The sequence below is a fragment of the Callospermophilus lateralis genome, chromosome 19 (genome assembly GCF_048772815.1).
Source record: "Callospermophilus lateralis isolate mCalLat2 chromosome 19, mCalLat2.hap1, whole genome shotgun sequence".
Taxonomy (NCBI): domain Eukaryota; kingdom Metazoa; phylum Chordata; class Mammalia; order Rodentia; family Sciuridae; genus Callospermophilus; species Callospermophilus lateralis.
The window spans coordinates 35170249-35311174 of record NC_135323.1 but is presented as its reverse complement, the minus strand read 5'-3'; the positions used below and the strand labels follow the sequence as shown (position 1 = coordinate 35311174).

General features: G+C 52.8%; 3 protein-coding genes and 1 long non-coding RNA gene across 6 annotated transcripts in view; 1 reads left to right on the top strand and 3 right to left on the bottom strand.

Moving 5' to 3' along the window:
- The window catches only part of Radil (Rap associating with DIL domain), a 56098-nt gene extending 17442 nt beyond the window's left edge, over positions 1-38656 (top strand). Inside the window, exons 3-15 of one of the 3 annotated variants that reach the window (XM_076839999.1) lie at positions 14082-14329; positions 14604-15227; positions 17401-17438; positions 25119-25279; positions 28217-28329; positions 29036-29273; positions 29973-30145; positions 34011-34161; positions 35255-35445; positions 35792-36143; positions 37369-37508; positions 37887-38026; positions 38288-38656. In XM_076839999.1, the coding sequence (XP_076696114.1) occupies positions 14082-14329; positions 14604-15227; positions 17401-17438; positions 25119-25279; positions 28217-28329; positions 29036-29273; positions 29973-30145; positions 34011-34161; positions 35255-35445; positions 35792-36143; positions 37369-37508; positions 37887-38026; positions 38288-38393 (2675 nt within the window). In that variant the 3' untranslated portion in view covers positions 38394-38656. The remainder of the gene's footprint in view (positions 1-14081; positions 14330-14603; positions 15228-17400; positions 17439-25118; positions 25280-28216; positions 28330-29035; positions 29274-29972; positions 30146-34010; positions 34162-35254; positions 35446-35791; positions 36144-37368; positions 37509-37886; positions 38027-38287) is intronic. The other 2 variants (XM_076840000.1, XM_076840001.1) reach the window with 2 other exon arrangements.
- On the bottom strand, positions 3158-5936 carry LOC143385213 (uncharacterized). Its single transcript, XR_013089446.1, has 2 exons — positions 5619-5936; positions 3158-5020 (listed from the first exon to the last, which is right to left on the bottom strand). It is a non-coding gene; the product is annotated as an uncharacterized LOC143385213 (long non-coding RNA).
- Positions 38657-47100: 8444 nt separating the features above from the next.
- Ap5z1 (adaptor related protein complex 5 subunit zeta 1) lies at positions 47101-58464 on the bottom strand. The gene is made up of 17 exons (XM_076839964.1): positions 58371-58464; positions 55518-55652; positions 55102-55288; positions 54049-54193; positions 53715-53824; positions 53031-53199; positions 52375-52515; positions 51967-52004; positions 51727-51889; positions 51135-51316; positions 50686-50828; positions 50224-50364; positions 49585-49696; positions 48822-48919; positions 48149-48281; positions 47854-48068; positions 47101-47647 (listed from the first exon to the last, which is right to left on the bottom strand). Exons 1-17 carry the CDS (start codon positions 58409-58411, stop codon positions 47377-47379), a joined length of 2424 nt encoding a protein of 807 aa, XP_076696079.1. The 5' UTR covers positions 58412-58464; the 3' UTR covers positions 47101-47376.
- Positions 58465-62147: 3683 nt separating this feature from the next.
- On the bottom strand, positions 62148-123398 carry Foxk1 (forkhead box K1). The gene is made up of 9 exons (XM_076840037.1): positions 122881-123398; positions 83937-84122; positions 73697-73853; positions 73092-73238; positions 72263-72456; positions 71028-71194; positions 70657-70941; positions 69491-69715; positions 62148-68959 (listed from the first exon to the last, which is right to left on the bottom strand). The coding sequence occupies exons 1-9, from the start codon at positions 123396-123398 to the stop codon at positions 68682-68684; spliced, it is 2157 nt and encodes a 718-aa protein (XP_076696152.1). The 3' UTR covers positions 62148-68681.
- Between the last annotated feature and the right edge of the window lie 17528 nt (positions 123399-140926).

The following is a 140926-nucleotide window of genomic DNA, read 5'->3' as shown; positions in this document are numbered from 1 at the left end:
CCAAGTAGCCTGGTTTTGTCTTCCCCTTTCCCACCTGTGTTCCCTTTTCCCATGTGTGCATTCTTTTTCTTGTTTCATGTTAAACTGCAATGTTTAGACTCTTTCCCTGTCCTTCTAGATAAATTTTCCAAAGTTGGAAGATAAGTCTTTTTCCTTATAGGCTATGCAGTAATTGAGACTTTCTGATATCTGGTATACAATATTTCTGTGTCTCACGTCTTTGCCCTGTGCAGTCACCTTACCCTTTCACGACAATAATAAATCAGGTGAAACATGCACAGTATCTGTATTTTGAATAGCTATGGTGTTTGGTTGAAATCTCCAGGCACAAGTTTAGTCTTGTCATTTTGTTTACACATTGGCAAAAAAATTAGTTTATTAAGTGTTTCATGTAGCCATACCTGTTTTACCAAGCTGGAAACTTGGGACTTTTTAATTCTAGTTTTTATTACCTGAATATCAGACTATTTTTTCATGTGATATATGTAGAGTCTCATGCCTGGGGTTTGCTTTGTTATGTAGTATCTGTACTCCTTGTATTTTCAAGCACTATTTTGAAAACAGATAATGTATTTCTCCATTACAAACACAATAAAAATAAGTGGCAAACAAATAAGTGAAACTAAAATACTGAATAATGTTTAAATCTGATAAGAATTCAGATGTTCTTACATTGTTCTGAAAGAGGGTAGAGACACTGATGAATTTTTCAACTTTACTGAGCCTAAAATGTATGGTATAATGTTGGGGGAATGAAAGGGTTAAAACTTCAGCTCTTTCAATAATAATTTTTAAATGGAGTTAAAACTTAATACAAAAGAGTGCAAAAGCTGGGTGTGGTGATGCACATCTGTAATCTCAGTGGCTTGGGAGGCTGAGGCAGGAGGATGACATGTTCAAAGCCAGCCTCAACAATTTGGTGAGGCCCTAAGAAACTTAGCGAGACCCTGTCTCTAAAATAAAGGACTGGGGATGTGGTTCAGTGGTTAAGTGTCTCTGGGCTCAATCCATGGTACCCCTTCTCACCAAAAAGAAGAATGCAAAACAGGGAAAAGAGACAAATAGAGAAGGAGATAATCATCTAAGGTGGTGGGAATTAAGCCAAACATACCCATCACTACTAAAAGTGGATGAAACATCTGGAGTAAAAGACAGATTGTCAGAGTCTGTGGAAAAATTAAATCGGGCTGTGTGTTATTTTATTTTCAAGAGACATCCAAAATGTAAGGCATGAAAATGGTGTTTGGGGGTGGGGTGGGGATAAGCTAATGAGAAGAAGCTGGTACTGTAACAATAACATTCAAACAGATTTCAAAAACAGTTATGGGACGAGAGGGCCACTGCATTAATGATAGAAGAAAGCATGCACCAGGAAAATGGGACCATTTGTAACTTCTTTGCACCTGATAAATTAGCTTGCACAAAATAACAGCAGAGATTAATGGGTATTGCCAAATGTGTCATCATCAAAGAAAATTTAAAAACAGCTCTGATATTGAGCAGACAAAAAGTAGAAGGGAAACGGTTTCTGAACTCAATGTAGTGTAGAAGTTGGTGATCTTTTTCTATAAAGGGCCAGCTAGTACATCGTTTCAGTTTTGTGAGACCATACGGTCTCTGTCACAACCACTTAACTCTGCATTGTAGAACGAAAGCAGATGCAGACAATACATTAGCAGATGGCCAGGGCTGGATCTGTCACCCATCTCCCGCCCCCACCATTGTTTGTTTGCTATCAGTGATTTCCAGGACATTCATTATAGAACTCTCCACCTGACAACTGGAAAATTCATATAATTCTGGAGTAAGTATTGGGCATTTATAAAAATTAACCTCGTGCTAGGTTAGAAAGTAATATTCACCATTTTGAAGTATCTGACTCGTAAAATATGTTCTGTGAATTCAGTATTGTAAGCTAGGAATCAGTAACAAATGGCACAGAGAAGAATTTCCTAAGGAAGACCCAGAAAAGCTCTAACCATATAGGAAGAGATTAATAACAAAAGATTTTCTTCATCAAATAATGAAAATGAAAAGCTGACAAATAAGTCTTAATTGGGGAGAAGAGTTTGTAATACATAAAACTGACAAATGATTAATGTCCAAAATATATTAAAGATGGCAAGAAAAAATATATTTAAAAATATCAAATAAATCGGTTAAAAATGGGCAAAAGAAGTGCACAGGCATTTCACAGAAAAGGAACTAGGAATGATCAATCAATAAAAAAAGATCCCATTCTTATAAGAAATAAAATATGAATTAAGACCAGGAAAAAACTATTGTTTTAAATTTTGAGACAGATCTCATTAAATTGTAGAGGCTGGCCTTATATTTGGGATCCTTTTGCCTCAGCCTCCCCAGTCTCTGGGATTATAGGAGTGCACCACCATGCCCAGCTTAGGAAAAAACTTTTTCACAAAAATGAAAAAGGCTCACAATATCTAGGTTGATGAGGTTGAGGAGCAGTGGGAACCTCAGCACAGGGCCAAGGATAGTGCATGTTGTTTTGACCCCTCTGGGAACAGTTGGCCTTAACTAGTTAGGTTGACATGCCTCTACCCTGGAGTCCCAGATGTTCTACTTGAAATCTTTGTATCATGCTAGGGGGCACGGATGTGCTTCATCTCTCTGGTCCCCTTAACCCTTGGGATGGCCAGAGTCTGTGAGCCCATAGCTGCATCTGGGACTTTATATATCATTTAGTTGCCTCCAATGTGCCACGTAAATTTTCGGTATACACCGTGGTGTCAGAGAAGTTGGGAAGCACTTTCCAAGAGGCAGTGTCCCATGGATAACCAGGAAGCCTGTGGAGTGTTGATAGTGTTTTGTGTTAGCCTAAAACTCGAAACAACCCACATATCCACCACACATACCCACCAAGGGTGGAATGGCTGAGAATGGTGCATTCATGCAGTCAGTACCATAAAGCTGTGAAAGTAAACCCTAGCTATATGTGTCCACATTCACATGTGTCAGAATGCTGAGGAAAAAACAAATGGCTGAAAAGTACATCAAGTGTAGTATAATTTATATAAGATTTTAAAACAAAGTCAAGCAGTATAATTCAAAGTTGTAGAAATGTGTGGAATAACTATAAATTAAAAATAAGGGACTGTTAAACAAAGAATCCAAAACAGGGGTTCTCCTTGGTAGGGTAAGAGATGGAAGATCATACATAATGGAATGATCCATTATTTTTAGGTTGAATGGTGGATACAAAGGTATTCATTTTATTATTAGTTTAAGTTATAAATGCTTTCATATGTGTGAAATAGCATATACTTAGAACATCAATACCAAAGTGATATCGTGAAGTAATCAATTTTATCAAGTTAGCAGTTGCATTTGGCCAGGATTTAGCTTGAACACAGTGCAGTTTTATTTCCTTCCACATAACGGATAATAAGCTCCGGGCTGGCTTGCCTGGTCTTGAGGGCCTCGAGTTGTTTCCACTTTCGTCTGCCCACCTCATTCTGTTCTCAGAGTCACTCAAGGTACAGAAATGGCTGAGGGGGGCCCCTGCCACCCCATCTCATTTAGAGCAGGAAGAAGGGAAAGGCGGAGGTGTTCCTGCAAACTCTGTCCTCCTGTGGAGCTTTCCCGATTGTCCCCCACAGGAGTGTCCCTCATGTTTTACCTGCTGGAGCTCATTTCTGTGACCGTGCCTACCTGCAAGGGACCCTGGAAAATGCAGTTCCTGTTGACTGGGCAAACTCACCAGTAGCCCGGGGATTGTGCTATGAGGAAGAAGAGCGTGGGTACTGGCAGTGGGTGACAGGCTTCCCAACACACACTAACCTCCCAGACAGCCTCCAGTGTCTTCAGGTCTGCCTTGTTTTTGACTGTTTGGCTTCCTTTCTGCTTTTAAGAGGCTCACATTTAGGTATGGCTCGCTGGAGAACTTCCCTTGTGATGAACCCGAAGTGATCTGCTTAGTAAAGTCATATCTGCAAGGATCTCTTTTGCTATGTAACAAAACATAATCAGAGAACGACATCATTTTCACAGGCTCCACTCCCACTTGAGACATATTTTATAGGCAGGGGCCTTGGGAGTCATCTTAGAATTCTGGTTGCCATACTTCACCCTCTGGCAACCAGTGATCATATCTGTATTCCCTTGGAAAATGCACCCACCCCATTTCAAGGTCCTCCAGTCTCATCCTGTTATCAATTCAACACCAGTCTGAGCATCTCATTACTCTAATCAGATAGAATGGGGCCTGTTTGGGCACAGGTTGTCTGTAGACCCATAAACTCAAGGGACGCGCTCTCTCCCCACACTCCTGGCCTGCAGGGGACCAGGCCTGGGATGATGGCGGTAGACATCCTGGTTCAGAAGCAGGGAGTTAGAAGAGCAAAGAATCACTGCTCCAAAGCAGTTTTGAAATCCAACTCAGTAAATTCCAGGCCGAGTTCTTCAGTTAGGTGTCCAGACCTAGGAATAGCGTCTCTGCCTTCCCTCTGGGCTCTAGGTGCCACCTGTTGGTCCTTCGGCCCCACCCTAAGACGTTCGCCCTTCTTCATGGAAGGGTGCGTGTGTGTCAGCCCAGGTCCTGTCAGTGTGCTGCTGCTCCATGTTTGAACCTCCAGTGCTGCCCTCAGCGTTCCCACCGGTAGGATTTTCCCAAGAACTTTGTGGGTCACATGAGGATTTCATGGGAGTTCACACCATTAGACCAAAGTCACGTGCCCAAGCCATGTGCACAGATGTGAGCTAATCCCATCTCTATTTTTAGCTTCTGTGGTGAAAGGACAGTGCTCTTGAACTCCCTCAAGGTCCTCTATTGAGAAAATCTGCAAAGCACACTCACCCTGCAGGCATCTCCTGCATGGCCGAGGCTGGCCTTCCCACCTTGGGCAGGCGTGCACCCGCTCTCCTTTGTGCCATTCTCGGCAGCCATTTCTACCTTGGGTGTCTTGTCCTCTGGGGAGACCGACCATTCCAGAGTCATCTGGCCATGGCTCTCGTTTCCTTGACAGCTCTCTGCAGTTGGTCTCTGTCCCCTTGCTTCTTCCTGTAAGCCACAGGAGACACGAGGCTGCACCTCCACCGTCCTCTCAGAAACCTCTGCTGATCGTTTGCGAACCTCACTTCCCACGCCGCTGCAGGAAGGTTTTTTCTTGGCCCCTCCTCACCCTCCCTCTCAAGCTCTGTCTTTCTTTCACTGCTGGGGATGGAACTCGGGCCTCGTCCTCACTAAGTCTGTGCTCTCCCAGTGAGCTGCAACCCAGTCCCCAGGACACATTGCTGTGAGCACTCTGCCCGGATGTGACAAGGACCCTCCTTCCTCCAGTTTCCAGGAACCCGCCCCTGGCTTCCTCTACTGGCAGCACCGTTCCTCTGGGTTTCTGCGGCTCTGCTCTCTGTGAGGCCCTCTCACCTGCTCCGGCCCTGCCAGCAACACACCCGCTGTTGCAGCATCTCCCACCAGTGGCCTCTCCCAGGCACCCTGGGCTTCTCTCTCCTGCTCCTCAGGCCTCTAGCCTCTGCCTGCTGCCTGGCTCCCAGTTTCAGGCGCGTTGCCGCAGCCCCTCATTTCCCTGGACTGGAATCAGCACTCGTTTTCTGCTGCTGAAGCTGGAAACGTAAAACAACAGGTCTTTATTTCTCACCGTTTCCATGGCCAGGAGTCTGGGCACAGGATCGTGGGGTCCTCTGCTCAGGCTCACATGGCTCCTTTCTGGGGCTTGGAGGCCTCTTGCCAGCTCATAGGTTGTTGGCAGAACTCACTTCCTCAGGGACATAGGACTAGAGTCCCTGTCGCTCTTCTCTCTGTCTCACTGGCTGCTGGCCAGCAACCGCCCTCGGCTCCCAGTGGTTGCTGGAGAACTTCTGGCATCATACTCTTCTCACCCTTGAGATCTCTGCGCCTTCTCCTCTGTGACCAGCTGGAGAGCTCCCTCAGCACTGAAGGAGCAAATATGGTCAGGTTCAGGCCTTGGGGTGATCTCCATGTCTTAAAGTCAGCTGATTGGTAACTTGATTTTTCTGAAAATTCCTGAGTGACCCCAGGAGACAGAGACCATCTTAGAATTTCACTCAGAACAGCGGCCTTTCATATCTCTCCTAGGCAATGCTGTCCTGCACAGGATCATGTCTCTCTCTCTCTCTTTCTCTCTCTCTCTCTCTCTCTCTCTCACACACACACACCCACACACACACAGTTCTTTTTGCCCTCATAACCCTAGTTTCTGTGTCTTTCTTAGCCTCTTTGGAATTGTCTTCACATCACCTCTTGTAGCTCCAATTCACTCTTTCTGGAAAAAAAAAATGTTTTGAGGTTATTGATTGACAGATGCCTTTATTTTATTTGTTTATTTTTATGTGGTGCTGAAGATCGAACCCAGTGCCTCACACGTGCTAGGCAAGTGCTCTACCGCTGAGCTACAGCCCCAGGTCTCCAATCCATTCTTAATGGTTGTGGGATAGTTCCCGATGTGGATGGAGTTCTATATATTTTTGGGGTCATCTGAATAACTTCATAACATATTCCTATGTATTAAGTATTTTACCAAATAAAATGATTATCAGTTGTAAGATCACACCTTCATGATCAACACTAACATGGAAAATACTGTAATTTCTCAAGACTTTAATTTTTGTACTTACAGAAAGAACTCTAGTAAAGATCTAAAGATCCATTAGCACGTGGCTTTTCACCTTGCATTTGTGCTGTGCTTATACAAAAAGGTATGTGTGAATGAAACAGAAGTAGAGCCCATCTTCTCAGCGCAGGGCTGTCAGTGCCACACTGCACATGGTGCCAACCTCCGTGTCCTCGAGCCTGTTGGTGACAGCATTTCTTACAAGGGTGCTTTCCTGGCTTGTGCTCTGCAAGCTTGCGGATGACATTTGGAGCTTCGGTGCCTTCCTCGGTGGTCCTCACCTGGGTTACATGTGGCATCTGGACCCCAGGAGTGGTAGCCAAACTCCCGCATGATGGCTCTCGTGTGAAGATGGGCTGCTTCCCAGTGTGAGAGGGGAAAAGGTGAACTCCCGGGGTGATGAGACAGAGTTCATGAGTGTGCATGTCCGCCTGCGCTCTTGCTGGGCTGGGAAGCAAGTACTTTTAAAGAGCTTTCTTTTCACCAGAAACGTGTATGTGCACAGGGAAAGCAACGCTTGCTAATCAAAGCAAAAGCACAGCAGCGGTTTCTGCCAACCCTTCCTCTCGCTTCCCAGTTCTGCTGTCCCTAGAGGCTACTGCATTCAGCTGTGAACTGCTCTTTTTGGCATTTAGTTCTGTATTTCTAAATGACAGTTTTATCCCACTAGTTCTTGAATTTTGAACTTCAGATGGTACCTAGTGACTTCCTACCATGGGAAATGAGGATTTGGTCCTTCCCCCCTCCCACTTCCCCAGACACCCCATTCCTGTGACCTCTCCTCTCCGTGCAGTCAGTCTGATTGGGTTAAAAGCCATGGGTTTCTTTTCTGTGGCCGTGTACAGCTTCACACAGCCAAGGAGCCATGCGTGCAGAAACTACTCTTCCTTCCTGCCTTGGTTTTTGCATGATGAATGACTGTAGACCTTGTCATCCTTTTCTCCTGTCCTTGCCACTCTTCCTGCTCCATCAGTGGACTCTGGGAGATGCTCGGCGACGCTGGGTATCCTGTCAGTCTCTGCTCTGTAGAGCCTTCTTCCTTGTTGGTGTCAGTCGGGACTTTATGACTGAAGAAGATGGTATCCACTATGTTTTTTAAACTTCTATTTTAAGAGAGATAATTTAGGGGGCTGGCGATGCAGCTCAGGGTAGAGCACTGGCCCAGCACGTGCAAGGCCCTGGGTTTAGTTCCAGCATTGCAAATATACATGTGTACACACATACATACATGTGTGCTCCTATATATGATTTATATGCCATAAACTCAATGAACTGAATAGTGTACAATTCAGTGAATTTTTAGGAAATTTACAGAGTTATGCAGTGACCACTATAATACAGTCTTAGAACATTTTCATTACCAAAACAAAACAAAACAAAACCTCCTGTGGGCTCAGGTGAGAGCTTGCCTAATGTGTGCTGGCCCCGCCTCCCTCCCAGCACCATGAGGAAAGGACCCTTGAGCCCACTGCAGTCGATCGGTCCCCAGCCCTGGTCCCAGGCAGCCACCAGCCAGCTCTGATATTGTAGTGTATTCTTACTGGACATTTCAAATAAATAGAATCGTACTGTGTGTGTGAAGGAGAGAGACAGACAGAGACATCTGACTTTTTTATTCAATGTAATTTTTTTTAGTTTCATCTGTGTGTAAAGGTGTCAGCATTTGATTTCTGTTTATTGCTGAATAGTTCCCTCTTATGACCCTAATGTTTTGTTCGTCCATCTGCCGGTTGATGGACATTTGGGTGAGTTCCACTTTTTGACCGTCATGGATAATGCTGCTTTGAACATCTGTGGACGAGCGTTTGTGTGGACATGTATTATTTTTATTTCTCCTGGTGCACAGTGAGGAGTGGAATTACTGGAGCCTAAGGTAAATTTAGGTTTAATATGTTAATAAATCAAAAAATTGTCCCCAAATGCTTCCCCCTTCACATTTCTTTCAGTGATATGGGAGGGTCCCAGCTTCTCTGCATCCTTGCTATTGTTTACCTTTGGGGGGTTTTGCTTGTTTTATTCAGTGCTGGCTCGGACCCAGGGCCTGGGCATGGCAGGCAGCACTCCAGCTCTGTGCCACCCTAGCCCCCGTTGGGTACTTTTTTATTATAACCATGGCCGTTGAGTGTGACGTGCTCTCTTGTTGGGGTTCAATTTGCAGATGACTAATGGTGTTGAGCATTCGTTCATGTTCTTGTCGGCCATTTTGTACATCTTCTTTGGAGAAATGTTTATTCAGATTCTTCCCCATCTTTAAATGTGGTAGTTTGAATTCTTATTGCATTACTGAATTATAAAAGTGTGTGTGTGTGTGTGTGTGTGTGTGTGTGTGTGTATATAAATTCCAGATACAAGTCTCTTACCAGATATGTTACTTTAAAGTATTCTTTCTCCCAGGCTTTGGCTTGTCATTTGGTTTCTGAGTTCTGGGGATGGAGCACCAGACGCTCTACCACTGAGCGACATTCTCAGCCCTTTTTCATTTTGAAACACTTGAGTTGGGCTGGGATTGTGGCTCAGAGGGAGAGCACTCGACTTGCATGCTTAAGGCACTGGGTTCAATCCTCAGCACCACATAAAGTTAAAATAAAGATATTGTGTCCACCTGTAACTAAAAATATAAAAAAAAAATAAAAATAAAAAAAAAGAAGAAACACTTGAGTTGCCCAGGCTGGCCTTGAACTTACGATCCTTCCTTTTCAGCCTCCAGGTCACTGGGATGACAGAATACTGGCTGGGTTCCTCAGCACAGTGTTGAATAGAAATGGTCCCAGGAGGCCACCTCGTCCTGTTCCTAGTTAGGGTGGGTTTCTGTGTAAATTTTCTTCAGAGATCTTCCCCTCCTGGTAGACTTTGTCCTAAAAGCCTAGGCTGCTGTGTTCCCACCAGGCCGCAGTCCTTTGTAGGGCTACGGAGAGGGTGAGACGCAGCGCCTGAGTAAGGCTGTCTGTGGAGGGGGAGGTTCTGGCCTCTACCTGTGCGGGGAGTCTCCTGTGGGCGCTGGGGGATTCTCTTCCTAGATGCCTGGCTGGCGGAGCCATGCCTTTGTTGACTTAGGAAAGGATATTTCCAGCAAAGGGAGATGCACAGGCCAGTGACTTGTGGGTTTGCAGCAGCTCCTGAGGGTTTACTTTGGCAGCAAATCCCTAGCTGTTACTGGGGTCACTTTTAGAAAGGCTTGTTGCCCCCAGTTTTGGTGAAACTCCTGAGCACAGGGGACATTGCACTGCCGATGCCTCCAGCCCACCTGTCCCACGTCCCGCTGGCAGGAGCAGAGGCCCACGTGTTTCCTTGCTCTGCTTGTGGTCAGGGAGGGAAGGGAAAGCAGGAGCAGGACGGGAGAACTGCAGGGAGAGTGTTTGGAGGAACTCAGTGACGTTCAGGAAGGAGCTGTGTTTTTCTTTCCAGGGCTGTCTGAAGCCACAGCCGGGCCAACATGGCAGCTCTGATGACCATCTCCAGCTGTGGTCAAAACTAATCTTGCCACCCCTAGTCCACACAGAGTCTCTGCTGGAAGAGGACACATTGGCCACCACCTCCTTGTAGAGGTGACAGGAGGGTGACACAGGAAAGAACCACATGGCCCGCAGGTCATCCGGCTCCTTCATCCAGCACATCTGTCTGGGAGCCTGGGAGCCCGGGAGCCTGGGAGCCAGGGTTCCTGCCCATGAGCTGTACCCTGGGCACTGAGGCAGCGGGAGCGGTGTGCATGGGGCAAGCCCAGGCCCCTCGCAGAGCACTCGGCATGAGCTCCTGGTGCTGGTGTTGTCTCCGGCACAGTCACATTCCCCTCTGTCCTTCCCAGCCCAGTGTCAGAGGGCTCCCTCCCAGGTGGCCTGTTTGCTCAGCTGTTTCCTCTGGACGCCTGCAGAGTTGTCCCAGAGCTGCTCTGGGTGCGGTGTGTCCTCAAAATTTTAGAAAGTGTTCATTTTGCTTTTGGGTCTGGGTGCCATGTGTTGGGGGCAGGCAGGGTCCCCAAGTGTATCCTCAGGTGCAACAGGCAAGGTCCCCAAGATGGGCTACAGCAGCCCTCTAGGTCCTGATACCCAAGTCCTTCATGCTGTGCCTGGTGGTTTTCTGGTTCTCTGCCGCAGAGCAGATACTAACAGGCGAATCCAGGAAGCCCACATCTGCCTATTTTCTCTCTAGGAACTAACGGGTGTTTATCTGGAGAAGAACTAGATGTCCAAACAAATAAAAGAATGTAGGTTTTTGATGAAGCTTTCTGAGTGCCCTGAGGGTTTTCTTCCTGAGAGGAAGTGCTGTAGACAGAGCTTTGGGGCAGGGGAGGGTCCTGAACCTGTCAGGGAGCTTTTACAAAATATGGGTTCCTGGGTAGACCCCAGACCCCAGACCTGCGGAATCAGAGCCTCTGACCTACTGAACCTGAAACAGAAATCCCTGAAGAATTTGAGAACATTAGGATCAGTTGTCACCTGTGTGGTGGTCGGGGAGTGAGAGAGCCTTGGGGTCTTCCTCCCTCTTCCAGTGGCAAGGACCGGCTTCTATTCATGATGAGTAACTGCCTCTCAAATTACTGTGTTGCCAAAGGCCTGGCGCTCTTGTCACCTGACTGCCCAGAATTAGGCTGTGGCAGCCAGTGGTTCTCTATGATGTATCTGTCATTGCATTTCCCTTGATGTGAAGTCCCTATTGGCTTTGTAGGGGCCCCAGAGTGACCTTCTTCTTGGCAGAGACCCCACATGTGTAAGACCCCAAAAGAAGTCAGCCACTTAAATTGTAATCTCCTTCCTCAGATTCATGGCTGGGGCCCGAGAAACTTGCAGCCCCGTGCCGTGTCCATCCAGCAATGGCTCTGACTTGTAAGTGTAGACCTGTGAGGGACTCCGTCCCCTGCCCCTCTGTCACCCTCAGCCCAGGAGCCGTGTGGGGAGGTCTGTAGTCATGGCTTAGATGGCTGTGCAAGGCTGAGGCTCACGGAACGCGACACTGTGACCACAGCTCTTCCCAAGACCTCCTGGACCCCAAGGCCTGGACCCACCCCCTGGGAGTAGGAACACATCAGAGAGTCACATGCAAGCGAGGGGCCCGTGGGACCTCTGTGACTGTTCCCCTAAGAAAAGCTTTTTAAAAGAAAAGCTTAAAGAATTGGTTATATTGAATGGACACCTGGTACCTGCCTCTCAGAGCTGCAGACGATAACTGTTTATCAGATTTATTTAAAATTTAAAAAAATAAAATAAGCACCATATACACAAAGTCACTGGCACCTTCTTGACATCGCACCTCACATTTCTGGAACGCAGCGCTGTCCCCGGCATGGGAGCCCCACCCGAGGGCCCAGCCCTGTTGTGAACGCACCGTGGCCTTTTCTGTTGTGAAAGATGGTGTCGTGTTTACTTCTGCACAAGCCACAACCATGCTCAGCAGTGTCCAGGTGCCTTTAGGTCTGTCACGTAGGTGTTAAACCTCGTGCTCTTGGTGGCGTCTCAACTGGCAGTCTGCACCCACCACTGGGTGCACAGGGAAGGGCCCTTTAGGTGGCCAGTGCATGAGGCCATCCTGATGCAGGGTTCAGCCTGTGTATATACATGTGCACACCCGTGTGCCCAGGTGTCCTCCTGGCTGCAGGGAAAGGATACGGGAGAAGTCAGATTTTTGTCCCCTTGGTCAGCACCACAGTGGCCACGAGAGCCGCTGCCACAGAAGACACAGAAGCTGCTGCTGCTCCACAGCCCTCCTGCCCTCGGGTGCCCACGTGCCCCTGGCCCTGGTGTAGTCACCACTGCTGCTGGCAGGAGCCACAGGCTGTGGCCCTTAACCCACCAGGATCAAGGACACAAACCTTGAGTGGACCCAGGCAGCCCCAGCTCCCACATGCAGGACGGGTAGACCAGGGGTGAGTCAGAGTCCAGCCCTGCGAGGGGGTCACCTGAGAGAAGTGTGCCAGTCCCCACCTGGAAGAGCGGGGTCCAGTCTGCTGTGTGCCTTCTGCATGGGACTGCAGCCCTGGGGGACTCCTGGAACACCCTGTGTGCTGATCATCAGGGCTAGGGCCCTCTGGAGACCCTGGGAAGCCAAGAGGACAGGCCCTGCTTCTTGGCTTGCTGCTCAAGATACTGAGCACGCTCTCCTGCAGCCTGGTGCTCCACTGGGGACACTTGGGGGCTGGAGCATCATATGAACTGTTGTGTTCTTTTTTCAGATCTGGCCCCAGGCTGTGCGGTGAGGCCAGGCTGTGGGTCTGCTGCTGTTCTTGCAGTCAGTGTGACAGGTGGGACAGGCTGGGCTCCGATCCCACCTGCTGGGCACCTGCGCAGCTCCCGGCCTGGCTGGGCTGGCTCTGCAGCAGGCAGAAGCAGGGGTGCGGCGGGCGGGCGGAGCGGCCTCAGAGCTACAGCTAGCGGGCCTCCCGGCAGCCCCAGCCCCCTGCGGGCTGCATATGCGCAGGCGGCCTTCTGGAAGGAAGGACAGGGCTCAGCTGCCAGCTCCTGGTATGGCTTGCACGGGCCACTACTCTCGCTCTCACAAGTCTCCTTCCTCTGGCTTTTGTCTGGTTTTGTTTGGAATGGCTGGAGACAAAGATGCCACACCAGGGCATAAGGCTGGAGGAGACCCAGCAGAGGCATGCGGCAGAAAGCGCCGGGGTCGCTGGGAATGTTGAGGGGTCTGGGGTCTCCTGGGCTCCATCCATCCTGCTCAAGCATTCCCGGTAGCATCGGTTCAGAGAGCACTTTCTGTAGCTGTGTGTACGTGTGTGTGTGTGTGTGTGTGTGTGTGTGTGTCTGTGTGTGTGTCTGTGCACTCATGAGTGTGCATATGCCCATGTTTATGTCTGTTCGCCTTTAAGTTGCATGGGGACTGTGGTGCAGTGCTGGTGTGAGTGCATGAGTGTGTGTGTGTGTGCACATGTGAGTGTACATGTATTTGTGTGTGCATGTGTGTGTGTTGTGCATATGCCTGTTCTAGCCTGATGGAGTCCAGGTGGCCTTGGGAAGGTGGCAGGCATGCTGTTGCGGAAGCCACCCACAGGACACTGTGGTAATTGACCACTCCCCCTCGTCTAGTGAGGATGATGACCAACTGTGTCTCATCCCAGGGAAGTATAGCCTTACACATGCGGGGCTGGAGGACAGGGCAGGTAGGTGGACAGGACAGCGTTCTGGGGTGACATGGTGACCTGAGAGGAGCCGGTGCTTGATGGGAGGAGTGTTTGATGGGCTTTGGCCCAAGGCCCACAGTGCAGGCCATGTGTCACTGGGCTTCTGTAGGGCAGGTGCTTTCTTCCTGACTGCCCTGGGGGTGGCTTTTCTGAGGGTGCTTTGTGATCCTGAGGTGGTGCCTGTCCTTTCGGAGGGCACAGCCAGTAGATAGAGTTCCTTGAGCCTTCTGTAAACCTGCTTTGATAGAACTGTGACAGGTATCAGCGTGTCTTAGGAGATTCACATGATGCAGGAGGACCTGGGAGATGGTCACAGTCAGGCCTGTTTATCTGTGTTGGTTCTGTTTCAGGAATAAATGCCCAAGCCCGGAGGCTGCAGCGGGTCCGTGCCAAGGGCACCCCGGCCGTGGCCCCAGGGGCTGCCCGGAGCTCCCCTCCACCCCGGCTGCGCCGCACTGTCAGTGAGACCAGCTTGAACCTGGCCACCACCCTGTCTGACGCTGCCCAGGGGCCTGAGGAGCCCAGCCAAGACACCATGCGTGACTGCCTGTACCAGTCCCCACACCTGCTTCTCCTGCAGGGTTACAGCCAGCAGCATGTGAGCCCCCACTGACACCTGCAGCCCCAAGCCCCACCCAAGGACTCACATCAGCCCTGTGCCTCTGGTGTGGCCTCTCACACACCCACAAGGCTCCTCCGGGAAGCCACCTTCCCCAGCACAGGCTGGGTGGCCAGGGGTGGGCGACTTAGTGTGGTGTGTCTGGTGGACAGCAGTCCCAGCCAGAGACTGGAACACCTGTTTCTCCCCTTTCTTACCCTCTGCTGGTCTGGGCAGGTGGTGTCCCACTCCTGAGTCAGGCGTTGTTTTTCAGGACAGCCTGGTGTATGTGCTCAACCGCGAGCGGCACACGGTAGGCCAGCGCACGCCTTCCAGCAAGCCCAGCATCAGCCTGTCAGCCCCCGACATCCTGCCCCTGCACTGCACCCTTCGGCGGTACCAGCCCCCCGAGGGACAGGCGGCCCTGCTGCTGGAGCCCATCCCTGGGGCGCCCATCTCCGTCAACTTCAAGGAGGTGGGGTGGAGCACTGTGGCACTGCAGCACGGGGACCTGCTCTCCCTGGGCCTCTACTACCTGTTGCTGTTCAAGGACCCATCACAGGCGCGGCCTCTGCCCGCGGGGACCCTGGCGCGGCTCCGGGCTGCGCCGCAGAACTGCAGGATGTGTGGCATGGCACTGGGAGCTGGGGACAATGCCTCCTCTGTGCTGGCTGCTGTCCCGCGACGGCGGCAGCTGCTCTTGGAGTTTGAGCCTGAGGAGGAGGACGCACTGCTGCAGAGAGTCATGACGCTGATTGAGCCTGGGGGGGACGACTACAAGCTGACCCCTGCCTTCCTCCTATGCCTCTGTGTCCAGCACTCGGCCACCCACTTCGAGCCCGGCACATTTGGACAGCTTCTGCTCAAGATAGCCAAGAGGATCCGCGAGGCAGTGTGGGTGAGTGGGCCGGGAGCGCAGGCCACCACAGAGTGTCCGCTGGCTGTGGGACAGCCTCCGGCTTCTGCCTGTGTCAGGTGGAGGTCCTAATTCCTCTCTGATTGCCTCGTGGCAATGCCAGGCTGGGCAAAGGGCCAGCCTCTCTGGCCTGTCTACCCCTCACCTCCAGGCCCACGGCAGCTGCACCACATTCCAGGCTTCCGTGTGGGTCTGGGTAGTGCAGAGTTGGCTGCTGCTTCTGAGCTTTGTCCTTTCCTATGGTCCAGCCTGGCCTGGTACCATCACATGCCCAGAAATGAGACACCCCAGAGGCTGGGCACTGCAGGGCCCAGAGACCTTGGGTGCTCTCGCAGGCCCCTGACCACGGCTCAGTGCTGGCACTTTTCTCTGGGGCAGGTGAGTTGCTGTCCCCCTGAGCTGTCCCCCGCTGATGCCCTTTTCCCTTGGTAGTGAGGATGCAGGGCTGGTCAGCTTTTGGACATTGACAGATTCTCCGTCAGGCCAGAATCTCAACCTGGTGCCGTAGTCCTGTGGACAAAACTCCTCTGGGCCTTGTCCCCGGCATCGTACCCCGGCCTCCACCCACCAGGGCTGGTCCCTGCTCACAGGGACTCCAGGCATGGTCCGGGGATTAACTTGGAATTGTCACCCCACTGGGCTGGACAAGCACTGGAGCAGGCTGTCTGGGGGTGCCCCATGGTCTCAGCCTCTCTGCCAGCTCCTGCCCCACTGGCTTGAATCCCAAGTCTCAGAAGATGGCTTGCAGTCACCTGGAGTTGTTCAGAGGCCTTCTCTCATCTCTAGTGGGCAGGGCTGTGTGGTACCTGATCAGTTTTCTTGTATTAAAATCCACATTTAGGGGCTGAGGCTGTGGCTCAGTGGTAGAGCATTTGCCCAGCGTGTGTGAGGTACTGGGTTCGATTCTCAGCACTGCATATAAATAAATAAAATAAAGATCTGTCAACAACTAAAAAAACTTTTAAAACATCCACATTTAAAATAGGTGACACCCTTTGGAAGCATAAGCCTGATGGGCCATCCCCTCAAGAGGTTCATAGAGTGACCCGTAGGCATTGTGGGTGTGCTGGAATGTGACAGGGGGCCCCACAGCATGGCCACGCACCATCTGTAATCATGTGCGTGGGGACAGGGGAACCTCATGGCATTTTCTGAGTGTGCTCTGTGCCTGGCACTCATCAGTCCCGCTGATGCTCTTTGACCCAGTTAACCTTCCTAGCTACCCTGACTGGGCAGGTGCTGTATCCCATGTTACAGGCAAGGAAACTGAGGCCAGGAGGGCATAGGTCACTTGACGAGAGGGCACAGTGGCAGGACGAGACTGAGCCTCACCCACGGCCGCCTCTTCACTCTGGTTCATTCCTGTGGGGACCCAACCCTGCCGTGTTGCACAAGCTTGGAAACTGAGGCTGGCAGACAGGAGCCGTTCCCATGGCATCCTGAGCTCACAGACATAGGTGTCTACATCCAGGTTGCCACGCGCCCGTGGCACCTCCTCACCTCGGCTCTGGCCTGAGCAAAGCCCCTGTGAGTTCCATTTGCTATAAATTTTCTCATGTTCCTACAGAGCAGCTCCCAGGGCCACTCCCCTGTCCTCTTAGCAAACAGACAGGTAGGTGGATGTGCACACTGTACAGGAGTAGGGCACGAGGACCAAGCCAGCGACCAGGGTTCTATTGGACTGAGACTAGTTTGCTGCTAAAGCAAGAGCAATTGCTGATTAAGAGAACACACAGAAGATGTTAGCTGTACCTGCTCCCCTCTGGTCATTTACCTATATTGTAAATGTCCAGGCACACATGTGTCTGCCTGCTGTGACTGTGGCTGGCATCTCAGGATGTATGTATTAGGAGTAACAACAAAGAGTGTTACTAGACTACTCATTCTAGTATCTGTCAAATGGTTGTCCTGTCTTTACTATTTTCTAAATGGCCAGTTGTGTGAGCTGAGGGCTGTGGACTGATTGTGTGTAGATCACTTTCATTCATGGATGGGAAGATGCCTAAGTCATGAAGAAAGTTCTTTCCAACTTCACTGAGAATCAAATATCAGCCTACACAGGGTGTCTGGGATAATGTGCCCTATTTTTCGTGGAGATGGAGCATCGTGTATTTGGAGGTATCCTGTTGTCCTGTTTCTCTCTTTCTCTCTGTAGGAGAAAACCAAAGAGCTAGCAGAGAAGCAGGCGCAACTGTAAGTACGGCCCAGTTATTGTCCCCGCCTCTCAGCTGCACCTTCCCTGCGGGCTCCTGCTTTCCAGGGAGCTAAGTCCTCAGGGAGCCTCCGGATGCCGGGGCTCCCCTCCATGCTTCACCAGCGGCCTTCCATCTCAGAGTAGTTGTGTCCATTTCTCTCATCAGCACCCTGGGGAGCTCTGGGTAGAAATTTCCTAAGGGCTGAGTGGGCAAAGCCTGTGCCCATCTTCCCTGCCCCATTCTCCTGATAACCACCCACTCCCTTCAGGAAAAGCCCGCAGCCCTCAGTTGCGAGATGGGGCCATGTATTGCTCTGTCCAAGACCCTCACCCTAGCCTGTGCTGCTGCTGGGCCTCAGCCGTGCCATCTGGATTGTCTGACAGATGTGCAGATGCTGAGCCCTACAGCCCACTCTGTGTGGACGCCCTTCAGAAGCACCTCTTGTGGGGCTGGTTTGTAGGGACAGCAGTGCTCTGTTCTGTGGACATTGCCACGTGAGAGTCCTTGAACCGCAGTCACTTGCTGTCTGTGTCATCAGACCTAAAAAGCATGCTGAAGGACAGTTCCCTGCTCCTATCACATGATCCTGTGCACATACACATGGATTCCTAACCAAGTCACCTCTCTAAGAGCCCCACCCAGGTGGTAACACTGAAGGCTGAGTCAAAGGAGGCCTGGTGGGGAATCCAGAGAGGGGACCAGATCTGTGGGGCTCCCAGGGCCTCCACATACCAGTGGCATCCTGGCTAAATCAGGCCACAGCATGGTAGAGGCCAACCTCATTCCTGCTCATGCCTCCCTCTCAAAACCAGAGCTCATCATTGCCGCATGCGCTCGCTCACATGTGCTCTGGGGCCCTGCAAGTGATTTCACCATCCCCCTTTGCTGGGGACACTCAGATGGAGGCCTCAAGGCTGAGGTCTCACTGTCCCTTCTCGGTGTCCCCCAGGTGCAGTTGAGCTCAAGGTGCCACTCACTTGCACAGGCCCACTCACTCCCTGGCTCCTGCCAGTGTGAGGAGCCAGAGCAAGGTCCGACAGAGGTGCCAAGCGGAGCCACGGCCTCTGGGGTCTGAAGCTGTGTGGGGACCCAGGCACGGCTTCCTGTAGAACCAGCAGGGGCAACACTGGGCAGATGCAGGAAGGTAGCCAAGGCGTAGGTGCAGTCGCAGGGCTTGAGTTCCTGGGTTTCTGTGTCGGGGAGTTTGGTGAAAGTTGGGACAGGGCCGGCTTGGGTATGGGGCCTCTCCTGGAACTTCTCTGCTGGGCTTCAACACAGCCAGAGTGCCAAGGAGCACGGAGGTGGCAGAAGCTGCCCAGCCCTCCTCCTGTGTGCTGAGGTACAGGTAAGACCAGGTCCCTCTGTCCCAGTGGCTGTCTGTGGGTGGCCTGGAGCCCCCAGCACCCTTGGTATGAAGCAGATACAGGGTAGACCCAGCTTCCCCACTGACGGGAAGAGCCGGGCCTTCCCTCCAGCCCACCTGCTCCACTGCCCCCCAGAGCGTTCACCAGGGCCTAACGCAGTCCTGTTTCCATTCTGAACACACACTCCTGTTTTTTTTTGTTGTTGTTGTTGTTGTTTGTTTGTTTGATTTTCCTTTTAAAAATAATGAACCACTTCCAAAATAGAGAACAGTGAAGGATATGCTGCCAGGCACCACGAACCCACACCTGGGTTATCATGGCCCATGCTTCACCGTGCTCGCTGCGAGCCTGTTGTTTCTTTTTAATGTGAATGGCCTTTGGATTTCATGGGACCCTGGCCTGCAGCTGGGACCCCCTCTTCTTTCTTGTCTGTTAACGGGGGGTCTGCACTGCCAGGTTTTCTCACGTAGAATCATGCTTTAGTTCCCTATTCCTGCATAATTAGTATTTAATTTTCTCGAATTCATGAATTATTTTGAATGTTTTTCGCATTTCTATATACATAAGCTTTTCTGTGCTTCTGTTTTTCATTTTGTTACAATATGATAAGGAAATGTGGTGTGTAAGACTTTTTTGTATTTTTCATTTTGTTAAGAATCCTTTGTTGGCTAGTTTGTGATCAATTTTTGCAAGCATTCTATCTGTGCTTTGAAGAGTATTTTTTGTCTAATGTGCAGCATGTCTATGAGCTCACATTTGTCTACTTAATTTGATTGCACACTAACTTTTTTTGCCAGCTTAAACTGTGATTTTGAGATTAATAAGTTAGCATTTCTCCTTGTTCTTGTGAATTTGTAAGTTTCTTTAAAAAAATTATTGGCTTTGTTTTATTTTTGTTGGTGCTTGGCAGTGAGGGGCTTACAGCTTCAAGGGCATTCTTTGAAACGGTTACTTTCAAAGTCATGTCCTTCTTTTTTCCTAAAAATTCTTACTGCCTTTTTCTATGATGTTAATATAGTGTCACTTTTCGTGGGTTTCTGTTGTCTTGGTAAGTTTTTTCATTTCTTCCTTGGAATCTTTCTGTCTTTTTACTTCTGAACGTAATAGTTTACACAGTCTGCTCTTCTTTCTTAGTGTGCAAGTTTAACCCATTTACATTTATTACACTTACTGATGTATTGGAGATATTTTTACCAAGTTCACTGTAGTTTTTGTTTACTGTGCCTATTGTCTTTCTTTTTTATACTTCCTTATCTCATTAGATTATAGAAACTCCTCTCTTGGTTTCAGAGTTATTCTGAAAATATTGATGTCTCTCTTAGCGGAACACAAGATTAGGTCTTAGAATGCTCTGGCACCCATCCCGTCCCACCTCTGGCTCTCAGTTTATCACTTGGATTATTTGAGTTTCTCTTTGCTCTCAACCCTGTCATTCCCCACGTCATTCGTTGTTTTTATTTGTATTTATAATCTGTGTTTATCTTGATTTACCCATGTGCTTTTGCTTACCAGTGTTTTTCTCCTTATCGTGACTTCTTGTGCCGCTCCCTCATTCCGGAACATTCCCTTGGGACTGAAGTCATCCTGAGTGCAGCTCTGTGGTGGCCAGCCCTTGGACGTGGTGTCAGGAAATGTCTCCATCTGCTTGCCTCTTAGGGAGGAGGTCAGCTCTCTCCCTTCAGCCCTGGAAGATGTGGTTCCTTCATCTCTCAGCACCCTGTCTTGTTGAGAAGTCGTGTGTGTGTCTAATTTTGTTCTTTTGTGATTAGTTTTCTCTTTTGCCTTTTGAGATTCTCTTCAGGTGGTCAGTTTTATGCCCGATGTTTCTGGGCTCGGTCTGTTTGTGTTTCTCCTGGTCGGGGTTCTAGGAAACACATGGCTGTTCTTGGTCTGGCAGCTCTGCCTGGCCCTGCTTTTCCCAGGGGCTCCCGCCACCGTATCTGCCCTGCAAGTCCCTGTGTCCTGCAGCTCTCCGTTGTTCCTTCCTGTCTTGCCTGCCCCTGGTGCGTTCTCAGCGATCGCTCCTGGCCTCTCAGTCCTTCTTCTCTTTTCCTATGCCTGTTCAATCACAGTTTACAGTCTTTCTTTGATTTGTTTAGTCCCTTGAGATATGATTGCCGCATGACCTCACACCTCGTCTTTGGGTGGTGTATTTGGGGGCGATTCTCCCTTCCCTTGGCCCGTTCCCACTGAAGTCAGTGTAGTTTTCTGTGGTGACCGGTATGCACTGCATGTGGAGGTCCCCTGCTGTCCCGGGACTTGGTCCTGCAGCTCGGGCCTGTTGCTGTTGTTTCTGGGTTGCTCATGCCCGCCGCTGGCTGTGTGCCCCTCTCTGTGGTGTAGGCCGAAGGTGTTCCTGTGGATTCTGTCCCCTCTCCCCACACGCTGAACAAGCAGAGGCCTTGTGGACCCATGGCAGAGCCCTGGGCTTTGTGGGGTGCAGCTCCAGTTCTTCTGGACTCATCATGTCCTTGCCTGCGTTCGGAGCCCTGGCTGCCAGGGTCCCGCAGGCTGTCTGAAGTACTTGGTTGTGTGCTTCTGTGTTCAGAACTTGGACTCTGACTTGAAGTTCAAGGGCTGAAGACCCCTTTGAGGCTTTCTTCTCCTGCACCTCCACACACGTCACCCTCCTGCCTCCACGGGGCTCAGGGAGACTCCTTGTTCCTAATGGTGCCCCAGGGTTTATGTGCTAGAGTGCCAGCACTCACGTTTAATAGATGATCGCTGTGTGTCACCCTCAGGCCTACAGTCCTTCATCCCTAACCTTTGGGGCCAGATGTGTTTGGGATTCAGAATGTTTGGGGTTTAGAGAGTCGGGGTCAGAGTGCTGGTGTCACAGAGGTCCTTTAGCTGGACAGCGTTGTGCTCAGGGCTGCTGCACGAAGGGTTCATGAGACCAAACAGCCTCACATAGGCCTCAAATTTTGCCATTGGATGGAGGGATGGCCTCTGCTGTCCTCTGGATTCGGCCTTCACACCTGGGAGGGGGCAGCGCCATCAGCCTTTCTGCCACCTCCATGGCTGCCCCGCTTTTCCCTCCCTGTTGTCCTTGACTCTGGGCCTCTGGTGGCATTGCTGCCTCTATTTTCTGTCTGCCTTGTTCCCTGGGCCTCCCAGCCTGGCATCCTCTGTCCCCCACCTGGTAACACTGCCACCACATCCAGAGTCTGAGGACCCGGAAGGCTTCTGCTTCTCCCCACAGTGTTCCATGGGCTGCTGGGCACATGGCCCCTGTCCTGCTCCACCTGCTGTCCTGGGGTCCACGGGCCTCTGCAGGACCTTCCTCACCTGGTCCCTCTTGCTCCCTCCCCAGCTCTGTCTGGTCCATCTTCTTGCTCTGTCCTCTGCCTGCTCCCTCCATCCACGCCCTGCCCCGAACACCCCTGTTCACTCTGCCTGCCTTTGTCACCTCTTCTCATTCTGTCAGTGGTGGCTCTGCCAGACTGTCATCTTGCCAGTCCTTGCCCTGGTCATCCCTTGGTGCCATGCCCATCCACCTCACTGCAGTCCAGCCTTCTGTGGCTCTGTGGCCTGGCCGTCCTGTCCCCACATGGTCCTCCAGCGGAATTCGTTTCACTGTTGCACAAACATGACAGGAACATGCTCTCTCCTGAAATCAGGCCGGACTCAGCTGCCATAACAGGAAGTCCAGCACCCGCTGCCTCCTGGATCCCTCCCCAGGCCCAAGGCAGCTGCTGCGTGTGACGGGGTCATTTCCCCCACCCCTCCTGTCCACCCGGTGAGCTGTGCAGTAAGAGCTATGTAGTGATTGGCTCTCTCTCACAGGCGCCAGGTCAGTAGATGTGACTTGAGCTGCTCTTGACGGTGCACAGTAACTCAGGTGGCACTGCACCACCTGCACACCTTCTTCTCCTGGTGGACGGACTGAGCAGGTCCAGGTTTTGCCACCACATTTGCTGTCCGCCTTCCCATGTGGCTCGGGATGCCTTGCCTGCCTCCTGCGGGCCCCATTGCCAGCTGTGGACCCTCCACACGCCCTTCTGTGGCCTCAACTTGGCCTTGCTTAGCTATGCAGGCCCTCGCGCTCCTCGCTGAGTTCCAGAGGGACCTGCTCTTGGCCTCTGCAGCGTCTTTCTTTGCCAGGAGGCTTGAACTTGCCCCTCGTCTACATAGGCTGTGCAGGAAGGTCTCTGTGTGCCCAACTCAGAGGGAGCCATGGTGCAGGGCTTAGCTGGCGGCTGGGGAGCACCGTGCTGACCTTGCTGGGGCTTGATACCGAAGCTCCAGGTGGCAGTGGCTGGAGGGTGGTTTCTTAGGGTGAAATTACGAAGGACAGTAAATAGTAAAAGCAAATTGACCCTTTCTAAATGACAGTGCTGTGTGCACGTGGACTCGGGTGGCTGTGGAGAACGGGCGTGGAGCAGGGGTTGCCCCCATGCGGATAGGCAGCCCTGCTCCAAGGCAGCAGTGAGAAGGGGCCGCCCAAGCCGGTCTGGTCCCCACCCAGGAGCAGGACAGAGGGATGTCAGCCTTGTTTGTGGACAAAAGTGAATTACATCAGAGAGAGCAAGGGGGACTTCAGGCCCTGGGGAGACTCGTGGAGGGGAGAAAAACAGACCTGGCCCTGCCGCGACCTCTCGGAGCCCAGCCTGTGTGCTCTCAGCAGCTCCCTCCGAGGGCACTGCCGAGTCCTCCAAGACCCTGGACTGAGAGCAGACACCAACACCAGGGGCTGCCCTTGGGCCCCTCTGATGGCCTTCATCCTGATGCCCTCCAGGCGCAGGTGGGGTCCGAGAGCCCCTCCAGGTCCTGGGCAGGGACTGCTTGCAGATGCCCTGTGGCGGCTGAGCAGCTGGCACCTGGCTTGTGATTTAGAGTTCCCTGTGAGGGGGACAAGGTGGTATGGGGTCCCAGCCTAACTGGGTATCAGGCAGCAGGGGTCTGTCTTCACCCCAGGCCAGGCCGAGCCAGATATGGGGGTGGTCGGTCTGCAGGTGGACCCCCTGTCTAGTCGCAGCTCCAGGGGTGCACAGCTAGCTGACGTCCACCATGCCCGCAAGATGGGATTGCGGAAGCTGGTGGATGTCCACGTTGTCCTGAGCTGCGGGGACGCCAGGCAGCCCACACAGCCTGCAGGGCTTACTGCTGGGCTGGTGTGTTGACGAGATGGGTAAGACATGCTGGTATCTTAAACTAAGGAATCACCCAGCACAGCGACAAAAGGGAGCTTCAAGTCACACAGGGCAGTTGACACACCTACTGGGGCCAGTGCCCAGGAGATGGAGAGATGGTTGGGTGGCCTTAGAGACTGCCACTGAGGGAGGCAGGCAACCCTGACATTGCCACCATCCCCTAAAGAGGGAGTCCTGAGGACTGGGGCAGTGACTCAGTGGCAGAGCGCTTGCCCAGCATGTGAGGCTCTAGGTTCGATTCTCAGTACTGCGTATAAATAAATAAAGGCCCATTGACAACTAAAGAAATATTTTTTTAAAAAGGGGGGGGACCTCTGAACCGAGAGGCCACAGGTCTGGAAGGGAAAATGCTCATTTCCCACTCAGGATGGCCTTAGGAGGGGTCTGAACTGCTTCTTGGTGCTGGCACCTGGCCATGCTGGTGAGGTAGCTTCTGCTTGAATTACCCATAGTAGTAGCGCCCCATGTGGACAAAGCACCAAACTGCAGGAGGGTTCATGATGGAAACCTGGCCATCTGCTTGCTCCTCCTGGAGGTCTGAGGTGACCTGGTTAATTGTCTGCTCTGGGGTTTTCTGATGATTACCTCCAGATCTCCAGAGAACAGGCTTTGATCATGGCCCCTTGCTTCATTGACTTCACAGTCTTCTCCTGACTTCCTTCTTGGGTAAAGTAGAATTTAGCTAACACTAGTGCATCTCCTGAACTTCTATTATTGTTTGTCTCCTCAGGTGACAACCTTGTTCAATATTGTCTGAAGCTCCTATTTCTTACTCTTAAAAAACACACCCAGGCTCACGTTCCTTGTTCTAGAAACCATGGGCCTCACCCCCTCCCTGTGCATGTAGCCCCCCCACGCTCTCAGCATTCACAGCTATTTTATTATCTTATTTCAAAAGAGAAGAGACAGAAACAGGTTATTTACTAGAAGTCTTTACCAGTGACGGTGACAACTGGCTGTTCGTCCCACTAGGTTTCTGGGGGCCTCTGCCATCTTGTGGGTTCACGCATAGTTCCAAGCCTCTCTGCCTAACACTACTAGGTTGACAAAAGTAGTTGTTTTGGTCAGGGTCCCATGAGAACAAATGTCCCAGGTGACAGAGCAGCAGACTCAGCCCAGGGCCATGGGCCAGCATAACTCTTGGTCTTTCTGTCTTGGCAGCCAGGAGCCCATCTCCTGGGCCAGCTTCACCATGGCCGACCTGCTTCCGGACCTGCAGCACATTCTCTTCTGGATGGCTAACTCCATCGAGCTCCTGTACTTCATGCAGCAGAAATGCCCACTGTACGTGCAGAGCATGGAGGAGGAGCTGGACATCACAGGTGAGCTGGGCGGCCACGAGGCCCTCACAGGCAGGGTGTGGTCCCGGGGCACAGTTGGCTGCAGGGGAATAGGGTGGAGTCACGTCAAAGTTTCCTCAACTCCAGCTGGCGTGTGGGGACTGCCTCTGGGCTCAGCGCCTGTGGTCTGGTCAACCTGAAGCCTCTGGATGCACAGTGCGTGACACCATTGGCCCCACTGTCCCGTGGCCTGTCGAGTGGAGGCATCTTGGTGCGGCCCTGCTCTTTCCGGCTCGGAGGCGGGGCGCACAGGTCACCTGGTAGGGGAGAGGCAGATGCACCATGAGTCACGTGCAAGGATCAGAGGTGCACCCTTACTTCAGGAGGGACGGGTGTCGCCACCTGTAGTTGCAAATTCATAGCTTGTATCAATCTCAGAGGTTAAAATGTGGGGATTTTAATATGCCTTTTAGGGTTTATGAAATACAGTAAAAAGTGTTCTGAAAATAGTGGGAGGGGACTCTGGCCAGGTGGTCTGGAAGGGCTCTGTGGAGGAGGTGGCGCTGCAGGCCCACAGGATTTCAGCTGGTGCATGTCTGCTGAGGCTGCGGGGGGCTGGAGGTGGCCTGGGAGGTGGCCTCCCTGGAAGCAGCCAGGGAGGAGGGCAGGACTGTCCTGCAGTGGGACCAGGTACCAAGGGACATGGGTCCAGAGCCTTGCGGGGGTGGCCCAGGGGTTGTCCCACACAGCTTTGCTCTACGGTGACAGCAACAAAACTGCTATCCTTCATGTCTGAGATGCCGGTCTCAGGTGTGGTGAGTCCCTAGTGGGCCCTGCCTCTGAGGGTCCAGGCTGCAGCAGGAGGCACACTGGGAGCCGCCCTCCGGCCTCTCTGAGCTAGAAGGGACGTGCAGGCCAGGTACTTGGCACGGGAGGCCTGCAGATAGACCAGGCGGCCTTGGTCTCCAGACACGTGTGTCGCCCTGGACGCTGTTGTGGACTCCGCAGGAAGAGCCCTGCGAAGTCAAAGCCAGAGTGGGTCCTGGACAAGCTGGGATCCTGCGGTGGCTCCTGGTGCCTTGGGGGTAGATTTCCTGAGAGGAGGGGCTCTCCATGGTCAGGGTGAGGGACAGGAGTGTCTGCATAGTGACCTTGAAGTGTCCAGTCATCAAGACAGGCTCCTGTTCTGCTTCAGGGGCCTGGTCCTGTCTTGGGTTGGGGAGGAGCGCAGGCTGCGGAGACCAGCTGGGACCATGTGCCTGGGAACCCTGGGCCGGCAGGGTGGGGGTAGGGCCAGGCCTGTCTGTCCTGGCAAGGCTCTGGTGACAGACTGATTGTTGGGGGAGGGCATACCCTGCACCTGGGCAGGGCAGAGCCAGAGGGGATTTTCTCCTCCTCTGCTTTATGGGACAGGGGAGGTGGGACCCTCTGTGGACTCCTGGGGCCTTGGAGCCTGTGGCTACATGGAGGGAAATATTGGCCCTTGACATGGATCCTCCCAAGTCCCATGGGTGTTCCAGACTGTGACCCTGACCCTTTCCCCCTCAGGTGACTGTGAAAGCAGCTAGACTCCCTCCCGGGGAGGGGCATGGTCTCGCTGCTGGCAGGCCTTGGGTGTGGTGTGAATGACTGCAGGAGCCCAGATCTCCAGCCGCCTGCCTGCCCAGGCTCCATGGGTTGCTGGTGCTCCTGGAACCCAGTGCCTGCAACCTGGCTGTCCCTGCCCCTCCACTCCACTCCAGATTTGTTCTCATCTTTTCCCCGTGTCTTGCTGCTGAGGCAGGCGGGTCTGTGGTAAAGGGCGGCTGGAGCTGCGGTTCCCTGCTGCTGCTCCGGGGCTTGCTGCTCCGTGTGTGGCATGTGCTGGGGTTGGGCTGGGAGCTGTGGGCAGGAGATCCCTGTGGTCAGGGCTCAGGACCCGACAGCCCACCTTCCTGACCTGCGAGTGCCTTCTCGATGCCCTTCCCTTGTGGTGCTATCAGGCTGTGCTCAGAGTGCTGTTGGGCATCGTGGAGGTCTCACAGGGACTGTCCCTGGGAGGCATTGCCCTGGTCCCAGGGTCTGTGATCTCAGCACTGCAGGTCTCGGGAGGACTTGTGTTTGGTGGGGCCTGAGCGTCTCTTTCTGGTGATGGGCACGGGGGCAGTGATCCCGTGTCCCATCCTGCACATGACGCAGAAGCCTTGTGGCTGGGGTCTGGGTGAGCATGGCAGGCGCCGAGACCCAGGGAGACTCAGAGCAACCAGAGAGTGATGGACAGGGCAGAGGCCACAGGTCTCTGCTGACCTTCAGGAAGTGGCTGTGGGGAGAATCCTCAAGGCCTGGAGGTCTTGTCCTGAGAGCCGGCAGGATTGGTTTTGTCATTCCTGATTTTTTGTCCAGAGCTCTTGCCCAGGAGGCCTCATTGCTCGTCTGTCATGGCACGTGTTCTTCGTGCCCTTGTAGGGTCCCCACGGCCTGGGCTCTCTGTAGGTGGCCAGGCCCCTGTACCTGTAGCAGCGGGGGCTGGGTTCCTTAGGTGCTTGCAGGGGCCTCTTCTTCTCGCAGAGGCTTAGTGGACACAAGTGTCTTTGTGGCCGGGTCTCAGACCCCATGTCCCCTGTGTTGGTCCACTCCTGGCTTCATCCCACAGAGCCTGCCCATCCTTCTTCCCGCCAGCTCTGTCTCTGGACCTCAGACAGGCCTGCCCACGCCTGGCCTGGTGCAGGTGGGAGGGCCTGGCTCTGTCCCTCTGCTCTGGCCCTGCCCCCTCCCAGCCTGCATCTCGGGCTGTCTGGTGTGGTCAGCAGTTGGGCCGGCAGCCTCTGGTGCTGAGTGGCGGCTTCTCTGTTCTTGAGCATTCTGACTTCATGGGGTGAGGGTCTCTCCAAGGGCTGCTGTGTGGGTTCTTCACCCTGTGTTCCCGGGAGAGGCGTCCTGGGAGCCAGGGTCGGGGTCTGCTGCAACCTGCGCCTGGGTGACAGGGCTGTCTCCCCACAGGCTCCAAGGAGTCGCTCTTCTCCTGCACGCTGACGGCCAGCGAGGAGGCGATGGCAGCGCTGGAGGAGGTGGTGCTGTACGCCTTCCAGCAGTGCGTCTACTACCTCTCCAAGGTGCCCGGGCAGTGCCCATGGGGGCTCTCCTAGGGCGCCTTTGGGGCACTGGGGAAGGGGCCGTGATGAGCTCAGCCTCAGCAAGGATGAGGTGGCTTCTGTCCCGCCAGGCCCTGGGTGCACCCCTCATCCCCTAGTCACCTCTTACTCTCCAAGGACACCTGGCATCACCTGGTGTCCCCTCCCCTCTGTTGAAACACACCCCTGCCTGGCAGTGTTTGGGGGCATCAGTGATAAGGCCTGAGAGGTCCGGCATGGGGCACCTGGGATGCCACGCTGTGCCACTCCGACCCTGGCTGGTACCCGCAGTACTGCTGCCAGCGCCCTGGCCCTGAGCCAGGTGGGCTGTTTTGAGGGCAGGGTGAGCCGCTTTCCCAGGAGGGGCCACTCTTCCCTCAGAATTCACAGGTGTTTCCAGCTCCTTTTGCTGGAGCTCATCCCACCAGTGTCACCTCTGTGTGCCTCTGCGGGCCATCGTGGGTTTGACAGGAGCATGTGCCATATGACCACCATGGCCAGCCCCCGCTGAGCCTGCTGTATGTGACTCTGTGCCCAGCAGTCCCAGAGGCAGCTCTTGCCAGGCCCCGATGCTGCCTACTCGGCAGGTGGATCTGATGAGGCCCAGGCGGGAGTTTGTTGGGTGGGGCCTTCCAGGGGGCCCCCCCGGCACTCTGGAAATGGTTGTCTGTTCTCTGTCGCCACCCAGTGCCTGTATGTCTGCCTCCCGGGCCTCCTGGAATGCCCCCCTTTCCAGACGGAGCGCCAAGAGAGCTGGCGCTCAGCCCCCACGCTGCCCGAGGAGCTACGGCGCGTCGTGAGTGTGTACCAGGCCACCCTGGACCTCCTGCGGCAGTTCCAGGTGCACCCCGAGGTGGCCTCCCAGATGTTCTCCTACCTCCTCTTCTTCTCTGGCACGCTGCTCCTCAACCAGCTCCTGGACAAGGGTGGGTGTGGCCAAGGGGCCTCCAGCCCACGTTCCCGCGGCAAACGGGCACAACCCGAGGGACTCTCTGCCACAGTGCGGGACCCCGGGGAGGGGGATTCCCAAGGGGGTGGGTGGGAGGTTGGCTGAGGCCTGGGGGTGTAGAATCATGGCCCAGAGTGGGCCCTGCAGGAGCCCTGGTCCCATCAGGGTTGACAGGCCTTCCGGGGCCCTTCCTGGTCACTGGGAGGGCACACACTGCCCAGAACCACCTGGTGGGCAGAAGCCAGCTGCAGAGGCTCTGACCTTCGACACTGCTGTGGGGAGGTGATGTGCCTCCTCCAGCTGCAGGGGCTTGAGGTACAGGTCACTTCCAGCCAGGGGCACTGCTGTGGCATGAGAGAGCCAAGCAGGAGCAGGCTGCAGCACCTGTGTCACCAGCACAGACGGGGCCGCACTGGGTGGAGGGAGGGGGTCCCAGTCCACACCTGCACTCTGCAGTCAGTGGCTGTCACACCCCTCTGCCCTGTTGCTCTGCCTCTTTCACCTCTTACCCCGCCCACCCCTGCCCAGACAGGGCCTGGGAAGCAGGTCAGTTTGCATCGGAAACTGAGGCAGAGTCTCACATTTGTCCTTAAGCTGTGCCATCTTCAGTGACCTGAAGAGGGAGAGCAGGCCCTGTGCTGAGTGGCCTGGGCCTCACCCTCTCCCCGCTCCCCAGGACCCTCCCTGAGTTGCTTCCACTGGCCCCGAGGTATGCAGGCCTGCGCCCGCCTGCAGCAGCTCCTGGAGTGGTGTAGGAGCGCCGGCCTTGGGGCAGCTGCAGAGCGCTTCTTCCGGAAGCTCTCCTGCACCCTCCACCTGCTGGCCACTCCCAGCGCTCAGCTCATCCAGGTAGGAGGGAATCCCAGTGGGGAGACCAGCAGTGTGGGGAGGAGTGGGTCCCATGTATTTATCTGGGGTCACTGGCTGACACACTGGGTCAGGGGTGGTGGGGACCTAGTTTCCAGACCCAGAAAACTCAAACCTTCCATAGAGAACTCACAAAGTTGCTCCTCAGCTGTCCCCACCTGCAGTGGGCAGGGCATTGGTCCCAATGGGTGTCTGTTCCCAGTTCTGGGGTCCTGAGATTATCACTCCACATGGCAAAGGGGGGCTTCACAGATGTGACTAAGATCAAGGACCTTAATGAGATGAGGAGATGACCCTGGGTTATCCTGGTGGGTACCATCTAACCAGACAGGTCTGCAGCGTTGGGTGGAGAGGTGGATGAGGTGGATGGAAGGAGAAAGAAGGATTCATTCTGCCGTGGCCGGCTCTGAAGATGGAGCGGCCAGGAGTGGGGCATTTGAGGGCCTCTGGAAGCTGGACCCCAGCTGATGGCCAGCACAGAAACACAGCCTCAGCCCTAGAGCTGCGAGAAGTGGAATTCTGACAGAGGTGCAGGCAGGCCAGGGGCTGGACCCTCACAGGCACACCGCTGCTGGCACCTTGATTTTTGCCAATGAGACCTGTGCTGGACTCTTGAGCCATGGACCTGTGCGATTACATTCATGGTCATTTTGTGTAATATCCACCCTGCCCTCCTCTCTCACCACCTTCCCTGGAAAATATTCAGCACAGGTAACTAATGGAAACCCAGCCCAGGGTTTTTTTCCTGTGGGAAAACACTGGGTGAACTGGAGGACGATGGCCATCCACAGGGTGGCCCAGGCGGGGTTTGCTCTCTGTGCTATTGAGGAAGGTAGATTCTGAGCTGAATGGTCTTGTGGCTACTTTGCCCATTTCCAGGCAAAACTCAGAGTAGAGTCTGGAGTGAGTGGCCAGCTTGTCCAGAAGAGCAGCCTGCCACCCAGCACAGCATGCCAGGGCTCGCCGGCCTGTCCTGCCGGTGGTGGTGTTCATGATGATGGGGCTTCTGCTGAGGGTCCAGGCCTTGCCTGTGTCGTCTCAGTTGGTCTTCAGTGACACCCTCTGAGCTGGTGAAGTCGTGGTCCCTGTCTTATGGATGGCAGAGCTGAGGTTGCACAGTGAGCGCTCAGTGGAACTGAGCTTCAAATCTGGATCCAGGCATCACTTAGTCCTTCAGCGGGTACTGTAACCCTGCTGCGTGTCAGGAACTGTGTATCTTACACACAGTCCACAGTGTCGTTCTTTAAAAGTTATTTGTTTTCTCATTATAAAAATGAAGCATTTAATCACTATAGAAAATGTGGGTGTCTTAGAATATACAACAGATGGAAACCATAATTTAACTTGTTTCCTTTCAAAATATCACTCAACAAAATAAAGCAGTGGTTTGAGTGGCATACCCCAGAAAAAGAAAATGGTAGAAGAGATGAAAGCAATACCATTTTGGAAGCTGGAAGGCAGATGGCAGACAGAGCAATCGGCTTATAGCAAGGCCACCAAAAGGCTCAGGAGTTGAAAGAAAGGTGTCTCTGGAAATTGATGTAAAGATTCTGACACAATAGAAGATCCACATGAAAGATAGGGATGGAAGCTGGGGCCCCCTGCTTGACAAACATGCAAGCAAGCACTAAGCCATACCCTGTCCCTCAGCAGACATTTGGAAAAGACTTGAATGTAGTAGCTTGGAGTGAGCCTGCCACTTCTTCTGAGAACAACTTGCACAGCCAGATGGAACAGAAGTCCTCTGTTTTAAAGGAGGGAGAGTTGCTAAAGGGTTAGAAGAGACACAGATCTGCCCAGAGGGACAAAAGAGAAGTTCTGCCTCCTGCTTTCCCCCAGGAGCATTTGGTATCTTGGGAGCAGGATATGTGGGAGGCTGAGAACCCAGACTCTCTCCAGGCAGGGGACATTTCTGGGAAAAAGACACTTACATGGCTTTGGTCATCACTTAGGCTAGACACAAAAACTGAGAGACCGAGGGGGCTGTCCCCTGGAAATGCTTGTCAAAGATCTGGAGCTCCAGGGTGGGAAGGGGTTTTAAACTAAACACAGAGATCTGAAAAGCCGAATGGAATCTGCAGCAGTCTCACAATGCTGAGACAAAGACTCAGGACCCCCTTAGAGTGTAAACACCAAACTCTCCATTGAAGCCCTGGTGTGAGGATCATGCAGAGGCGGACTGAATCTTACCCATGGCTTTCTCTGGCTGCATCAAGGTGGGCAAGTGTAAAGATACAAAATGACAAAACTTAGCAGCTAAAGCAGTGCTAAGAGGAAAAATCATAGCCATAAATAAATACAGTTGAAAACAAGGATAGCCGAGAATGAATGACCATGAAGCAAGACAAAGAAAGCAAATCAAACTCAAAAAGAGTAGAAGGGAAGAAATGACAGATAAAGGCAAAAAAAACAAAAAAATCAGTGAGCTGGCAGACAAGCATGTAGAGAAAAGAGATGAAGCCAAGAGTTGGTTCTTTAAAACATTTAATAAAAGGGAGAAAACAAACTGCAAGTATCAAGAATGAAAAAGGGAATACATTATGAATTATGAATCAGTAGCAGGATATTATAGCTTTATGTTGACAGATTTGACAATTTAGATGAAATGGACAAGAAAATGAATACTTACCAAAACTAATACAAGAGGAAATGAAAATATGAGTAGTCCGATGTATTGAAGAAATTGAATCTGTTGAACCCCCTACAAAAAAGATTCAAGATCCAGATGGTTTTATTGTTGAACTATTTTAAACTTCACAGAAGAAAGTAAAGACCGTTATGACCCCAGTTCTTCTAGGAACTTGAAAAAGATCTCATTTTGATAATCATACCTCATTTTGAAAATACCAGCACAACCTCAATTTGAAAAACTGCAAAGGAGGGAAGGAAAATTCCACATGAAAGATGAGCAGCTCCATCAACCATCCAAGGAACTCAGTTTAAAGCCCTCGTGTCCTGATCTGCAGACACATGGGCCTGGTTGTAGCGGAGGCTGCTGAAGGCGAGTCTTGTGAGGGGGCAGCAGTGGAACTGCACGGGTCCCTGCTGTGCTGCCAGTTGGCGCAGGCTGTGGGTGGCATCTGCCTGGGTGGCCACACGCCCTGCTCTGAGCCAGAGTCCCTCCCAGTGGACCTGTTTAAGCTGCACTTTGCACCCTCCCCCGGCCCTGCACAGGGCTGTTTGCCTGTCACTCAGTGGCCCCAAGTTCTTTTTCATCAACAGCAGAGTGTGAGTGAAGGGTGGCATGTCACTGCCTTCAGATGCTGCGGGGCAACAAGAGAAAGCCGCGATTGTGACAAGGAGCCACACTCAGGTGTCCAACTTCAAACCCTCCAAAATGAAAACAAGACATGCCCCGGGGGGAGGAGCAGCCGGCTTGGGCTCCTCCAGAGGCTGATGCTGTCCTCTGTCTAAGCGAGACCCCAGCCCTGTGCTCATGGTGGGCTTAGGGCACCTAAATGATAGTTTCTGCTTTCAGCCATAACTTTAGCCCACGGTGTTTCTTCATACGGTGCCAGGTAGAATCTGTTCTCCCCCGGCCCCCCCCCCTGTTTCCCAGTAGCCTCTTCTCTCCACCCTGTGGCTGTGAGGGGATTCCTGACTGGTGACAGGGGACTCTGTGTGGCGTCCATTGCCCTGTGAAGCAGCGTGGTGCTGTCCCCTCACCGATCGCACTCCTGTCCTGCACGGCTCTGGTGGGAGTGAGAACGCTGGGCACCGGCGTGCAGGCCAAGAGCCTGGCTGGGGTGCCCTGCCCCACACTGGGACTCTCCGAGGAGTGTGGCTATGCTTGGGACTGCCTCATGCACCTGGAGGCCTTTGACTCTGTGCCCCTACTTGTCACCAGATGAGTTGGGCCACCCTCCGGACGACATTCCCAGCCCTGAGCCCTGCGCAGCTGCACCGACTGCTCACTCAGTACCAGCTGGCCTCAGCCATGGGCCCCATGACTGCCTGGGAGCCAGGCGCCCAGGACAGCCCCGACACCTTCCAGACAGGTAAGAACACCTTGGGCAGGGCTAGGGGTCAGGGCAGGGGTCTGAGGACCTGCCTCCATCCCCAGGTCAGAGAGTGGCAGAGCAGCCCACTGGTACCTGCTCATCCGAAGTGGGAGTAGGGGTCCTTGGGCTTCCACACCTCCACTGGGCCACTCTGCCCCACCTAGAGACCCCAGCACCCCTGTGCTGGGGGTCAGGAGCCCCTGGGCCCGTGCCCGAACTCAGGCCAGAGGCCTCCCTGTGTCTGGGGTTCACAGCCACAGGGTAGTCCAGGGCTCTGAGCACGTGAGCCGCTCATGGGCACACCTGTACACACGCGGCCTGGAGGATCTGTGGGCTACATACACATTTTCACCCCATCCACATGTGGGGGTCTGGGCAGGTCCATGTGGTTACAGCCTCACATAGTTGCATATGAATTTTTAAAATAATTTCACATCCCACTGGTGAGCCTCGTTTACGCCACAGCATCTGAGGTGAAACCTGGGTGGGGGGGGCTGCAGCCCCATCCTGTGAGCTGCTGCTGGCCACCAGTGGCAGAGGCCACCTCCAAGCGCACTCCTGGTTCTGTGTGACCCCCCCCCTGGGCCCCTCCCCACCACTCCTCTAGCCAAGCAGCAACTTCACGGTAAGGTTCTGCCGTCCAGGAGGTGCTCACGCTGGAGTACGGAGCCCAGCACACGCTTGGCCTTCCCATGCTGCAGCCTGTGCAGGGGTGGCGTCCCTCTGGGCCCTGAGCCCTGGGCAGAGCTCATCCAGCTTCATAGGACTGAGGGGACCGCATCACCTGGTGATGCCCCAGGCAGGGGACTAGCGTGGGTTCAGGCAGGCTGGCCCCAGAGCAGCTCTCTGGGCTGTGGTGAGAGAGTCCCAGACTGTAAGGGCTTCGTCTTCTGTCCAGGAGCCTGGACACCCTGATGGGTGGTCATCAGAAGGAATGAAAGCCAGGTCATGGCTGGTCACCCTAAGATCCCACCCTCCTGTGTCCTTGGTGGTTTGGAGCTCAGCCTGCTGATTCAGTTCCTCAGTGCTGGTGGGGTGGCCAGGTGACGGGAGGGCCACTCACAGTGTCCTCGCTCCTCTGCTGCTGCAGAGGATGTCCTGGAGTCCTATGACAACCCCCCGCCCATCGTTCTGCCAAGTGAGGGCTTCCAGGTGGACCTAGAGGCCGAGTGCCTGCGCGACAGCGTCTACCAGCACCTCCTGTACGTCCGGCACTTCCTGTGGGGCCTGCGGGGCCCAGCCAGTCCTCGTGGTGGAGCAGCCCAGGCCACTGGGATTGAGGTACCAGGGCATGGGTGTGCTTGGGGAGAGGGCCGGTCACCCAGAGCTGCCTGGTCCTGTGATCCCCCGTGGGCTTGACAGCCCTCTTTTGATGATTAGGGTGGAAATGGAGGCAGTCTGCTTAGAAGCAGCTGGGGACTTAGCAGTGACCATTGAGTGATCTCGAGCTGCGACTGTAGGTGGTGGGGAGGCCTGCCATTTTAAATGATCCAGGCTAGCAGGTGTCCTTTCTGACCCTTTGTGCCCCATGCAGCCTCGTGGCACAGCGTCCTGCAGGGGCCCTGGGACCCTCTCCCTCACTGGAAGCCTGCTCCCCAGGGCCTGACTCTTGTCCTTCTCTCCCTAGGGTGTATACCACACCATCCCTGAGGAGCACCCTGAGGGCCAGGGCTGCCCCTTGGCTCCCAGGGATCCAGGCAGAGGAGCCCTCGAATCCACCCCTGTGCACTCTCTTCCTGTTGCTGGGGCTCCCCGGACACAGGGCCCCCTGGCAAGGCAGCCCAGCCGAACGGGCCACAGGGGCTCCCCTGCTGGCCCCCTGAACACCGACTCCTCGTGCCTGCTCACACCTCCCAGCAGCCCACTCGGCCTGGAGCCCAGAAGCCCTGGCTGGCCAGAACCAGGCGGCCCCTGTGGAAAAGCTCTCCCAGAAGGGCAGAGGAACGGGCTGGGCGGCCCCCCAAGTGCAGTTCTAGAAGGTGAGGCCCAGCTCATGCTTGGCCTACCTCAGGCCCTACTCTGCACCTTAACAGCAGGTTACTTTGTGTCATTCCTCCCTAAGACCCTGTCCCCGAGTGCCAGCACCCAGCACGGTGGGCCAAATAGGAAGGAGCAGGGAAGCCAACCCCTGCTCAGGACTGGCAGCTGGGGCTGCCTCTCCAGCTGACACATTCCCCTGTCGGGATGCCCTGTGCTCAAGGTAGAGGACACACAGGTGACGGGTTCCGCTGGCTGAGCTGGAGCCTTCAGGAGGAGGGGTGTGTGCCCCGCTGTCTGCACCTGTGTGTGTGCGTGTGCAGGTGTGTTCTGTGGGGCGCAGTTCACAGCTGGGCCTGGTTGGAAAGGGCACTGCTGTCCAAGCAGCCCCCACCTGGCCCTGGGGAGGAGCACCGTGCTTTGTCCTCAGTGCTCGTGCTGAGTTTGGAAGGTGCCACAAGCTCTGGGTCTCCTGCCAATAGAGGCTGAGTCCGGCACCGCTCAGTTGTGTGGGGACAATAGGTCAGAGAACTGTCAGGGGAGGCTCCAGACCAGACCCGGCTTTGCCCTGAGGCCCTGGCCTAGGTGACCCTGGTGGCATGAGCGCTACTGGAGGGAGAAGGCACAGGGCCGGCATGGTGGTGGTGGTGCACACCTATAATCCCAGTGACCTGGGGGGCTGAGGCAGAAGGATCACAAGTTCAAGGCCAGCCTCAGCAACTTAATGAGACCCTGTCTCCAAAATAAGAAGAGCTGGAGACATGGCTCGGTGGTAAAGTGCCTCTGGGTACCAAAAACACAAACAAACACCAGCCTGTGGTCTCAGGGTGGGTCACCAGCTGGCTGGGGGTGGGGGACAGGGTCTGCTTAGCGGTGGGACCCCTCTGGGTGATTGGATATGGAGTCACCAGTACGGGGGAGGAGGAGGAAGGAAGGGCAGTAGAGCCTGCTGAACCCTCAGGGTCCTGGCTTCCAGGAAATGGCCAGCCTGAGAGGGCCCACGTCCTTGGGCACTTAGTGGCTAGGATGAGGCGAGGCCCACACACAGGCCTGACCCTGACCCAGGCCTACAGTTCACATTGTGTCCGGATGGTGCCCTTCCTGGGCTCCATGTACTTCCCACCCACGGTGTGTCTGCCCTCCGCGAGGTCTCCACATCCTGATTCCTTAGCTGGGTACTGCCTCCAGCCCCTGGGCCCTTGTTCCTCACACCTCTCCTCCCACCAGGAGATGCTGCGGCTACCGCGGATGAGCCCCCTGCGGCCCCCTCCAGCCGTAGCTCCAGCACTGAGGACTTCTGCTACGTGTTCATGGTGGAGCTAGAGAGGGGCCCCTCGGGCCTGGGGATGGGCCTGATCGATGGGATGGTGAGTGGGGCCTGGGTCCTCCCTGGACTGACCCCAACTCCTGCAGCTGCCCCTGGTCCCAGCTTGTGTGGCCATGTGGCCGTGGTCAAGTCGGGTGGGAGGAGCATGGGGACACCCCCCTTCATGGAAGGCTCAGCCTGTCCAAGGGGCTTCTCTGGGGCCTGCTGTCATCTTGTGTCCGTCCTCAGGCCTTTGAGGACTCTCCTGGCCCTTTGGGAGCAGGACTGGTGTCCACTCCTTTTTCTTACTGGACACACGATCATGAATGAGGCTGGCTGACTCCAGGGCAGGGCCTGCAGGTTCTGAGGGAGGGGCGGTGGGCCCTTGCTGGGGACTGTGTTGGCGCAGCAGAGCCCCGAGACCTCTGCTTCTCCCCAGCACACACCCCTGGGCTCCCCAGGACTCTATATCCAGACCCTGCTCCCAGGCAGCCCCGCAGCCTCCGACGGGCGCCTGTCCCTGGGAGACCGCATCCTGGAGGTGAATGGCAGCAGCCTGATGGGTGTCAGCTACCTGAGGTACTCCCCACCCCTGGCCCGTGCCGCCCCCGCAGTGAGGTGAGCCAGGGCGGGGCCTCCTGCAGACAGGGCTGGCCCTTGGGCACCCCTGGTGGGGAAGGTGCAGGACATTCGCCCCATAGGCCCCTCACCTGGGCGACAGCAGAGCAGAGGGGAGCAGGAGGCTCAGTCCAACTGCGCTGCTCACAGGCCCTGGGTCCCACCCGCTCTGGGGCCACTGGTGCTCCTGGGCACCACCCTGACCTCTTTCCCTGGTTTCAGAGCTGTAGACCTGATCCGACACGGGGGCAAGAAGATGAGGTTTCTGGTGGCCAAGTCTGATGTGGACACAGCCAAAAAGATCCGCTTCCGCTCGCCCCCTCCCTAGGCGGGGCTGGGGGGACCCCCTCCTGCTGCCCACCGGCTGCCAGGTGATGGCGGGCGCCGCAGCTGTGGGTGTGTTTCTTAAACCCATGTGTTGTCCCCATGGTGGCCTCATGTTGAGAACACCCTGTTCCTGTTGTACATCTTAGTGTATGTTTTATTTATATGACAGATGACACTAAGTCGCGGTGTTTCTTACAGAGCTTTTATGTTTAAAGACTTTGATGTCTCAGAAGTAGATGCAATAAACTATCTTTCATATTCCTAGTGGTGTCGGTGGGCTCTGCCAGCTGTGGGCTCCCAGGCTGGCCCCCTGGACACCGCCATGTGGGCAGCACTGTGGGGCTGCTGGGGGCTCTCCAAGGCCACTTGCCTCCCTGCCAGTGTGCAGAACCACCGCTGGGCCCAGGAATGGTCACTGTGGGTGGATTTATCTTGACTGACCCTTCCTGCCCCCTCCCCACCAGAAGCAGGAGCAGCAGGAAACAGACCACGCACCCGTCCAGCTGGGAAGAGGCCACACTGCCCATCAGTGTGGGCTGATCTTTCCAATCACCTTGCTCGACATGTCCCAGAAGCAAGGGAGGCTGACCCGCCCTGAGGGGCTGAGCCACCTGGGCCTCCCTCCTGTCCCAGGAGGCCTCCTGCTCCTCCCTGATTCCTCTCTTATCACCAAAGCCAGTGGCTTGGCTCTGCTGCCAGGCTGGTGACCGCAGGCTCTTAATCTGCAGCTAATGTCCACCTGGCTAACTATTCCCTCACCCTGGCAGGAGGCTGGCTTCCTTCTCACCAGTCACGGTGCTAGTGGGGGTGGCACACTTCTGCACTGTGTGAGCGTGAAGGGGGCCACGCTGGGCGTGTTCAGCAGCTTGGTGGCCCGGGTGCGGACGGCTTCCGCATCCTCCTGTGTGTGGAGCTGGACGCCGGGCCCTGGGCCAAGGTCCTCATCTTTGACAGGAACAGAGAGACCCTGGGGACAAGGCCTCAATTCGTCAGCTGCAGTGCACCCCTCTCGTGGAAAGGCCTCCCCGGAGGACCTGACCCTCTGAAGCAGTGTCCTGGTGGGTCTCGGCACTGGGCTCAAGCAGCTCTCTGCCACCCCCTGCTGAGCACCAGGAGGTGGGGCCACACATCTGCCCCAGGCCTTTGGCCACTGTTCCACTGCTTGCCCGCATCAACACCCCACCCAGCTCCAACCAGTGGCCCCTGGCCAGGTGCCCCAAATGCTGGGGAAAGTGCATTTTTTAAAATGGCTGGACCAGAAGGAAGGAAATCCTTAGAGCCCAGCACTGAAGTGAGGGCACAGGTTCAGAGAGGCTGCAGCTGGCTTGGGCGGCTGGGCTGCGGGGCTCAGCACTTCACATTTCTGCTTTGCTTACAGGGCCTGAGAGGTCTCTACCTCTCAGCAAGGCCTGGCCACCTGCAGCTGGGGAGCGGTCGAGGGCTCCGCTTCCTCCAGAGTTCCTGAAGGGCTGGGCCCTGGGGAGAAGGGCTAGGACCGCCATTAACAGACCTCTCAGAGCCGACTGCATGTGGGGCTCTTCAAGACATTACAGCATTTGCCCATTTAGTCCTGAAGATGTTTTCCAGAGAGACCGTGGGTAGACATATAAGTTAGCCATGGCCATAATTCAGTAAAGTGGGGAAAAAGTCAGAGGCTGAGCATCTTAGAGCAAAAGCATTTATTCCCACTCAGGTCTCCTGCGCTGGCCTGCAGGCGTGGCCTGATAGGAGGTGGCTGCATCTCTGCGTCTGCCCCTGCTCCATGCTGCTCCCACCTCACCCAACGCACGAGCTGGGGGATGTTCTCACAGCAGTGGCAAAAGTGCAACAGGGCAAGCAGGGCCCCTGAGCACATTCCTGCCTCCTGTCACCTCTGGGGATGCCCTGTGGGCCGCAGCAAGTCCTGTGGCCAAGCACCAAGTCAACGAGTGGCCACGTACACACCACAGCAAGGGGTGCACATGTGACTCTCCTCCAGAGGAGTGGACAGTTGAGACCAGTGATCAAGTCTACCACAGGGAGACAAGCCAGGATCTAAACTCGGGGGGTTTGACTCCAGACCCTTCCTACCCTGCAAAGAAATGGTAGGGGGATGTTTCTGGTTCCATGTAAACCAGAAAAACACGCCCTCTCAAAAATATATAATGGTAAGCTAGTGACCGTGCAGGGCTGGGATCACCTCACAACATCTGGATGGTGTGGAGACACCCAGCCTGAGCCTGTAGTTGAAAGTGACTCTCCCCCGTCCCCAGGCATGTGGCAACAACAGCTAGGAGTATTTTCTCAGATGAACATATCCTCAAGCCAGGCCTGCTTGGACGCCAGCAGGTGATCAATGAGCTCATAATCAAAATCACAAAACAGAAATAACAGGCTACAAAAATAACCAAATACCATCTACAGACACTTCAGTTATTGGAATCACAGATTATAAAACAAGCATCATATGCTTGCAGAAATGAAATAGGAAATTCAAAACAGAATTTAAGGAATAAGAGATTCTTCAAATGGCCTTAAACTAGATAGATCTCCTAGGAGTGAAAAGTAGAATAATTGATATTAAAAATTCAGATTAACCGATGAGACAGACGAAAAGTTAATGAACTGGAAGAAAGTGTTGAAAATTCTTCATCATACAGTGTGCAAAGTTAGATCTAAAATGTGAACATGAAGGTTGAGACCCAGAATGAGTAGGTGCAAAAAAAATTTGCAGCAATTAGAGTTCTGGAAGGAGAGAGAGCACATAAGGGAGAAGCAATTTTTAAAGCGCTAAGGGCTGACAATTTTCCAGAATTGATGAAAGACGAAAATCCTTAGAATCACGAGGATCAATGAATGCTGGAGAGGGTAAAACAAAAGATAACTACACTTAAGTACATTAAAATGAAACTACGGAACCCCAAAGGCAAACGGAGGATCTTCACAGCTACCAGAGGTTAGGGTAGATTTCCAGAAAAATGCCTCAGCAGAATGCTAGCCTCTCCCCAGACAACAGAGAAACACAAACAGTGGTCTCTCTCCAGGGATGAGAAAAAACTATTTAATACAGAGTTATAAACCCTCCTAAGGAATCTTCCAAAAATAAGGGCACATTTAAGATATTTTCAGATAAACATTGAGAGAAATTAGTACTGATAGACACCAAAGAAATTGTACTTCATGAAAATCACGTCTGCTGGAAGGTCTAAGATGGCAAAATATATGATAGGCAAATAGGGCAGATAATTATAAAAACACTACATATAGCAACAAGAGTAGCATCTGATTTGGGAGGTGTTTAAATAAAAAGTGGGAAAATTCAGGATACCAGCTGCGTGTAAGTTCTTTCATTATTTTGGAGATACTAATGTTACTGGTTAACTTTCATTATTTTGGAGATACTAATGTTACTGGTTAACTTTAGACTTGGCTAAGACTATATATTGAAATTTCAAGGGTGGCCACTGAGAGAATAGAAAGAATATTTAACTTTCAAACAAACAGAGGAGAAACATGGACTATGAAGAACAAAAACCCAAAGGTGGAAAGGGAGGGGGGGAAAAAAACAAGGTACTTACTTTTAAATAAGATAGTAGAAATTTATCCAAAATTATCAGTAATCACAACAAATGCAAATGGACTGAGACTGGTTAAAAATCAAAAGATGGTCAAACTAGATAAACATAAACTATCTATATAATATTTATAATAAACATAAAACAAAAGAATGTATAAAAATTAAAGCTAAAACAATGGACAGAGATATATCAGATGGATAAAGTAATTAAAATTCAGTTCTCCAGGAAGATGAAACAACTCTAAACTTGGATGCACTTAATAACATTTTTTCAGAATACATAAAGCAAAAATCAGAGGGAAACATGGATGAATCCTCTATCTAAAGGGAGGCCTAAGCATAAATCTCAGTAATTGGTAAATCAAACAGGTAGAAAATCAGTTAGGATATATGAATGAGCAAAAGAGACAAGGACTATCCTTCCTTGGCATCTTGGAAATTAAATACCATTTTTTCCCTAGGCTGACAATAAACAAATTCATAGATGTTTTTGTCAGATTTTTCATCACTGTGACCAAAAAGACCTGACAGAGCAACACAGAGGAGGAAAAGTTGATTTTGACTCACTTTCAGAGTCAAAATCTGGTGGGCCTACTCCACAGCTCTGGGCCCCAGATGAGGCAGAATAAAACTTTATGGCAGAAGGGCATGACAGGAAAGCAGCTCAGAACACAGCAACCAGGAAGCAGAGAGAGAAAGCGAGGGGCAGCATTATTCTCCCCACGGACAAAACAGAAACCCCAAAGGCACACCCCCAATGGTCCACCTCCTCCAGCCACCCCACTTGCCTACAGTTACCACCCCATTAACCCATATAAGTGGATCAATTCACTGATTAGGTTAGTTACACCGATCATTTCACCTGTGAAAATTCTTGCGTTATTTCACACATGAGCTTTTGGGGGACCCTTCATAGCTAACCCATAATAATAGGTTAAGACAGAGTGCACCGTGATCCATGCTTCAGAGGAAAACAGTGCAGCTAGATGGGATGGGCAGCGTGTGGATGGAGAAGGAGGATGGGGAGGGGGTGGTAGTTAATTTGCAGTGGGGTTATTAATTTCATTGATAAGGCGTCATCAGTGCAAAGAGCAGGAGATGAGGAACAAGCAAGGTGGGTGTCTGGGTGGCAGAGCATTCCCAGGAGGAGCAACACGCACAAAGGATTTAGACTGGGTGCATTTGTGACTTAACAGGACGGGAAGGCCAGTGAGGCTGAAGCCATCAAGGGGAGTTGTGGACAATTGGCTGACAGTGTTTGGGGGCCTAAGGACTTTGGATTTTAGTCTGGGTGAGATGAGAATTTATTATGAGACTTGGGAGCAAAGAAGCTATGAGACTTAATAGAATTATTTTTAGCTGCATTGAGTGACCAACTGTATTGTCATTTGTACTGAGAACAGAAGCAGAAAACTCTGATAGGAGGTTATCACAGTGACCCAGGTGAGATGCTGGTATCTTGGAGCAGAGTGTCATCAAGTCTAATTGGTAGAGTGAATTCAGCTACCTGCTGAGAGGCAGACATTTCTTTTTTTCAGTGCTGGGGATCAAACCCAGTGCCCCACACAAACCAGGCAAGCACTGTAGCAGAGCCATGCCCCTCACTCTTACCAATGTAACATGTGAATGGAAAATAATCCCTATAAGACAAACAACAATAAGTGTTGGCGAGGATGTGGGGGAACAGGTACACTCATACACTGCTGGTGGGACTGCCAATTGGTGAGCCAATACAGAAAGCAGTATGGAGATTCCTTGGAAATCTGGGAATGGAACCACCATTTGACCCAGCTATTCCTTTCCTTGGACTATACCCAAAGGATTTAAAAACAGCATACTACAGGGACACAGCCACACCAATGTTTATAGCAGCACAATCACAATAGCTAAACTGTGGAACCAACCTAGATGCCCTTCAGTGGATGAATGGATTAAAAAAAAGTGGCATATATACACAATGGAATTTTACTCAGCAATAAAAGAGAATAAAATCATGGCATTTGCAGGTAAATGGATGGAGTTGGAGAAGATAATGCTAAGTGAAGTTAGCCAATCCCAAAAATACAAATGCCAAATGTTTTCTCAGATATAAGGTGAGTGACTCATAGTGGGGTAGGGAGGGGGAGCATGGGAGGAATAGACAAACTCTAGATAGGACAGAGGGGTGGGAGGGGAAGGGAGGAGGCAGGGGATTAGCAAGGAAGGTGGAATGTGATGGACATCATTATCCAAGTACATGTATGAAAATACGAATTGGGTGTCAACATACTTTATATACAGAGATACGAAAATTGTGGTATATATGTGTATTAAAATTGTGATGCAAAAAAAACCCAAAGTAGATGTATAAAGGCATGAATTGGCGTGAACATACTCTATATACAGAGATATGAAAAATTGTGCTCTATATGCATTCCATTGCTGTCATGTATTAAAAAAAATGAATAAAAGATAAAAAAATCCCTAAAAGATTGATTGCAGTGTGATATTGTTTTGTAATGCTAAAATTAAAGGGAAACAATATATTTTGAAGGATACTATTTATGTGTGTGTGGGATCCTACATTTCAAGGAAGTCGATGAAACTAATGGCTCAGGATTGGAATGGCAGAACAGGAGAATGGATGGCCAAGAGAACCTGGGTAGATGTAGGATGTCACCTGGGTCTCAGTTCTGGTGCTAGGTGGTAAATGAATCTGTGCTTATTAAATTATATGGTAATTGGGGCTGGGGATGTGGCTCAAGCGGTAGCGCGCTCGCCTGGCATGCGTGCGGCCTGGGTTCGATCCTCAACACCACATACAAACAAAGATGTTGTGTCCGCCAAAAACTAAAAAATAAAATATTAAAATTTCTCTCTCCTCTTTCTCTCTCTCTCTTAAAAAAAATTATATGGTAATCAACGAAAATAAAAATGCTGTGCATAGGTCAGAGATGATGGTATTAAAGGTCAGGGATAAAGCTCAGTGGTAAGTACAACAACTAGAACTTTCTTTAAGCAATGCAAAGTATAGTTATTGAGCATTTTTTAATCAATTTTTAAGCGATTTTTTTGTTATTGAACATTTTTAAGTTTTATTGGCATATAATTCAAAAACCATAGAATTTATCAGTGGTTTCTAGTATATATTTAGAGTTATGCAAATTTCCCTACAATCTAGTCAGTGACATTTAAAACATTAATGAAGAATTAAACAGGAGATTTAGTCACAAAAGAGAGGATTAGTGAACTGAAAAACAAAAAGTCTGAATAATATTATCTGGGGTTAAGCATAGAGAGGTAAAAAGATGGAGAAAAGAAGTTTAATTTAGAAAGAGAGAGAAAAAGGGACATTTTATGCACTGTTTTTAAAATCCCATTCATGAAAATCAAGACCAACCTCCTCTTTAGTTTGGGAAGTATAACAGCCCAGGTGCACATTTTCCGAAATTCCAACTTGGATTTGAGAACTCTGATTTTATCACTGGCAACAAAGACTCTCCGTTGTTTTTCTTCAAGTGACCCAGTGTTTTATTCATTTCCTAGCAATGTCTGCCAAATACCCACATCTGCATAGCTTGTCCTTCTTTCAAATAACAGTGTTGGCTTAAAAAAAATAAAAGAGGCTCAACTCACAAGAGAGCCCTGCACAGGCCCCCACACCGCATGGCCTGAGGGCAGTCCGTGTCTAAGAGGCCCAGGGCTTGGAGTGCGTGCCCCATGTAGTCACAGCGGGTATTAGAAGAGTTTGTGTCCCAGGGAAGTATTGAATAAAGTTAAAATTTGCTACTGCTTCATCGAGGACATCTTAAGTGAAATCACACTTCTCGCAGAACATGAGCACGTGGAGGGATGAAGAATACGACTGTGAGTGCAGGTTGGCTGACCTGCCACTGCTTTTGCCCACCAGGGCAAATCTCAACGTCCAGGATGAGGGGCAAGATTTAAAAAAGTAAACTCTTTGAACACTTCTAGCCATATGTGTTTGTGATCAAGCATTCACAGGAAGGTCTATGATATTGGTGCTAAAAGAAGATATGAAAACGTGCCAGCCCGTGGGTCCCTGGAGCAGCCAGGGAGTCCAGAGCCACCAGGTGAGGGCAGGAGAGGGGGCACCACGGGACTTCCTTAGGGATGGGAAAGTGGCTGGGCTGCCTCTATTGAGGACCAGCCCGGCTGGCGCTGGCTGGAGGAGTGCAGCGCCCTCTCCAGTCATCCCTGGGCACATCCCAAACGCATGGCTGAAGCTGTGTGCGCCATGCAAGGTAACATGCCATCTGCATTCTACATGTGAACACGACAAACGCAACACTCTAAACCGTGCAGGTGCAGTTTCCTCAGTCCCCGGCTTTCAGGGTGGCTGTCCTCACCGAGGCTAATCGGCACAGGTGGGCACGGTGAGGGCTTCTGCGACACACCTGTCCCGGGGTTCCTCTTAACCTGGCCGTGACCCCAGCTGGCGGGGAGGGTGGGATGAGGCTGGGTCAGGTCGTGGGCCTGGGCTGTAGCTTCGCAGGACCCTTTAGGCTAGGGCCGAGGGGCATGTGGGGGCAGGACCTCCCAGCCTAGACCTCCGCACCACAGGGAGTCTACCGGCAGGGGCGGGGCCTGAAGGACGCCTGGGCTGGCCAAGAGGCCCGCAGGAGGCAGCGCCACCTTGTGGCCGATGCTTTCCAGCGTCGGGCAGAGCCTGGGGCCACCTGGGCTTGCCGACTGGGATTTGGGGGCTCCTGAGCGGGGGTGGTTCTGTGGCTTACACACTCAGTCCTGGGCCCAGCATTCTGAGAACGGCTGCCCGTGGCAGGTGGTGGGAGCCTGCAAAGGTGACAGCACTCCAGCTGTCCCCTGCTATGTCAAGACCCCATACTTGTGCCTTCAAGTTACTGAGGGAAATAAACAGGGAACCTGTCCATGTGCCATTAATAACCGGGGACACACTGCTTCCTGTGGGTGATGGATTCTTTTTTTGTCGGGGTGCTGGTGCAGTGGGCAGGGCTGGTGCAATGGGCAGGGCAGGCCCTGCCTGTCTGGCCAAGCCATGCCCTGGGACTGGGCAGCAGCTCAGGGCAACTGCTGCACTCCCTGGTCGCCATCCTCCTGTAGAGGCACAGGAGGGAAGAGGGAAAAGAACCTGCACTACTCACACAAGCTTTTAAAGGTTTATTCGTGCTGTCTCTCTCAGCCCCCAAACTGTCCAGAAATAGGAACAATGGGGCAGGGTCTGCAGCTGCCAGCCGGCCCAGAGAAAGCGTGAGGCCACCAACTACAGAGGCAAGGGTCAGACACACCCCTGAGGGGCTGAGCCACCTGGGCCACCTTCCTGTCCCAGGAGGCCTCCTGCTCCTCCCTGATTCCTCTTATCACCAAAGCCAGTGGCTTGGCCCTAATACCAGGCCGGCGAACCTCAGGCTCTTAATCTGCAGCCCATGTCCATATGGTCAATGTCCCCTCACCCTGGCAGGAGGCTGGACTCCTTCTCCACCAGCCGGCTGACCATGCGCAGGGCCAGGGGCAGTGACGTGTTGGTGTCACGGTGATAGCGAGGGTGGCACACTTCTGCACTAGGTGTGAACACGAACTGGGCCACGCTGGGCATCTTCAGCAGATTCAGCAGCTCAGTGGCCCGGATGCGGATGGCTTCTGCATCCTCCTCACTGTGTGTGGAGCTGGAAGCTGGGCCCTGGGCCAAGGTCCTCATCTTTGACAGGAACAGAGACACCCTGGGGACAAGGAGGTCCCAGCCTGTCAGCTGCAATGTACCCCTCTTCATGGAGGGGTCCAGACCCCTGATGCACATGGTGGCCTGGCTGTAGCCTGGCAGTGCCCACCCCCAGCCAGGACCCTGTGCAACACCAGGACAGACATCAGAAGTGTCTCTTTCCCATGGAAGGCAGGGTTTCCATCCTTCCACTCCCTAATCCAGTACCTGGGGATCAGGTCCTGGCTCCGGGAGGCCAGCTTGGTCAGTGTGGTCATGAGCACAGTGACAACCTGTGGTGGACACCTGGGCTGGTCTGCTGAGGGGCGGGATTGGGTGACCTCAAACAGTAAGGCCTCCAAGGCTTCGAAGAACTTGTTGATCTGCTCCACGGTGCACCGCCTGTCGCAGGTCACTGACAGATACTCGCCGATGGCCCACACCTAAGCCCAAGATGGAGGCTTAGCCCCTGCTGCAGACCCTCTTCTGTCAGCAGAGGGCGGGAGAGGCCAGGCCAGCTTACCACGCTGGTGAACACGCCTGCTCTACTGTGGATGTTGCTCACGCTTCCCACGAACTCTAGGAGCTCTCTGGCCAGCTCCACCACCAGGGAGGGATTCCGCTGACACAGGGCCAGGAACTGAGAGCTCAGCACCCTGCCCGGAGAGCAAGATGTCCAGGCTCCACGCAGCTCTGCAACTCTCAGGCCTGCCCATCCAGTCTAAGAGCCAGGAGGTGACCCCAGAGCCACAGGTGGCCAGGTGCAGGTGAATCCTCACCCAAAAGTCAGAAGATGAGGATCCTCCCCACCCCTACAGGGCCTTTTGCCTCACTGGAGAGGTGACCAGGCCTGTGTTGTCCTCAGTCCTGGACTTGAGGGAGGCCTGTGTCAGGCCTTTAGGAAAAAAATGACCCAGAGGGCAAGAGGGTCAGGAAGGAGGACTTAAGCCGGCCCTGGAAACAGGCTTAGGGGAGGGAAGGACAAGAGAACATTCTGGATTGGGGGCTGGGCTGGGGCAAGGATGGGGGTGCACATGGGGCTGCTGTGGGCGTGGCAGGATCTGAGGCTGCTGGGGACAGCGGGGAGGGGAGGGGAGATGAGCCTGGGGGCAGAGCTGTGGCAGTGGAAGGGGCAGGAGGGTCTGAGACGGGATTGCTCAGTGTGGGACCTGCTCCCGCTGTGGGGTGAGGCCCACCTGTGCACGTGGGCCTCGTATTGCGGGACCTGGTAAAGTGAATCGCTTCTCTCCAGGAGCAGCAGTGCCAGCTGGGTGGTCAGGGTCCTGTCAGCAAACTGTAGGTCAAGAGCAAAATGTGGACACACTGGACACCACTTTCTGGATATCACAACAGGGGGAGGGGAAGGCCCAGGAGCTGGCAAAGAGGCCCTTGTCCTTTCTTCTGAGTGGCCTCCCCAGCACTCAGGACCATGTAGACAGAGTGAGGGGTGCGAAGGGAGCTGGGGGAGGACTGACTGGGAGGGGGAAAAAAGTCCCTGGCCCCAGGTGCCCTGGCAGGACCCCACTCCTGACCTGTGGCTCCCCCTGCAGCAGCCAGCCTGCGACACGGGGTGCAGTCTCGCTCAGCTGCAGCGGAGCCCAGGCTGCCCAGCCCGCATCCAGCCCTGCCGTGACCAGCCTGTCTCCAGGGGCCCCACCTGGGTTGAGCTCCCTGGGTGCAGCCAGTGGGAGCCACCAGCATGCAGGAAGCCTGGAGCTCCAGGACACACGGCTGGCTCTAGCTGGGGCCACCAGCCCCTCGAAGCCACTTAACCCTGCCCTGGGGACAGGGAACAGGACCTGGCGAGGGCTATGGAGTGCACCCTCTCCATATCTGACCCTTAGCAGCCAAAGACTGCAGCAGGATAACCGTCTGCAGAGATCAAGGGCAGTGCCACAGTCCCTACACTGGGCCGGTGCTTGAGGCCCACGGGAATGGGGAACTGGGCAGTGGGCTCACCTGGATCACAGCAGAGAAGAATGCCTGGAGCAGGGTGGGCACTGCCTCGGCACACTGGGCCACCCGGGCACAGCTGGCCATGGGCTGCAGCAGCTGGTGGAGCAGCGTCAGCCTGGGGACACAGTGGGGCCACTTAGTGTCTCCAATGCCCCCCACCTGTGGAATTCCACAGGCACCAGGAAAGGACAGGACAGACATAGTGGTTGGTCACGGGGGGCCACCTGCCACTGTTCGTGTCAGGCCCTGTTCCCATCACTGTCTGCTTGCTCTTCAGGACGACACACACCCACGGGGCTCAGGGAAGCCCCGAGGTGTCAGCGCACCCATGAAAATGGGGCTGGCCGGCGGAGCCGCAGGGTCTGCCAGGGCTGCCCCCTCCCGGAGCGTGGCAGGCCCCAGTGTCCCCGTCTGTAAAGAGTGTGTTCACAGCACCAGCTCAGGGTTCTGGAAACTGAAGGAGCAGGTCCAAGACTGGCTGTGCTTAGAGACCACCCCGAGACGTGAGCTAGTCCTCTGCAGGGCTGGTGGCCACAGCTGTCTCCCAGGTCTGGGAGGAACACAGTCCCGTGAGGCAGGGAACACACAGGGCCCCACAGGGAGCAGCACCCTGATGACAGCTGCCCGGTCACTGAGCCCTACCTCTCTGCGGAGCCACTGGCTTTGGTGCGCAGCAGGTACTGGAAGAGACCCTGGCACTGCGGGTCGCGGAAGGCCTCCAGGCAGCTGGGAGTCCTGAGAGAGGCGTCCCACAGGGGCCTTTCAGATGGGGATGATGATGATCTGTGTGAAAGTAGAGAATACGAGGCCTGGCTAATACGGCTCTGGGCACCAGATTTGGTCCCTGGCCCCTGGGTCACCAATGATCAGAGAGATGTCACAGTAACATCAGTTTCTTGGGGTAACAGGGAAGGACCCTTGGGACTTGTGGGAGGCCCTCCCCGTGAACATGAAGACAGGCAGGAAGGCTCAGGGGCTGCCCTGAGTGGGTGCTCAGCACAGCACAGCGTGGGGGCAGCTTTGGGGGGGGGAGGAGAGGGCAGGGCCGAGAGCTGGAGTGGTAATGGAGCCGAGGGGGCAGAGTGGGGAGGGAGCAGGGTCCACCTGAGCTGCAGGTACAGGGCGGCGGTCAGGCAGGGCAGGTCCAGCAGCGTGTGCAGCATCTCCACGGCTGTGCCGGCGTCCACCAGAGCCGGGAGGAGCCCCACGAACTCGGAGGTGAGGGGAGGGCTGTTCCATGCCAGGAACTGTGGGGACAAGAACAGTAGCTCAGCTGGAGGCAGCGGCCTTGCTCTCCCCAGGCGGAACCCACCTCTGCCCCTCCTTTCACACTTTCTTGTTTTTGCTGCCAGTTTTGGTACAACAATTAAATCAACTTTTTAACCATTTGTTAGGTTTTTTTCTTAAGATAACTTTCTAAATGGATGTGAGAAGCCACTGGGCCTCTACACCTCGCCCTGTACCCCACATCTCGGGGCCCAGGACCGCACGCTGGGGACAGGCCCTGGACCCTGGCACCCTGGCCCATGTCCCCCTAGGACTACCGCACATGCCTTGAACAGGTTGGGGAAGCTTGACTTGAGGATGCCAAGGAGGTGAAGGTCGAACAGGGGAAGGTTGTCCCTGCAGAACCGGATGACCTCGAAGGCCAGCATGGGGTTGTGGAAGTGCTCAGAAGGGAGCCTGGTGAGCAGGTGCTGGTAGATGGCCTCTGAGCCCACAGCCGCCGCCTCCCCTGGAAGGCAACAGACCTGTCTGGGCAGGAAGGACTGCCGCAGGGGCCTCTTTACCGCCCTGTGGCGAGGCATCTCTGCTGCCCCTTGGGGCCCCTTGACATCTTGGCTGAATCTTGAGGCCAGCATAAGCCTCGAGCACACAGACTCCAGAGACATCCCAGACAGGAAAATCCAGGAACCCCAGAGCGTCCTGGGAAGGTGCTGGTTCCCAGCTTCTGGGTTTCACAGCCGCGATGTGGTAAAGACAGTTCTGAGCCTGACATGAAGCTGAGAATGTTTTGTTTCACTATTTAAAAAATAAAGGGAACCACCATCGGGGCCAACAGCCCCTGGAGAAAGTAACGCTCTATAACTGAGGACAGAAGGGCTGTCCTTTCACGTGGACTCTCCTCCCCAGCTTGGGGCTTACCATGATTCAGGAAGAACTGGGCAAGCGGCAGCACTGCCCGCTCGCTGCCTGGGTCTGTGCCCAGTCGCGTGTGGAGAGCCTTCAGGCAGGAGAGGGTGCGGTACAGGAAGGAGGGGTCCTGGCGGCACAGCACGTCCAGGATCAGTATGGCTTCCACAAGGCACTGCAGGGACACCCAGGCCATGTCAGGGTGCTGAGCACTGCCACTGCCCCAGCCACCACTTACGGCTGGCCACTTACGGCTTTCTGTAGGTCCGCGTCTCCCTTTCGCAGGGCTCCTGGTAGGAAGGAAGTCAGCTCACCTCTGCCCCCGCCTCAAACAGCCCCGTGAGAAGGTGCCTGTGTTCTGCAAGCTCCAGGTGAGGACAGGGAATGGCTGGCTGGGAGAGGGCATGAGGTGGCGACCAGGGCCCACAGGGTGCAGGATGGGGTGGGACGGGCCTGGCAGGGTCGCAAGCCTGCAGGTTTGGTCACTGCAAGCTCATCCTCAGAAACAAGGAGGCCCCTGAGGCCGAGCAGCTACCCTGGGACCCAGCCTCCTTTGAGCAGCTCAGTGAAGACCTGCTGCCCTCGACCACACCTGGCAGGAGGGGAGCTGGACTTGGGGGCAGTCCTGGGCATGGTCCAGGCAATGGCCTGAGGACTTACGTCTATTACTCTGCTCAATGAGACGCTGGCAGTACTCAAAGGCCGCCTCCCTCAGCCGCTCCCGTGGGGGCAGCAGGCGGGTGGCTGTGGAGGCAGCGGAGAGCACAGACAGGGTGGAGCCCTCCAGCTCTGACTTGTCATCTGTAGGAAGAGGGGCGGCTCAGCAGGACAGTGTGGCCCACGGTCAGCCATACTCAGCTGCCCCTGCATGGATGGGTAGGAAGAGGACACCCACTGGGCCACGTGGCCCCAGAGCCTGTGCACTGCACCTGGCAGCTTTCACTCTACACTGGCTGTAGACACCTGTATGGATGCCAGCTGTTTCGCTGTCTATGAACCAGGGGTTTACTGAAGAGAAGGAATTCAGTGAGGCTTTCTCAACAACTGCATGGCTGTTGGCCTTACATGAGCCCTCTTAGGTTTCTCTGGGCCATCACGAGAGTCACTGGCACATCTAAGAAGGGTCCCTAGTGCTGACTGAGGCCCTGGGGGAGGCTGATAGTCTGGGCCTCGTTTTCTGCTGTTCCCAGCTCAGCAGGCCTTGCTGCTGACCTCCTGGACTGCCACACACCTGTGCCCCCCACCTCCCACCCGCATCTGAGGATCTGTGCACCTGCCTCCTACCCTCGTCTGACCTTTGTCTCCCCCTGGCTCACCTGTGTCCAGGGTACTCGGGCCCTCAGGGCTTTTGTGCAGTAGCCATGCCCGCAGCATGGAGAAGGCCTGAACGTTCAGCCACTGGTCCTCTGTGAAGTGCTGGCCTGTGGAGAGCACCGTGAAGAAGTCCGAGGCCACCGCTCCGTCAACCTCAGTGATGGGGCCTGGCTGGGGGAGGAAGGACAGGGGCTGGGGGTTCTCTGGGCCAGCTGGGTGCAGAGGCTGAGGCTGGAGAACAGCCTACAGGTTCACAAGCTACCCGGGAGGGCGGAGAGGACACTGCAGGTGGACATGAACTCAAGCACGGCCCAGGGATGTGAGCCCCGAAGCCCACCCATCCCGACCCATCCTGACACTACATCAGAGGTTGCCTACTCTTCAGGGTCCAAGCAGCAGCCACCTCATGACATGCAGACACACCACACGACACCAGGGCAGACAGTGTCCTGCATCCTCTGGGTGTCAGTCCCACACAAACCTCCAGAGCCACACAGGCTAAAGGACTGTGGCCTCCTGACCCAGGGTCCCCAGTGGAGACAGCAATGAGGGATTCTCCCAGAGTCAGTGGAAGAAGAGGTATTGACGGGAACCTCATGGTCAGCTGACTGTGGGGACATAGAACTCCCCAGAGGGGGCAGATTCTGTGATTTCAGTTTTGAGATCTCTAAGCAGCTTGGGCTCACCTGCCGGGCCCTGGGTGTGGAGAAGAAGCCCCCTGAGTGCGGGAGCCCTTGCTGGACACTGGCATGGCGGAGCCAATCCACAAGCCGCTTGCTGAGGAGGTCGGTCTGGTCTGTGGTGAGAGGTCCCGTTGAGGAAAACAGTTAAACACTGCGGACTCCCAAGTCCCTAGTGATGCTGGTGGAAGTGGCTCAGGAAACAGGGCCCTACAGGGCGTGATCCAGGGTTCCCCAGGGAACCCACCCCACCTCTTCCCACACCCCCTCATGGGAATGCTGGAGAGAGGGGCCAGGAGGGAAGACCCAGCGTAGGTGCCTCGGGAATGGGCCTGTGTACCTTCCTGGAGGGTCCCTGGGGCAAGGCCCACCACCTTTGACAGGACAGGGAGGAGGTGCCTCAGGCTGGGCCCCTCGGGCTGCCGGCTCTCAAGGACTGTAAAGATGCGCTGGCCCACACTTCTGACCTCCTGTCTTCTGTCACCCTTCAAAGCAAACAGGGCAGGTGCTGAGGTGCTGCCTCAGCCCACATGCTGGAGTGAGACCCCCACTTCAGAGGTCTGCAGGAGGCTCTCTGAGGAAACTCCGTCCTTGTGAGCCCCTCCCTGATGTGACTCTTAGAAAAACACATGCCTGTATGGTTTGGGGCAGGGTCTCTGGGGCTGCCATGTGAACAGAGGTTCAAGGACCCAGTTTCCTCAGAGCCAAGTGGCAAGGAGCGGGCACTAGGTTGGATGCTCAGGGACAAGGAATCTGGGCCTGGGCTGCTGGTCACTACCATGAGTGGCTTGCAAGGCTTCCCATGGGCATGTGCACCCCAGGGGCTTCCTGGCCTCCAAATGGCAAGGCCACCCAGGTTACGGAGGAGGCAGTTACAGTGGGTGGCACTTCAGGATGGCTCCTGGGCAGCCATGCTCCTGGAAGCACAGGTCTGGCCTGCTCTGTCAGGCACATCAGTCACCTCTCAGTGAAACCTCCTCTGTGTAGTCCCCTCACGACAGCAAGGCCTCTGATCTGGAGATACCTGGAAAGCAGAATGCTACTGCTCCCCTGGTCACTAATGCTACCCATACATGTGTGTAGTAATGTCGCCTAAGCAGCCCAGACTCCGTGGCCTGATCTAGCCTTCAAAGGAGTCCTGCGTGGCTCCTTCCCAAGGAAGAGAGGACATAGGCAGGAACCTGCCCTTTCTGGATGTATCTGAGCGCCAGGAGGAGTGTGTGTGGGGGGGTTCACCAGCGGTAAAAGCTGCTGAAGGCAATGTGAACCAAACCAAGTGGCCCACCCAGCCTACTGGGTACAAGCAGGGTCACAGGCAGCTTGCTGTGCTCCCCCCAGGGCCCAGTACCACCAGAGGCAGGACATTCACCCTGAGTGGCAACAAGCTCGTTACCTGGGCTAGGAGCACAGATGCCACCAGACTCATCTGCCGGGTGTTCAGGGCACGATCACAGGACAGGGTCAGGCTGTCAGAGGGTGACATCTCTCTCAGAATGGCAGCACAGAGGACCTGGAGCTGCTCGGGGCACGTAGGCAAGCAGAGGGTGGCCTGCAGCAGGTCCACGCATGTCTTGTCCAGCCTGGAGGTTGAGACCCAGTGGGCAACACATCACACCCACTGCAAGGGCACCCGGCACCCCCAACGAAGCTGGCCTGGGTCCATCTGGCAGGTGGACTGGACATTTCCCCATGAGGCCCTCTGGTGTTGGTTTTCAGGGACACAGAGGCTCAGACAGCGAGGAGCACAGCACTACCCTGCAGGACTCACCAGGCTGCCTCAAGGGGCAGGAACAGCTGCCTGACACTCACCTCCGGGGATACTTTGTGGCAGAGACAATGAGGAAGAGTCTCTGCAGGGCGTCCACAGCCGCTGGGCCCAAGTCCTCCCGTAGCAGCTTGATGATCCGGGAACAGAAGCCCTGCAGCTCCTCATCCTGGATCTCCCTGAGGAGGAAGGGCATCAGCAGCTTGCCTTGTGCCTGGGGACCCCACGGTGCTGCCTGAGCAACGGCAGCAGCCCTCCCAGCCTGGGGGACAATCCCATCCAGTACAGAAAGAGCAGGAAGCTGCAGGGGCGACGAACCCCAGTTCACGGTAATGACCCTTGAGTGGAGACCCCTTGAGTGGAGATGCCACATGTTGCAGTTCTGTGCTTCCAGAAACAGAACTAAAACTGATTAACTTTAGGAGTTGCATTCAAATGCAAGGACAAGTTTAGTTCAAGGAAAGCTTTTCAAAGGATGCGTCAGTTGTCAGTGAGCCTCTCACTTCTGAAAACAAGGCCATGTAAAGCTTATAAGACAGCCTGATTATAAGGTAGTCTGATATTAATTGGATTAATTTGAAAATATGTCAGCACTTGCAACAGGTGAGATTCCGGTCTCTCTTTTTAGATTTCTATTCCAAACTAAAAGGCAAAAGGTGAAGGAGGTACTGCAGACGGCACCACTGAGACCCGAGAAAAGCCCCTTCACCCTGACCCTCTCCTTGTGACCCCATGGCTGAAGACCCCACTGATGACCTCCTGACCAGTCCAAGCTCACACACTGAACCCATCCTGAACCTGTCTCATATCTGAGCTGCTACCCTGGGGTGGCAGAGATTCAGTGATGGTCTGGGGGGGGCCAAGGCTCTGGCTTTTCCCTGAAACCCACTGGATATATCCACTACCACCCCTTGTCCCTGTCTTGTTTCCCACTTAAGCCATTCAGTCATATTGTGGAACCTAAGCTAGAACAGGTACAGGCTGGACGAAGGGACATGGAAAGACAAGAGGACAAGTCCAGGTTTCTGTCTAACTGGGCTCACGTTGAGCCATAAACAACTAAAGGAGACTGAGAGAGGAGCTTACCAGTCTGTCTTGCAATTTTAATGGGAGACTCTTTTCCAGAATGGTGGTGCTATTAATCTCCAAATTTCAGGCTTCTTTCTTTGTGGTGCTGGGGATGGAACTCAGAGCCCCCCCCCCCCCCACAAGGCCTAGGAGGTGCTCTACCCCTGAGCTACAACCCCAGCCCCTCAGGCTTCTTCCTCTAAGGCCAACCTGGAGAGTCACTTCCAAATCCTGGCCCCTCCCTCCTTTCTCTTGCCCCTTTATGTGGATCCTCTGCCTGAAACTCCCCACCCTGAACTTCTGTTGCCACCTCCTCCCAGAGATCTCCCCCTGCCTTGCTGTGCACCAGAGTCCCCCAACCTTTATTTGCGCCCCACCTGGTCCATTGACTCAGCTCACAGACATATTTCTGATTCCCTTCTCCACCCTTGCTTCCCACACCTCCGAAACATTCTGAGGGAAATGAAAGTTTCTTCACTTTCACACCTTAGCCATTTTTAGTTTAAAAAACCAGAAGTTGTCACTGGCTTAAAGCATCCAGTGGGGGCTGGGATTGTGATTTCATGGTAGAGCACTTGTGTGAGGCACTGAGTTCAATCCTCAGCACGGCATATAAATAAGTAAATAAATAAAGGTATGTGGCCATCAACAACTAAAAAATGTATGTATTAATAACAGTAATGAGCATACTGTGGAAACTAGTGTTTCCAAGGGGAAAGATCAGTCTTAACTGCTAAGGTACTTTCTCCAAGCGTGCCTATAGGCACTGTGGGAACTCAAGCATTTTCCTTCAGGAAACGATACATGCTGTCCCCAATATGACCCGTCACAGAGGAGAGAGAACATGAACTTGAACAGAAAGCTGTTCTTTGCTTTTCATTCTACTGGTCCATGGCCCTGGACAGAATGAGTTGGGAATGACACTGAGTGGGTCTGTTTCTCCTTGTGTCTGTGAGCAGGTTTGTGGAGGGATGCGGGTTTGTTTCATTCATGACCTAAACTCAAATGATCTACACATGCATCCTCTACTGAAGGCAAGGTGGGCCACACTGGACTCATGGGGGTGGCAATGTGGCACTTTCCCAAGACATTTTCAATGGTTACTCTGACCAGAGTTTTATCCTGCTTTAACCTGCCTTCTTGACCTTGCTCGCTATAATTCCATGGACCTCAACCTTCCTAGTATTTCTCACCAGTTAGTCCAACTTTGAATCTAAATTAGCTTTTTAAATGAGGTTCTGGCTGCATTTTCATCTTTTACTTTTGATGGTACTGGGGACTGAAGCTGGATTGTTTTAATCACCGAGCCACATCCCCATTGTTTGATTCAGGGTCTCGCTAAATTGCTGAAGCTGGCCTTGAATTTGTGATCCTCCTGCCTCAGCTTCCAGAGGAGCTGGGATTACAGGCGTGCATCACAACGCCCAGCTTGCATTTATCTTTGTTTTAAAAAAAGGAGGACCAGGTCTGGGGCTCGTTGGTTTGTAAGGAGGGGCTAGGTCTAGTTGGAGCCCAGAACCAGACTGAGCGCAGGGTGGCGAACAGTTCCTCAGTCTGGCCGCATTTCCTTTGCACAACACTCGCGCGGCTTCCCCGCCGCAGGGGCGGTGAAAAGCCGCGGGGTTCAGCTCCCCGCGTCTGAACTCGGAAGCCGCTCATTCCCCGCCTGTCGTGAGTGGGAGGCCTCCCGTCGCCCTCCGTAGCTCGGCTCAGCGGTCGCCTCCGCGGCCCGCAGCCCAGGAAGCTGCCCCGGCCCGGCCCGAATCTGCGGAGCCGGTCCGCCCGCGCTCCCGCTGTTCGCCAGCACCTGGGCCTGGCGAGCCCCGCACCTGGCCTGGTGGAGCAGGCTCTCCGCGGCCGCCGTGAACATCCCGCCGCTGCGAGGACGCCCAAACCCGCGCCAGTGCCGCAGGACTCCAGGGACTTCCGGGGCCGCATCACGTGCCACATCACGTGCCACGTCACGTACGGAGGCCGACCTCCTCTGGCGCCCCACCAGCTTCTAGAGCCTCATCACGTGGGAGGAGGGCGGGCCCTCGGCCTATAGGTTTCGACGCAGAACGTCTGGGGGCGGGGCCGGAGGCGCCTGCGCTGTGGGTCCTGATCGGCTTGGGTTCCGTGGACGCTGTGCCCCCGGATCTCTCGTTGACCCCGGAACTGCTCGCTCTGGCACCTGGTCGCCCGGCCTCGGGTGGCGCCATGTCCCAGTGCCCCCTTCCACTTTCTGTTTTTTGAACGGCTGGGTGGCGCGGCCCGGAAGTGGCCCATCAACTGCGACTTGTTGCGGCTCTTTTTTGTTTTAAAGCTCTAGTTTATTTAGCACCGATCTCGGGCTGTAGGTACAGCTTTAAAAATGTCATTCAGTTCCCACCTAGGATGTCGCTATCTTTTGCAGACGAAGCCACAGGCAGCGAGGGGACGTGGGTGCCTATTAGCTAAAAAAACGAGTGAGGTGCCGAGGTTATGCTGGGCCCCACGGCAGCATTCCCACCTGTAAGCTGCTTGGGGGCGCTGGAGACACCCCGCAGCTGCTGTCCAGCGTGATAAGCACCTCGCCGCCTGAACTGAGCCAGGATCCCACCGGAAAGGCCTGCATGCGGTGGGCCCTAAGGGTGTGGCAAGGGGCAGCCTGTAGTCACAGCGTGGTGACTGCATGGGGTAGGGAGCTAGAGAACTCCTAACTAGGAGGCAGACTCGGTAACCATTCCGGGGTGGGATTTGCAGGCCCTGGTGATTGAAAGATTAGAGAGCAGGAAGAGGAAGGGAAAAGCCAAAGGCAAAGGGCAGGTGTCTCGCTTGGGCACTGGGTGGTGCCATTCATTTGGTATTGAAACAGAAAGGGAAGTTTGTGGAAAGTCATTGGGTGAGCAAACCCTGATTTGAGTCCCTCCTTTGTCAGGTACTGTTTCAGGCCCTGAAGAGTGGCAGTGGAGATGAATGTTCTTTTGTTTGCATCGGTTAAGGTTAGGCACTGAGAAGACACCTGGATAGTTGAAGGGGCTGGGCAATTACCTATGCGAATTCAAGACACCATTCTTTACCTAGTCCCTGAAGATACTTGAAGGTGGGCTGGTGCTGAGGATGGGGAGATGGGAACCAGCTGATGGGATACATGGCTGGAGTGGGGGAACTGGTGAGGACTAAATAGGCAGTCCATGGGATGCCTACTGCATGCTCAGTTTTCATGTTTAAGGTGAACCATACACAGTGAAGTTTCCAAATCTTATTTATTTACATTTTTATAAATCAGAAAATTGGTGTTTAACTGGCTACATTGGTGGAAGACTGATTCGTGTTTGATTCCTGCCATGGCCATTTCATGTAGATCATTTCCAACTCCCTGGAGGCTCCCTGTGCCCCTCTGTCAACTCTACCCTTCCCCTGCCCCAGAAATAATGCATACCAAATACCTCACTTTTACTGCCAGGGATGAATTTGCCTCTTTCTACACCTCAGATAAATGGAATCGGGAACTATTTAGCCTGTCTTCATTCATGAATATTTGGTTTGTTTCCAGATGTTGGCAATAATGAATTACACTGCAGCCATGATCTTTTACTGGGGGTGTGTACTTGCTTCTCAAATACCAGGCTCCCAGGGTAGCTCACTGTTATGTGCCAGTGATCCACATCTACCCACGCCTTCTCTCCACAAGCACATATCCAAGCTTTATTGAGGATTAATATTCAAACTGTTTTTTTTTTTAAAAAAACTTATGTTTGCACAAAATGTTATTTTAAGGTCTTGGGAGTGAACCATAGTCCTAAAAACAATTTAAAAACTCAAGACTAATAACAGATGTTACTTAGCCAGTGCAGCTCCCTAGAGGAAACTCATTCTCAAGCTTGCTGTTTGGCTAAAATCTTGTCTTGAATCTGTTAGAGTCATGGTATGCTTATGGCTGGAATTGTGTATCAGAAAACGAGTGACCGGAAGGGAGGCCAAGAAGCAAACAAACTTGAGCTGTAACTAGGGGCAGCTGTGAAGTCTGAAAGATTCCAGTGATCTCTTCAGCCCACGAGATAGTCACGTGCACAAACACCGAAGGGCCTTGACAGGATGTATTTGTGGCAAACACACATTTTCACAAACTTTCCACTCGAGGGACTCTGCATTAATCTTGTCAATTTGGGGGCCTTTAGAAGAGGACCAGCCTTGCTGCAGGTGACCAAGAGCACTTTGACATCCTCAACACTCTGACACCCCTCAACTTACCCATGTCTGTGAGGTCAGTGTCCATTTTGCATGGAAGGAAACAGCTTATCCCAGGTTGAGGTGCCACAGCAGGAGGAAGTGTGGCAGGGCAGGAGCCTGACCCCAGGTTGACATCAGAGCCACTGCCTGGCCATATTTGCTCTGTAGCCCTTCATGCTCCCACGATAACCTGGAATAGGTGGGGGCTCAGCACACACAGATGTGCAGAGAATCTCACCTGGGTGAGGTACCTGCAGATAGCCCTGATCCAGCTGTGGGTGTGGGCCCAGGAGTAGGGGGATGGGTCAGCTGGCTGTCCCTTATCATGTCTTGAGAAATGGCCTCAAGCTGTCCTCACGTTCCTGGAACTGCAGATACTCTGGCTCTGGAGCTTGAGAGTCCCAGTGCAGCAATCAAGGCACCTGTGGAAACCATCTTTGTCCATTGGCTTCTCTGGGGCAACAGACCACCAAGAACAAGTAAGAGGAAACACAGCCCCCTAGGAGCTGCCCTTCAGCCTCCAGAGCACGTTGGGGGTGCTTTCCAGGGAGCAGGAAGGCCATCTGTCAGTCCAAGTGTCTGTTCAGCCCAGTGAGACAGTCACGTGCACAAACACCGCAGGGCCTTGACAGGATGTATTTGTAGCAAACACACATTTTCACAAATCAATCAATCACAAGGACCAATCAATCACAATCAATCACAAGGACCACCCGGAATCTTGCTATCATTTCTTTAATATATAATTTTATTTCTGGTTATAGAAACAAATGCTAAGAGGAGAAACAAAACTTCCCCATCCACATACAACAATTTAATAGATAAAAGAACAGTTAAATGAAAAACAAAAAGTAGAAATTTTAAACTTTGTTATAGCTTTAAAACATTTAACGTCTGATACAATTAGAAATCACATTCAGATCTCAACTTAAAAAAAAAGTATGGCTCTGTAATAAAAAAATACTGTATCCCATATGAAATGAAAACCCATGCCGGGCTGCTTTTGACGTGGGTCTGTTGGTTTTTCTGATTCCAGCGCCTGCTCCTGCCCATGGAGCTGGTGTGTGGATGCCATCCTGGGTGGGACCTTCACCCACTGGCATGGGACACAGCCCAAGCTCAAGAACCAGAATCCCCACTTGACAGGATACCACTGCTTTTTAAAGCACTGATTATTAAACATACTGTGAAAATACTTCAGACAGCCACTGTAAAAAAAAAAAAACCAAAAAAAAAACACCACACACACATACACACACACGCACGCACACACACACACGCACACACACACATACACACTCCCCGAACAACACCCACCCCCCAAATTATTTTTACAGGAGAATTATCATTCAGGTAAGAAAAATCAATTTCAGTATTGGCTTTAACCCATCCTAGCACACACCGAGCAGCCAGCCCTCAGGGACGCAGCAAAGCCTAAGGAAAGACCTGGAACAGCTCCTGCCTCTTCTTTCCTCTCTGCCACCTTTTCCTGAAGCAGGAATCAAGCTATGTTAAGTTAAGGTATAACGAGGAATCCAAAATGCCTCCCTCCAAGGGAAGTCAGGAAGGGAAGGAAGGGCAAACAAAATATTTGATTTTAAATCTCTATTTTTATTAAAAAAAAAAAAAAAAAAAAAAAAAGGTCTGGCCCAGCTAAGCCAGAAATTCAGAAGCCACAGACACAGTTTGAATCCACACAGGCCAGAGTGGTTCACACAGGGGGGAAAACCTACTTCAGAGTCACGGGGCTCATCTGGGCTCAGCCAACCTATCTGGGAGTTTGGGGACAGTGCTAGATGCTGAAGCCCACAAGTGCTTTTACTGCAGGGAGAGAAGCCCTGGGGGATTGCGCATGATGCCGGGACCTGTCCTCATTCAGGCAGCCACACGTCCTCTGGGCCAGCCTCCTGCACGCTGCTCACTGTGTCTTGCGGATCTGATGAATCAAACGGGCAAACCATTCCAGAAACAAGATCCCAGATACAGAATCTAATCCAGGACTCTTCTAATTCTCTGCTGACTCTCTCATGGGAAGTGGGCAAGAAGAGAAGGAGCCCTCTCCAGTGTCCTCAGCAGCCTACAGGTGACTGAAACCAGGAAGCAGCTTAAAGATGCTGCTGGCTTGTGGGGCCTGCGAACCCAGGGGTCCTCTATGGCCAGTGACTGGCTGCTTAACCCCAGTACCTAAGAGGATCTGCTGCTGCTCACGGCCCCAGGGGCTTTCTTTCCACCTGTGTCTAGAAGGAGGAGCAGATGCTGAGAATGAATAAAATCCTGTGCCTGGGTCTTTGCCCAGAGAGAATGGAGGATGCCTAAAATAAAAAGCAATTGTTCTCTTAACTGTTTTCTAGAACACTCTGCAGCCCCAACCAGCCGTTAGGGAAAGTAAAAGAAGCAAAAAATTCCCCGTGGCTCACTAATTGAGAGAAGGATCTTCATTTCAGCACTGCCCCAAAATGCAACAGAAGCACCCAGCTGGGTGACAGGTGGGGGCTCCTGAGGAAAGCTCAGTCCTGTCCTGAGAACCTCTGCCTGGGCCCGAGGGCATACCGTTTCAAGGAAGGACACTTCTCAGGGCAGGTCTAACCACTGGCAGAGGTGGCCACAGGCACAGGAAGGCTCACCAGTAGATGCTGCTGACTGCTCCCTCCGGCTCACGCTTCTCTCTTGTGCCCTCAGCCTTGCCCCCTAGAACCTCCGCACCACCTATAGGGGAACAGCACTGGCTCTCCTGCCCACGGGGGACCTCTGGTGATGGGCATCTGATTGGCCTCACCTCTGGGGCAGCACTGCCCTGGCTACTGCACCAGACCACCTACGTGTGGTTCTGGAATGCTCCTTCCAACAGCTGAGCTGAGACCTGGAAAGGGGAGCATGGATTTTTTTTTTTTAACATAAGTATAAAATTATATTCCTTAAACAAAGTCATTGAAATGGGCCTGCTTTCTGTTTCAGGTTAGAGGAAATGCCCACGGGAATATCACAAAATCCTATGCTGCAAAGCTGCTGCCACTTCAGGGGGTGCGGGCAGGTAAGCAGAGCTGCTCCAAACGGGACCGTCCTTTCTACAATTGTAACATCTGAAATTCAAACCCAGACCATGGGAAAGGGTCTCCTATTGAGGAACGTGGGCCAGCTCACTAGCCTGCAGGGCTGCAGTACTGCCGGGACACCCTGCTGGCTCTGATGCCAGCCCCTCCCTCCAGCTGCTTACACAGTAGCTTTGGGTACTGAGAGAAAATGCGGGGAGCAGATTTCTTGCACCAGACCTGAGCAAGGACAGTGAGCGTATGCATGACCAGGACCAGGTCTTGAGCCTTCCAAAAACCCTAGCGCGACAACAAGGCATGCAGAAAGCAACTTGTATGACAAAAGGGAGTCGCAAAGGACAGAAGCACAACGGGAAGTGGGCAGGCGGAGATGGGCACGAGACCTCTGCTCCAGTCTGTAACCTGCCCTCACCTCAAAGAGCCCACATACACACTGGGGAGCCTCCAAAGCCAAGTCCCAGCTGAAGACCAGTCCTGTCTTCATAGCAGCAATTGGAACAATTTAAATTGTTCTTATTAAATAATATTGCTTCTAGGCAGAGGTATCTGAAGGAGCCCTGAGACGAGGCCGTGGGCAAACACATTTCCATCCTAAGCCAAGACCAGGAAGGTCGGCCGGGCTCTGCTCTCTGTGCTCAGCGGAGTGGCCCACAATAGCAAAGGCTCCTGTTCGGCACATGGGGACTTTTCTTTTTCTTTTTTTTTAATAGTACAGTCTTACAAATGCTTTTCATATTTATCTATATTTACCACGGAGCAAGCCACTGGGCACTGAGGCGCACTCTCAGAGGGTGAGGGAGCGCCCAGGACAGGGGAAAAGTCCCTAGAGAGGGTCCCGTCCCTTGGACCAGATGAAGTCACTTAGGTGCAAAGGGGAATTTGAGGCTTTTGAAGAAGAGCAGAGAGCTCCCTTCCACCAGCTGCATTTGTTTCTGTGCTGTAAGAGCTTGGGGAATCCTTTCTTCCTGTCCTCCTCCTGCATTCAACTAAGCTCTTGTCTCTTCAAGTGAGGTCTGTTCTCCATGAAGGACTCTGACTCCGAAGTCAGAGAATGGCACATGCAGAGCTCTGGCTGGGATGTGCAGCTCTGGGCACCAGCCACACCTGGGTCTCTGGTTACTGGCTCCAGGACAAGTTCTGGTAGGGACCAGGTATGCCACCAGTGTAGAGATTTCTGTCTACAGAGAGGAACCCTGGTACTAGAAACTCCTAGCCCACCTGGAATGTCCCAGGGTGGCTCTTCATTTCAGAGGAAATAATGAGCATTAGCTAAAATGATCCCAGGATCTCAAGCCACCCTTTCTCCAGGCCTGGGGAGGAGAGCAAAGAGGCCCAGGAGTGGATCCCGAGATTGGTTACCCACCTGGAGACAGAGGTGGCCTAGAGGGGTGAGAGGGTCTCTGTCCCTGCCATGATGAAGCTCTACCTGATCTTTACTTCCCAACTTGGAAAACACTGAAGCATGAGACCTAGGTCCATGACACATCCATCCAGCAACGCCCACGTCTACTCCCACCCTTTCCATTTGACTTGGGTCTAAATAACAAAAATAGAAAATAGAAACCCAGAAACCCCAAATAGAACAAACTAGGCCTTGGGTGGGAAACCACGGGTTCTCCACCTGCCTGGGCCTACTCCCCACCCCTTGTCTTCCCGGCCTGGTCTCAAGGACGATGAGTCTCCTTCTTGAGTTTCTCAGAGACAGTGGGTTAGTCCCCTGTTCGACACAAGGGACAGCCAACACCCTAAGTGCATGGAAGGAAAGTGCCACTAATTGCCGCTTGACACATGAGAGACGAACAGAGGGATGCAAACTGAGGTCCCAACAGCCAGACGAGCTGTTAGGATAGCTTCTGACTCCCAGCACCACGCCAGCTTGCTTGGGAGGGCTGGCCGTCTTCACACATTCTTGCATCTGAGTCTGGTGACGTACTGAATAGGGAGCGGCTGGCCAGGCATCGGGGTCTTTGGAAGCTCCAGTCAGAGCAGGGCAAGGCAGGAGGGAGCCTCCCCAGGCCATCGCCTGGACCTTGGACCTCGTGCCTCCACCCTGGGTCATGCCAGAGCCTAGAGCCTGGCATGACCCAGAGCAGGTCCTCTTGCTCCACACCTACAGTGACACCTAAAAGGCCCGAGCCCGATGGTAGAGGTTCTCCTGGCCCCTGGGTGAACTCTGGCTTCCAGGACAGGCTCAGCTGCGAGGCCTGCTTGGTGGCTCTGGAGCATATGCAGAGCTCTGGCTGGGATGTGCAGCTCTGGTCACCAGCTACGCCTGGGTCTCTGGTTACTGGCTCCAGGACAAGTTCTGGCAGGAGCCAGGTATGCCACCTGGTGGATGACCAAAACTCTTCCAACACCGTTTATCAACCCAGCGTGATATTCTAGCCTCCCCACCCTCTCCCTGCGCAGAGTCTGCACTGATCCCAAGGGTACTTCTCTGTCCCTTTAATCGAGAGACCCTCCACGAGCAGGACTCTGGGAATGGGTCCCTGCCCTCCCTGCCCCCTCTGTCCCTCACCTGGGCAGTGTTCACAGTGACACATTCACAGTGACACAGTACAGAAGACAGGGATCAGAATGTCTCAGAAGCTAGAAGAGCAAACAAGTTGGAGCCAGAGTCAGGAGACCTGAAATGCAGGGACCTACAGTTCTGGGCAGCCACCACCCAAGCACCTCCTGTGGCTGTCACTACAGTCCAGAATCAAACAGAATCCCCCACAGAGGTGACCATGTGCAGCCAGGGAAGGGAAAGAAGCATCTGATGACCTTAACATCCCTTGTCACAGGTCCTCACCTAGGACTCTCCCTATTCCTGCTTCCCTACCCACGCACACACCAGGCACGCGGGAAGGCCCAGGAAGGAGAAGGAGGAGCCGCTGCGCGCGGAGGGTGCTACGGCAGAAGGGGCCGCCCTCACCCTGCCCGTCTCCGGGAACTTCACCAAGGCCAAGGTATAGACTTCAAAGAGCTTATTTCCCAGTTAAGGTTTAGTGCCATAGAAACCCCTGGTCTGAGGGGCTAAAATAATGACAGCGACAGGTTTTCCCTGCAGGCAGAAGGAAGAGGGCAGGGCCAGGGCTTACCCCTTAACTCCTAGTGACGCACATGAATGTCCTCCTGGCCAAGCAGAGACCCGACTAGTGGGTGAGGGGACATGCAGCAGCAGCAGGAGAGAGCATCCCTCCCGCCCACCAGCTCTGGCCGTGGTCAGTCTCCCTGCCCTACCTCCAAGTCACCTGGGAAATTGTCCCCTCCATTTAGAGGTGGCATGTGCCCTGCCACTCTCTGCTGTCCAGGGACTGGATGTCCCTGGGTCTTTTCCTCAAGGGCATGGCAGAGGAAGCTGCTCCGCTGGCGAGAGGCTGTGAGGCCAAAGGCAGGTGCTGCCCTGGAGCGCTGCTGTTTCCAGCCGTGGCCACTCACGAGGACCAGCGAGAGCGCCTGGCCACTGCAAGGCCAACTTACGCAGATGCGCGAATGCTTCCTCCGAGGGTCCCCTGGGGTGGCTGAAGGGCTCCAATCTCATCCCCTCACTGGGCCAAATGGTCCATGGCTCCTCAGCTCCGGCTTAGCTCCTGCTTCTGTGACGTGGCTCAAAGCACTGCTGGTCGTATGGACATGCAGAGGGACATCCCTAGGTGCCCTGAAACCCCTTGACCAACTGCAGGGAGCATTCTGTCCTTTGGCTCTCACCTCGTTGAAATCAAAACCAGCAGAGGTGGCGTGGGCCTGCCTGCCAACTGCTGCTTGGTGAGGAGTTTCCTTTCCGCTAAGTGACCAGAGTCCCCGAGCTTCTGACAGAACCGGTTCCAATTTCAAACAGTGGATGGATTTGGGGGAGGTCAGGAAACTGGAATGTGGTGGGAAAGGCAGTGTGAGCAGATGTGTCCCAGTGGATCCCCAGTCCGGGGACAGAGCTGTGGGAACCCTGGGGTTTACCCTGGTCTTCTGGTGATACACATGAACGTCCTCCTCGCCAAGCAGGCAACTGACTTCTGCCTGGAGCCCTGTTTCCTGGGCGTGCGGCTCAACATGTGTCCAGGGCTGGCTGGAGACTGCAGCTGCTGACTTCAGACTGACCTTTCACCCAAAGCATCTTGACACCAGGCGGCAGCCACGGATCCTTCTTGAAGTTATCAGACAGGGCTGAAGCCAGGAGAGCACCGGCCCAGTGCTGCTAAACTGTCTCAGGCAGAAACCCAAGGTACACAAGCCCTCTCGTGTGTGCCTGAATTGGTGATAAGCCTGAATTCCGTGTTTAAACAACAAGAAATACTTGGGGTCCAAAGCCAAACCAGACCCACCCACCCCCATCTAATTAATGCCACATTTTCTATGTCATTTTGGAAAAGACACCATAAAACAGTACGTGAGTGGCAGTTCCTGCCTTTCTCTTGCCTATTCCCCATCTATGACAAACAGGAATCGGTCCCATTCCCGTCCCCCCAGAAGGCCTTGGCTGGCACCTTGCTGAGTTCCTATCGGGTCCTCCAGGCAAAGGCTGCTGCCCCAGCAAAGGCCCCGAGGCCGGCGTCCTCCTCCGGGTGGGTGGGCGGTCTTGACAGGTTCCTGAGGTGCTGGGCCAGACCTTCTCCCCATGCCTTGACCAAAGGGCCCGGAGAGGCAGCGGTGCAGGGAGCGGGAAATAAACACACGAGATCCCCAGGACCATGCGATCAGTTGTCGGAACTGGTTTATGTGTTTTTGTTTCACACCGTGGGAGGGCAGAAGGCAAAGTGGGAAGGATGGGTGTTCCAGGCGTGGTGGCCACCGCTCAGGTGGCAGTGCTTCAGGCAGCCCTGGGGCCCCTCTCCTGGGTCCTCGAGTGCAGCCGTCGGCACTGTGGGGCCTGCTCAGGTTCCTGTGGCATTCCTGCTCCACCTTGTACATGTGACTTCACTCTCCGGTGCCTGGGCCCTGGGGGCCGGCGGCTGCCATCACCCCAGCCTGTGTGGTCGCTGTCCCACTGGGTTCCTCCACCCGGGACCTTTTGACCTCAGGTTCCCCACTGGAGGAGGCTGAGGTGGCATTGGAGGTTGCTGGGGTCGGGGTGGCACTGGCCGCCATGACTGCTGCTGCTGGCTCCTCGGGGCCCACCTCACACACCCGGGTGACCACCACTGGCGTGGATGAACTTGCTTGGGCTGCAAGGAGCTGCAGGGGGCTGGTGAGGGCTGGGGTGGAGGAAGGAGAGGTTACCTGGGAGTCTATGGAGGACCAACACACATTCTCCTTGGTCACCTAGACAGGGCTTGGTCACCTAGACAGGGACCCGGCTCCCAGCTCTGGCTTCTCCCAGGGCAGTGCCCAGCTTTCCCCTTTTTCTCTACCTGCCCGAGGCACACTTCCTTCTGACTCCCTCCAGCCTGCCAGGAGCCCACCTCAGGCTCTCCTGCTGCTGCATCTGTCTGATCCCTAGAGCCGGGCCCAGGGTTCCTCCCCCACCTCCGTCACACAACACCACTTGCCTGGGACCACCCACTTAGACCTGAGCCCACTCCAACCAGGGCCCCACCCCATGTTCCTCCTCTGACCTCCTGTCTCTCCACAGTTCAGTGTGGCCTGCACGGCACGGGGACATCTGGTTTCCCCTACTGAGCTGCACCGTCACAGTGATGGGACTGGAAAAGCTCTGGTGTGCTCACTGACTGTGGGCAGGACCCCGCTGCTCAGGACTCGGGCTTGGAGAAGGGGCCGGGCCTCACCGTAAGCGCTGCCAGCCAGACTGTTTGTGGGGACAGCATGCTTTCCATTCTGAGTGACAGCCCGAACTGGGAGATGGTGCTGCCCGATGGTCACTGGTGTGGCTGGCTGCAGGATGGTGACTGTGTGTCCAGGAACCCCAGGGGCCATCTGACTGGCCACCGTCTGGATGACGCGGCTGGCTGCAGGGATCGTGGCAAATGCAATGGTGGGTTTCTCCTCCAAGCCTGTGGGGCACGAAACGAATCAGAAGCACCCTCGGCAGGGCCTGGGATGCAGCCTAGCATGTGTGGACTGTGAGTTCAATCCCTGGCACCACACGAAACACAACAGAAATAACTGCATTTGGCCAATGAGGCCATCAAAGGCCACAAATGCCTCAGCAATGGACTTGCAAATGGAGGTGGGAGGAGGGAGCGGCCCTGGGAGACACTGCTTCTCAAATGAAAATCCCACAGAAGAAACGTGTTTCCAAAAACAACAACAACAAAAAAAGACAATTAATAGGATTTTGAAAAAGTGTACCTTAAACTTGAGCCAACCCAAATCCCAAATTTAATCCGCAAAACAGAAAGTATTATTTGGAACAAAATGGTCTTGTTTTAGCACCATGGCTTAGTCTTTACCAAGAGACAGTTTGTATGACGATGTATTAAAATAAAAAATGGCCACCAAGACTGAGTGGACCGTGATCACACAACACCACCTGCTTAACTGGGAAGTTCCCCTGAGAGGTGCTCTTCAGCACAGAGGCACTGGCCGGCCCACCCTGGAGGTACCCTGGGATCTGGACTTCTTTTAGGAACTTATAGCATGACTTGTCCCTCCCAATAACTTCTAAAGACTCCTCACCAGCGTGCTAGAGGTCACCTCCCCAGGCTTATTCTTATTCCTTCTCCTTGAGAAAATGTTAAATTAGTTCCAACTAAACTCAGTGTCACTTTGAGGAGAAACAAAATTCAAGGCCACAACCACGTGCCACAGGCTGCACCCTCAGCCAGGTGAGGGGGCACCTGGGGATAGTCAGCTGATGCCTTAGAGGACGCAGTAGCAGGAGCTGCCCTCCCTGAGCCTCCGCCCGACAGGCCAGCTCTGAGGCCCGTGGCCCAGGCCCGGGCAGCAGCGTCTGCAACCAGCACAGCTGAGATGTAGCAGCGGCTCCCATTACCTCTGGCTTCGCCGCCCAGGTCCAGCACGGCCGCGCCCGTCGTGTCATGGGAGCCCCCTGCTGAGCCCTGGCTGGCGAGGATGTAGCCATTGGCTGAGCTGGCGGAGGTGGTGACCACCCTGACCATGGTGACGGTGGGGGCTTGCTGCACGACGTGGATCGCATGGCCCGAGGGCTGCTGTGAGGTCACTATGGAAGCTGGCATGTAGGCAACGGGCTTGGCCACTAAGTTGGACGGTCGGGGAGGCACAGCCATGATCACTGGCTGCGCGCTGACAGGGGAGCCTGCAGGGAGCAGAGGGAGAGAGGACGTGACCCTGCTGGCCCTGTTCAGGGCTGCCATGCCAGGAAAGGACAAGACCGGGCCTCACCGGGTGCACTTTGGGAACACCGATATTCAGGAACAGAGGCCGACTTGGACCCCAGGTCAGGGTCGTGTGGAATGGGGGAGCCCTCCCGAGATAGGCACTCTGGAGTCTGCAGGCCACTGGAACGAGGGGACATCAACCCAGGGTGAGTGGGTGAAGCCGGAGCACTCCTGAAAAAGGAAAAAGAGAAAGGACCAGGGTGGTAAGTGACATGTCATAGAACCACTAGGACCTGGAAGGTGCCACACACCACAGCATCCCTCCACTCCCCACTTCAGGCTTCCGAGGCACCTCTCTGTCCCTGAGGCATGTCCAACTCTGTCACCTGGTGATATAGCCCTAGCTCCACTCAGTGGGGGTTGAGTGGGGGGGGCTCCCTTAACCAGGGGCATGGCGTTGCCTATGGCTCCCAGCAGTGCCACAGTCAACAGCATTTGTTTCCTGAAAGGTACCAGAATCCTTAAGAGTGGCTTGGCTTCAGTGTCAAAGGACATAGCTCCCGTTGGATGGCTGGCACAACCAATTTGCCTGAGAACCACATCTGTAGGCCCCAGACCAGAAACGGGAGCCTGGGGCCCGGGGCGGCCTGTCACAGAATCGAGTCTGAAACAGAAGCCTGCGTGGAGCACCTGAGGCTGATGCTCATCTTGGAAGTCCTCCATCCCCTGCCCAGCCCGGAGCCACTCATCCGACAGGTAAGCGTGGGAACAGCTGCCAGCCCATCAAGGGGCAGTCTGCTTCTCCAGACTGAGCATGGCCAGGAACAAGTTGGGCAGGAAAGGCCTTCACCTTCCAGGCAGGTGGCCAGGCAGGTGCCAGCGACCAGCAAGAAGGTCCGCCTGACAGCCTGTCAGTCACAGTACCCACTCGATTAACAGCGGAATTGCTTTTGAGCTCACCAGCCTCATTCTCATCTGCTCCTTCCAAGGTCTGGACCACGGAGGAGGGGAGCAGCTGGCTGTGCTTGGGATCCCTCAATTCCCTGGCAGAAAGCTCGGGTTCACAGGCACTGACAGGTACCTGTCTTCAGTGCGTCGCACACTTCCACTTCTAAGAGCTAACACATTCGAGGAGCAGTCAACAATCTACTGATAAATGGAGTGATGAGTCTAGAAGTTCAGTGGTCCTGAGACTGTCTCAAGAAAAGGTGGAGTTTTGTGGTGTCTAGAACAATCTGTGACCCTCTACACCTGGAGAAGTCAGCTTTCCTAAGAGCTCAAGGACAGCAGGGGGCTTACCGTGAGGACAGAGGCCCGAAGGGGGTGCGGAAGCAGGAGACACCCCTCTGTCTCCGTTTTCGGAACGCCTGTTCCACAAGCTTGGCTTCTGAGGCAGGGTCTATTCGCCAGAAGGAGCCCTTCCCAGGTTCCTCCTGGGAGCGCGGGACTTTGATAAAGTAACGGTTCAGAGAGAGGTTGTGCCGGATAGAATTCTGCAGGGAAGCAGGGACAGTCACTGGTCACTAGCATGTCAAGAGCACAGATCCCGCTGCCCCGAATCTGCATGTAACGGAGCTGCAGGACCAGAGGTGACAGGAATGGATGGCCTGCCCTATGGCTGCCTGGTGACTGTGCCTCATGGAGGACCTCCAAGGGTCCAGGGCAGCTTTTCCTATCCAAATTCCACTCAGGTAAAACCCATCACTGTTCTTTGCAGGAAAAGCAAAACAAAGAGACAAGCCACATGCAGGAGCATGTCTGCCACCCAGACCTGAGTGGGCCTCGGGGTTCAGACCTGGTCTTGAGCAGAGCAGCAGATGGGAAATAGCAACTAGGGAAACACAAAGGCAGGACACGGGTCGGTTATGCCTGCTCCAGAGCCCGACCTCCACGAGCGAGACTACAACCAGCACATGACATGACGTGCACAGTGTCCTTCCAAGACGACACAGGACCCCCCGTGGGGTAAGCATAAGAGCACAAAGGTGTGGAGAAAGTAACGAGATGCCGGCTGAACAGCGGTGGCGCTGCACATGGATGTCCCCGAGGCTGCCATGCGGCATCCCGGAGGGCACCTGTGAATGGCCCACCCAAGGCCACGGGCTGGGTCCTCGGCCCCCTGCCTCACCTGCCAGCCCTTGTCGGCCGTCCTGTAGTAAGGGTAATGCTTGGTGATGTGGGCGTAGATGCCACTTAGTGTCAGCTGCCGGTCCTGGGCGGAGGAGATGGCCTGTACAATGAGCTGAGCGTACGAGTAGGGCGGCTTCGACTCATCCTGTGAGCAGACCACGGGGTTACCTGGAGAAGGGCAGGGTCCACCCGCCGTGTCTCCTGCTCCTCATCAAGCCACCCCAGCCGGCGCTACACTCAGCCACTTGTGCCCCATGGGAGGAGAAATTAGGTTTTTATCCTGATTTAGGTTTGAAGTTTCTTACCTGCTCAACATATCAAGTCAGTTATCAGATGGAAAGAACCAAGACACAACATTATAAGAAAAAAAATATGTCATTCTTCTCAACGTCATTGTCATTCAAACTCTGAAATCATTTTGTCAGTAGGAGACGGGATAGGGAGGAGCAGGGTGCACGAACCCAAGTTACCACCAGTGGCCAAGTGCATCATGGGGCAGTGCCTCCCGTGCAACCATGTGCTACACCCTAGAGTGCCTGGCTTGTGTCACTCAGGAGCCTCTATCGCCCATTCCCGGCCACTCTGCACATATGAGGCTCAGACCTTGGGGCTGTCCCCGCCAGATGTGTCTGCCTGCTGCTCTGAGGCGGCCTTCGCTGCAAACTCTGCGGCTAGCTGCAAGTCCGAGGTCACATTCTGGACGAACCGGTAGCCAGAGGACCCAGCTCCACGTGGACTGGCTGGGCAGGAGTTGGGGACACTGAAGGGAGGAAAGGACACACTGTGAGTTCACAACCCAGGGAAGGAGGAATCTGGGCAGGACAGGGTTTCAGGACCACCCTGGATGGGGTGATAGAACTCACTCTTCTCCTGGAAGTCCCATTACACCACACAATGCTCTCCAACATAATGAAGCAGAGAGCCACGCAGTGTTGAAGACAGGACCCTGGAGGGGCAATCCTGTCTTACCCCAGCAGAAAGCTCTGCCCCAAGACCAAGCTACCTCAAGTCCCTAGCCTGCAGACAGGTCCAGCCTTGCCCAGCAGGGCCCAAGGCACAGCCTCAGGCCCAGGCAGGAGGAAGACTGAGCTCATGTCTGTGGGAGCCACGGGCTTGTGCTAAGGTGTCCACAAGATGGCACCCCAAGAAAAGGCTCGGGGTTGAGAGTGCCAGCTATACATGCAAATAGGGGGACCAACCTGTGTGGGAGGTGCCAGGGCCTGGGAAGCGGGACAGTCAGACATCACTTTCCTATGCACATAAATGCACCACAGCAAAACTCCACACGCATACGACCCCAAGAATGGGGTCCTAATTAGCATAAGTCACGTAAGTATAACTTCACGTAAGTATAGCATGTCAAAATACATGCTACCGTCACGTGTGCCTAAAGAGAACCAAAAATAAATAGATCAAGCTTGCACACAAACAATAATATGGAATGTGTTAACAGTGGGGTATTCATAATATCCAAAAGATGAAAATAACTTAAATGTCCATTAACAGTGAATCGATAATAAAATGTGGTCTGCCCATCGGAAAAAAAACAAAACAGGGAGCACCAAGGGTGGCTGAAGCAGGGCACACTAGTTCTCCCAGGCCAGCCCAGCTCAGCCTGGTCTCCTGCACCCTGCGGCCCCCTTCCTCCTGGGTGGGAGCAACAACCCTCAGCTAGATGTGACACCATGGGCGTGGGCTGTGCAGGGCCTGAGCAGCCCTGTCCTCCACGTGTGTCACGACGACACCACGGTCCGGCTCCCTGGACCCGCAGTGGCCTGTGCTGCTCTCAGGGCTGTGCTGTGGCCGCCTCCCCTGGTTGACTGGGGCAGGCTCTGCCGATCACACCACGTCAACATTTGGATTCTGAAAACAAATTCTTTTCCAAACCTTTGAGAGAAAACTAACTGAATATGGCAAGTGGGTGTAGCAGCCCAGATCAGAAGTGTTCCTGGTCCTCGTCCTGCTCACTTGGGGCCCTGCCTCACTGACCCAGCAACACGGGCAGACCTGTGATGCTACCTCACCCAGGGCCTGTGACGGGCAGGAGGGGATGCACCTCCAATGCCCTTCAGGCACCAGAGCCCTCTCCAGGGACCTGCCCTGTGCTTGGCTCCCTTGTCCTAGAAGCTGCCAGAATGTCCCCTCCCCAGCTATCCAAACAAATGTCACCACTCATTCCAGACATTGCCTCTGGGGGCACCCTCCTGCACACTGGAGCCCCTCAGGCCTCAGGCGGGCTGCCCATGGGTCACCTGTCTTGGCTGGAAGCCACCCCACATACCAGGGGCTCAAGAAATGCTTGCTGGATGAAGGAAGGACGGATGGAGAAACGCCCACACTGACCCGGGAGAACTCGATTCTGGTCATCACCTCTGCATAATGAGCCAAGCAGAATTCTGAGGTCTCTAATTGGAGAATTCTTACTCTCTGTCCACCTGTGTCACCAAATTTGTCTCTACAGGCCAACTCTGTGCATGTAGAGACTCTTCTCAGATGGTGTGTCCCGCCCTCCAGTCCCTGGCAACGAAGTAGTTTAAGGCCTTGGTCACACGGAGATCGACCACCATAAATGAGCTTGTGAGAGGGAGGAACCGAAAATAAAGCCTTTCCTGAATTCAACTCTGAACCTGAACTCCTAAACCCAGCACGCAGGTGAGGCAAGGACTTCGCCAGAAACGGTGTCCAAGACCAGGATTTCTTCACGATTCCACCAGAGGCGGCACAGGGTGGGCCCAAGGGGACTGCGACGTGGTGGTGCTGGGCGGCTGCTGGGGACTTCCTGGACGCTCCCTGGGACTGGAGCACATGAGACCAAGAGGTGCTACCCAGAAGCACACCTGCTTTGGGAGGCCCCACTGCGGTTCCAGGGATGTTTCCTGAGCGATGGTGGAAAGGGCACCCCACACCCACAAGGCGAAGCTAGAAGCGTCGAGGTTGATGGAGGTGACCCACGGCCTTGGCCAAGGTCGGCTCAAAACGAGAATGGCAAGGGGGTCTCCTGGCTGCTGTGTCTGCTTGGTGCCGCAAGCCCTCCTAGGAGTGGCCGCGTCCAGCTGCCACGACACCCAGCAGTTTCTCCTTAGTGCCTGGTAGGGGATGGGTGAGGTGTCTGCTCAGGCTTTCCTGCCTTCCAAGTGGCTCCTGTCTCAATGCGTCCATTCAGCCGCCCTCCCCAGAGGGTTGTGCCTGGAACCGCCACCCGACACAAGGGCCACACCCAGGGGGAGGCGAAGAGATGCCACAGGGCCTGGAAAAACCCAGGGCTGGGCAACTGGACTTGAGGAGGGGCTGGAACACAAGGCCCCAGCTGAGGGGGCTTTGGAGCTTGGGAACGGGCTGCTGGCCTAGGGGCTGCCAGGGAGGATGACCAGGATGTACAGGTCCACACCAAGAGTCCCGTCTTGCTCCACAAAAAAACTCGGACAGCAATTGAAGGGAAAAAAAAATCTGAACAAGCTCTTGAGGGGCCGATGGTCTCAGCTCTGCCTGGATGCCAGGCGTCATTCCAGGGAAGACAGATGCGCTGTGCCCTGGGGAGGAGTCCAGGGACATGCCTACCGCCCCCACTGCCTGGAGGAGGGAGTCTATGTTCTGCATGGGGTGAAGGAGCTGGGCTGAGCAGGACCCAGCCCAAACCACCGTGTGGAACAAATGCCCATCGTCCTTGCTTCCAAAGCAGCCGGAGCTAGAGGACAGGCTCCGGGCAGCCGCAGCTCACCCTCTTCCCTTTTATGGAAAACAATTCCTAAGTCACATTTCCGCTTCAGGCAGGGAAGATCGGAGGCCCTGAGCGTGCTCCCCAGGGCTGGCCTGGCCTGGCAACAGCCTGTGCTGGCCAGGACACCCCATGCTGGCCCCATGACAGCCAGGGCCACACCCTGGAGCCAGGTCTGGAAGCTGCTCTGGTGGCCGCCCAAGGCATGCCTGGCAATACCACACTTCTGCATCCAGGGCACTGGACAGGCTATCGGCCGGATGGCCCTCAGTCTCACTGCAGTAAGAATTAAGTGGAGGAAAAGAAGTCTGACAGACAGATGGCCAGATACCCCTGGGCAGCCTGCCGAAGCCAGGATAGGTCTTCTCCAGGCACAGAGCTGCTGACCTCCAGAAGGCCCCTGACAACTGGCTCTGCCGGAGAGCGCAAATGGGACCCCGAGAGGGCCAGGGACCCTCACCACTGTCCCCCAGTGCTGGTCCCTGAAGTCAAAGCGCAGACCTAGGACTGCCTGGGGCCGGAGCGCAGCTGTGCAGAACCAGAGATAGCTACAGTGTGAGAAGTCCATGGGCCCCTGGCGATCCTTGGACCCCAAAACCCAGGGGAGACAAGGATCAAGTTCATGCCCTAAATGTCTGCTGGGCTGGGGGAGGCTGCAGGAAGCTCTGTGTCCTCTGCCCCTGAGGCAGCCCCTGCAGCACCCTTGGGAGGCTCCCTGAGGGAGGAGGCCGGTCTCACCAGCAGAGCCCACTTAAGGCCCGGTCCAAGTCCTGGTCCCCATAACTTTGTTCCTGAGCCTAAAGGCTACCAAGGTGCACGTGTCTTCAGACAAGCTTCCACCAGACAGGGGACACGCAGAACAGAACAAGGAGGAGGGGACACAGGCGAGACCGCCACATGCCAGGGAGAAGACAAAATGTCAGAACAAGACACGGCGAGTCTCCTCAGGGGAGAGATGCCGTAGGCAGGAGCTGGCAAGGATGGCATGAAAAGCATATCCTAGAAGAAAAGCTCCTAAAAATCAAACAAACAAACAAAAACCAACAAAGGGGGCAGGAGAGGGAGAGTGGAGAAGGTCCTGTGAACCAGAACAAGAGCCAAGAGGGGACAGAGGCAAGGAATGGAGGGGACCTGGGGATGCCCCTGGGTACAGAGGACAAGAAGGTGGAGCATGGCCTTACAGACCCTAAGATGATGTCCTGGAGTCTAGGAAGCACGTCCTCAGCCTGAAAGGACCCCACTGCATGTCTGGCCAGGGGATGGAAAGAACCCCCCAACCCCAGGCGGGGGAAAGCAACCCGAACCAGCAGCATCCAGCTTTTCTTACCGTCAACACTCAAAGCCAGAAAAAGGCTTTAAATTCCGAGGGAGAGAAGTTTCCAACCTAGATTTCTCTACCCAGTAAAACCATCCAAACAGGGGAATGAAAAATAACAATCATTTCCAGGCAGGGAAGATTTTTTTTTTTTAAAATGTCCCTCTCCTGGACCCTTTCCCAGGAAGTGAATGAAGGATGTTTCCCAATAAACAAAGGAGCAAATCAGGAAAGAGGAAGTCACCCCTTGAGTCAGGGAATACCAGTCGGTGGGAATTCCCCAGAATGACAGAGAAGATGATCCTACGGTCAGGGGCCCCAGACCCAGGTCCCGATTAGAGGACGCAGGAAGGCCTCAAAGTGAGACTCATGAACACCCAGCAGAGCGCACAGGAAGTGCCACACTAGGTACACAGAGGACCAGCCAAACACAAAAGCGGAATTATGAACTCCAAGGAGGGGGAAACAAGGCGAAAGAACAGGAAGGAAATGGCTGGGCATGATGATGACAACACAGCTGTAGTAAAGAAATGTCGATTCTAGTGGAACCAAAGAGTAATGCAGCTTTACTGGGAGGCTGGGGTGGGGAGGGACGGCGACATCCTTGATCTTCACATAGGAAGTCCAGTGTGACACCTAACGCTAAAAACCCCAGGGACAACCACATAAGTCTGTGGCTCAGAGGCACACAGGCAGAGCCCAGAAGATGAGTCAAAAGGGACAGGAATAATCTCTGGGGGGTGTCCTGGGGAGGGTTTCATTTTTTAAAATGTCCACATTATATAATGTACATGTAGTGCTTCTAAATCTTAAAAAAATAAAAAAAAAGAAAAAAAGAAAAATATAGTGAAAGAACATTTTCAGAGAAAAAAATTGTTTAGACCTATCTTTAAGAATGCCCGTGATTCCTTAAGATAAGTGAATGAAATGCCATAAAATCCTGAGACGCTACCATAGAGGACTGACTAGTCTCTGGAATGCCTTTTGCCCCCGTGAAAAACACCAGCTATGCCCCAGCTGTTAGCTATTCTCAGACAGGCTTAAGACCCAGACCCGCACACATGCTCAGGCTAAGGATCAGTCCCAGATTCTGTGACTCTGGACAGGGGTGGGCCTCCCAGGCTTCCAGCAGCCCTGTGCCCTACAGAGGCTTCTGCTTCCCAGGAGTGCAAAATTTGGGACAGGCTTCCACTGCGCAGCATGTGCCCCCACAAAAGCACACAGCAGGCCTACCACACAAAGGCCAGACATGGCCCCTGAAAGGCTCCTGCGGTGATCACAGGAGAACTGGGGACGTCCCCACTACCCCTACTCAATTATTCCAGCAGTTAAGAGCCAAAAATACCTCTGCAAAGGAGGGAAAAATAAAAGAAACACAGAAGAGAGGGTCCCAACCTCTCAGTGTGGAGGAACCCACTTTATTTTCCTCATGTTTTTAGAAGGGGAAGGGGACAAGACGGGCTGGGGCTGGCGAGGCCTGCAGGTACAGGCAGGAAACAGGAAGCTGGAGCCTCATGATCTACAAGTGCCAAGGCTCCCAGGCCAGCCAGCCTGGGTCCCTGCTGTGACCACCCAATGTTTGTACGCATTGTTCTTAAGGCCAACACTGGACATGCAGGAGGCGCTGCAGCTAGAAACTGGAGCAGGACGAGTCATCTTGAAGGAAGGACCCACGGTTACCAGAAAAACAGAGTCCTGGAGTCTCCTTCTCCACAGGCCCCTATCCCAGACCTGCAGTGGACACCTGAGACCTGGGATGGCACCCAGCCCCATGGGAACCTTGCTGTACCCCCTCCACAAGTGTGGGAAATGTTCCTCTTTTCACCTAAAGGAAGCACCCAATAGCCTGTCTTGGGCCTGCCCCATTTGCAGACAACTCTGGCACTGGGACCTGCCTGGAGCCCAGCGCACCCAACTGTGGTGCCCTGGCTGAGTGGGTGGGTGGCACACTGCCCGACAGAGGTACGGGCCCCAGGTTGGCACTCCTCAGAATGATGATGTGCAGTTTAAAATTTATGAACTGTTCACTTCTGGAATTTTCCACTGAGTATTTTCAGAATGAACCTGACTTCATTGGGTAACCGAAACCAAGGAAAGTGAAAGCAAGGATGGGGAACCACCGGGCTAACGTCCCTAAGACCCAGACGCAAAGGTCCCCACCACAGAACAGCACCCGGCAGGTCAGGTCAGGGTGACACACCTGGTGGCAGGGCACAGGTTGGGCACAAGCACCATGATTTAAGGGGTCCAGACTCAAAGCCACTTTTTATGTTATGTAATAAAACCTCCCCAGCAAGGCCCACACTGGGGCAATCCAGAGAGGCCCGGCAGAAGCAGTTTGTAGAACCTGCCCTCTCCCCTCTCCCACCCCCACTTCCTTTGTCTCTTCATCCCCCATCCACCGCCTTTCCTCTTGTGTAAACCCAGAGGTTTTCTTAAAGCTCTGAGGGCCATGGCTTAGACTGTTTTTATAAGGCCTGGAAAATGATTAACCCATTCGCTCTTTCCTAAAAACACTTCTTTACAAGAAAAAGAAAAGTCAGTGTGCTGCTAAAAGTCGCAGAGTTTATTTCGAAGAGAACTCATTCATTTTCTGGGTGCAGTCCTTCTGGGCAGGACAAACCCCCAAACCACTCCAGCACACACAACCACAGGTAGCACAGCCCACCTAGAACAGGGAGCCCGCCGGTCGCGCGGCACCGCCAGGCCTGGGGCGGGGCCTGGGGCGGGGCCTGGGCGGAGCCTGGGCCGGACCGGGGGCGGAGCCTGGGCGCGGTCGCGCCGGGCCGCTGCTCAACTCGGGAAGGATCCCGCAGGCCGCGGCCACCGGGGACCAGTTGAAGCCGCCGAGCTCTCGGGCCAGCTGCGCCAGGGAGGAGCCGGCTCTGGAGGTCCTCCAGCGCAGCAACGCTGCAGCCAATGGGGAAGCGCGAGGCGAAGGCGCACCAAATTAGGAAAGTGCTGGAGTGGCGGCCCCGCCCCGCCCCGCGGGACCTGGCGGGAGAGCGCGGGCAGGGCATGTTTGTAAACACGCCGGCTCCGCCCCCCAAAGAAATTCAAACTGAAAAGCGCCCCGGCAAGCCAACCCCAAGGCCTGAGGTTTCTGAACTCTCAAGTGAATTCCAAAGCGCTAAGATAAACGGGTGTCAACAAAGGTCTTCTTGAAACCCTAAAGGTCCAGACACAGAGCAGAACCCAAGTCCCTAGTCTCACCAGGCGCCCAGGAATCCAGTCCCACACACCTGGTGGGAACCCTGGGGGCAGGGACAGGGGCCACTGACCCTTCCAGCTCCAACAGGAAGAGCAGGTTACACACAAACCCAGAGCTGCTTCGACCTGGGACTCCAGGTCAGAAGCCAACCAGAGCTTCCCTATGCCCATCACCACAGGCTCCAGAGAGACCGACTCCACACCTGAGTCTTCTCTCAACCTTCACTAGCTGGTGGCTATTTTTATTTGGGAAATAATTTTAGTTAAGTCTGCTATGTAAAAACCCAAACATTTCTCTTTCTGAAACAGCTTCTGTTCAGCTGGATTATAAACTGATGACTAATAGCCCACCCCAGTCCCAGGAGGAGGGGTGAGCCCACCCCTCAGGGGTCTCTAAGTGGCCGCATGGTCTGGCTTCCTGTGGACCGGGAAGGCCTTTGCTGCCTGCAGAATGCAATAAACACAGGCAGAATCAGCAGGTCTGAGCACCTGGAGGCAGGAGGCATGGTCTTGGCTTCCACTCCACCAGCTGATTTAAGGTGATATTGGATCAAGATTTAATTCCACGTGTGGTTCCCAACAGTTCTGTTGAGATGCACGTCAACACCACACACTTTGCCCACTGAGTGTACAATACAGTGGTTTCAGGGAGTGACCATGCCACTATCTGATTCCTGAACATGGTCCCATCCCACCCGTGGTGGACACCCCTCCCTTCACCCTGACCAGGCATCCACTGGCCCACGTCCTGCCTCTGCCCATGGCCTGTCCTGACCTCTTCAACCAGTAAGAGTACCTCAGGTCTCTGCTTGGCCATGAAATTGCCTATTGTAGGGACAGGTCACACGTCTGCAGTGTCTACACTTTGGGGTCATCTTGAATAGTGCTGCTGTGAACACAAGCTGAGTCACTGCATGGACGTTGACAGTGCAGTACTGAGTCACCTTTTTGAGAACTGCCAAACTGTCTCCACAGAGGCTGCCTGGGGTCTCAAGCTATAATTTTTTACCCGCATGGGAACTACACACACAAGTGAATGTGACAGCATGGTCACGACACTTGACAGCGAGCCCTGGGCTGACTGTCGGGACTGCACACAAGCCAGGTGTCTGAAGGGACAAAGGTGGTCAACACAGAGTTCAGGGGCTGGAACAGGACCACTCCAGAAATCTGAAATGGGGTTAAGAAAACACCAATCTCTCGTGAAACTCCAAGGACTAAGTCCTAATGCACAAGCATCGAACGTCCTTGTGTCAGGCAATTGTCACTTACCATCACCGACACCCCAGAGAACTATTAGGGCTGGCTTTACAGATGGGGACATGCCTGAAGGTGCACAACCACTGACTGCATGGCTGGGACCACACTCAGATCCCAGACTTGAACTCTGTGGTGGCCGCCTCCAGGGCCACCCCAAAGAGACTACCCCTTGCTGACTCTGGAAACAGGACAACTCCCATCAACTCCAACACAAGTGACTGGCCTCTGAAAATTATTCCAAGGTAGAAACTCAGAAAGAATCAGGCGCCCATGGTGGAGTAACTGCTGGGGAATCCTGCCCCCAGCGACTGCAGACAGAGAACAACGTGGGGTTCTTGCACAGGCCTCGAGAGGGCGGGGTGCAGCCCAGAGGGACTGCCGAGTGAGGCTGGCCGGCAGGACGGGGGTGCCCGGTCTGGGGGTTGGCACTGGCTGTCTCTGCAGAGTGGGTTTCGGCATGTGGTTCACAGCATCCCAAGAGCAACAACACCCCGTCACACCACTTCCAAACAATACCGGACACTGCCAACGCCCCCGAGGGGCCACCTCTGCTGCCAATGCAGAGCAGAGGAAGCTGCAGGGCTGGCGGGAACCATGGCCACCGCACCCCACTGCACATGCGCCGCACCTTCAGGTCCACTCCTGCGCAGCTGCGAGGGGAAACCGCTGCATTTAAGGAGGCTGGTGATGGCACACCAAGACCTTTTAAAACTTACTAATCCTGGCCCTCGAGACCACATCTTTGTAGCGTCCTGAAGGAGGGGACAGGAGCACATGGAAGGGCCTGGGCTGGGTGCGAAGGCTGAAGGCTGTCCCCAGAGCACTTGTGTGACTGAGGTGGGGCAACAATGGGAGCTCATATACACGGGTGCTCCAGAACCTGTCCCCAGGGCTTTACCTCTGTATCACATAATCTAACAATTAGTTAATTTCAATCACTTCACAAAAAATTTCCACGAATGCAGTTTAGAAAAACAAAATTCCTCAACTCCTGGTAAGCAAATATTACTTTAGAATGTTTTCAAAGTGATATTGGCCAAACTGCATTGCCATATTGTGTGTGTGTACAGATATGTACCAACAAACCCCATCGTGATGTAGAATTAATGCACCAAAAACAAATGTGGAAAGAAAAATGTTTTTAGTGAAAGAAAACAAAAACGTTTTCAATGTTGCTTTGTCTCCCTGCGCTTGCCCCCACAGAGCCTGGCAAGGCAGCGTCAGTCAAGCTGGATGACAGGCGAGCTGGCAGAGACCTCTCCTTGCAGGAGCGCTGACACAGACCCCACCAAGTAGTCACCCGGCCCGCTGCCCACGCCGTATTGGCAAGGAGTTCCACGTACCTGATGGTGCCGGTCGGGGAAGGGATGGGGCTGACCAGGCTTCGGAGATCCGGCTCCGGAATGTGGATCTTCAGCGGGGAGATCTGAGGGTAGAGTGGCCGGAGGGGAGATGCTGGCGCCTCCTCTTTATGGTACAGAGAAGTGAACTGGATCTTAATGGCTGTGCTGGGGAATCGGAACGTGCACCTGCAACAGGAGGAGAGCAGTGGATCAGGCTCAGGGCTCAGGAAGGAAGCCCTGTCCCAAAGGGGCCAGTCTCGGTCATTGCTGGCCATAGTCTGCAGCCCTCATGCACGCTGCAGTCTACTCTGTGCCTAGGGTGACACACTCATGCTTTCCTTAGGACACTTTGGAATATAAATGCGGGCTCATGCTGACATCAGCTCTGTGCGTGAACACAAGAGAGAAACCCCACACACCACGATGCCACCGCTCTTGGGGCTTCCACACAGGCCCAGCCCCTTTACATCCACCAGCAGCTGCCCAGGTGGGGTTCCTTCCCTACCACATGTGGAAAATAACTCAAAGGACGTGATGACATTTTGTAGAGGTTTTATGGATATGATTCCCTGGGGCCACTGGGACGTATAGAACAAGTGTCTTGGGACGGAATAAGAAGTTCACCCTGTGCACACTTGGACTCTCTAGGAGTGAGACTCAGGGGCCCGGAGTTCACAGGGGCTCCAGCTGTCTCACCACCAGCTCTGGGTGGGAACCTGTGGCCCTGGTTTTCCTATAGGACATGGCCACGTGCAAACAAATCCAATCCTGGAGCCCAGGGAGGTGCTCCCAACACCAAAGACCACGCCCGCCCGTGTGCTCAGGTAAATGCGTGAGTGACAATGCAAAGTTCACAGAACTCCTGCTTATCAAAGTCTGGGCACTGTTTACCCAGCACACCTTCTGATTTCTGAACTGAGAAGTTACTAACCAACAACCTGCTGACTGGCATGCCAGTTTAAAAAAAAAAAATAAGGCAGACTGGCCATGCGGGGACCGGCTATGCTGGTCCCTGGGACAACTCTCTAGAAGAGGGTCTTTGTTGAAAAGTGGATGGGAGGTGGGAAGCTGAGTATCACCCATCCTGCCTCCAGCACTTCACAGGAGCACCCCACCATGACAACTGTGAGACCACGGGTGGGGAGATACCTGCCACCCCAGTGCGGCTCCCAGTCTGCTCCTGATCCTGGATTTTACTCCAGAGCAACAGGGAATCTGCCCCAAATCCCACGCAGATGCAGACCTGGGCAGGCGCCCTTCCATCCAATATTCTCCTGCTCTTAGCAGACAGTGTTCTAAAAACAAGACTTCAGAGAATGGCGCTCTAGGAGCCCACCCTGCCCAGGGCCCTGCAGAGGAGGAGATGACGCGGCCCCTCGTGCTCCCCACACCTTCCCCGGGAGGCCGCCTTCCCACACCAACAGGTGATGGGAACTTCAAACACCAGGCCAGGCTGGACTGGCTCTGGCCAGGGGAACTGGAGAGGGGGCATCACCAGCAGCTGACTTCCCAGGGGTGCTGGGCAACAGGCCACCATGCTGATGTTCCCACATATAAAGCCCAAGGAAGGGGCTGCAGCTGCTGTCTGGGGTGAGAAGCATGCCGGGAAACACTGCCTGGGAGCCTGGTGCTAAGGACGGGAAGGCTCTGCCTGCAGGCAGTCTGCGGCTCCATCTGCTCCCAAGTCCAACCTGAGGCACTTGATGTCATTTCCACTTTTGTTAGATTCCCCAGAGTGGCTTCCTCCATCAGCACTTGGGCAGAAGGGACCACCAGCCTTTGTTCTCAGATGCCTCTGAAGCCTATGGGCTCACTATCCAGAGGCCCAACAGTGTTGGCTCTGGGGAGCCAACATCTGCTCACAGCCAAGTCTGAGGACAGACTAGGTGTCCCCAAGTGCAGAAGGAAAAGACGCTGAAGTCAGGGGTCTGGCTGGGCCCCTGCCGATGAGCTGAGCAGATGAAGATGCGGCCCTCTGCGAATGACGGTGTGAATGAGCAAACTCTGTCGTGTGTGCCGGTGACTTACTGATGCCAAGCGGAAAGGCATGAGGACATCGGACGGTTCCCATAGACCCTGACTGTGTGTCTCCTTCTTGCATTCCATCCACTGTGGCAAAGCTGCCAAACCAACCATGGTCCCCATGTGTCAGCAGGTCACAGTCCCATGCTTGAAGGTCCCTGCACTAACCAGGGACCCCAGGAACATGGAGGCCAACTAGAAGGAGGATGTGGCTTCTGGCCCACGCTAAGGTCAGGGGCAGATAGGAATCTGTGAGAATGCAGCTTGCGGGTAAAGACCAGAGAGGGTCACGTCCCCAGAGGGGCTCTGGGCCGGGGGATCTGATTTCCAGGCCCCTCCCTCCACTTCCGGCCTTGAGTCTTGCTGGGCAGGAACCAGGGACAGATGCTAGAAGTGGGGTGCGCTGCTGGCGCAGAGCTGGCTATAGATGACTGCGACAGAACCTGTCCTGTCCTGTTTTTGTTTTGCTTTGCTTTTTAACCAACAGAACTAGAGGGTCTGGGGAGAGAGACCACCTCTAAGCACAGTTCCAGTTCAAAAGCTAAGGTTGTACCCAGCATGCACACAGACTTAGCTCTTAGTAATGTGAGCTTTTCCAGGCCTGGGATGTTGGCAGGACACTAGTGGCCAAACCTCAGGCCGCCTGGAGCTGCTGGGTGCAGGACGACCCTTGTGGGGACCATGGCAGTGTTCCAGTGGAGCCAACAGCAGGCCTGTTCATGACATGGGCAGTCACAGGTACTTCAAATTCAGCTCCTGACTCACTCTTCCAAGACTGTCAGGGAGGGCAGTGACCTGGAGGGGCAGGAGGAGGGGCACAGGGCACGCTCCCCACCAAGTGCCCTCTGCTCCCTGCGGTCGCCCTGCTATTCCCAGAGGTGTTCTCACGGGTTCAGGGCCCGAGGCGAGTGCGGATGAGCTGCTTTGCAACTGAAGTCTCTTCTGGAAGGTGTCACAATCTTGCCTAGCCACATGGCTCCTGTCCTTCCCTGCTGGGGTCAGCCCACCCACTGAGGAAGGTTCTCACAAAGCAGGTGTCCCCGGGGGCCAGGGAGAGCGCCTCTTAAAACATCCTGATTGTCCTCAAGGCTGGGAGCAGAGCGTGGCCAGCACGCGGGCCCCGTGGGGGAACACCAGTGCTCAGCACTTGGCTGAAAACCTCCGCCCTGGATGACTGAGGGGCGGGTGGGGAGGCAGGTGGATCCCGTCCAAGGGTTCTGACAAGAGGCCTGGCCCTGAAGCTGCTGCCAGCCTGTCTGCTCCAGCCGTGGCCCCTTGCCCATCCACTGGCGGCCAGCGGCTCCTGGACAGTGGGCAGACTGGAGCCGCCTTGGTGGGAGAAGACACTGCTGTTGCATTCTGCGTGGGAGCTGTGGTCGGTCCTCGTCGCAGCTCGACCACTGGGCCTCAGTGACATCGGGCAGGTCGCTTCACTCTGGTCCTGGGAGTTGTCAGGAAAGTAAGAGGCACCCACCTCGCTCTCACTGATATAAGCAGAAACAGCTCACTTCATTTTAGACACAAAGAAGTAACAAGATGGCAGAGTGGAAGCTCCCGGGGAAGGTGTTAATAGCACCAAGTGCCCCCTCCCCGGCTCCTCTTCCTCCCAGTGGAGAGGTGCTGGCTCTCTGTGGAAGCCTGGGCTGGGACTTGGACACAGGCAGCCGCAGGACACGAGGCTCTGTAGAGAAAACAGGACTGACACACTCTGCAGGACCATGAGTCCCCACAGGCCCCCAGGAGCCAAGGCTCATGACAGACTCGAATAAACCTCATGGAAAAGACAAGGAAATAAAGCAAACCTCGGCGGCTCCGCCCAGGAGGCAGAGCACGAAAATCAGTCATTCCAGGAGGCAGCCTCGAAGAATCCCACGCCTGGGAGAAGGGCCCACCCACAGAGCTGTGGCTGGGGGGACAAATGTCCCCATGTCCTTCCACTGCAGAGGGCTGGTCACCTCAAGTCTGGCTTGCAAGCACCATGTTTAAGGCAGGGGCACCCCCCCACCTCGCTGTGGCCTGGAGGGAGCACTGGGCACTCGCTGAAGGCAGGCCGTGTTCCCGCACTGGGTGACCCTTCCCCTGCGGCACCCGAGAGCAGACCCCAGAGACGGGATCTGTGCCTGAACCGTGCCCAGGGCATACGCAAGGGCAGTGTGCAGAGCTAAGGTTCCGCCTGGCCTGAGCTGTCCAGCAAGAGGACAGACTGACAGTGGGAGAAAGGGGCTCCAAGTCTCGCTCAGGTGGCAGCCACCGGCGACACTACTGAGCCAGACTACAACTAGGAGCAGGTGGGGCTCCTGCCGTCCCACCCAGGCCCACAGCTGCAGGCGGCCTCGAAGCAGCCTCCACCCACATGGGAAGACAGCGGCCCTGCGCAGAGGCGAACTGCAGTGCAGCTCCCAAGAGTAAACCCTGTGGAATGCAGTCACTGTGGGCACTTGGCTGCCTCCTTTGACAGCGAGGGTGACGATTTTTATGCTTGTTTGAAAAGGCAAACTGTGACAGAGACTGCTGGCCTTGAAAATGTCCTCTCCTGCCTCCACAGTGAATGCTTTAGTCAGACACACATCCACCCAATAAAGACATTTCTCTGCCTCTCTAGTACCCACAAGATTATGTGCTGTCCAACAAGGTGCAAATGGGCTGTGTTTGGCCTTGCAGGGAATGAAGTGTCTTCTTCATGTCTCCTCTTCCCAACAGGCAGACTGTGGGTGTGATGGCAGGAGGTGGAACAGCCACAATGGGTCAGAGTGGACAGTGGCTAATAGTGACACACTAGAAAGTGCCAGGTTATACACCATGTCAGTTCATATCAAGAGTGTTAAATGGTAAGGAAAAACACTTCACCCCTGTCACAAAACCAAGCCTGTAACCTAACTTCAAAGAGTTCAGGAACATGACACAAAGCCCCAGAACAGGCGATGTGCAGAGGCCCCAAGAGAAACACCTGCTTTTGCAGGGGAAGGTTTGCCTCAGTGCAGGAGAGTAACCTCTTCCAGCTTGGAAGAGGGCCAGGGCTGTGGGATGAACGTCCCCGGGAACTTAAAAATGGACGCATCATGCTGCCCAACTGCTAGGCAGGTTGCTGTCAGCATCTGGGGACAGATCTGCGGTGGGGACACGGAAGGCGAACCAGCGGAGATCAGGAGAGAGGGAGAGGCGCACGGCGAAGGAGGGGACAGCACGGACCCTAGGCTCGGATGACTGTCGCCAAGTCCCACGACCCATTGAGTGGCCACTGAGCGGGAGGTGGGGGTGGGGGTGGGGTGCAGGGCTTGGGGGAGGAGAGCCAGGTCGGCCTCCCCTCTAACAGGAAGCCGAGGCCCAAAACGGGGAAATGCAGACAGCAGGGCGGGGCGTGGTACTAGGGAAGTCCCCGGGGCGGGCTGGGCACAGTGCGGCTGAGGGACAGCTGTCTGCGGCCCTGTGTGGCTGCTCGGCTTCTTAAGCCACATGTACTGATGAATTAAACAATAAAAGTTGGGTGTGGAAACCTTCCTCAGTGACCAAAGGCTTTTAAAACCCAAGACCAACTCCAGCTCAGTCCTGATGGCCCCGCCCCCAGCCCAAGCCACGCCCCCTCTGGGCGAGGGGACCTGGAGAAGCAGAGACCTGGGACCTTGGAGGCAGCCCCTCTGACCTGCTGGCGGCAGGTGCTCCCAGCTGGGACTGTCCACAGGGCACGGGGTATGGGCAGGCTCAAACCCCACCCAGGACCTCTGAGTGGGACGTGGGGGGTCGCTGAGGCGGAAGGCGAATGCCATCAGCCTGCCACTCAAAGCCCGGGATGTGGCAGTGCACCCAGCAGCCCTGGGACAGGTCTGGGACAGAGGAGGGCAGGTCTTTCCACATGAGCCGTAAATTTTTAATATTAAAATTCTGTTAATTTTATGTAATAAATGAAGCTATCAAGGATGGCATTCTTAAGACATTTAAATCAAAATTAAAACATTCCAGGAGCCTGGACCAACCTCTGCCCCACCAGACCCTGCTGTGGTGGTCCCTGCACCTGCCCTGGCCCCATGGTGAAGCTTGCCTCACCATCTTAGTATGTCACTGCGACTTACACGTGACATTTCCAAAGTGACACTTGAGAAGATGACACGGTCAGCAAGGGAATGAGAGCTCTGGGGTTTGCCCCAGACCCACCCTGTTTGGGAGATTTTTTCAAAACACTATATCTCCCTTGATTTGGAAGATCTCCTAGAACATTCTAGGTGCCAGAGACCCACCTAGTGACCAAAAGGGATGGATGCACAAAGTGCCTGCCTGCTCCTGGTGGAGGGCCGATTGCCACTTGGCACCTTGAGCACTCTGAAAACTTGGGGGTTCCTGTGGGTAGTCAAGGAAAGATTCTGGGTCAAGGAGTGGGACGCACATGCAGCGAGTGTCTCACAGGCAAGACAGGCCCGCTAAATGCCACTCAGCGAAGGAACGCGGGAAATGTGCACTCCACGCTGACAAAGAAACCTGCAGACCAATCACAGCAAGCAGGGGCTCAGCATCCGAGACCAGACGGAACTGGTTTGAGAAGGGCTGTCTGGACACCTCAGGGACCCCAGGCCTTTTGCTGGACAATCCCTCCTACCTGTGGCTGGAGGTTTCGGTGCGACGAACATTGCCACGAGCACAGGGCTGTGAGGGGCAAGTGGGCAGTGCACATCTACTTCACTTCCTGTGACTCCATGGGACAGGAATGGGAACGGAAACCTCTGGGCAGCACAGGTGTGTCACGCTGGCCTTTCTTATTTCACTTAAGATACAGAAGACAGGAGAACGGGGAAGAAGCTGGCAGAGGACTGGTAACAGGTGCTTCCAATGTTCCGTGGGGTGCAGAGAAGTGTCTTATTCTGGGCAGGGCCAGGCTTCAGGAGGGAGGAGCCCCCAGGGACAGGCCCCACAAAAGGAAAAAGTGGTCAAGCCCCAGGTCACCCAAGGGCTGGACACAGCAAGCATAGCTCAAGAGGCCACCAACAGCTCTTCAGGGACCCCATGGTCCCCTGAGCCACCGTGTTCTGCATACACCAGCCAACGGCTTTCTGGGAGGGGCCCTTTCTGGAAGAGGATCTTTCTGGGAGGTCTGAAACTGGAGCACCAAAGGCACCAGGGTCTCTATATGTTTGCAAGAATTCCAAAGAAAAATAAGACCCTTCAGGAAATGGCTTTGAAAGACCCTTTACATATAAAATCCCACAGCAAAGAATAGGACAATCTTAATTAAATGTTTTTACCCCCAAATATCTTCTGTTAAAAATTTAATATATTTTCCTAAAACACTCCCAAAATGAGTCAATGCGGCCGTGGCTATGGCACCTGTTATGGTGCCGAGAAGCCACACAAAACAGCACAGAGACACCAAAGGCAGAGGGAGCAGCACAGCAAAAAGGCCTGAGCACAGCTTTGAAAAATAAAACAGACTCCAAGCAGCAGGAGCAGAAGCCAAGAGTCTCGGCTTTGGGAAGGCGGGGGACCTCTGCTCCCGAGGCCACCCACAGGCAAGGCCACGATGCTGGCAGAAATGCAGTGGTCCCTTCTCCAGAACAGGGACTGCGAGGGCACGCACTGGAGGAGAGGAGCAGTGCTTCAAAAGCACGTGCCTGGGTCACGCCCCACAGCTGTGCCACCCGCCCTCTCAGGAAGGACAGCTTCTAGGTCCTTCCTTCAGCACCACCTGGGGGAGCCACAGGAACTTCTGCAGCCTTACTCCAGGGGCGCCCAGATGATGGTGACGGGTGGCCCAGGAATCTGCATTTTTAACAAGAACTCCCAAGGGAATCATCTGCTCTAAAGAGCTTGTTCTTGGGCAAGTTTGTGGAACTGCGAAGACCCTGGTGAATCCAAGGCGAAGTGCCAACAGGGAGCCAGGACGACTGCCTCTGTTGACCAGCTCCAGGAGAAAGCCCTTGAAGGTGTTCTTGAAGATGATCCTGAAGGTCAGAGAGCAGGCTGGCAAGTCACTCTTCCCCACGTCCCCCTGAGGCCACAGGAGGGGAAATCAGTGAGGGACCTGGGCCCAGGGTGGAAGCTCAAGGCATCCTGGCAGGGCAGCCAACAGAGGGGCAGGCATGATGTTCGGGGGCAGGCCGTCCTTTCCAGGGGACCGCCTCACCTTTCTATAGAGATTTGTCAGAATTAAGACAACGTTCCCCGTCCCGCCGCCCAGCCCCGATCACTGTGTCTGTAAGTCAAACTCCCAAGCTTTACAATTTGGAAAATCCAATTTGCCTAAAGCACACCAAAGATTGGCCAGTTGGGTGAATGGAGGAGCCAAAGTCCTGACCTCCTAAAGTTCAGTTCCAAGCAGAATATGGGCTTCCGGTGCTGTGGGGCTGCAGAAGAGCACACTGGCCGAGCGCCTGGGGGACTCCGGCAGCAGCTGGGCTCAGAGGGCCGCTTTAAGTTGGCCTGCAAGGAGCAGCCTGGGCGCTTTTTCCCCTTTTGTCTCTGGGCTGATTTAAAGAAAATATTTTTTAAAAGTCCAAATGGCTTAATCTAGAGATCTTTAAATGTCACCCACAGGAATTCAATTTAATCCTTACTCATTGGGCACCTGTGGACACTGAGAGCCAGACACGGTTCATCTGAAAAGACTCACATCCTTCAAGGCTGGTCCCAAAGGCCACCTGCTCCAGCCAGGGGCCTCCCTGGATCCAGCTCCCTGGCCCACTCCCTGTGCCAGCAGGGCCTCCTCCTGCTGGGGCAGGCTCTCTCTTCCCAATAAACGAGGCTCCTCCAGGAAGCCACCCAACACACCAGGTGGCCCCCCGGGGAACGTCTTCATGTGCACACAGAGCACAGGCAGCTGGTGCCCACGGGCAGGAGGCCGCGATGCATTTCTTCCAGGACTTTAAAGTCCATCAGGAGACAAATATGTGTAAACAACTTATCAGCACAGGCGGGAGAGGCCGATGCCACACAGGGGCAGTCACAGTCAGGGCGACCGAGGAGAGCCGGTGGGAGCCCACGCTGTCCGGGACGCCCCAGAGCCACAGAGGAACTGCCAGGCCTTTCTGATCCTGCGGCATTTAGGAGAATCAGTCAGCCAGAGTCAGAGGACAGCCAGCAGGAGGAAAGGGGGGGTCTCAAGTCCAAGACCCCGTGAGGCTGAAGAGTCAGTGTGGCCACAGAGGGGTCCCTTGTGAACAGACCACCTCGTGTCACCCGCCCAGAGAGCACTGGGCAGGCTCCTCCTCTGTGTCCTGCTTCCTACCAGATGAGGGATAAGGAACGAGGGACAAGGGAGAGGAATGGCATGTTGTCCAGGGAGTGCCGAAGCCAGCCCTGGCCCTTGGCACTCAGCAGAAATGCTGCGCTTCAGGGTCCCTAGCAAGACCCAGAGGGTCGGGGCTCAGCGTGGTGACTGGAGGAGCACCTCCCCCAGAGCTGGAGCCACCCGAGTGCTGCAGGTCTCAACAGCCGTGACACTCCAGTCTTTGGACCCCAGGATTATACACAAACATGTCTGAGGATGTCACACGAAGGCTGCCCTCACTCCCTGTGAACCTGAGCAGGCAGAGACAGGACCTTGGGACAAGCTGCAGCTGAAGCTCAGAGCAGCAGGGGCCGTGGGCACACACGGGGAACAGGCGCTGGCTCACTCCCTGGATTCTGGTACCTTCGAGAGGCTTACGCCTGAGTTTGTCAAAGCTGGCCCAGGAAATGCCTCCAGCAGCCGAGGGTAGAGCGGGAATGGCCTCTGGGGAGGAGCCCACGTCACCGCCAGGCGAGCGGCAGCCCGTCCCCTGCAACGAAAGCAGTAGTGTGCATGGCACAGGAATGTCCCTGGCCAGACACAAGACAATGCCTGGCTCTGACCTTCCTGGCTCTAACCTACCTCCTGGGAGACGGCGGACGGCAGAGCTCAGAAGTGAGCCCCAACCTTGACTACCCCTCATCAGGAGGGGGAGGTCTTTGCCATTTAAAAACAAGTTCCGTCTGTCCACACAAAGCGGGGACAAGTCCACAGGCCCAGACAGATGCCTCCCTTGCCTCGGGCACCACTGCCAGCGGGGTACCTTCCTAATATGGAGCACCCAGCCAGGCCCAGACCCTCTCCCCCAAGAGCTGAAACCTGGGTGGGCGGGACAGAGCCCAGGAAGCTGACAGTGGACAGAGACAGAGGTGCCACTGGCCACCCTGCTGTCCAGCCCTGACTGAAGCACAGCTGGGGGCGAGGGTCCGAAAGCACAGACAACTCGGCAGAGGCCCGCGGGGACTGCGGAGGCTGGTCCAGCTGCACTGCCAGTCAGCAGAGAGAAAGCAGGTGCCCGGCCCGTAGCCATGGAGGTGGCACGGTGGGGCACGGAGAGCAGTCCACTCCCCCACGCTGTCCCAGGGCACAGCTCCCCGGGCTCCTCTGCAGGGACATGCTTCTTCTCACTTGTCGCTACGGCAAAGGGGAGGCCGAGGGGGCATTCTCAGGGTGTCCTGCTGCTTGGGCAAAAGCTGCCACCGTCCCTTTAGTGGAGGAGAGTCCAGCCACAGAGCAGCACCCCACGGATCCCAGCTCCCAGTGGGGGAACCGGAGTCCCGCGTGGGCACGGAGCCCTGGGAAGCCAGTGAGAGGTAATAAGCAGGAAGGGGAGAGGGCACCGGGGCAGGAAGGTGGGCAACCTCCCAAGCCCCTTTTTCCCCTTTTAGTTGTAGGTGGACACGATACCGTCATTTTATTTCTTTATTTTTTGAGTAGTGCTGAGGATGGAACCCAGTGCCTCACGGTGCCAGGTGAGCACTCTGCCACGGAGCCCAGCCCAGCCTCCTCCCCCTCCCCCTGCTCTTCTGGTAGCCACATGCTTTCCAGACTGTTGGGGACAAGCAGTGAAGTGAGCGGAGGCTGCAGGGCAGCTCTTGCAAGGGTCTTTGCAGCGGTGGGTGGACATCCACCAAGAAAGGATCACTGCCCATCTGCCTTTCCTCTCCGTGGGAGGAAATGTAATGATGGGTGCACCAGCTACTGCCCTGGGCCATGAGGCTACTTGAGGATAGAGGCCTGGTGCTGAGGATGATGGACAGAAAAAAGGTGGAAGCAGCCAGAGGATCAGTGCCCCGGGAGCCCGGCTGGGAGTGCAGGTGACAGCGGCAGCAGGGCCACACACACAACAGGGCACAGACGACCTGTTCTTTTTACATTTTGGACCAAAACAAAATTGCTTGGCTTTAGAAAGAAAGATAAGCTGGAGTTTTTCACAAAGAAAAACAAACCCTGGGCTACACCAAATCTCTGCCAGGAGGGTGGGCGGCATCTCAGACCTCCGTCTCCCTCGCCAGCCATGCGGTGCACACAGGCCAGAGCACAGCTCCCCGGGCTCCTCTGCAGGGACATGCTTCTTCTCATTTGTCGCTACGGCAAAGGGGAGGCCGAGGGGGCATTCTCAGGGTGACCTGCTGCTTGGGCAAAAGCTGCCACCGACCCTTTAGTGGAGGAGAGTCCAGCCACAGAGCAGCACCCCACGGATCCCAGCTCCCAGTGGGGAACGGGAGTCCCGCGTGGGCACGGAGCCCTGGGGAAGCCAGCGGTGCACTCCCTAACTTCATATCAGGAACCCCAATGCCAAGAGCTCTCAGAAGAGAAAGGCGCTGAGAACGCTGGGAATGCAGGGCACGAGGCCTCCGCCCGGTGGGAATTATTCTGAAGGACATCTGCCCAGAACAGGGAGGAGAGACAGAGCCCTGAGCCTTGCAGGTCCCCGAGAGCTGTCCTGCGCCCACAGGGTCCTGCCCGGCTGTGGGGAAGCCAGGTCTGAAGGAGCAGGCACAGCACAGGGCCCACCAGGCCACAGCGTGGCACGAGGGCGTGGCACGAGGGCATCGTGTGACACTGTCAGTAGGTCTCCAACCCACAATCGTTCAGAGGGTCCCTGAATGAAGGGGGCGGGTTTAGTTAGCTGGGAGCATCTAATAACCCAAAACAAAAGCCGCCCTGGGGAGACAGTCAAGCCAGTGTCACGAACATGCTCTTCTGCGGTGTCTGTCACTCTGGGGCCAAGAGGCAACGGGACCCAGGGACCAGGTACACTTGCCTGGGGCGAGAAGCAGGGGCGCTGGGTCGTCCCTCACTGGTGTGCCATTATGGCCACGGTGCCCTGCTGAGGTGCACACCATCCGCCACATTCATCAGGCTCAGGAGACCAGGGTCTCGTTCAGGATCACAAAGTCATCCTCGGTGGAGGCCGGATCTCCAGATCTGGTGCCCATGCCGGCCTCCTTCTTTTGGTCCCTCACCTGGGGACCGCCTGGCTGTGAGCACAGTTCTCCACAAAGAGCTCCGGGCCCGACGCCAGCTCCCTGGGAGACCCACACTACGGAGGGCTGGGGAGGCCCGTGGCCAGCGTCAGCCAGGCACTGGGCTCTCGGCAGAGAGGGAGGTGCACAGGTCACCCCCGGGCTCTGCATCGTCTGCTGCAGGACAAGCACACCTTGTGACACTTGGGTGAGTCACATTTCTGAGAAAATGAAAATGTACATGAGTGTGCTCATGAAGTGTGCAAGTGTGTACCTTTCTTGAGTGTGTGTGCAGAGCCCCGTGGCCACGACCTCGGGGGCCTGGTCACAGGAGAACACTTCCTGGCCAGGGAAACACCGCCACAGCACGCAGGGCTCAGAGCACAGGGGCTGGGTGAGGACCCGGGATTGTCAGGGGAGAACGGGGCCCCACCCCTTCACCACGCGCTGGCTTTAAGGCAGCAAGGGACCCAGGGACCCGAACCAAGTATTTACCAATACACACAAGTCTCCCGCCCCCCAACCCACTGACCAGTGCAGAACAGGACAAGAACCCTGAGGCCCAGCCACAGCGCCTCTCTACCCACACCCTGCAGCCAGCCGGAGGGCACCCGAGGGTCGGGGACATGGGAGGCTGCTCTTGGCATCTGCTGCTCACCTGGGCCACACCTAGCTGTTTTCCTTTTGCTGAAGAATTTGTTTATTTTTTTAATATATTTTTTTAGTTGTCCATTTTATTTATTTATATGCAGTGCTGAGGATTGAACCCAGGGCCTCACACATGCCAGGCGAGCGCTCTGCCACTGAGCCCCAGCCCCAGCCCCAGCACCCTGGCTACTTTCATCTGATCCCAATTTCTCCATCCTTCCTGAGAAATCCAGGGAACCTCTAACGGCCCTTTCCCTTGTTGCCTGTGCCCTCTACCCTGCCAAGTGTGTCACTCACCGGGACCTATCCTAGAGGTAGGTGGTCCACCTGCAGGGGCAGCAGTAGCCCACGGCAATGGTGAGCAAGCATTCTTTCTTCTTTTTAAGGACTAATTCAGAGAAAATTAAAATATTTTTAGGCTTTTTGTTTAGTTAAAAAACACAACTGCAGGGCTGGGCGTGGTGGCGCACAGTGTGATCCCAGCAACTGGGGGTGGGGGGCGAGGGGGGCGCTGAGGCAGGAGGATCGCAAGTTCAAAGCCAGCCTCCGCAGATTAGCGAGGCCCTTAGCAACTTGGCGAGACCCTGTCTCTAAATAAAATACAAAAAAAAAAAAAAAAAAGGCTGGGATGTGGCTCAATGGTTAAGCACCCCTGGGTTCAATCCCCAGTACCAAAAACAACAACAACAACAACAAAAAAAACAAAAACAAAAATACAACTGCAGTGCCTTCCACACAAAGGCCTGCATGCTGATGGGCTGCCCTGTTGTCCTCTCTTTTCCCTCCCCTGTCCTGTCACTGGAGATCAAACCCAGGGCCTCACACATACTAGGCAACTGCTCTAGCACTGAGCTGCACCCAAGCCCTTCTTATTTTTATTTTAAATTTTGAGACAGGGTCTCTTGCTAAGTTGCTGAGGCTGGTCTCCAACTAGCGATCCTCGTGCCTCAGCCTCCCTAGTGGCTGGGTTTGTAGGCGTGCACCTGGCTACTGATACACTTGTCTACGGGCAAAGCCTTCGAGGTGTCTCTGCGTCCCCACGACAGCACAATGAGGGGCCCTGCTCCTTAGTTTACAGAATACGTACTCAATGCACCCACCGACACAGGCATCACCAAACAAGTGCACGGTCAAGGGAGAAGCTGGGAAACAAATGAGCAGAGGTTCTGGTGTCACCTGCACCCCAGCAATTGTGGTGTCACCCTGAAGCCCCTCAGGAGGTGAAAAACACCAACGCCACCTCAGGACAGCGAGGAGCGGAGACCCTGGGTCCCCTGCACATTGGTGGGGTGTGAGACCCCACGGCCACTCTGCAGGTGTTCCGGAAGCTAAACGTCCACTGAGGACACGACTTGATGACTCACGCCCGGGCTTGGTCCATCCCAGGGAAGCAGACTGGGGTCCCCTGCAGACCCACCCGTGGCCGGCTGTTCCCAGCAGCTTCAGAAGCTAGAGAAGCTGAACAGCTCCCCAACAGGAGAGGTGGTCACTACCTGGACATCTTCCTTGGCCATTCAAGGGCTGAGTGACCGACTGCACAGGAGGGCAGCAGGCTGAGCCTGCAGTGACCCCAACAGCCTCAGAACGAGGACGACCTCACCAACGGAGAACAGTGGGTGGCTGGGTCGGGATGGGTTGGGGTGGCTGCACTGTAGCGGGTGACGGTGGCGGGGGTGGCACTGCACCCTCCCTGAGGGGTCGAGGCACAGGTGCACACCTGGTAAGGTGACAGAGCCCCAACCCAGCACAACATCAGTGTCCAGCTCTGGTTATCACCTGGGTACCAAGGTGGCTGTGCTCTCTGGAATACACCTGCGACCTCCTGGGAATCTATTTCACAGTAAAAGGTCCCTGTGGGGCTGGGCTGGGGCTCAGCGGTAGAGCGCTCCCCTAGCACATCCAGAGCCCCGGGTTCGATCCTCAGCACCACATAAAAATAAGTAAATAAAATAAAGGTATTGAGTCCAACTACAACTAGAAACTAAATATTTGAAAAAAGAAAAAGGGTACCTGTGAGCCAAGGGGCTGAAGCCCCTCGCTGTGAGCCACGCGCCTCCTGGGGTCATGACTGAGGGAGGAGGAGCAGCCCTTTCCCCTTCTCAAAACTGGAACGCCGGGGGCTGGGGTTATGGCTCAGGGGTAGAGCGCTCGCCTCGCACGTGCAAGGCCCTGAGTTCGATCCTCAGCACCACATAAAAATAAATAAAGGTATTGTGTCCAACTACAACTAAAAAAATAAATATTAAAAAAACTGGAATACCCTGCAGAAGGGGTAAAAACATGAAGCAGGGTCGGTAGGAGGCTGCCAGGAAGAAACAGGAAGGCAAAGATGCTCACTATTTTGCTGCTTTTACAAAAATGAGTCATCTGCACCGGGTGTAGTGGTGCACACCTGTAATCCCAGCAACCTGGGAGGCTGAGGCAAGAGGATAAAGTTTGAGGCCAGCCTCAGCAACTAGTAAAATCCTGCCCCAAAAGAAAAAATAAAGGGTGCAGGATATGGCTCAGTGGTACAGTAACCCTGCATTTAATACACCCCCCGAAAAAAATCACCTGGTTTAAGACCTGAGATCAGAACGCCACCTGACACTAGCCCAGAGCTATGTCTTCACCTTTTATCAGAATTCAGTTATTCTACGAGAAACTGGACCAGAGCACTCACGACAAAACGTGCCCTGTGCAAAACATCAGCACCTGCCGCTTGGGCTCGGCACTCTGTTGGAGGCGGCTGCAGATGCTCAGGGCAGGTGCAGAGCGGGGTCCCACACCCCCACGACCGGCTCTTCGCCCAGGTGCTGCTTCAGAACACGAGGTACAACCAGGGGCAGGCTTAATTTTTATAACAAAAAGAAAAATCACACAATCAGCTTAAAAGTCACAACCTGCAGGTCCCTGGTTTGCTCAGCTCGTGAGCTGCACCTAGTCACTGCAACACGGGGACAGTGGCTTCTCCTCCTGAGGCTGGCGCTAACTTGCTGGCCCAGGGCCCAGGCCCAGGTGCACCAGGCACCCCTTCTCACAGGAGGCTGCGCACAGCTGCAGCATGGAGGGGCCGGTCCCCAGATCCTCGCCACCCTCGGGAGAGCCAGACGGACCAGGCTCGGGTGCCCGACTTTTTCCTGGCTCCCACGCAGCAGCCACGTCCGCCTTCCTGTCCCGCCGGCTCCTGCCAAGGCTCCTTCCAAGCACCCTGCAGAGAGGCACCGATTTTGCTGACTTGTTTTTACCTATTCCAGGTGTGGGGCTGAGCTGGCCCCTGCCGTGCTGAGGCCGGGCTGGACGCACGGTGAGCGCCTGTCCCAATGCCCGCGGTTCTGTAGACTCAGAGCCACCACGGGCGGGAACACGCTCTGGAGAACTGCCCGTGGGAGGACCCAGGGGAACTGGCAGTGGTTTGGTGGTGACAACAGTTTAATAATGTCACAGAGTAACCTGGTGACATCTGATTCCTGCCAGTAACTCACAGCGAGAGACAAAGAGGACCGCTAGGAGACCTCGGAGACCTCGCAAAGCTTCACATTCCACAACCCCAGAGAACGTCGAGGTGCCTGCTCTTCACTCCTCACTCTGGCTCCACTCCTCGAGAGGCTGATGGGCTCAAGGCTTCTGGAAGGCCCGTTTGTTTCACCCTCTGCCAGCAGCCAGACGAAGCCCCAACCTGGCCAGGTGTGGCCCAGTGCCACCCACACCTGATCCCCTGATGCTCATGCCAGAGCCTGCCGGCTTCACGGCCAACAAACCAGTGCCATCAATCAGTCTTCCCCGTACCCCCATGTCACAGCCCTGCCCCCTGACCCCCATGTCACAGCGCTGCCCCGCTCCCTGTGAATGTGTTATGCACTGAACAAGCGAGAGACCACTCTGACCCGAGCAGCTGCCCCTCATGCTTCCTAGCACCTGGCGACGGCTGGAGAGGCTTTGCACTCTGCACCAGGGAAATGCAGGTTGGAAGAGCTGCGACACCCTGCCCCATGGACACAACTCCTTGCACACTTCCTGAAGGCACAGAGGGCTGACGCCAGCCATGCCCCTCTAAGGGTAGGAGAAGGGCTGGATTCCAGGCCCTTCCTAAGCCAGAGACCAGTTACCAGGGAAGGGACCCCAGGTGGCAGAAGAGTTTTCCTACGTCACTCCTGATTTTGAGCCTACTCGGTCCAAGTCCGTGAGATGCGCCTCCTAAAACAAAACCAATCAACAAATGCCTCCCTTCCTCTAGAGAAGGTAACAGCAGGATTGTGTCCTTGACCCTAAGCGTCACGCTCAAAGCTACAGCAAGGCCGGGGGTCCTGGTGCCCCAGCACTATCTTGCACTGTGGGAGGGGGGTGCACAAAGTAAGTTCTCAGGGCTCAAAAGCAGACCTAAAACCACCCGCAAGATGAGCAGGAGTCAGAGGGAAGACAGTGGCCACAGGAACCCTTCTCTCAGGAGCTGACCCCTGGTGACCCCACGGTAGGCATAGGGCCTGGTGCAGCCTCATTCTTTCTCCACGTGGGTCCTCCATCCCACCCCAAGCTGGGCGCTGAACCATGTGGACACACATTGCAATCACACAGAGGGCTGTGGACAGTTATGACCATTTCACAGTGGAATCAGCTCACTGGCAGGACAGGAAGGGCACTAAGCCACTAAGGATAAGCCACCTGAACCAAATCCTAATATGAGCTCTGGATGTAGAGTTTAGCACCTGAGAGCTGCCGTGGAAGGACCCAGGGGAACTGGCAGTGGTTTGGCAGTGACAACAGTTTAATAATATCACAGAGTAACCTGGTGACATCTGATTCCTTATCTCTTTTCTGGCCATATTTTAAAAATGCAATCTTGTTTGGAGTTTGGAAGAAACCACAGGGCTCTGAGCACAATTTAAAGTGAAATGTCATCTCTTGTCCACTGGAAATAAATAGAAAAGAGAAAAATATCCAACCCCCCGCCCCCCCCCGCCCCCCCCCCCCCCCCCCCCCCCCCCCCCCCGCGCACTGTGTCTGCACCTACCCGCGGAGTGTCAACAACGCTACCTGGCTGTTTGCGCAGTGTTTAATCATAAATGGATCCGAGCGCTCTCCCAAGTGGGAACAGAGCGAAGTCTCCCCTATCTGAGGGTGACAGATCAGCAAGGCAGGAGGACAGCGAGGAGCCCTTGGGCTGGAGCTGAGGCCAGGTTGCTGGGGCATTTAAATCACACACAGGGACGTTTTCAAGACACACAACCTGTCAAGAAGGAGCCGCATGGAACAGGAGAGGAACAAGAGTAACTGTCCCAAGACCAGTGACAAGGACAAACTGAAAACCAAGAAACGGAGAAAATCCAGGGTGTGGAACTGCTTGATTCTGGGTAGGGGGATGGAGCAGCTCCCTCTGGGTCTAGTGTCCCCTAAAAGCAGCCGCGGCCTGTGAGCCCATCCCCAGAACTGGTGCCCCTTGCACTGCAGTGTGACCAGGCAGAAAGCCAAACCTGGGTGCACTAATTTATCTGAAGGCCAAGGCCATTTTTTTTTTATTCCAAGTATATGTAAAATAGTCCTCTAAAAAAATTTACAATACTCCTAACTCAAATGCCAATTAAAAGATGGATGGAGGGCACCAAATCTGAAGTTTACTGTGTGGGTTTTTTTTTTTTTTTTTTTTTAAATTGAAGCTCTCTATCTATGAACAGTAATTCTCCATTTTCTTTTTATTTTTTTTAAATATTTATTTATTTTAGTTATCAGCGGACACAACATCTTTGTTTTGTATGTGGTGCTGAGGATTGAACCCGGGCCGCATGCATGCCAGGCGACCGTGCTACCGCTTGAGCCACATCCCCAGCCCGACTGTGTGGGTTTTTTTAAATAAGCAGTCAATTGCCAGGCACAGTGATGCATGCCGGAAATCCCAGAGACTTTGGAGGCTAAGGCAGGAGGATCCCAAGTTCAAGGCCAGCCTCATCAACTGAGACCCTGTCATGAAATGAAAAAGTAAAAGGCTGGGGATGTAGCTCAGTGGTAGAGCATCCCTGGGTTTAATCCCCAGCACACACAAAAAATAATGAGTAGCCAGCTGAGACTGCAGATCCTAGGTCGGAGATTCAGGTCTCTGTACTTTCTAGGAGTCTCTCCATGATCAGAGGGAAGCACCATCTACATTGTATCTCAGATGAGGAAACCCAGGCTTAGGGGAGTGAGAGTAATTGTCCACAGGCATCAAAGCAGCAAATGATGAATTTCATTTATGCTTCAACATTCCAACTCCTCATATGAGGAAACAAAGAAACTGAATTTTCTTAAAAACTTTTTTGCTTGACAATAAAATCAAAACCATAAAAAGTCCTGCTGAACTAACTCTCCACTGTGGGGCCTGGAGAATCCCGTTCCCTGCCTGTTGCTCCCCTAACGCCCCAGTGTAACCCCAACTCCCAGTCTTGTCCTGTGGTGTTCCTGAGAGCCAGCCGCCACTCCCAGGTGAGCTCATTCAACCCTCTGGCAGGAGTTACCTTTGGGCCCATTTTACAGGAGAGACATTGTTACCTGAACAAGGAGAGGACGCAGAGGACGCAGAGGACATTGCCACGTGAGTCAGAGTCAGCGATCACCATTACATTGTGGGATTTCACTGCACAGATGTTCAAACCAGACATAATATGCAACTGGATTTTTTTTTTAATCAGGTGAATTAAAACCTTATCGTGGCAGAACGAGTCTGCCATCTTGCTGGTTCAGTTCCCTGGAACCTCTTCTTTTCTGGCAGACCCCACATGCTTGCCACAAACCTGGTATCTGTATAGACTCTGCAGACAAGGTCTGTGCTGCCGGTTGAAGTCTGCGTCCACCAGGCCACCAGACAGCAGCCAGGGTCAGCTGTGACCTGCCAGAGGTGGCCTGTGCGCGGTGAGTGTCCAGCCTTTAATTCACCAACATTTATTAAGCCCTTCTGTGCCAGGCCCTGTATAAGCCCTAAGAATAGAAATCAAACAGTCCCTCAGAGAAGACAGGGCTGGCCATCAGCTGGGCAGTGCAACCCATGATGAGGAGACAGGACGAAACTGGGTGCAGGAACCTCCAACAGACGTGCATGGCCGAGCGGGGGCTCTTCAAGGAATTGTCCCCCAGCGGCGCAGCGGTCAAGTGAACACCCTTTGGGGGCAAATCACTGTACTTTATTACATCAGTGTACACACTAGGTCGCCTTTGTGCTGTTGTGTCATGTAAAATTCAAACAAAACAGAAAACTCTAGGCTCTGGAGCTTAGCTGGGCTCTGACCTGTGCTCCCCAGGGGAGTGCTTATCCCCAGCCCAGCTCTGATTTGCATGTGAGTCTGTTTCCCCAAACTAGCAGCCATTGATAAAACCTGATCAAAGACCACTGGGGGTGCTGGAGGAAAGCTGGCTGACTGCAGCTGTTTGCAAAGCAACAGGGACTGGGCCTTTGTTTAGAGACCTAGATAAAGTCTAGATAAAACCCTGTCTAGAGAGAACCCAGCTGCCGGGATCAGCACCAAAGAGAATGCGGGAAAAGGCACTATTTGGTTTAAGACTCCAAGAGAATATGCCAGAGGGTCCTGCGAAGTCCACCAGGTCCTGCTGGGAAGAGGCCCACGCTGGCCTTCCTGACCCAGCCCCCCCAACCCCCACCCCCTGGGCTCTGGGGCAACCACCACCTCTACAGTCACATGGATTTCTGAAAATGTGCGAAAAACTGAGATTCAGTGGCAAACCTTGTCCCACATCATAAGGAGCGGCCTGGAAAGACAGGGCGGCAGCTCGGGAGGCCCCAGGAGTATCCAGGGACTACTCTCCAGCCACCTCCTCTGCCTGCTCAGAGAGCTGCGTCTCTAAATAGATTTTAATACTAGGAAGGAGAAATTACCCATTTGGGGAAACTGGGTCATAAAACAGATTAATAACACTGAATGATCGCCTGGGAGCAGCCAGGTTTCCAGAGCTACAGGATACACTAAACTAGTTTAATTGTTATGCAAATCGCACCCTCAGTCCCATCAATCCCTCCCCAACGGCCCATTCATCAGCACAGTTTTCCCTGAAATCAAAACTGAGCCAGAGCTGTTCACCATGGCCCACCGCCCCACACAGCCCTCCCTAGGCATCCTAAATGTCCAGTGACTCTCCTTCGGGGTCTGTCCCCATAGCACTGCAGCCCTAAAAACGGGTAAGTTAGGAAGAAGCATCAGGAGCTCCCTGAGGTTGGCCTGTCCAGTGTGGTCTACTCTACAGACCCCACGGAGGACAGAGGCAGGAAACCCCAGGGTCTTGGTTTTTATTTTTAAGCAGAAAGGGCAACCGAATTCAATTAGCACGTGAAGCAGCCGAATTACTTCCTTGAGGAATTGTTTCCACAGCATTAAGGATGCAGGAGATCAAACACCATGGAATGTCCTTCCCCAAGAAAGGACCAAAGGAGGACAGGGGCACCACACCCAGCAGTGTCCAAACCGGTAAGGGAAGGGCCCACCAAACTCAGGGTTCAAAGACGACTTAGGCTTTCAGGAAAGGAGATCACCCTCCCTTAAGCAGTGTCCCAACGTCCCAACGCAGGCTGCCTTGCAGGTTTCTAAGGCTGCACCTGCTAGTCCTAGACACTTGTCCACCAGGCAGGCGGTTCAGAAAGAGCCACACACCGCATGCTGCTCTTTGCAGAGGACAGCCCTGTCCAATCTGGGCTGAGGGTAGGCTGGGTGCCTGCACTAGGCTTGCACTGGTGAGGTGGAGAGTGGGACACACAGAGCAGGGAGCCTTGCTGGGGACCAGCCAGCCTGCCTTTCACAGATACACACTCCTAACTTAGGGAACCAAAAAACTTACTACCCTTTTAAACAGAGCATTCATATAGGAAAGGTGTTTTAAAAAATACTCTAATATCCTCACCAATAAGGACTTGGATGTTCAGAGGCTATAACGATGCAAATATGCAAATACACAGCTCAGTGAAGTCCCCACAGTGGACTTTTTTGGGAAACAGAGACAAAGTCACCTTGGTGGAGAGCTGTGTGTGCCTTTTCTCCTTCCCACATTTCTATGTTTTCCAGTTTTTTCCATAAGCACACATGCTACATGACATTTTGGTCAAGGACAGGCTATGTGTACCATGGGGGTCCCATGAATCCTATGGCCTGGTGACGCTGTAGCATCCTAGTTAGTGTGAGCACAGGCTGTAGCTCAGAGCGATAAGGTCAACTGAGGATGTGCTTCTGGAAGGTTCTCTTCTGTAATGTGGAGCATCACTGGGTCATGGAGAAGTCTGAAATAATAAAGCTACGTAGATACGTAACATGAAGGCTAAAGCATCTTTTTAAAGCTTTCTTTTAAAAAACTGGTTCCTACAAAAACAAGTCACCTATAAAATTTGACTTAGAAAACCATGCATGCAGGCCGACCTGAGAAACTTTAATTTCTTAAGTTCAAGCTTTGACTTTCTATTAACTCTACCATACTAATAATCTGGAGTCTTCAGGGAAAAAGTCATTTTGGATGGATGAGTTCTCCAAGGCAACCATCAGCTGTTCTATTAAAAAAGAAAAAACAAAATCAAAATGAGGCTCAGTGGCAGAGCCCTGGCCTAGCAAGCAGGAAGCCCCGGGTTTCATCCCCAGCACCGCAGGACGGACCCTGCCCCTTTTGACAGTTATCTTGATCAGCCTACACCCTACTCCCTGGCTTCTTAGATACAGTGACAAAACAGAATCATGATTCATAAAGCTGAGAAGATGAGCGCTTCTCGACTTACAAGCACAAGCTGATGAAAGCCCTGCTTTAAAGAGGTAAACGTGTGCAGGATCCTAGTGACAGCTAAACATGAGGAGCTGATCAGAGGCTGAGAGCCATGGGCACACTGGGGTTTGGGTAGCTGCATGGGACCCCCAAATCCCTGGTGGCCCGTGCGAGATGAGGGAAACGGACAGCCTAGGAGCCACCCACGACCACACGGAGGGCCAGGAGCCACCGAGTCCTGGAGAAGTCAAGGCTGGGCCTGGGCGAGGGGCTGCAAGGCAGCAGCAAATTCGCAGGCAGCTCCCCCAGGCCCAGACCCCAGCACACCCTTCAGGGGTAGACGGGCCAGGGAGAGTGCCAGCGCTCACCTCCTCCATGTCCCTTGCTACTCACTCCAGTGACACGGCCAGCAGGGTCAAGGGCCCATGTGAATCCTTACAAATAATGACAGAAACCCTTCTCTACACGGTTCAGAACGTGTGGAGCAGCGGAGAGGAAGGGAGAAGTGAAATGACACATTTTTTTAAAAGGCACAACCATAAACCCCACTAAGAAACACAGTCCCCAGGAGGGATCCTGAGGGACGGGGTCCACATGGCAGACAGTGGGCAGGGACACTCAGCATGTAGTGGGAAGGGCAGGAGCAGAGGGCGATGCAGGCCACGGTGCAGGGGAAATGGCAGAGATAGGCACTCGGTGGGAGGGGCAGCTGAAGGCTCAGGACGCTCATGAAAAGGGACATGATGCCAAAAACATCTAAATTAACATTAAATTAAGTGGAAGCACAGGTTCAGACTGGCTGCAATGCACAAAGACCCCAGAAATGGATGGGGGGCAAGGAGTGAGTTCACGGGGATGGCACTGGGGGGTACCAGGGCTGGGCGGGACATCAGTGTCTCATGGGCAGAGATTCTACCTGGGAAATGTAAACTCTGGAGGTGGGCGGTGGTGACGGCTGCACAGCAGCGGGAACATGCCTGAGACCCCAGGCACTCAAGGTGGCAATTTTACTTCTATTTCACCAGATAATGATGATGATGATGGTAACCACTGAGAGGCTGTGCAGTGGCTGGGGTGGCGGACGGGAGAAGGGGTGCAGAACTTTTTGGAGGCGTGACCAGACAGCCCTGGACAGGAAACCCAGAGAGGCTACCCTGAGGCTCCTGCTGTCACCACGCTCACAGGTGGCTCCAGCTCAGCCTGGTCACCCCAGGGCCAGTCTCTGTGCCCCTACCACAGGCCACGCAGCAGCCTCTGACCAGGGACAGCCTTGCTTAACACCGTGCGAGATGCCAGGCCTGAGAGCTGTGGCCCACGCCTGTGGTACCAGCAACCTGGGAGGCGGAGACTGGGAAACAGTAAGTTCAAGGCCAGCCTGGGACCCCAGAGAGACCCTATCTCAAAGCAGAAGATAAAAAGGGCCGAGGAAGAAGCTCATCAGTAGGCTGCCTCTCAGTTCAAAAACAAAACAAAGGAAAATGTCCCAAACTGCCCAGTGACACCAACCATGAATCTCACTGGCACTTAAAAAACAAAACAAAAAATCACAGAAAAATTAAATTTGCTGGCTGATACGATCCCCTAAATTGCACTAACTAAATGTAAGGGGAAAAACATTACGGGAAATCCCATAATTTGAGGCAGATGAAGGGGCATGAGGGCTGCGGTTGGCCTCTCCATCTCCCCCAGGCACTGCAAGAAGCAAGAGGGCTCCCTCGGACAAGCGGGGCCAGCCCCCACCTGGAGGATGACTGGTGCCCTCCAGACAGAAGGAGCCAGAACACAGCCAGGTTGGGGAGTGAGGGCTGCTTACCACAACCTGCCCTCCAGACGCCAGGCTGGGCACGGGCTGCGGGGCTGTGTGGGGACTGGAGCAGCACCCCCAGCCTGTGGATCCCACATACCCTGCAGACACACGGCAGGCGCTACCTGCCCTGCGGCTCCCTCATCTTCTACCCAGTTACCCGTGAGGCCCTGGCAAGGACGCCCTTTCTGGGAAGTCCCCTGCACACCCCAGGGTTAGTGGTTCCAATCTTCATGCCCCAGCGAGCCCTCACTGGACTGAGTGTCCCAGGGAACACATCTGCTTAGAAGATAGGGGCACCTGTCATCTCACAGGGCTGTGGACAGCCATGGCACAGGGACGCTCTCTCAGCTGGAGACGTTCTTTCATTTCCTTTGCTGCTAGTGGTAGGCAGTGCGGGGCCGGCTCTGCTCCCCAGCCCCACGAGCTGCCCTCTGCGTCTCGGGCTCCACTGTGTCCCTTGGCATCTTTCTGGCCTGCAAGGAGGACTCAGCTGGGCTACAGAGAACCAAGGGAGCTGACGCAATGCCACAGTCTCCCAGGAGCTGCGATGACCCTCCGCCACCCAGGCTCCACTTCTGTCTCTGAAACAGGGCTCTTGTTCACAGAGAAGGGAAAAGTCGCCCCGAGAGCTGTGGTCACTAAAGCTCGCAGGGTCAGACCTGCAGTTGTGCCTCCAGGTGTCCGAGTAACCTGTATTTTACGAAGAGAGTGAGAGGCAAAGTTCCAAATGTGGACGCGGCACACGTTTCCCTACAGGGCTCGGTCTTGCTGCACCTACAGCGACGCGGAGGGCGCGCTTCCTCGTGGGCTCACCCATGTCACCGGCTCCCGCAGGCCACTTTTCCTCTCCCCAGAGAAACCCGGTTCCAGCAGCCCAGACAGCCCTCTGCAGGCCGAGACTATTTTCATTTTTATGTGGTCACAATATTCTGAAAGACATGGCTAAAAGGCTTCCCAAGAACTGGAGGGACAGCGGGTTGTCTGATGGCTTTTGAATGTGGTGGGGTACAGTCCCCCACCTGGGGCTTCCCCAAGATAATCTGGCTTTAACAGTCAAGCTTCCAGTTCTGCCACAGATGATAAGAACAATTCCCTGCACCTGGGCATGGCCTGGCAATCTGTCCCTAGGGCGGCCTTCACACCCCGACTCTCTGAGCCATCTGAGGCTCCCTCCCTGCCTGGGAACCCCGAAGCCAACTCGCTCTGGGCTGGTGTCCCTCTGGCTGCCCACCATGCCTGGGCTCTGACTCCCCTCGTCACCAGGCACTTATAGGTGACCAAGATCTGAGCTGGAGAGCCACCTCCTCAGAAAGGACACCACGCCTGAAATGCCCAAAGGAGCACCACCCGAGCGCACAGTCAGCCTGCTGATGTGTGCCAGACCTGCCTTCTACTGGCATGCAAGGGGCCGGCGGAGGAGCCCAGGGAGACTTTCATATGTATCCGGTTCCAGCACAGAGGTGTCCAGGAGCGGTCACACACAGCCGCCAGCTCAAGAGGGGTGAGCTAGAGAGGAGACCCTGGGACTGGATAAAGCAACCTGACCCCAGAGGGTGAAGTGGTGGGAGTAAACCTGGCCTTTCCTGGGACGGAAGCCAATGTCAGTGCTCGAGAATGAGAGAAAGGGACCCAAGGGGCACCAGGCCTGGCCAAGGCTGGAGTCCGAAGGCGGGCTGTGAAGACAGTGGCCCTGCCTGACCGCGGCCCAGGGTGCAGGCACAAGCCACGGCTTAGAGGTGTTAGAGTCCAACGCTCCACAGAGACGCCCTCAGCGGGGAGAGCCGGACACAGGGCCAGAAAGGAGCTGCTGCTGGAGAAGAGGATGGCGATGGGGACCCTGGACTCCATCTGCAGCCGGCTGTTACGCCTCCTCCTAAAAAGGGCCCGAGGGGCTGGGCTTGTGGCTCAGTGGTAGAGCACTCGCCTTGCACGTGGAAGGTGCTGGGTTCAATCCTCAGCACCATATAAAAACAAAATAAGGGCATGTGTCCATCTACTACCAAAAAATATCAAAGCTGGGGGCTGGGCTGGGGCTCAGTGGTACAGCACTCGCCTAGCATGTGTGAGGCCCTGGGTCCGACCCCCAGCACCACACAGAACTAAATAAAGGTCTTGTTCCATCTACAACTAAAAAAAGGGCTCAAAAAAATACGACAAGGGCTGAGGATGTGGCTCAAGAGGTAACGTGCTTGCCTAGCATGTGCAAGGCGCTGGGTTCGATCCTCAGCACCACATACAAATAAAATAAAGATGTTGTGTCCACCAAAAACTAAAAAATAAGTATTAAAAAAAATTCTCTCTCTCTCTTAAAAAAATGCGACAAAATGGCAAGAGCATCAACTCTTACTGGATGCGCGGCAATTGCTAAATTATCCTTTGTATTTTCCTGTGTTTTAAAAATACCTTAAAATACGAATTCCACCATCCACTTGGTGCTTTGGCCCATGACTCCTAACCTCTCTGCACCCCGGCTTGGGGTCAAAGCCCTTCAAGGATGGCGCTGGCTGAAGCCTGTGGCTCACCTGGGACCCAAACACTCCCGGCGACCTCCCTGTGCCCTCCCCAGGCTTCAGCCAGTCCTGGCGCCCTCCAAAGGTCATTCAAAGGCATTAAAGGGAAAACCTGAGTTCATCTTCTCCAATCCTCTGTACTTTGAGCTCCTGTTCTCTAGACAAACACAAAGAAACAAAACAGGACCATTCTGCTCCGATTATACAGCCTTCAGAGCCTGCAGGGACCTTAGAGACAGGCAGCCCATCCTCCAGCCGGTGTACCTGTCAGCTGACGGCCACCTCTGCTGGAACAGGCCGGGCAGAGGAGCTGGGGCCCTTCATGGTCCCTCACCACAGAACACACCCCACTTCCACATCCATGGGCCCCACAGAGCGGGGACAGTCTCTTGTGCTTGGGAACAAGGACAGTAATGATGGTGATGATGATGTGCGGACTTGGGGATTAAGACACTATCTGTGTGCCCACCTCCTGCAATTCCCACATCTCCCTGGGAAGTGGGCACTATGAGAATCTTATGGATGGGGACTTGGGCTCAGACACCAGGCTACTTGCCCAAGGGCACCCAGCTAACCTGACTTCGCTGGATTTTTAAAAAGCTAAGCAAATTAAGCTCCAATAATTCCTCAGATTATTTCTGCATTCAGCTCTCTGCCATTTGCTTATTCATTCTGCCAACGACTGTTTACAAAGTACCTAGTGTCTGGCACACACTGGGGTCACAGCAGTAAACCAGAAAGTGTGGTGTTCCTTCAATAACTCTTTTTTTTTTTTTTTGTACCAGGGATAGAACTCAGGGGCACTTGACTACTGAGCCACATCCCCAGCTCTATTTTGGATTTTATTTAGAGACAAGATCTCACTGAGTTGCTTAGCACCTCACTTTTGTTGAGGCTGTCTTTGAATTTGTGATCCTCCTTCCTCAGCCTCCCGAGCTGCTGGGATTGCTGGGGTTACAGGCATACACCACCGCATCCAGCTTCCTATAACTCTTAAACGCATATCAGACAAACAGAACTTCAGACCACCATAACAGTCACAGGGCTACAAGGCTCAGTGGGTGCTCTAGGACCAACCAAAGGCCCCTTGATGGAAGTGGCATTTTAAAAATTTACTTATTCTTAGTTTTTTTTTTTTTTTTTTTTGAGATGGGATCTCGTTAAGTTGCCCCAACTGGCCTCTAACTCCTGGGCTCAAGGGATCCTTCTGCCTCAGCCTCCCAAGGAGCTGGGACCACAGGGGTGTGCCACCACACCGGAGAGGAGGTGTCTCCTAAGTGGTCAAAGCTGCTTTCTCTCTGAAACCCCTCCAGAGGTTCCTTTTCCACTAGCTACAAGAAAGGAGCCCCTCATCACCGTGTTTGTTCAATGTTATCTGGAAGTTTTTTCCAGCCAATTCAACAAAAAGAAACGAAATATAAAATAGTGGAAGAGAGACAAAGTAAACTTCACTTGTAGATGAAGACCATGGCCTAGGAAGTGCAGCCTAGGAACTGAAGGCCTGTTACTAGAAACAGTAAATACACTAGATACAAAACCTTCTCCACCAGGCCCCACCCAGACATCCCTGCTAATTACACAAGAAGCAACAGTAACTGGCTGGTGGGGAGCCAGACAGCACCTAAGCCAGGGATGGCAACTGGCCGGGACAGCCTGAGAAGGCACACGTCCTTTCTGGTATTTCAAGCAGAGGTGTTCAATCTGGTTCTAATCAGGATTTTATCACATCAGACAAATCTACACGAGATAGGATATCTGGCCTGTCTTCTTTAAAAATGCCAAGATCAATAAAGACAACAAAGGAACTGCCCCAGGTTGAGGAGACCAGAAAGAAGTGACAGCAAATGACCCTTCATCCTGGACTGCGTCCTGCACCAGGGACAGAACACACTGAAGGTGCTCCTGGGACAGCTGATGAAACTGGTACAGGGACTTCATATCAGATTACGAGCACCCATCCATGCTAGATTTCCCAAACTTAGTGAGATCAACGTTACATAAGATGCCCTTATTTACAGAAAATCTAGGCTGCGGTGTCAAGTGGGGGAAGGATATGATACAGTTCACTCCTAAAAGCACACGCACAGAGAAAAGCTAAAGTAAATGTGGCAGAAGGCTAAAAAGGAACAAATCTGGGCAGAGGATGGGTGAGTTGTTTGTACTAATCTTAAAACTTTCTTGAAAGCTTATTTTTTTAATGTTAAGATTTTTTTTAAGTTGGTATTATAAAACTCATACCAAAGAAAAACACACAGCCAACTTTTCCTAACACTAACTCTTTAGAAAGTAATGAGGAAAAAAGATCCATTCATACTATGAAAACAAATACATAAAACACCTAGGATTAAACATGACAAGAAAAATAGGACTCTGTCTGAAGCAAACCAGTACTGCAGGGTGCTGGCCTGGAGCGCAGCCCACGAGGGCACTGTGCACTCTGCTCCTGTCAAGGGCAGACGCAAACAGTGCAGGCCCGTGAGCCACAGGGCCTTGGTCCCAGTTAAGCAGCACAGATGGCAAACAGACAGCTGGGCATGATGTGTTCCAATAAAACTTTATTTATAAATACAGATGGCTGGCAGGCTTCAGTCCACAGGCTGCAGCTGGCCGCCCTGATCTAAAATGGACTGGCTAGCTGTTGAGTGAACCGCTGTCATCCCTTTCCTGGGCACACTGCCCTTCCCTGGAGTGGCCAGGGGCTAGGCTCTGATCACTGGCATGAGTGGGCCTGGCCCATCTTCCCTGGGACCCACCTCTCCTCTGGTGCCAGCCTGCAGAGCTGAGGGGGGGCCAGCAGAGTCTCCCAACAGTGCCACCCCCTGCCCTTGTGGGACTCGCAGGCAATACCCAATGTTCACCCCAACATGTAGTGGGTGCCATGGCAGGTCCAGGTCCTGTGAGCCAAAAGCACAGCACTGTGAGGGCTTGTCAGACAAGTGCCACCTGGTTGGAACAGGAGCCATGTAGGCGCAGTCAGGAGCAGGCAGACGTGCCACACCCACCGTCTACCAAGGAAACAACATCTGCAAGGACGGGAATGAAACACGACGGACCTGCACTCACAGGCAACCATAACACCAGGGAACACAGAGGCCCTCTGTGGAGCCCCTGCACAGCACACCTGCCCCCGCCCCGCTCCCCGCAGGCATCTTCCTTTGGAAGTAAGTCATCCAAATCTGGATTCAAGAGGGCAGTAAAGGGACCATGGAAGACACCCCTCCAACTGAGGCCGCAGTGGCAGGGACAGAGGACAGCTGTCCACCTGAGCAGCAACCAGGCATTCCAAAAGAGCCTTTAACACGGGGCAGGCTCGAAGGGCCTCCCCACAGCCTGGGCCACCTCCACCACCTCCAATCACACTGCAGAAAAACAGGCTGCCCTGAGGCAGAGGTAGGCAGAGGGGCCACACCCAGAGGTCTGCGGGCTCTTGGGCACTCTGGGAACAGCGGCACCTGAGACTGTCCCAAGTTACCTTGAACACTGGAAAGGAGTGAACACTTTGGCTCCTTAGTCGTGTCAGCCACGTTCCAAATGCTTGCTGGCCCCACATGGCCCACAGCTACATAGTGCAGCTGTAGAAAGTTCGAGACTCTCCATGGCATTCCTAGGGCCAGACCAAGGGTAGGCAGGCCTGGAAGAATCTGTCCACACCACAACTGAAGAGGAAAACGCAATTGCAAAGAGAGCCGAACAGCTGGCAAGGTCTGCTCGTGGGTTAGAACCTAACGGGACTCTGTGTGCTCCGGGCTGGTCCTGACCCAACAGAGAGCCAGGTGCTCCAAGGGCAGGAATCTTCTTCAGGCTGAGATGAGTCTGTTCCCAACCGCAGGGACGTACCTGCCAGGCAGACAGGATCCCTGCATCCCGAGGCAGAGGAACACCCTCCATGCTTTCCTCCTCCAACTCATGCCCACCACCCCAGCCTGCTGTCCCCAGCATCAGCTTTCATGTGACACTTTCAAGACTGGCTCCAAGGAATGACCAGGGTTACAGATCACTTCCCACTCAGGACAGCCCAGCTACTGCTTCCTGGGAACGCATGGCATTCATTTTGTCAGCACGACGGAAGGGACACTTCTGGGAAGGCTCTCTGGCCCCCCGGCCCTGCAGCACCTCTGAGCCTGGCTTACCCTCCAGGACCAGGTGGGAGTGTGCCCGGCTGAGTCTGTAGTTTACTGCGCCCAGACCCCACGGACTCCCATGTCATAGCCACAACTACCAAAGATGACCACACGGCCCAGCCACAGGGAAGGCAGCACCGGACTCCCTGAGTGCATCCTGGACACTGCCAACCCCACCCCAAGCTTCAACCCTGGAGCTGGAGCCACTCGGTGGAAGGGCAGCTGCCTGAATTGGCTTAGGTGAGGACAGGACGAAGAAAACATATTTTTATAAAAACACATTTTTATAAAATACAAAAGTGGTAGTTCTAACAGTGTGCTTAGAAAAGTCTCATGAAGAATCCCAAACAACAGTCGCTGTCGCCTAAAAATGCACGGGGTAGCTGACATTACCCAAGACCCCTGTGGAGCCCCCTGGCCCTGCCTTGCCCGCCCACCCTGCTACCCCTGGCAGAAAGGGAGAGGGAGGCCCACAGGCCCATCTGCTCAGGGGAACCGACAACCTGAGAGAACGCAGGAGTGCCACTGTGCCATAACGCTGCTGCGGTCACCCGAATCATGCCACAAGATACCAGGCAGGCCAGTGACTGCAGTCTGCTCCGGTGCAAGGTTCCCACTTTTATATTCAAAGGGACCAAATTTAAGTACCAACTGAACCTAAGGCGGCACGGACTTTTCTTTGTACAGTAAGATGCACTGGTGTGAGTCTGCACACCTCAGTAGGTATCTTTCCCGTGGCCAATGTAGGATGTCATAAAACCATGCGTGGGGTTAAGAAGGTCACTCGTGAACGCAAGACAGCAATGGATTTTAATGTAATCGGTAGTCTGACACCAGAGCCCGCGACACAGCTCAGAGTCCATTTTGCAACTAGTCTGTAAGAAACCGGAATCTTGGGGAGATGTCAGGAGCTTCAGTCACCTGAAAAGCCTGCTAAAAGCCCCTGCCACTCCAGCCACACGTCTGCGGCCAGATTGTCTTCATGTCCTTCGGCCAAAGTGACACACCCAAAGCAGAGGCAGCTATGAGAGTCCAGTAGTGTCTGTCAGCCAGGCGCTGAAGACGTGTGAAGGAGAAGGAGAAAAAACGACCCTTATTCTAATTTTGTTTTCCTTTGGGAAATAGAGTTTTTTCCATGGAAGTTATTTTTGAAATATGCTTATTATTGCTATTTTTAGATTAATAAATATGTGTTCTAATTTCTCATATGGTGAACATTCACAGACATATCCCACATAAACCAAAGTACTTTGAGGTCCCCAGGAACACGTAAGGGCACACGAGGGCCCTGAACCAACCCCTGTGAGCTGCTATGGAGGTAGAGTGTGTCCAGGCAGTGCCACCAGAGAGCCGGCCCTGGGCTGGTGAGGTAGCAGGCGGGGAAGAGCAGGTACTGGGACGCCAGTGGGGTTTCTGAGCATCGCAGCAATCGGATCAGAAAAAACGAGTCAGTATCTCTGAGGGAATAAATGGAGGCCAGTTTGCGCCCTTGAGACAAGGTTAGACACGTGCCAGATGACTGGGGGCAAACAGGAGTCTTTTCAACCAAGTCACGTACAAAATGTCCATCTCCATTTTCTGTCTATTGACCAGCTTCCTCTACCCACCAGAAATCGCTCTCAGGAGAGGAAAGCCACACATCTGCCGGCAGCTGGAACTGTCATGTCTAAGCAAAGCACAACGCATACCAGCCCATCTTCACAGTGACCAGGAGGCACATACCATGGGTCACCCGAGGGAAGCGGTCCTGCCCAGGCCAGCCCAGCCTCAGACACCAAGCCACACACAGCACGCCTCCTGGTTTCCCTTGTAAACTCACAAACCGTGTTCACATACATGCTGCGTTTTTCTTTCTTTTTACCAACTGGTAACATCTTACCAGGAAACCAGAACTCTTGAAGTGATCGTCCCAATGAAAATTAACTAGGAAATCTCCTAACAAATAGCAATGTTAACAGTCTACTTCCAGGAAATCAAAGTAAAAGCATTTCAAATAATCCTCTCATTTTAATATGAAATGCTTTAAATGTGGGGTAATTATGATAATGAGGCATTGCTGCAATTTGAGTTGTCATTAATTTAGCAAGTTTATCCCCTGACATTCACAAGATGCAAAAACAGCAAATAGTAAATTACTATAACTCCAAAGCAAATGCTTTGGTTTCATTTCAGCACATAACTTTAAACATAGCTGAGTCTTTTTCAAAAATATTAAATATGAACCCCATTAAGACTCTCCATTATGCCCTTTTAGGTCCTACCAACCCACCACCTCAATCTTCCAGCAGCGTAACAAAGGCCTCCACACATTTACTCTAAGTCCGTTTCAACACACACTGCAGGATAAATGACATTCTTTCCATGGACTGATTTTTAAGACTCTTTGAACTCTGTTATGAATGGATGTAAACTCAAAACTCTCAGTGTGAATGAGACCCTAGGAGATGGTTAATGTTATAGCAAGGACTCAATGGACCGCTGCCCACATTCCCACAACTTGTTGTTGTTGTTGTTGTTGTAATACTTGGAATCGAACCCAGGGGTGCTGTATCACTGAGCCACATCTCCAGCCCTTTTTAATTTTTCATTTTGAGACAGGGCCTCACTAAGTTGCTGAGGCTGGTCTTGAACTTGCCATCTTCCTGTCTCAGCCTCCTGAGTCTCTGCTATTACAGGCATGTGCCGCAGCAACTAGCTCCCCACAAATTTTTAAAGCAAGCCTCTAACAAGATGAACAAACACACCCAATGCACAATCACAGCCAACTTAGCAAGAAAGAAAGGAACAGGAGACACTGTACTTCCTATTCTGCCTGGATGACCAGACACACACACACGCACACAAAAGCCAAGAAAAGCCAAGGCCTCGCCTCTCTGCCACACAGCGCCCCACTAGCCTGCCCGGGCTGGCTATGCCGCCTCCTCCCACCCTCGGGCTGAGCCCTCCTCCCCCTATCCAGTCACTGGGGAGGACCTTCCTCCTCAGATGGTCTTTCACCTGGATCTGCCCCACAGCGGCCCCAGGTCCAGTAAGCCAGGCTGGATGACTGTCCAGTCCCTTACGTGGCTTCTGCTGCCCTTACAGCTACCACAAGCCCACCCCTCCCCACATGGCTCTGCCCATTCACTCCAGGCCCCCTCTGCGTGGAGACGAGAACAGCACAACCCTGGTCCTCACGGCTTCTGGCTCTGACCACTGGAAAGTGGTGGATCTGACACTCTCTCGTCCCAAGTGCAAAACTCAGCTCAGCACAGACGCCATTCCTGGCCAACCAGCCGTGACCCAGCAGCAACCTCCAGGGAGGCAGTGCTGAAGAAGGAGTGCCGTGACTATCCTTAGATGCTACACAATGGAAACTTGAGGTCTTTGTCAAGTCTATGGCATTTTCCAATTAATTTGAAAATAACCATGTTGTACAGATAACTAGTTGCATGATGGTTAAAAACTAATTGAACATATTTCAATTGGCCAGTCAAAACAGCAACGAGAAACTATGTTATATATGTTTTTATTGGGTCTAAAATAATTATTTGTGTAGTAAAACGCTCTGGTGGTTACAACTAATTGCTTTTTATCACGGCACAAGTGCAGGATCTGGGATCCATAATACCCGCCACTCACCGCAGCCTTTTCAGCAGGTAGAACGCGTCAGCACTGCTAAGCACCTAGGGCTGGCGGCCGGCAGGAGCCATGAGAGGACAAGAGAAAATAAATTCAGGGACTCAGGCAACAACTATCCAAAGCTGCTAATGTTACAAAAAGGAGCTCAACAGAACATTTCGCTGCCTGGCAGACACACATGGCAAGACCTGCCATGCAGTTTGGGCAATAAATAAATAAACAAACAAACAAACTGGAGTTTGATCAACTCTCCAGACCCAGCAGTCAATTTACAGGAATGACAGAGGACCGGGGCGGATGCCACAGGAATCCAATTTGTAAGAGGAGCTGTGGAAACCTGCACATGACAGATGACCCTCTTCCTTCCATGCATAAGTTGAAGCAGGAAAAAAAGAGGGTAACATGGAGCCTGCAGATTGAGAGATCCAGGAGGCCCAGCCACCAAGCCCACAGCAGAACCTCCTTGGGATTTCAATTCAAGAAAAGGCACAGGAGGAAGAAAATCCCCTTGCAGTGAGGGAAACCTGAACCTGGAGTGGAGAGATGGCAGCAAGGAACTAAATTCTCAGTTGTGACAATGACGCTGTGGCTAAGTTTTTTTTTTTTTTTTTTAAAAAGAACCCTTCAATTTTAGTGATATGACATCTGTGATTTGCTTCTAAGTAACTCCGGGAGGCAGAACGCAGAACGGGGATGCAGATGGAACAAGGGTGGCCATAAGATGGTGACTGTGGACACGAGGTGATGGGTCTATGAAACTCCACTACTCTGTTTTTATGTTTGAAATTTTCCATAACAAAAAAAAAATGTTTTTAGAAAGTAACCATGTCCCTTACAGAAAATTTGGACAATAAAGACAAGTATAAAGTTAATAATAATAAAAAAAAAGTCTCATAAATCTTGCCACTCAAAGTTACCGCAAAGGGAAGTTTTGAAACTATTCAAGTGCTCAAGACTTCCTACAAAGGGACTGGGGAAAGGACTGCAGAGGAGGAGGAAGAGCAAAGAAGGGCCGTGAAAGGGTATTTCAAGTTCACCAGTCATATTTAATTCAAATTCTGAATTAAGTGGTGTCAAAGACTACACACACACACACACACACACACAATGTAACCTAAGAAGACTGCCACATTTCAGGAAACAAAGCCAAATCTATAACAATGTTTGGCCTCTATAGAAACTACAAGTCCACTTAGTCATCAATTTGTTCATTCAACAAGTATAAGTGAGTTGCTGTTACTGCTTGCCAGTGCCTGCACCGAGGCTAATTAAAGGTGACAGATTCTCAGCCCAAGCCTCAAGGAGAGCTTAGGGGCTAGAAAAAGTGCTACCACTGAGGCACATGCAGTCCTGCCAAGCCCACCTGAAGAAGCCACTGGATCAGAGCTGATGCATGCTCCTTTGGGCCTAGCAGCTCTGGTGTGATTTTTCTACCACAGGGTCAGACTCTGCGGTGCACCAAGTTCAGCTCTGAGCAGTGTCACAGGTTGTTTCCCCCCGCCACCACCAATAATTTAAAATGTGGAAGATTGGAAAAGTTATACTTCTAGTAACAATTGGGGATGAAGTCTGGTTTTCTTCCCAAGTGGGAAGTGCACAGGGGAGTGCATGCAAATGTCACCCAGGTGGCTGTCACCTGTCCTAAGGATGGGGAAAGAGGAGGCTAAGGACAAGACTGCTTTGGGAATCAATACAATGCAAAACTAGCAATACAAAACCATTTGGTCCACTGAATTCACACAAGTTCAAGTCAACAAAACTCCAACGCCATGAGAGAGAACTCGCAGCTAAGGCAAAGAAATTCATAGCTTCAAATGTTAATGGCAAAAGTGGACACCAAAGCCCTAGGGAACAGACATGATGAGTGTTGCGGTGACTTTAGTCAGTAATGCATTTCCCATTCGGAGTGACGAAAATGTTCATAACCCACTTCCTTGCTCTGAATTCACTGAAATTTCTTGATTATTTTCAATGTGATCGTCCTAAGAAACCTGACCTAACTCTTCAACAGAAGTTCACAACATCCTGTTCCATATACGCAATTACTTAGCTTCCTAAAGGAAAAGAGAATGCGCACCCGCTGGAACTGTTCAACTATTGTTAACAGGCTTCAGCGGTTTGCAGAACAAATGTCTTTTCTCTAGGAGGGCAGACACGGGCATCCGCTTACTAGTTTTCCTCCTGCACCCTGGTTCTGTTCTACCATTTGCGTCTCTGCTAACACGGATGGTGCTCAGAAGTACAGTTGAAATCAAATAAATACAGACGGCACAGTGGGGCGCAGTACTTGGTGCATGTCTAAAGCACAAACTCAGTGGCCACACATTTCCTGACAGCTAAGCCAATGCTCCCAAACACACCCACTGAGATACCAATTCCTTGAAGTATAGATTTTGAGGCACCGTGTGCACCAATAAACTTTCAAAAATAATAGACTTGAACTGGCCAATGTGGTAGATGACCAGGAGGACCCTATGGGTTGAAACTTTCCCCTGTTATGGAGAAAACACGAGTATGAACACCTCATTCAAGATCCAGTAACTGGGGACCAGGTGAGGGGTGGCTAGGGCAGGAAAACCTGAAAAGAGGGCTGTAGAATCAGAGCTACATGAAGGTACAGAGACAGGCCTCTAGGGGCCTGGGGGAGGTGGAGAGCAGTGTTTACCTGTCATTTTCTCACTGGAGGAGTCTGGGCCAGGGACACCTTTAACATGGCAATGGACCCAGTGTGTAGGTTATGAGAGAGGAACAGAACTGTTATCTGCCAAGTCCTGACTTTACAAGTGCACACCTTTCAGGTTTGGAAAATGAAGGTGTACTTTCCCTCTCACACCCTAAGTTGGGGTGAGTCACTGTTGATGTTGAAAATCATTCAATAAAGTGTCTACAACAAACATGCCCGACCCTAAAAGGGGAGCAGTTTAAAGAAAGAAAGGCAGGGCCTGGGAGTTAGTCCAGCAAAGACTCCCTGGATTCCAGTGCTCCTAAATGTGTTATGAGACAGACAGACGACTCTTGGGTGTATACAACCGGCACTGAAGGGTACACACACTAGTGAGGGGTTGGAGGCAATTACGGAATAGAAAAAGAAAGTGCAGCAGAGGAAGTGAGTAATCTGCCAGGCTTTCTCCTAAAGCACAGACTTCAAGTCCCCGAGGTCCCCCGAAGTCCCCAAGGGCTGAGGGCAGCACATGGGGTGGGGAATTGCGGGGCAGGGAAGGGGCAGTGCCCCAATCAGATGGTCAGTGGTCTAAAAGGACTCTAAAACAAGGGTCCCAGTTCCGGTGGCTAAGGCCTCCCATTCTCTACTACCTCTGACCTCAAGTTACACTGAGGCACTCATTTCCTGTCCTGGCCCCTCCCTGCCCAGCTGACCCTTGGCTTCAGACCTGCCCCTAACACAGGGACTATGGGGTGGGGGATCCCATCCAGGGACCACTGGTACCAGGCTATCCCCTCCAGGACAATCACCGTCTGGGGTGGGGAAGGGTGATATGGGTGATCCAGACCTGGGGCCTAGAGGTATTATCCTGAAGTCAAGACCGGGAGGGCGTGGAGAGTGACCTCAAGACCCAGGCTCAGCTGGGGTGACACTGGGGGCCTGGCAGGAGTCAGGGTCAGGAGTGTACCTGGGGATCTAGGTTGTCAAGGGTCCAGAGTGACCACAGACACTAAGACAAGTGGAGGTTGAGGTTGATCACAGTGGTTGAGACCTGGGGGTAACAGGGGTCGGGCTGATGCTGGGGACTCAGGCTGAATACCGTCAGGGGTGGTCCCAGAGGTTCAGTCCTGATGGGGTCAGGGGTGGACTCTGGGAGTTCAGACTAGGTGGAAGTGTGTTTGAGGGGTGACCCCAAGGATTCAGGCCTGATGGGGTGGGCGTGGGGGTAACCCTGAGATTCTGGCCAGTATAGGGGCCCCCGGGGATTCAGATTGGGCAGGGTCATAGCCAGGGTGATCTCGGGGGTAACCCTAACGATACTGGCCGGGTGGGGTCACAGCGGGGGTTAGCCCCAGGGATTCGGTATCTGGGATGATCCTGGGGGGATTCAGGTACGGAGGAATTGGGGTCCGGGGTGATCCCCGAGATTCAGGCCTAGCGGGGTCGCAGCGGGGCTAATCCCCGGGGTTCTGGCCCAGTGGGGGTCGACGTCGAGGATGGTCTCCGGGGTTCAAGACGGGAAGGGTTGGGGTGGTGCCGGGGGCTCAGGGCCGGCCCTGGGGGTTCAAGGCGAACGGTGTCGCAGCGGCTACGACCCCGGGGGTCCGGCGGGGCGGGGCGGGGCGGGACTCACTGCTTGGGCAGCTGCAGGGCGGGCGCGCCGCGCCGCTGGAAGGCCCCGTCCACGAAGACGCCGTTCTTGCCGAGGCAGCGCAGGTAGAAGTGCGGCTCCTGGAAGCTGAGCTGCAGGTGGCGCCGCGAGATGAAGCTCGACAGGCCCATGCTCAGGTCCACCGAGCCCTGCGACGAGTTGCGGCCGATGGTGACGCTGGTCTGCCGCATGAGGAACTCGAACTCGCGGCCCTCTAGGCGCGCCAGCGCCGGCCCCGGGCTCTGCCGCACCGAGGCCGCCGCCGCCGCCACTAGCGCCGGCGCCGCGCCCGTGGGGGCGCCGGGCGGCAGCGGCAGCGGCAGCGGCGGCGGCGGCCCGGGCGGGGGCTGGGCGGGCGGCGGCGGCGACGCGGCGGGCCCGGGCGCGGGCGGCGCGGCGGCGGGGAGGGCGGCGGCCGCGGCGCACAGCACGGGGCTGCAGGGCGCCGAGCGCAGCGCCAGCAGGGCGCGGGCGCCGCTGTCCTCGCCGACTTCGGCCATGTTCGCGCAGCTCCGAGCGGCTCCGGCGGCGGCGAGGCGGCGCGGGGCGGGGCGCGCGGCGCGCGCGGAAACCCGGGCCGGACGCGGAGCGGAGCGCCGCGCAGCAGCAGCCGCCGGCGGGCGGGGGCCGGGAGGCGCCGCTCCCTCCCCGCTGCGCGCGGCCCCTGCTCGCCCCGGCTCGCAGCAGCGCGTGCTCGTGCCTCCATCCTGGCGACCCCCCAAGTTTTGCCCTAGGGTCACTGGAAAAAGGGGGACATGCCCAAAGGCGTCTCCTGGGACCCGGTGGCTCCACCTCCCCCCAACTCCGAAGTGAGAGCCTACTTGAGAACCCCAGTTGAGAGTTTTACACAGTCGCGGAAGATCAAGGTTGAAGGAGGTCGCTGGTGATCCAGCCCCGATCCCCTCTTGTTCTTTTTGGAACCATTCAACAAATACGCAGAGGATTAAGATGCCCAAACACAGACCTTAGCTGCAAACAGGGAATGGCCACTTTGGGCATTACTCAAATCCCTTTAGGACAGCAGGCTCCTGGTCCTGCATTGTTAATTCAGCCAGGTCCCCCCCCCCAAAAAAAAATGTAGTCTTCTCTTTTAATAACTGTTGAGTATGAAAAAGTAAACACAGCTCCCAGCCGGATGGAGCTTACAGTCTCTTGGGAGTTACAGACACGTTAAAATCAGAGATACAGACTGACACATGTAAAATCACAACGACCCAATGTTTGGTGGGGGGCGTGCTGCATAGCGGCATACAGGAGAAGGGAGACCTGACCATCTATGGTGGGAAGCTTCCCTACCTTCCCACCTCCCAGCCGCACACGAATCCAAGCACTACATTATTGAGTATATGGATGTGAACAGAGGAAGTATGTGTTTGGGATGCAAGGGGCTCATTTTCATGAGAAGCTGCAGCAACAGACCCTACTTAATTGAGAAGGAATCTCTTCTTTAAGTAAAGACACATGAGCCAAAGCCCAAAGGGTGAATTGGCACTAACTGGGGGAGTAGGTTTGGAGTGTAGGGGGACAGTGTCCAGCCAAGGAACATATGTGCTGAAGATGTGTGCCTTGGAGCAGTGGATAGAAGTCTTCTGTGTGTGGAGCAGAGTGACCAAGTCAGCTGAACCAAATGAGGCTAAGGAGGACTGCAGGACTGTGTTGGGTCCTATATGGATCTGGTTCTCCCCCCCAAAAAACCATGGAGGGTGTGCACATCCCTGTATTTTAAAATCCACCCACTCTGGCTAACTTCACAAAGGGTCAAAGTGATCCATGGGAGGCCAGTTAAGAAGCTGCTGGACTGAAGAGATGGGCTTAAGGAGAGAAATGGAGAGAAGCCAAGGGATTTGAGAAGTATGGAGCTCATACCAAGAGATTCATACCAACATGGTAGGAATATAAGATGGTGTCACTACCATGGGAGAAAGTATGGTGGTACCTCAAAGTCACACATAGCAGTCCTATATAATGCAGAATTCTACTTCTGGATATAAATACCAAACAACTGAAAGTTGGATCTTGAAGAGATGTTGGTACACCCACATTCACAGTAGCATTATTCACAACAGCTAAGATGTGGAAGTCACCCAGATGCCCATCCGTACCTGCACATCATCCAATGATCTATTGCTCAGCCTTAAGAAGGAGTGGAAATTTGACAGGTGCTATAACATGGGTGAGCCTTGAGAACACGATGCTCAGTGCAACTAAACAGATGCAATAAAAAGGACAGATACTGTGTGATTCCACTTCTGTGAGGTGCTAGGGTGATTAGATTCATGAAGATAAAAGTAGAATAGTGGGTCCCAGGAGCTGGGGAGGGGGAAGAGGAGTCAGTATTTAATAGTTTAATAAGGACAGACTTTCAGTTTGCAGGGATGAGAAAGTTCTGGAGATGGATGGTGGTGATGGCTGCACAACAGTCTGAATGTGCTTTAATGTCACCGAACTGTCCTCTTAAAAATGGTTAAAATTGGAAACTTTATATTATATATGATTTACCACAAATTAAAGGGGGGAGGAAATTTACATAAAACTCCAAGGTTACTTCCTCTGGCTTGTCTGACGTGACTTGTCACTTTTTAAAAAATTGTTTTTAATTGTTGATGGACCTTTATTTTACTCATTTATTTATATGCGGTGCTGAGAATCAAACCCAGTGCCTCACACATGCGAGACAAAGGCTCTACCACTGAGCCACAACCCCAGCCCGTGACTTGTTGACTCTTTTAATGGCAGGACCGTTTTGTGACCAGAGGCTTGTGTATGCTTCCAGGCATGTCAGGGCTGACTTAATATTAAATGTGAAGAATTATGCACAGACTGACAAACCTAGATGATTGTTTGCTGAGTAGCAAGAAACTGTATGACAATAATGCCCAGAGATTGCAGCTCACTGTGACCTTGACAAGTCTAGATATCTCTTTGTTTGCAATCCCTTTTTCCTTAAAGAGAAAGTCATTGGTATATTGACAACTACCAAAGAGAAGGTAAGAAAGGGCCAATAAAAAGTCATTAAACAACCAAAATATGTAAACAGAATTCTTCTTTCACTCCCTTCAGGTCTAGAGGGCACGCTGAAGCTGTCTCACAAAGATGGAGTCCCATAATAGGCAGACTCCTGCTATGATAGGCTGACAACTGAAATAGAAAGAAATAATAATAACAGAAAGAAAGAAATGATCCACTGAAAAATACACAAAAGGTAGGAACAGGTACTTCACCAAAGAAGGTGTACAGGTGACAGACAAACCTATGAAAAGACGTTCAACATTATTCATGAATAGTGTGCAAATTAAAATCACAATATCACTACACATCTGTTAACGTTGCTTAAAAAAACACACAGAGCTGAGACAGGAGGATCGAAGGTTCAAAGCCATCCTCAGCAATGGCGAGGCACTAAGCAATTCATTGAGACCCTGTCTTTAAATAAAATACAGAATAGGACTGGAGATGTGGCTCAATGGTTTCGTGTCCCTGAGTTCAATCCCCAGTTCCCCACTCCAAAACCAACAACAACAACAAAAAAAACCCCACCACACACACACACACACACACACACACACATACACACACACACTGATAACTGACAATATCAACATCTGGAGAGAAGGTGGAGCAACCAGAACTCTCACACATTGCTGATGTCAGGCAGAATGGTACTGACCCTTCAAGAACCAGTTTGGCAGTAGTATCTTGTATACTACTCTTACTGTAGGGCTCCCAACTGCATTCCAAGGTGTTCACCCAAGTAAAATGAAAACTTAGATTGACACAATGACCTATACATGAATATTATAGTGACTTTATTCATAATAAATCACAATGGGAAGCAACCCAACACCCCTTCTGTACCTCAGCTAGGGAGGGAATAAAGTGTGTTACAACCAGGCCTTGGAGTACTCTACGACAATGAAAAAGGAAGATATCAATATACAAGGTGACATGGATGAATCTCATGTGTACCATATGTGATTTTATGTGTATGACATTCTGGAAGAGACAAAACAATAGAGATAGAGAAGAATAGAGATAGAGAAGAAATTGGTCACAAAGTGACTTTGGGGGATTCTGGTGGTAGGGGGAGGTGTGGCAATTGTGATGTCAATTATATGACTACATATCTGTCAAAAGTAGCACTGCTTTGCAATAAAGAGAGAATTTTACTCTATGTCAATCATACCTGCATTTAACATTTTTCTTTAAATCTCTGGAGAGATTGTATTTATAAAAGCCAAAACGAGGCCTAAGAGGTCTGCTGCCCAATTCAGAAGCCACTGGCCACGTGTCCTACTTGAACTTACACTCTAATCAAAATGACATAACAGCATACATTCCATTCCTCAGTGGCAGGAGCCTCATCGCAGATGCTCAGTAGCCGCCGATGTCTAATGGTTACTGTGTTGGTGAGGACAGATAAAGAACAGCTCCAACATTGTAGAAAGTTCCACTGAACTGTCTGCCCTGAGAGTCTGGGAGTGGCTGGCACTTCTGTCCTCTCCTCCCTTTACTCTCTGAAATCTGAGAATCACACCGTGCAACATGTGCCCGACACATGGTAACTGTGGCAGAAGACCCACAGAGAAAGGCAATGGGGTCACTCGCCACCTTAAGCCAAAGGGGTCCTTGCTTTGCCTGTGACTCTGGGTGAAAAGACACAAGCCGCAGAATACAGCCCCCAGCACAAGACAGGAGCCTAGGGAAGCCCCTCCCCCAGCAGAAGCTGAGTCTGAAGGCTGGAGACAAAGTCCAGAGGGAGAATCCTCAAAATGCAAAAGCAGCTGGCTCCCTCTGGTATCTCAGAAGGCTTGGAGCTCCATAAGTAGGTGGTGAATGATTGGAGAACTCAAACTCTTCTCTGCCTTCCCATCGACCCTTCCTTTTTCCGGTCTGCTGGATCTCACATCCTGCTGCTTCTATATCATTCCCAGATCCTTCCTGTGTCCTCAATATTGCTTCCTGCCCATTCCCTGAGCCCCTAGGATTTCACATCACACAAGGACTCTGCCACTCCTGAGAAGGACTGCATTTGTATATCACTGCAAAAGGCAAAAAAAATGTGTGTGTGTGTGTGTGTGTGTGTGTGTAAGGCACAGGATAAATCATCCATGGACACACTCCCTTACCCATTACAGATCATCCTCTAAAAAAAACCTAAGAGAGATGAGCCTTGTTTCTTCAACTTACTTCCAACAGGCGAACTCATTTTTTCTTTTACAGACATTCTGTCATTTAGAACTCGCACATATTTTTTAAAACACCAATTCAGGAAAAGATATGTCTGACTTGGACACCACAGGAAATGTGTTCAAACCAAAACATGGGGATATAAATGCTCTTGACAGAGTTCGCTTGTGTGGGGGCTTAGAAAAAAAAAAATAGAAGTGAAGCGTTGTGTGCGATTCGTCTATTTCTGTGTGACAAATAACTCCCAAATCCTTAAACTATAAACATGTATCTTCTCACAGCTCCCATGGATCAGTGTGGTAGCAGTGACTTAGCTGAATGAGTCTGGCTCGGGGTATTTTGTGAGGTTGTGTCAAGATGTTGGCAGGTCCCCATCATGTACAACCACAAGAATGGGACATTAGATCCCATGCATGTATAATATGTCAAAATACATTCGACTGTCATGTATAAAACTAAAAAGAACAAATAAAAATTTTTTTTTAAAAAAAAAGATGTTGGCCAGGGCTCTGTCTTCTGGAAATTTGCCCTGAGGCTCCACTTCCAAGGTGGCACCTTGCACACTTGAAAAGTTGGTGCTGTTTTATAGACAGGAGGCCACGTGACCTCTCCACAGGACTGCTTGAGTGTCCTCACAACATGGCAGTTGGTTGGTCCCAAAGCCAGGGATTCAAGGAAGAGCACAGAGGAGCCACAACACAAGGTCTTTCAGGACCTGGCCTCAGAAGTCCTACCCTGCCTGTCCACAGATCCTAGTGTTTACCCAGGTCAGCCCAATTCAGCATGGAAGAGGACTGTGCAGTGATGTGGATGCCAGGAGAGGAGTGGGAAAGTGGTGTTGATGTGCCACATAGTTATTCGGCATCCTGACAATTTGCTGGTGAAAGTAATTGTTAGGGTCTGTAAACAAGTCAAGATGGCGCCTGGCATTTTGCCAGGGGGAGTGGTTTGTGAAGTAACCAGCGAAGCCATTAAGTGTGGAGATTCCTTATTGGTTGACGGATGTATCTAGTTTATGTTAATTAAGATAAGCTGTGTGGAATGTATATATACCCCTCCTGTCCTACAATAAACGGCTCCCACTCCTGCTGTATCAATGTACACAAGTTGCTCGTCACCCCCGGGTTATTTTGCTGCAGCCGGACTGCGGCAAATAATGAAAGCAACCTGAATAAGTCTATCTCTGTCCTGGATGGGGAGGTGAAATGAAATATACTGAGATGCTTGGGATGCTCCATGAAATCAGACCAACCTGATGATATGTGGAAGGGGCATGACATTGGAGCCAGCCATTCAGAAACCCCTGAGGACTTGGGGTCCAGTGGGGACTGGAAGATTATTGGGACCCAGAACTCCATGTCTCCCTTGTTTGGCAGCAAGGGACAATGAAAATAAGCACAGTGGTGGCAAATCTATCACAGGCTCTGGGCCGGGCACTACTCAGAGCATTTCCCAAGCATTAATCACTTTATCCTCCAGTGACCTTGCGAGATGGGTTATGGCTGTTACCCCAATTTATAGATGAGGAAGCTGAGGCACAAAAAAGATTAATTGTACGCAGAGAGTCTTTGGCTAACCGCAGTTAGAATGCTCCAGTGTATTTCAAGATGACTATGTTCTCCCCTCCCTGCTGGAAGCACAAGGTTTTTTTCTTTTCTTTTTTTTTTTTTCTCATCTTTACTGCAAAAGAAAATCTGGTAGGACTTGGTAGAAGCAAAACTCAGCAAAGCATGAGGGATCCTAGGACTGGCTCCCTGCAGCTTTTAGCTCTCAGACTTGTCCACACTGAGCCTCCAGCCATGTATCCACTGCGGTTTAGGATTTCCAATCCTGGCTCTGGGCTCCTGTAGAGCTTCTGCTATTGGTTTCTGCTTTGGGAAGTTGTGATTCTGTATCTTCCTATCTTTCTCCAGTTGGTTCAGCGGTTTGCTCTGGGGCCTCATGGATCCAGGAAGAGGTGTTCATTTTTATTTGTTCACCTTTTGTTTGTTTGTTGCTTTGATGGGAGCAGTGAGTTCTAGGCTTCTTCCATGCCAGACGGAACTGGGAGTTGGTGATTACAAATGGTTATGCAGCAACTCGATTTCTGCTTCTCCTGGAATCTCTTTAAGCCTCCACCTCTACCACTAACTGCTCAGTTCTCTAGGTCTCAAGGGTCCCACCTCTAGAGAAACTTCTGACCAGCCTCATGAATCACCTTTGGGCCTGGTGGACAAGGGCACCGTGGACTTCCTGTCCTTAAACTGTCTGTGTGGGGCCAGGCCATCCTCAGGTAGGTGCTGTCACTGTGGTGTAGGAGTCCCCACCCACAGACAGAAACCACGTGATTGACGAACCACGGAGAGTTGAGCCCCGGGCAGGAGCCTTTAGCTAGAGCCCTGAAGATGTAGCTGGGTAGATGTGGAGGCCATTCTAAGACTTCATGACCCAGGAGAATACTTGGACATATTACAGACCCGCCCGAGGTTCCAATAAAATAGCTGCTGGTCATCTGTAGCTATTAAGCACTTAAAAAGTGGCTATTCCAAATCCCTACGAGCCTTCAAATATGCTATATGCTGGATTTCAAGGACTTGGTTGAAAAGAAAAGAATGCAAAAATCTCATTAATAGTTTTATATTGATTATAGCTTGACATGACACTATTTTGGACACATGGGGTTCAATAAAACAATATTAAGTTTACCCAATTTAATGTTGCTGTTGAAAAATAAATAAATCAATGGCATTTGTGATCCCTAGCTGTAGCTCATCTTGCATCTCGATGAGGCAGCATCAGTGAAACTTGCTCTGTCCTAATAGATGCTTCTAACGCAACACTGCTTTGAATTTGTGTTTTGGCTGAACACAGGCTCCAAAGGATCCATTTGGTTGTCTTTGTGTCATTTGTCTTCCTCCTTCTTTTGGTGACCGAATTGACATGTGTGAGTTTTTAATCTCCAAGGGGTTCTGAGCGTGTGGCCACATGAGGAAGGTGAAGACATGAAAGAGAACACAGAATAGTGGGTGACTGCAGGGTGCTTTGTTTGGAGCCAGGGAAACCAAACTTGGCCAACTTAAATAAAAAGGGAATTTATCATCCTGATGCCAGCAGTTCTTAGAACCAAAGAGAGTTGAGATCCCCGTTTCAGAAAGGGCAGGAGCCAGGGCTGCCTTGGGGACTGAGCAGCAAAAATCCCAAGCCTGGTCCCTCAGGATGCTCCCACCGGGATTAATCAGCTTCAGAGTTTTCCTTTCCTTGCATCAGAATCCCCACAGGAGGGAAGCTGGTTGGCTAGGCCTGGACCAAAAGTGGACGGGCACTGTGGCAGGCAGCCTCTCGGGGACTGCAGGCGGAGGGCCACCAGGTCCTAAAGCAAAGTCTAGTTAGCGCTAGCAGAAGTCAGGGCGCAGAGTGGCCCAAACAAATGGCTGTCCACCGCCTCACTGCAACTAGATTTTGTTAGTGACCTGTGGAGAGCTCAGGTAATTCCTTGGTCTGTGTTTTCAAGACTCTCAAATCCATCTTTTTAAACCTTTAGTTATGGAAACATTTAAAACATGCTAAAGAAGACACACCCATAAAATCAACTCCTACGGACCCATCACCCAGTTTGAACCATGATCAACTTATGGCTCATCAAAATAACCCTCTCACATTATTTTGAGGCACCTCTCAGGCATTATATCCCTTCGTAGAATTCAGTATGTATCTCTAAAAGGTAAGAGTTTGTTTAAAAAAAAAAAATAACCATTCTGCCATTATTACCCCTAAAAGAATCTTAATGATACATTAATATTATCAAATTTGTTGGTGTTTAGATTCTTTTTAATATATATATTTTTAGTTGTTGATAGACCCTTATTTATTTTATATGTGGTGCTGAGAACCAAACCCAGTGCCTCACACATGCCAGGCAAGTGCCCTACCGCTGAGCCCCAGCCCCAGCCCCAGCCCATGGGTGTTTCGATTTTAGTTTTTACTTGATTGGGATATAATTACATTGTTTTAGCCAGCTTTGGGGTATTGTAAAATCCTGAGCTAATCAGCTTTTAAAGAGGGAAGGTTTGTTTGGGTTCAGTTTTGGATGTTTCAGTCCGTGGGCAATTGGCCCAGTTGCTTTGGGGCATGTGGTGAGACATCATCATGGCCAGGAACACATGGCTGAGCAGAGCTGCTGACCTTATGGCCAGGAAGTGAGGGGGAGAGAGAGAGAGAGAGAGAGAGAGAGAGAGAGAGAGAGAGAGAGAGAAGAGGACGGACTGGAATCCCAATACCCCTTCAAAAGTATATTCTTGGTGACCAGAAGATCTGCCACCAGGCCCCACCTCTTGAAGTTTCCACCACCTCCCAATAGCACCAAGCTGGGGACCAGGCCTTGAGCACATGGGCCTCTGGGGGACACTGAAGATCAAAACTGTAACACATGCCATAAAATTCACACACCATTAGTGTGCAGGGGTTGGTTTCTAATAGACCTATACAGTTATTCTGTCATCACCATAATTGAGTTTTTGAGTGTCTCTGTCACCCCCAAAGGATCCCTTATGCCCTTCTGCAATCACCCTCGTCTCACCCTTCGCCTCCTGACCGCCGATCTGCTTTCTCCTCTCTAGTTCTCCCTGTTCAACCCCCTCCCCACAGGACCACACAGCACATAGCCTGTTGTGCCTGGCTACTGTCTCCAAGAAGAGGTTTGGGGGTTCATTCATGTTGTTACCTGTATCAGCGGTTCATCCCTTTTTATTGCTGATAGTGCTTTATTGGGTGAATACACCACCGTTAAAAAAAATAAAATAAACCCACTAAGTTGATGGCCATATGGATTGCTTCCAGTTTCTTGGTTTTATGACTAATGCTGCCGCTATGAACATTCACAGACTCGTCTTTGACATGTGTTTTCATTTCTCTTGAGTAGATTCCTCGGGGTGGAATTGCTGGGTTACATCCTAAGTGTGTGTTTAACTTTTTAAGAAATTATCAGACTGTTTTTCCCAAGTGGCTGCAGAATCTGACATTCCCGACAACAAAGGATGAGTGTTCTCTTAATCTGTTTTAGTTTGTTTCTCTTCCATTTCCCTTTTCCCCCCCACTTTCCATTTACTTAAGAAACTGGGTCATTTGTTTCTTAGAGTTTCCCACAGTCTGACTTTGGCTGATTACATCATGATGTCTAAGTTCATCTGAACTCAAAACAAAACAAAACAAAAGCATTTCTGATAGCTTACTCAGATATATATATACACTCATACACATATATGAAAATAAAAATAAAAGTACATTAGGGGCTGGGGCTGCAGCTCAGTGGCAGAGTGCTTGCCTAGCATGGGTGAAGCACTGAGTTCAATCCTTAGCACCACATAAAATTCAACAAATAAAATAAAGGCATCTACAACCACAATTAAAAAAAAAAAAAGTACATTAGTAAGTGAGGAAACTAGGAAAGGATGGAAATTGGGAATGGATACAGTTAGTTCACAAAATACAAACTGTAGAGTCTGATGAGTTGGTAGAGACAGATCTCAGTTTCAGTTCTGAGCTACCTTATAGCCCAAAGAAGGAAACACGTCCCCTTACTAATTTATTGTCCATAAGATAAAACAAGCTGATTGCTCAGTGGAAGCTGACTTTTTAAAATTTCTGGCAGAGACAAAGAAAAATATCCACCATTATTCCCACTTCTATGTTAAGGATGTGGTTAGTTTATGGGACAGACACCCTGCTGGTGACCTGGCCAGTGCACAGCAATGTTGAAGGGATTCCACAGTAGAAATGGCCGTAGGTTTCTTTGGGATCTGAGGAAGTAGCATAGAAAGTCAGACTTCTAATTGCAACTCCAAAGAAGGCAACTTCAAATTGCAATATTACAGGATCCTGGTGAATATTCACCATCACCCAAGTCCCAAGTTTGCAATGGAGGAAGAAAAGAAATGTATAAATATACTCCCCAACAAAGGACTTAGAACACTACCTGACCCACAAAGTCTTACCCACCCCCCAAAAAACCCCATGAAAATAAACAAGCAAAAATATATATACATAGATAATTCATTCTTTTTTTCCCCTAAGAATTAGCCTAAGTTTCCTTTTTAGAGTTTTACCTGAGAGAAGTGAAAACATGTATCCATGCAAAAACCTGTACATGAGTGTTCACAGCGGCTTTGCCCCCACAACAGCCCCCAAAGATCCATCAACCTATGAATGGATAAACAAAACACCACGGAGAATTATTTGGAAATAAATCGGAAGGAAAGCCATGGCATGTCACCACACGGATGGACCTAGAAAGCATCACGCATCTACTTCAGTGAAGAAGTCGATACGAGGTCACCCACCTGTGATTTCACGCTTGTGAATAGGCAGATCCATAGACGGAAATGGATTTGTGTGTGCTGGGGCCTGGGAGGGATGGGGTTAGGAAGCAGGTGTCAGTTAAGGAGTGTGGGGTTTCTTTTTGGTGGAATGAGAATGTCCTAAAATTAACTGTAGCGGTGAATGCACAACTGTATGAGTGTACTGATAGCCCTCAGACCGTGAACTAAAATGGGTGAGTTAACTCAGGGCTATTAAAATTTAGCTAAATTTTGTGTGTGAACTAAATTTAGTTGCATCTAAGTTAAACCAGTTCATTTTAATCATCTTTCTAGGTAAAGTCTGAGTCATACTTTTTAAAATATAATATTCACAAAATTTTACCAACTAAGAAGTTGGGGTTCCTATTTTAAGTGGCTTCGGGGCAAGAACCCTTTGAATAGAGATAGTGAGGGTCTTCTGTGTGTTTCATCCTCTTGTCCTGAATCCACAAAGAGTCAAGCATTTGAGCAGAGACCGGGAGGTCAGCGATGCCACATCTTCCTGGAAGATACCCAGCTTCCTGGCTATGCACCTGCCTGTCCCCCCCAGAACGCGTGCTCAGCCAGCTTATTTTGGGATCTAAAAGAGACCCCCCCCCATAAAAATATTTGCCCCTGACCTTGCTTATTGCAAACCTGGCTTGGTAAATTCATGTTCTTTGAATCAAATATTTGTTCCAAGGGGGATTAATATGCGAGGGTTCAATTTTAGCATCTTTCTTTCACTGCTTCCCTCGTGCCTTTGAGAGTTCTGCAGTGAGGAAGGGTGTTAACAAGAGCAAATTTTATCTCATCAAAACTTATTATGGGCTGGGCGTGTTGGCACACGCCTGTAATCCCAGCGGCTCTGGAGGATGAGGCAGGAGTATCCTGAGTTCAAAGCCAGCCTCGGCAATGGTGAGGTACTAAGCAACTCAGTGAGACCCTGTCTCTAAATAAAATACAAAATAGGGCTGGGGATGGGGCTCAGTGGTTGAAGGCTCCTGAGTTCAATCCCTGGTACCCAAAACAACAACAACAGCAAAAACTTATCACGGAGTTCTCTGCTCACTTAAAAACATCTTATTTATTCAAAGTCCAGACTTCCCCAGCAGGAGTTAAATAACTGCAATATTCTCTGGTTTTCTAGCAAATTATAAGATAAAAGTACCAAAGAATTCATTAGACTATAAGATCCGTGAGGACAGGTACTCTCTTTTGTTTGGCTTCCTGGGCACCTGAAATACAGCTTGGCTCGTAGAAGGGCCCAGAACTGATTTGATGAATGGATACATGATTATGAATTGATAGCCACTGCACAAAATGTAGGAAATCTCACAGAATTTCTTCAAGTCATCAAAATAAGTCTTTGATGAGCTTGTGGGGTGTGGCTCAGAGGTAAAACAGTTGCCTGGCATGTGTGAGGCCCTGGGTTCCATCCAGCACTGCAAAAACAAACAAACAAATAAAAACTTTTAGCACAGAAGTCAAGAATTGGTGTGTGTGTGTGTGTGTGTGTGTGTGTGTGTGTGTGTTTGTTTCTGGGGGGTCAAACCCAGGACCCAGGGTCTCATGCTTGCTGAGCAAGTTGACCAAGGCCTCTCTACCTCTGAGTTTCATCCCCAGTACCCAACAGGAGTGGAAAATTCAGTTTTGGTCATCAATCCCACGCTGTTCCAGAATCACACAAAGGCATCTCGCCCTGTCTACGATGTGTTGGAGAAGACTCAAGCCTTTACCTTGCACCAATCTTTGCTGATGTGTTCATTGACTGAGGCTAAAAGATCCCCTGAGGTTGAGCATCTCCAGTTTCATAGCCCAGGAATCTTGGGCAAGAAGAGAAAGTCCATCTCCCAAGGCCCAGCCTACATGTGGCCTGTCCCCTTATTATGGGCTCTTCAAGAGAGCAGAACACAGATTGCTGTAGCCTGTAGCACCTCACAATCGGTATCGGTCCCTGCTGTTGGCTTGTGGCCCTTCCTCTGGGGTTGGGAGACACCTTGGCTGGGAGCTTTCCCTTTTGGAAGCCCCCAGTATGACCCCCTCACTTAAAACTTAAGCTGCCAGGTCTCTTCAAACCTCCCTTAAAAGGAGGGAACACAGCGCCAGCTACTTCCTGAAGGAGACAAAGAGAACTAAATGCAAATGTATGTATCAGGAGACACCTTGCCATGCACATCTTCATGTCTTATAAAACAATACCTTACTTTTATTGGTATCAAAGCTTTGTTTCGTTTTTGAAATCTGATTCACTCACAGAGGCCAGAGGAAAAAAGTCCTCATTTCTATTTCATAGACACAAGGCTGAGATTCAGCTAGGATGGGTGACAGGCCCAAAGCTTATGACTCTCAGGCTGCAGAAGGCCTGGAGCCCGGGATCTCACTCTTCCATGCCCAGGGACTTTGCCATGACACTACTGGCTGCACATCCTCATCCCATTCCCTGTGATGGCTGGAGAGACCATTGCTATCATCATCCTGTCCCTAAGAAGGTGAATATTCTGACTTAAATGACTCATCCGTGCTCACAGAAGCTGCTAATGAAGAAATAACCAGGCTGGTCACAGCAAACCCCCATTCCTAACCCTTAGTGCTTTTGCAATTAACTGTGTTGTAATGTATTTAACGTTTATCAAGTGTTCACTGGGTGCCAGGAACCGTGTTAGGCACCTTGTGTGGATTATTTAATTCTCCAAACAGCCCTGTGCCAGGAGTTCTTCCTGAACCCATTTTACAGAACAGACAAGTGAAACTGAGACTGGAAGGGCTGAAGCCACGTGTTTGCAGGCACGCTCTGCCTTGGTCGGAATGGCGAAGCTGAGGTCCAGAACTTGGGCCGGTCTGACACCAAGGCCCACTTTGACTCTGCCTAGCCCCTGTTTTTTGTCAATTGATGAAAATTATTGATTGAGGGGAAAGTTACTAAAATACATAAGGAAACCACTTTGGGGTAGTGCTTTTCTTCAAAATACTTCATAGACCATGCAGCGGATAATTTGGTCTGTCCTTGAGGTTAGCAGAACTAGGGGCGTGCTGGGGTGTGGGGTCCAGGAACCGGCTCTGGAGCCAGGCCCTTTGGCTTCTTCTAATTGTGACTCCAAAACTTCCGACTGCAGGATCCCTATCAAGACAATCACTCTCTCTGCAAAGGCCTGTTTCCCCTCTTCACGCAAGCCTCCAGACTAAATGATGGTGATGTGTAAAAAGAATTGGTGCAGTGCCCAGCACGGTGAGCAAGATCTCAATACATACTACTTATTATCGAGTTGAAGCAGAAGCAATTGCCATTTGAAAATGGTCAGTTGTGGCTCAATTGGCATTAATCTCATATGGTTCAACCTAAAATTATAATCAAAGCTTAAAAAATTGTAATAGGGAGCCTAGTGTAGGAGTTCAATGAGAAATCTTCAGAGCCATGAACAGGGAAAAAATCATTAAGTAGAGAAGGCAAGAGAAAGCGGAATTGGGTGTTAGTGAATTACATGCTGTGGATAGGGACTGCTTGTTTCTCTCGGCTCTAAATTCATAGGAATATCTGCCCTGTTTTGAAGAGAAAAGGAAGAAGAAAATGGAGCTTCCCACATCTATGAAGAAATTTGTATCCTAGAGAAGGAAATGGAATTTGAGAAGCCCTGGCTTCCAGCCCGCCTCTTGGCCGTTTATAACAAAGTGTGGTTGTACTAAACACACACGGTGCTGGGGTAATTGAAAGCAGATGAGACGCAGTCTTGTGTTTCGCCTGTACCTTGCAAATATGCAGCCTCCAACAATGAATCGGCGTGGAGAGGCCACACAGAGCACAGAAACATGCACAGCTAATGCCTATTGATCATGTTTTCTCGCGGTGGGATAGCCTATTAATGCTTCAAAGCGGGGAAGAAAAACCAAGCTGGCTGAGAGAGCCCTACAAAGTTGAAGTTCATCAAAAAGATTAAATCTATGCCTCCTAATTTGATGTCCCTGTTTTTATGCATATTAATGCCAAAAAGCAAACACAGCTAACTGTTGAGATGAAAGTGAGCGGGCATATGGATGGACTGGATTTGAAGCCCTCCCGGGCTTGCATTTTTCTGCCAAGTCAAGAGTAGGAAATGCAGGCATGAAAGGTACCCAGAATAGACACCCAGGATGAAATGATAATTACTGCCTGAGAAAAGCACCAACTCAAGACAACATAAAAAGGGGACGACAGACAGCACACGGGCTTTCTGAACCCCTCTCGAAATGAAGAGCTTAAAAATCCAGATTCCCATTCAGGAAGAGCCAAACGCGACTGTAAACAGAGAAAGAAAAATGGCACACGTGAGCAACATCGCCACGGTTCTGCTGGATGACCACCTTCCCTCAGTGACCGTCCAACGCGTGGCAGGAAGGTCTGATGCACAGACCTCTCACCTAGGGAATGTAATCAGCCATTGACAACCTAAAACGGTACAAGATGGAAATGATTCCCCTCTCTGGGTTGCCAGAAATGAATCATTGTCTGAATGAAGAAAACAGGAAGTGTGTCCTAAGACCAAGCGGGGGCACCATTGGAAGACCTGCCTTCTGGTCACTACTCCGATGACAGCTGTGTGATCTCAGGCGATGCTGCCGAGGGGTTAATGGCTACAGTGTGGGGTTTAAAAGGAAGAACCTTTTTTCAACTTTTTAATTGCTTCCCCCCAAACCTCTTCTGCCCTCCCTCCTAAAGGACAGAACTCTGGTTTTGCCTGAGTCGCAATGAACTGAACTAAAAAGAACTTCAGACTCCAAGACTTCCTCGAAGCCAGAGATGACCACAGATTAAGGTGAAGGAGAATAAGCTGAAGTCACAGAACTCAGGGTGACCAATTCACTCCAGGTCGCCAAGACTTTTTTGGCTTTTGGTAATAAGAAGCCCTGCATCCCAGGAACTCTCAGGATGGTACCCGGACAAATGGACCATGAGTCAGCCTAGTAGAAAGTTCTTTGAAAGGGCAGACGTAGCCGACAGGTGCCATTTCCCCCTTGCCTGTTCCCCTCCTGCTGCATGGAATGTAGACCCAATGCTGGAGGTGACGAGGGAGCAACGAGCCTAACCACTGGAAAGAACTTGACGTAGAGAACTGAGTCTAAAGTTGTGAACTAGGTTACTGAAAGGGCGAAAAAGGGAATTCTAAGTGCATCTTGAGGTAGCAATTGAATGAAGTGGGTAAGTCCCTAGGGATGGGTGGAGAGGATTTTTAAAATTTAGCAACTTAGAAGGGCTAGAACTGATTTCTTTATATATATTATATATGTATATATAATATATATGTTATATATTATATATTCATATATGTATGTATATGTATGTATATATGTGTGTATATATATATATATATATATATATATATATGTTGTAGATGAACATTATACTTTTATTTTGTTTTTATGTGGTGCTGAGGATCAAACCCACTGCCTCACACATGCAAGGTGTGCACTCTTACCACTGAGTTACAACCCCAACCCTCTTTTTTCTTTTCTTTTTTTTGACCAGGGATTGAACCCAGAGGCATTTAACCACTGAACCACGCCCGCAGCCCCCCTTATTGTGTATTTTATTTAGAGACAGGGTCTCGCTGAGTTGCTTAGCACCTTGCTAAATTGCTGAGGCTGGCTTTGAACTCAAGATCCTCCTGCCTCAGCCTCCCAAGCTGCTGGGATTTCAGGCATGCACCACCACACCTGGCTCTGAAACTATTTTCTGATGAGAGAGTTGCTGGTGCTGGTGGTTGAGTGGGATCACAAAGAGGCTGTCAAGTGTTAGAAAAATGGCAGACAAGATTTAGTTGCTTCTATGGAAAGGAACTGATGGAGCAAGGGTGCAGACGTTTTGCTGGGATCAAACTCAAAGGGACAGGAAACAGGTAGATATCCCAAGGGAAGAGACAGGAGAGAGGAAGTCCTTTTTTTCCTCTTCCAGCACCACCTGTTGGAAGAGCCTAAGAAGGAGCCAGTTGGCTAAGGTATGGAGCACAGGCCCAGCCCCAACATTACAGAACCAAACATAGAACTGTGGGTTTGGAACTAGGATTTCATAACTTAATGACTGGCACAATTCTCTCCCCTTTCCCTGCAGAAAACCACCACACCAACATTTGTGATCACTGATTCTTTGATTTTCCTTGATGCTTGTTCTTCTTCTTTTTTTTTTAATCACACATGCATGTGACTCTAAATAATGTGATTTGACTTTCTCTTTTAAACTTTAAAAAAATTTTTTTTGTAGATGTAGATGGACAGAATGCCTTTATTTGTTTATTTTATGTGGTACTAGGGATCAAACCCAGTGCCTTACACATGCTAGGCAAGCACTGAGCTACAGCCTCAGCCCCCTCTTTTAAATTTTTAATAATTGGATGTACACTGCATATGGCCTTATGCTTCTGGCTTTGGGAATTGTTTGGAGATGCATCCATATTTTGCATTGGTTGTAGTTAAATTCATTTCCAGTGCTTTGTAGCATGTGCCCATATGTGCTTCACATGTATGTGCCTCCTAGTGCACAGGCACACGTTTTAACCCAG

Bases quoted from the DNA above. Each gene is read 5' to 3' on its own strand.
- Ap5z1 (XM_076839964.1), bottom strand. From the start codon at position 58,411: ATGTTCACGGCGGCCGCGGAGAGCCTGCTCCACCAGGCCAG. The intron at 52,005-52,374 runs GTAAGTCCTCAG...CCTTCCTACCAG, and splicing joins CATTGAGCAGAGTAATAGAC to GAGCCCTGCGAAAGGGAGAC. The intron at 47,648-47,853 runs GTACTGGATTAG...CCTTGTCCCCAG, and splicing joins AGCCAGGACCTGATCCCCAG to GGTGTCTCTGTTCCTGTCAA.
- Foxk1 (XM_076840037.1), bottom strand. From the start codon at position 123,398: ATGGCCGAAGTCGGCGAGGACAGCGGCGCCCGCGCCCTGCTGGCGCTG. The intron at 84,123-122,880 runs GTGAGTCCCGCC...CTCCTGTTGCAG, and splicing joins GCCCTGCAGCTGCCCAAGCA to GTGCACGTTCCGATTCCCCA. The intron at 73,854-83,936 runs GTACGTGGAACT...TCCTCCCTTCAG, and splicing joins TCCCCGACCGGCACCATCAG to TGTCCCCAACTCCTGCCCAG.